Source organism: Carassius auratus, chromosome 39, assembly GCF_003368295.1.
Source record: "Carassius auratus strain Wakin chromosome 39, ASM336829v1, whole genome shotgun sequence".
Classification (NCBI taxonomy): Eukaryota; Metazoa; Chordata; class Actinopteri; order Cypriniformes; family Cyprinidae; genus Carassius; species Carassius auratus.
Window position 1 is genome coordinate 5,265,096 of NC_039281.1, and position 124,001 is coordinate 5,389,096.

The window sequence follows — 124,001 nt, forward strand, 5'->3', positions numbered from 1 at the left end:
AACTGATAATCTTAAATAATGTTAACTATCAGGTAATATCTTGATACATGTGTAAGTAAATATGTTAATAACTGACATAGACTTATGTTTTATTTTAAAAAATTTTCATTGGTATTCAAAATATTTCCAAACTTGTTAACTACTGATGGGCAGAGTGATAATAATGTAATGATGCCTGCATCTGTTGAGTTCTTTGTCATAAATGCAGTTTAATGTGATGCAGTTTAATGTTTCCCATCATTGGAGTGGAGTTAGGCTATTTCGTTCATATAAATAAAATTGAGACTCTCTCCCCAGAACTTTTTGTTAAGCTTCTTTCCTGCCCCTAGACTAGAAAGTGGGGATGTAACAAGTGGGGGCTCGTCTGGGATCGTAACATCCTCATTTGTAAGTTCCTAATGATAAAAGCGTCTGATAAATGATTAAATGTTAATGGCCAGTTTCACAGACAAGGTTAAAGCCCAGACTAAAATGCATGCTCTCTTAACTGAAAGCCACTTTTTAACTGACATGTCATATGATATAATAACTTAATTTCCAGGCTGAACGTTAAAAAATGGGGGACACGCGCATCTCCCGGAGCCAGTCCGATGACTACTTTGCATCAGACATTTAGCCAATTTTCCGTGGGCATGTTGTCTGAGGCTGAGACTAGGACCAGGAGGTCTTTCCAGTGCTTTATGGGCTGTGCGTTTACAGGGGTGGAGACCCTGGGGAAATGAGCTTTTTATGTATTTTGGCTAAATAGCTCCGAGGTTTGTTGGAAAAATGCAAATCAATTAAATAAGGGTAGATCAATAAGTGCAATTTAGGGTTTCTGTTTTAGGTTTTCATTGTATGTAGTGATTTTGTTAGAAGCTGTGGACCAAATGTAAGTTTCTTTCCCCATGAAGGCAGATTAAGACTTCCTGGCTTGTTTCCAAGAGCCCTGTTTAGATTTGAAAAGAGTTGAAGTCATGAAATTACATTCTGATTTATGATTATATTATGTTGCTGTTTGTGATCATTGCACTTTTTTGGATATCCTGAAGGGCAACTGACAGTATAAAGTCGATTTAATGTGAAGGTGATGTCATTAAGATATGTAGGGTTGCAAATGTAAAATATTTACAAAAAAATGTTTGTACGATTACAGTATATATTTATAGGTGCATCTCAATAAATTAGTATGTCATTGAAAGTTCATTTCAGTAATTTAACTCTCAAATTGTGAAACTTGTGTATTAAAAAATTAAATGCACACAGATGTCTTTGGTTCTTTTAATTTGTGATTTTTGCTCACATTTAACAAAAATGTGCTCTCGATTTTACTGGTTGACGTACATTACTACTCTCACCTATGGCTGTGGGTCATGACCGAAAGGACAAGATCCCGGATACAGACGGCCGAAATTTGCTTTCTCCATAGGGTGGCTGGGCACTCCCTTAGAGATAGTGTGAGGAGCTCTGCCACTCGGGAGGTGCTCAGCGTAGAGCCGCTGCTCCTCCACATTGAGAGGAGCCAGCTGAGGTGGCTTGGGCATCTGTTCCGGATGCCTCCTGGACGCCTTCCTGGGGAGGTGTTCCGGGCATGTCCCACCAGGAGGATGCCCCAGGGAAGACAGAGGACATGCTGGAGGGACTGTGTTTCTCGGGGTCTGGGAACGCCTCGGTATCCCCCCGGAAGAGTTAGAGGAAGTGTCTATGGAGAGGGAAGTCTGGGTGTCTCTGCTCAGACTACTGCCCCCGCAACCAGGCCCTGATAAGTGGAAGAAGATGGATGGATGGATGGATTTAACAAAAATCCACCATTTCACCACATCAACAAATTAGAATACTTCATAAGACCAATAAAACTTCTGCAAGGTATCTTCATTTACTGTACTCAGTACTTGGTAGGGACTCCTTTTGCTTTAATTACTGCCTCAATTTGGCGTGGCATGAAGGTGATCAGTTTGTGGCACTGCTGAGGTGGTATGGAAGCCCAGGTTTCTTTGACCATGGCCTTCAGCTCATCTGCAGCTTATTTTTTGGTCTCTTGTTTCCATTTTCCTCTTTGCAATATCCCATAGATTCTCTATGGGGTCCAGGTCTGGTGAGTTTGCTGGCCAGTCAAGCACACCAACACCATGGTCATTTAACCAACTTTTATTGCTTTTGGCAGTGTGGGCAGGCGCCAAATCCTGCTGGAAAATGAAATCAGCATCTTCAAAAAGCTGGTCAGCAGAAGGAAGCATGAAGTGCTCCTACATTTCTTGGTGACTTTGGTTCTCAAAAACAGTGGACCAACACCAGCAGATGACATTGTACCCCAAATCATCACAGACCGTGGAAGCTTAACAATGGGCTTCATGCAACTTGGGCTATGAGCTTCTCCAGACTCTAGGACCTTGGTTTCCAAATGAAATACAAAACTTGCTCTCATCTGAAAAGAGGACTTTGGACCACTAGGCAAAAGTCCAGTTGTTTTTCTTAACCCAGGTTAGACACCTCTGACATTGTCTGTGGTTCAGCAAATTCCTTGACACGTCTCTTTGTGGTGGCTTTGTATGCCTTGACCCCAGCCTCAGTCCATTTCTTGTGGAGTTCACTCAAATTCTTGAATCGATTTTGCTTGACAATCCTCATAGGGCTCCAGTTCTCTCAGCTGGTTGTGCATCTTTTTCTTCCACACTTTTTCCTCCACTCAACTTTCTGTTAACATGCATGGATACAGCACTCTGTGATCAGCCAGCTTCTTTGGCAATGAATGTTTGTGGCTTACCCTCCTTGTGAAGGGTGTCAATGATTGTCTTCTGGACAACTGTCAGATTAGCAGTCTTTCCGATGATTGTGTAGCCTAGTAAACCAAACTGAGGCTACATCCACACGAAGCCGGAGCTAACCCCAATCTGATCTTTTTTTTTTTCTCATCTCAAGAAATATCTGCGTTCACACAAAACAATGTAGTATACATGCCAGACCAGTATGTGGCGCTGTAATTCTGCTACAGAGATACAATAAAAACAGAAGACATGGACTATGCGCATAAATCTTGCACGTGGTACACAAACGAACATGGAACAATACATTTATTAATATGTGTTAATGTTAGTTAATAAAAAGACAATAATTCAGTGTGTGTTCATGTTTTTGTTGCTGTTACGTGACATAGAGGTGTCTGACTAGGGGTGAGATAGGGGCTGATGATGTCATAGTTTCAGAAAATATACAGATTCGCTGTCCACACGAAAACACAAAGGCGGCTATTTTCAAATTTATCCACTCTGGGACACAGTTTAAAAAAATATTGGGTTCACTCTCCCAAATGCCGGATCTGTGTGGATGAAACGCCTATTATACAAAATTTTATCCGTCTCCGTGTGGAAGGGGCCTGAGAGACCATTTTGAAGGCTCAGGAAACCTTTGCAGGGGTTTTTAGTTGATTAGCTTTTTGGCAGGTCACCATATTCTAATTTGTTGAAATAGTGTATTGATTGTTTTTTTTTTTTTTTTTTTAAATGTGAGTCAAAATCATCACAATTAAAAGAACCAAAGACTTAAATTACTTCATTCGGTCTGCATTGAATTTATTTAATACACGAGTTTCACAATTTGATTTGAATTACTGAAACAAATTAACCTTTCCACGACATTCTAATTTGAGATGCACCTGTATATATGTGTGTGCTCCAGCTATGTTATGCTTTAAAATATATAATGAGCTAGATATTGTTTATTGTGTAGGAGAAGAGTTTTCTCTTTAGCAAGCCAGCATGATAAGCATCAGTCTGTCCTTTGAGAAGAACTGTCTGCGTGATTGATAAAGTGGCAAATGCTTCTAGCTAATATCTTTTTCCGTATGGGGCTCAAAGTGGTATTCAAATCTATAAATGACTGGTTCTTGAAATACAAATGAAATTCCAGAGCAGGTATCTCTGTAAATCCTTATCCAGTAATCACAAATGACTGGAAAGGTCATTAAAACGTCCTTGGAAAAAGTAGGGAAATAATTTTAACTGCATTTTAAATCCATTTTGCACTTCGGCATGAATGGTTCCTTGAGGATAAACCCCTTGAGGAAGACTTGAGAGGAAAACCCCAGTGCTGGTTATTCAGCTTACCAATGATATTTATTTGACATAACTGTAGAAATCAGGTAATTTTTTTATTGTAATAATTCTGATTATGGTTATATACTATATATTTCATTCCTAAATAGTCCAGGATAATTAATACATTTAATCCCGGATCAGATCAGGATCTTCATTGAAATTCCTTAAAAGACAAGCACTTTATCTTAATGTACATCTGAGAGGTCAGCTCATTAATGCAGGTCTTAGGCAACATCCCTGTCACAGAAACGCTCGCTGTGCTGGATTAAATTCCTGGTTATCATAATTTAGCATGATCCAGGCAGCCAGACTTTTTTTCATTTTTACATTGAGCCTTTAAAGATTCCTCAGGGAATAGTGATAATTATTATGTTTGCTTCCCCTAGACTCTCAGAGGACTGTGAACAGAGAGTAAGAGCCATTGAGGCTCTCGATATCTGTTCGACCAAGTTTAGTTTCTCTCAGGCGGTGGAAGCTGTAGAGGGTGAGAGAATGCTGTGTGATGTTTGGTTGGATTAGATGTCTTACCTGGTGTAGGAAACATAATTAAAAACGAAGTGCTCTTTGACAGTGGCCTTGATCCGGCTGTCAAGGTACAATTTGCTGTGTGCAGTACCAACACAAAAAAAGTCAATATCTCTGTCACATGACACAGTTGAATGGATGTTTTACACATTGTTTAAAAAATCTTAAGTGTTAATTTTCAAATTCTTCTTCTTTACTTTTAAAGGTCAACAAGTTCACCATCTTGTGAGAGTTAAACAGGATTTCACACTCCAGTTTTATAATGTATTTTATAGTCTCTCCATTTTTCTAGACTATAAATTAACAATTAAAATTTTGTCAGATCTGCATTAAACAAATTAATTACTGTGCTTTTCAAAGCAGTGTATAATAAATGGAACCCTTTACAAGTATTACAAGGTGAATAAACCTCCAGACTGTGGCCAGTGCATTGGAACTGTCACTGTCTGTCGATTGGGAGACAACAGTAGGATGGCATACCACTGTCAGCACTGTCAAACAGGAGATCGATGGGAATTGAACATCAGGTGAGCTGAACCTCCTCTCATAGCTACAAATTCCTATACAAACATTTACACACAAGAATCCAATCTAGTTGCTGACTTTTCAGTTTGACAGTAAACTCCCAACTCGTAATTGTTTGACTGGATGGGCTTATGAAGGAGGGACGAGCAGTAACCAGAAGGTAGGTTTCGTTTTCGGACACACTTATTAGTCAAGAAAGTGAACATTTTTTAATGTAGTTCATATCTAACTCGCTCTCTCGTGTCTCAGTACCCAAAGAGCCCACAAAGCTGGAACATTCATCTTTGAGTCGGGACCTGATCCGCTAGCCCTGCAACCGTTTTAGCAAACCTCTGCAGGAAATAAAGATAAATCGCAAGACTGCATTTGGGACCACTACTCTAGTCCTAACCAACCTCAGTACAAAACCTGACTCTGCTTCAAGTCCCACCATTAACCACGCACACACACTAGAGACAATGAGTGGTTCTGTCACAGCACATGGAAGTGGAAGAGTCCCAGTAATGGCATGATTGGGATGCAATTCAAAGGCAATGAATCTAAAAGAGAGAATCTCCAGCGGGCCACACTTAGCCTAACAAGAGAATGAAAACCCCGAATGGAGCACTTTCTGGAGAAAGCCTGCAGCACATTAGATCCTCAAGGTGAGCGAGTACAGTTAGTGTTTCACCTATGATGAGACATATTAATGAAATACTAATGGTTTCATTCAATAATATATTCTGTAACCAAAGGATATCTGTAAGTATAGCAATATGTCAAAATTATGCCTTTTTTGTGTGAGATTTGTCAGTTCTACACCTGCCCCATGCCCCAAGAGACTCAATGTTAACTTCTTTAAGGTAAGAAAGAATGAACTTGAATTATAAATACATTTTTAGTTTTTTAATCAATTAGAAATACATTTAAAGTTTGAAACATAAACTATAATTAGTGGTTTATACTCGTACTTCTTGCAACAGTGGTCAATCCTTTATTTTCCCATGTATCATCATATGACTGTTCCAATAACTGGGAGCGAATAATGGCTGCAACTTCTATATATGCATGCCCAGTTTAAATGGGCAAGCAATGTAACTTCTTCCAGTGGGATGAGAACGACCTTGGCATCTCAATTCTGCCTGGCTGCTGAATCCATGAGTTGGACATGACAATGACGCTTTTGAAGCAATGCTTGCTTTTAATGCTGAGATCATGAAAAGGTAAGTGTGTGCTTTATCATAGAAAATCGTTAAAAAAATAATTAAAATAAACCATTTTCATATTTTTCCTTTGGTTTCAGTGGTAACATGTACCACTATATATATATTTTTTGAAAGGTCCCATGACATGGATCATTTCCTTATCTTTAAATGCTTTTTAATGTTCTCTTAGGTGTACTTACATTGTTAGTATGAGTTTTACATTTAAAATTTAGAAGTAAAAAGCATTTTTAGATCCTGATATTAGCCCTCTGGCTTGAATGCTCTGTTTGAAGGGGCGTGTCTGCTGTGAGACTCGGAGTAAACCACAACTGTTGTGATTGGCTGACATCGTTGCATTCAAAATGCGTTCATGTGGAATTCAATTCAATTCAATTCAAGTTTATTTGTATAGCGCTTTTTACAAAACAAATCGTTACAAAGCAACTTTACAGAAAATTATGTTTCTACAATATTTAGTAGTAGCTAGTAGTTTGTGCACATTTGACAGGATTTTAGAAAAAATAAAAATAATAATAACAATACAAGACGTAGTCAGCCAGACGATGAACTATCAATATTATTGATTAAGTAATTATATGATTCAGTCACACATTTAGCAATAATTGTTAGTTCTGTTTGTTGATTCAGGGTTAGCATCATCTGGGGTCCTCTGAGGGGTCAGCATCATCTCTTCTCAGGTGTTCTGGATCCAGACTGGAGCTTGTGTAAGTCCTAGTTACCACGGGATGTAAATCCTGTGGCGAAACATAGAAACAAAATACAGACATCATTAGCATAGCTGCTGATCCAACAAAGTAAAATTAGTTTAACCCAAGCTAATGAATAAAAATGCACCTTTGATCAGATGCAACTACACTCACAATTAAAAAGATACATTATTCGAATGCTTGGCGAAAGAGATGTGTTTTTAATCTAGATTTAAACAGAGAGAGTGTGTCTGAACCCCGAACATTATCAGGAAGCCTATTCCAGAGTTTGGGAGCCAAATGTGAGAAAGCTCTACCTCCTTTAGTGGACTTTGCTATCCTAGGAACTACCAAAAGTCCAGCGTTTTTTGACCTTAGGGTGCGTGATGGGTTGTAACGTGGCAGAAGGCTAGTTAGGTACGCTGGAGCTAAACCATTTTGGGCCTTATAGGTAAGTAATGATAATTTGTAACTGATACAGAACTTAATAGGTAGCCAGTGCAGAGACTGTAAAATTGGGGTAATATGATCATATTTTCTTGAGCAGTTTGGGCAAGTGTGCAGATATACTCGCGATGTGTGACAGCTCCGGAAAAAAGTTAGCTTCTTTTGATCGCTCTCTGTAGTTAAATCACAATTTAAATAACAGATTTGTTTCATGCTACTAAGAGAAACAACGTGAAGTTGATCCTTTAGTCACTGTCTTGATTCACTGATGCATAAACAGTATTAAACGATTTAGAAAGAAAGTCTGTGTGAACTTGAATGATTAGCTACCCATCAGAAATCACTGATCACAGATCAGGCATTAATGAACACTGTTACTCACTGTTTGTGCCAGTGCCGTTGAATCCATATCATAAAAGTCTGTTTGTAACGCCTCTGCTGACATTGCGACTGAATTTTATGTAAATATTTGGGCGGGCAAAGCAGAGAAAGGGGAGGTAACAATTCTCGTTGCAACGTCACAACGAGGAGATTCAAGATCAGCACGTTTGAGTTTCCATTTTCTCAAAGGCAGAGAAAGATAGAAAAATCTCGATTTACACCGATTCAAATTTCTAGAAACTTGGGGACCATATACAGGCTAGGGGAACTCATATTAATCTTAAAAAACCTCAGAAAATGTTCATGTCATAGGACCTTTAAGTAGTGCAAAGTGAACATTAATCTTAAGGCATATACCAGTCAATAACTGATTAACAAACTTTAAAAAGCATTTGAAAATAAAACAAAATGGTTGTAGTTTAAAAGCAGACCACCTTCTGCAACTGTGATTGGTTTGTTTGTGGTAAATGTGATGATGCTTCTCACAGTAATGCACAGAGAATTCTGATTCTAACCATAACACTGATTTTATTTAAAAAAATATATCTTTCAAAGGTGTTTGGTACATTTAAAGTATATTGAAATAGTTTATCTGCCACAGATCCTCATTTAAACCCATGTTTGAAGTTGTAAGGTGCTTAAGAATTTTAAAGGTAAACCCTGGAGTGATTATTACACTGAGGTTCCTGGTTTGGGGGCACTAACCTTTCTATGGTTGGGTTGACAATTCTTCTGCAACCACTGGGAGAAAATAGCTATTGATTGGTTAGCTGACAACTGATCAGACAAGAAGCATTATAGACAGTACAGGACAGAGCAAAAAAAAAAAAAAAAAAAAACAGTGGAAGGCAGACTCAGACATTATTATTATTATTATTATTATTATTATTATTATTATTATTATTATTATTATTATTGTAATTTGGAGGTTAAGCACCCACACAGAAAGCAGGGCCCCAGACAGTGACTAAAATGGTCACATTTGTAAACAAATATATTAATTTGCGTGTGAAGTTTTTGCTGAGGTCGCCACTGGCTACTATATATACACAGTTGCATCTCAATAAATTAGAATGTTGTGGAAAAGTACATCTATTTAAGTAATTCAACTCAAATTGTGAAACTTGTGTATTAAATAAATTAAATGCACACAGATTGAAGTACAAACCCGATTACAAAAAACAAAGTTGGGACACTGTACAAATTGTAAATAAAAACAGAATCCAATAATGAGGAAGTTTCAAATTTCAAATTTTATTCAGAATACAACATAGATGACATATCAGATGTTTAAACTGAGAAAATGTATCATTTTGAGGCAAAAGTAAGTTGATTTTAAATTGCATAAGATCAACACATCTCAAAAAATTTGGGACAAGGCCATGTTTACCACTGTGTGGCATCCCCTCTTCTTTTTATAACAGTATGCAAACGTCTTGCTTACTGAGGAGACCAGTTGCTCAAGGTTAGGATGAGGAATGTTGTCCCATTCTTGTCTAATACAAGCTTCTAGTTGCTCAACTGTCTTAGGTCTTCTTTGTCGCAGGTCTTTATGACGTCCCTAATGTTTTCTATGGGTGAAAGATCTGGACTGCAGGCTGGCCATTTAAGTACCCGGATCCTTCTTCTACTCAGCCATGATGTTGTAATTGATGCAGTATGTGGTCTGGCATTGTCATGTTGGAAAATGCAAGGTCTTCCCTGAAAGACACGACGTCTGGATGGGAGCATATGTAGTTCTAGAACTTGGATATACCTTTCAGCATTGATGGTGCCTTTCCAGATGTGTAAGCTGCCCATGCCACATGCCATACCATACATGAAACTGAACGCTGATAACAACTTGGGTTGTCCTTGTCCTCTTTAGTCTGGATGACATGGCATCCCAGTTATCCAAAAAAACTTCACATTTTCCTGGGGTATTTCACATTACTTCACATCGTCTGACCACAGAACAGTTTTCCACTTTGACACAGTCCATTTAAAATAACCCTTGGCCCAGAGAAAACGCCTGTGTTCTGGATCATGTTTATGGCTTCTTTTTTTTGTCTTATAGAGTTTTAGCCGGCCATGGTAAATTGCATGGTGGATTGTGTTCTGGAAGTATTCCTGAGCCCATGTTGTGATTTCCATTACAGTAGCATTCCTGTATGTGATGCAGTGCCGTCTAAGGGCCCAAAAGATCACGAGCATCCAGTATGGTTTTCCGGGCTTGATCCTTACGCACAGGGATTGTTCCAGATTCTCTGAATCTTTGGATGATATTATGCACTGTAGATGATGATAACTTCAAACTCTTTGCAATTTTCCTCTGAGTAACTCCTTTCTGATATTGCTCCACTATTTTTTCTGTTAAAGTTTTATATGAGAATATTACGCAACATGCTGATCCTTTTAAAAAAAAAAAAAAGCACAATTTCGCAGCATTTCTCGACTGCCACAAATACTGCCTTAACAAATACTAATTTTGTGCACTTTTTATAGTACCAGTATTTTAAAGTGTCCTTTGAACTTAGCTTTATTGCATGGCAAAAAAAAGAAAAAAAAGTTAGTGTTGAAGTAGCCATGTCAGGGAGATGCTGTGTCATACAGTTAAGTCAGCTGTCTGTGGCTTGTGTACACATATGAGCTTCATCACTGTGTCAGTCACACCACTCTGTTCCTCTTTCAGGCTTGAACTGATGGTAAAAATAAGCACATTATAAATTAACTGCCTTTACATTTATTAAGACGCATAGCGATTATGGAAAAGGGTGTTATATTTCCAACGTGTGCTTGCGGTGTTCAATCAAAAAAAAAAAAAATTAAAAAAAAAGATTATAGATACCGAAAGCGCGGTCTGTTTTTTACTTGAACTTTCTGGTGAATTAACTGAGATTAGGTTCACCATAACTCTGGCGTCCAATGTTTGCACGTTGCTTTTGTGATATCCACTGGCTCGCCTTCCTGTTTAAAAACAAATATTTACAATATTGGCACACTTTTGCCCTTTTACAATTTCTGTATTTCTGATCAAATAAATGCAAAAACATTACAAATCTTACTAATCCCATTACAGTAAAATTAAAATTAAATATGCTTTACAGGGAAAACGCATGCATCTAAAGCCATTTTGACATCAATAAATACAGTGTCTTTATGCAACAATTACCACGCCTGTCAGCACTTAATTCAGCAAATCCTGTACGTTTCAAAGGAGACTCTACAGTACAGTTGAAATTAGATGTTACTTGGGTATTACATGGAATTCACATAAAAAACTTTGGTCTGAACAAAATGTAGTATTTTTTCAAGTAAATAATCCTGCGAGAAATGGAATATTATTTTATACAGTGTGTATATATATATATATATATATATATATATATATATAATATATATATATATATATATATATATAATGTGTGTGTGTGTGTGTGTGTGTGAGTGTGTGGCTATGTATCCCTAGAAATGTGAGAGATAAAATGTGTATTCATTCTTATTCAGATCATGATTCTGAACCAGTGTTCACAACTGGGAGATGTGGATAGCATCAAAAACTTTAAGAAGTTGCAAAAAATAAAATAAAAAATTTATTAAAATAATATTTCATTTAAAATAAGTGAGAAGGAAACTTTTAATCCAGTATGAGCTGGTGGATAAAATGAAAAATGGACAAAAATAATAGTAAAAAGACAAACAAAAACAACAATATATTCATGAGAAATGATGCTCTTGTATTTTCCCACAGATGTCCAGTATGAGCAGACAGGTGCAGTCTGCCTGCAGCAGCTTTAAATTCATCCTGTGAAGAGCGTCTAAACCTCTGGGACAGTTCAAGCCTCTTAGATGACGTGAAGGTCAGTCATTGAAGCTATTGCATCAGTGATGCCACATATATAGTCACCCTGTCTTGTCTTGTCCGTGTCAGCTGTCCAGTCAGGGACTGTGATTTTTGCTTTGAACAGGAAGCCAACCCTGGAGCAGCTTCATTTTTTCAGCTGTATATCTATGTCCATTCCTGCCCAACTCCCAGCAACTATCATTAATGTGGAATGAATGCCTCCGGCAAAACTTGAGCTGCCAGAATTATGGGTCTGAGTTTACCAGCATGCATCCATCTCTGCTGCATAAGTAGAAAAAAAAGACTTCCAGGACATAGCACAGAGGCTGTAGATGGTTTTATTGAATTTAAGCATCACTACAAAATACTTTGTCTTCTCTGAAAAAAAAAAAAAACTCACACTGGTGAAAACATAATTTTATTTTCTTTCTTTTCTTTCCTTTTCCCCCCAAAATATATTTCCCTGTCTGAAGACACATAATTAAATCATATTGCTAAATTGTTTTAAAGGTTGTGAGAAACAAATGCATTTTAAGAGGCTTTCAATCTCAAACCATAGCTTCTATTCAAAATATGAGTCCCAAATGACTTGCTCCAGTGGAATCCCGTTGTTCCATCACATTAAAAGCCATCAACATATTTGTATAAAACAGAATTTACTTGGTGCTTAAATTTGATCTTAATGGTTTTGTTTCCTATAAACACAGCTTTTCACTTCACAAGACATTAATGGATGTACTAAAGTTGTGTGGATTGCTCAAGGATTATTATGTTGTTTAAATCAGCTGTCTGAACTCTCATTCTGACGGCACCCATTTACTGCAGTGGATTTTACATGCATATTTATTTTGCTGTGTTGTCTTATTCTAAAACCTTCAATCAAAATCCAAGAAAAATCTTCTTTGATGATTTTCTAAATATTCCAGTCACAGTTCCAGACACATATTTATAGATAGAGAAGAAAAAAAAAGTTTGATGTCCTTATTCAATTTAATAGCCTAAGGAGAGAGAGAGTCCTAATAATTCATGTTCAACTATATAGAAGAATATTTAAAGCAACAGGCAACTTACATTTTTGGTATATATCTTATTTACAATCTGATTAAGAATATTACGAAATATCTGCTAACTAGTTTTCTATAAAGTGTCCTATGTTTGTGCTATTGCTCAAAGATGCAAATAAATAAATAAATAAAATAAAATTCATTTTTTTAAATGTAGTAATACTTTTATAATAATAATAAAATAAATGTAATAATAATAACAATCTATTATTATTGTTATTAGTAGTAGTAGTAATATTATACTTATTAAGCCAGACCATTTTACTTCTAATATGAGATGGATGAGAATTAACTGTTCTTATATCTCACTAGTCTTTTTTAATTTTCAATTTAAACTTATTTTTTTACTTTTTTTTACTAGTTGATGGGGCTGTAGAATCGCAGTGGAACATATAATTAATATAATTGTTCTAATCAGTGCTTCAGGGTTGCATTGTGATTACTTTGAAAAAAATATTTAATTATAGAGACGTGTTCATTGCTTCCTTTGAACAATATATTGCTGGCAAACAGGATAATTTGTATTTGTAAGTAATCTGCTGCAGTGGTGTTTGTATTTTTTAAGGTGTATTCTATCTCAAACAGAAGAAAACACAAGGGCCTGTGGTGTTTGTGATCGTACTTGAAGGGCTGACTTATTCCCCGCTGCTGCACTCTCTTGCACCCTTCTGTCTGCTCAGTGCAGATAAGGCTGGTGTTATAAAGGCTGTATTATGTTGTATCTGAGGTTAAGGTTAGATATCATATAAATAATCCTCAGGAGGCTTTGAAAAGCTGTGTTATTCTTGTCATTCTCTTGTTGTCTAACTTCTAAGGGCCACTTGCCATTTACAATGAATAATGAGTAGCATTACAATTAAAGCAAATTAAAGCAAAGATACTTGTTTCATGTTTGTGATTTGCTTTATGATAATTTCCTTTTATTAAGTTTAGGTTGCCCTTGAAAATCTTGGGGGGGGGGGGGTCATTTCATTTTAAAACCGGCCTATAATGAAAAAAAATAATAATAACATATCCACTAAACAGCTCACACTCAGACCATCCAAGATGTAGATGAGTTTGTTTCTTCATCAAAACAGAATTTTAGAAATTAAGCATTACATTAATCGCCAATAGATGAATGGGTGCCGTCAAAATGGGAGTCCAATCAGCTGTTAAAAACAGCATAATAATCCACAAGTTCTCCACACAACTGCAGTCCATCAATCTTGTGTAGTGAAAACTTTGTGTTTGTAATAAACAAATCATTACAATGTTATTAACTTTAAACCATAATTTTTTTGCCAAAATATGTGTCCATGATTCATAATAACGCTTCCTCCATCCCCTGACGTCGTCTCACATCAAAATCCACTGATACATTTCTTTAGAACTGTTTCAGACTCTTTTCACTCAGAAAGGGTTCTGTATCTGTGCATATTTCTCTCCTGATTAAGGCAAGACAACTTTTTCAGTGGAGAAAGAAATGTTATGGATAGAGGACTCATGTTTTAGCCAGAGGAATGGGTTTGATGTTAAAACATATACATTTTGAATTGGTGTATGACAGACATATTGTTCAATGTTTGGGTGACCATGACTCCCTTTAAGAAGGGATTCTATGTCCCAATGTGACCTTCCTGGTAAAAGAAAGGACAATAAAATTATAAAACGGTTATTTTGAGGATGCATCTATATATTATTCTTTGTGTTTTATTTGACCACCTTTCCTTTTTTGTTTTCCTCAGCGAACTGATTTGGCTAAATGAAGCACTGTTGCCATATGACAAAACGTTATCGTCATGACTCGTTCTTGGTGCTGCGTTTCACATTAGCATGTAGTGAGTGAGGTGCCGTCCAGAAATCAACAGGATTATATGCATCTGTGGCTCACTGGCCGCATCCTCTCAGTCCTCTTGTGAATTTTGCCAAGCTGGCATCTCTTCTGCAGTGTAATTTAATGCTTCTCCATCTCTTAGAACAAGCCTCCCATACTCAACCAAAATAGCGTGTTTTTCTGCCCCCCACTGTGATAGGAACACTGTTCAGCTCAAAGGCAGAAATAAATGGCAAAATCCCATGTGATGACATGGTGTCTCGTATTACATGGGATGGTCTAAAGCCATCTGTGAGAATAGATGCTTCTGGTGTGTGTTAATTTCCTCATGAAAAGCTCATCCTCATATATTTAATTAGTTAAAGAAGATTTAGTTAATAATAGTTGATGGTGAAACCCCAAGGGTGTCTGATATTAAAATGGCTGTCCTCAGTGAGGTATTCATTTTTCTTCCATTTAGTATTTTCCCTTTGGGCTTATAGTCCAATATCACATTTTACAGTGAACCTTTTAAGTTGTGGGGGGTTCACTGAAGACAGTCTTGGTGTCTGATAAGAATTTCAATCACACAACATCTAATATTTGCTGCAGATTGCTGCGTTGATCCAGGAATTTTTGGAGAGAGAGAAATCATTGTACAAGCTCTTGAATACTTTTTATAATCAGTTATTTTATATATATATATATATATATATATATATATATATATATATATATATATATATATATATAATAATGATTGTTTTCAAACAGGTTTTGCATCACTCCACTTATTTCCATTGGTTGAATAATCAGATAATGCCGCCCCAAACTCACAATATTTGAAAATGATTTTTCAAATGCATTTGAAAGAATTATCTTATGCTCAAGGCTGCATTTATTTAATCATAAATACTGCAAAACCAGTATATGAAGTGTTATTACAGGAATAAGTCTCTAATATATTTTTAAATATAATTTATTTTGAGGAATAGAAAGTTAAAAAAGAACAGCATTTATTTGAAATAGGAATATTTTGTAACACAAATGTCTTTACTGTCAACTTGATCAATTTAAAGTTTCTTTGCTGAATAAACGAGAAAGAAAAAAATACTGAATGGTCGTGTACAGTATATGAACTTTTGAATTGCTATTGATGGAAAAACATGCTGTAATAATTAATTCGTTATGGCATAATGGTCAAACTTTGAACCTCTGGGCTGGGACTCTAATAAACAGAGCAATGTTTTGAAAGCACTACAGAATTATATTTATTTATTGGAGGAACTCAACCTACAAATGGCTTGCTTACTGCTGTCTTTGAATCGCTGAGAAAGGACAAGTAATATAACATCAATCAAATTACACACCATCTTTAGTATCTGAAATGGGTGAAAGGTCATAAACAACTTTCATCTGGCCTCATCCCCTTCCTCTCCCTCACTCTTTTCATATTTGTATCACATTCTTCAAGAGTGAACAACAGAATGAGTTTACATGACAGACAGCTTTTTGTCTTTGATATGGTACAGATCGTCTCAGGATAAGGTTTTAGTCGTGGAACAGTAGCGCAGATGAACAGCGGGGGGTCTGTGATATCTGCACCATCTTTGAGCGCCGCTGACTTTGAACATTCCTCATCTAAAGCTACAATGCAAATCAAACTGTAACCACAACAAGGGAAACTTTGAAACACAAAAGCCCTTCGCTGATTTCGTATAGCCTTACAGAACACGTAGTTCCAGTGAATACAGGTAAAACAGAGTTCTATAATGAGATGCTGGAAATATATATATTGTTATATTATGTTAGTAGAAAAAAGCTGCAGTTCCCGTTTTGATTTCACTGCAAAAAAATAAATAAAAATTATATATTTTTATTTTTATTGTTGAAAGAAATGCTTACGCTCACAAAGGCTGCATGTCGATTAAAAACGCAGTAAAACAGTCATATTATTACAATTTGAAATTACTATTTTATATATAAAAGTGTAATTTATTTTTGTGATGGCAAAGCTGAATTAATCCAGTATTCAGTGTCACATGAACTTCTTTTTGATTTAAGATATATTAGGAATAGAACATTCAAAAGAACAACATTTATTTAAAAACAAAATATTTTGTAACATTATAATCTTCACTGTCACTTTGATCAATACAATGACAACTGACAAAATAAAAATAATTTCTGACCCCAGACTTTTGAACGGTAGTGTATGTAGTGTATAGACTTGCAAATGTGGTGAAATCAAGCAAAAAATATAAAATAGTTGTTTGGTGTTGTCTATTAACAGCACAAATACCACGTGACGCGTGAAGACAGTCATGTACCCTGAAAAAAAATAAAAAACTCTCCCTGCTCTGCAACAAATATGTTCCCTCAAGGTGATTAATTAGCATTAAGCTGAGGCATGCGAAATTTATGATGGACACGCTGTAACAGGGTAAAACAACTGGTAGATAAGGGACAGTTTTGGCCATAAAAGAGGTTTTGCTGTGTTAAGATATAAACATGTTATTTTGGGATCAAAGTCTTTAAATAAATATTGCCAAATGTGTTATTTTCGATGTCAGCGGATTTGACACACCACAGGGTGGTCTGTATATCTGTGCAGAGAAAATGTATTGCATGGCCTTAGTACTTCCATTGAAATCTACCAATTTTCTTTTCTTTCTGATTTCCTGAAACCATCTGTTAAGTCAATATGTTTAGAATTTACCAGATCTTTGCATAAAACTTTAGTCACCATGGGGAGAACCTGCTTGTGACCAAAATTTTGTCCTGGTGTCTATAGCTGCAAAACTTTTCACATAGCCATATGCATTCACTGGCTTAATACCATTGTAATTTTTTAGTAAATAGATTGGCTTATGTTTCATTGGTTCATAAAAAGCAGTGGGTATTTGATTCAGCATGCTGTTCATTTGTTCAAAGTAGCTGACATCTGTTCCATATTTTAGTAATGCCTCTAGGATGCTTTGTGGTCTTCTCCGTCTGATTCTTGAAAGCCGATCCTGAATAGTTCAGAGACTGTGCTGCTCTCTCTGAGGCTGCAGATGCTCCAGCTATAATATTTTGCAATGATTTAGAAGAATCTTATGATGCCTACTAGCAACATATGTCACACATAAAACTCTAAAACAAGTCAGCATTGTATTATGTGGCTTATGTATGTTTGGATAGTGTAAGTGGATGAGAAACAAGGTATTTTAAGGATTGTTTTGAGTAGAACAAAAAACCATGCTGTTCTTTCATTTTCAGTTTCTTTTCACGAGGTGTGCATTTTGGGAATCATTGATTGCACATCCATCAATCTTTTCAAATCCTTTAAAACTTTACTTTTCTTTTTCAAAATGTAAAGGATATAGGCCTATATGTATTTCTCTGAATTTCAGTTCATTTTATATAAAATATTGTAAATACTGTTCAGTTTCTTGCACAGACCGATCGTTTTGTGTCTTTACACATCAGTGTATCTTCACGAGCCGCAGGGTTTAGTCTTGTTTTGTTTGTGTGTGTGTGTGTGTGTACATACATATATATATATATATATATATATATATATATATATATATATATATATATATTTTATTATTTTTTTTTTTTTAATGTTTTATCTGTGATTCCCATCCGCTTACATTATAAGACTGACTGACTGACTGCAACTATTTAAAAAAAAAAATCTCAGTTTGTGTTTACTGAAGAAACAAAGTCACCTACCTCTTGGATGCTGTGGGGGTAAGCAGATAAACATAACATTTTTGGGTGAACTATCCCTTTAAGCTTATATAATATATAAAAAGTAACAAACTACATTTCTGTAGGGGGCATTCATCCATCCATACAATTTTAACCCTGTGATTTATGTGGTACACAAAGATAAATACAGACCGACTATTAGCAAACTCCCTTTAAGTCAAATAAGTTCACTCAGCAGGTCGTCTTGTAGATGCATGCAGGCAGCTAGTATAGTGTCTTCTTCAATGGAAAACTGTTTGTCAAGATTATGTTTCAAATGCCACATCAGAAATAAAATCTGACAACAGAAGTTTCCTACATTGTGTATTTTCAGCACAAATAATGCTGTAACAACATTTTTAAAGGTGCATTTCCAGCAAATCTACATGCATATTCTAAAGTACATTGAACAAGGTGGGGCTTACATTTCTACAGCCACATGTTGAGTGTTTTGATTTTTCCCATTTATTTTTCTTTGAATGAAATTGCCTTTAATTGTTTGTGCTATAGCAGAGACTATAAAACAAGGTATAGAAGACAAAAAGAAGTTTGTGCTTTTCTATTCTCCAATTGTTTTTATTTTTTTGTGCCTTTGTTCATCAGGAAGAATGTTTTCCATGACTTCCAGCATCTATGCAGCCTGAGGTTAGAGATGTGATTTACCTGGTGTACTAGAAGATTATAGCTACTGAATACCAGCCCCTCATCATGCCCTTGTCACTGCATTTGTTAGTAAGCCACAGGACTATTAGTCTTACCTGAGTTAGGTAATCATTTCTAAACCAATTTAATTTTTGTGCTGGGGAAATTATGGGCAAGGAGAGAACTGCGCAGGCAGAGATGAATCTGAATTCCACTTATGTAATGAAATGTGTGTGGAATATTGATCCCTGAGGTTGTTTTCCAGGTGCCTTGCACTAGTGTCTGCTCTGCAATAAAGTAATGGCTTTATAATTTGGCATTTGTCTCCCTCCTTCTTCCCCAGATAGATGCATTTTCAGCTAATATAATATGTTACACATGCAAATGCACATTTCTTTTACGTTTGTGAGGTGTCTTAAAGCAGTGGTTCTCAACCTTTTTTACTTGAAAGCCATTGTCCAATGCAATATTCAAAGGCTTCCTGACATAGGCTATTTCTCTCTCTCTCTCTCTCTCTCTCTCTCTCTCTCTCTCTCTGTCTTGGCTGCAATTATTGTAGTTAAGGTTGCTTGTTTTCTTTTTTTATTAACTTTTTTTTTTATTAACAAACACTATACGTATTGATATATTAAAAGTAATTAACCATAATTAATTTGATGATACAGAAGTTTCAAGAACTACAAACAACAGTTATTTAGGGGGGAATACAGTGAATATTTTTAATAATTATACTGTATATTCGAAGCCTTTTGTTTTCAAACTGTTATTAATAGACAGTGGAAGTCTTGATATAATAAAATTAGTTCATTTGGTGATTTCTCACCTTGATGTTGTTGCAAACCTATATGACTTTGTCTTCTGCAGGCACAAAAGAAGAAATTTTGAAGAATGTCCAAACTACATTGACTTAAATTGAAATGTTTTTAAACAACATTCTTATGTTTTCTGCAGAAGCAAGAACATTATACAGGTTTGGAAAGAGGTAAGGGTGAATAAAGTGATGACTCTATCTTTGCTAATGAATTTGAATTTTTGGATGAACTACCCCTTTAGGCAGAAAAGACAGGGATGGAGAGGATTCTCATTTAAGAATGATTTTTGTGAACTCTGTGTGCACTGTTAGAGTTTATTTGCACACTTGTTTTAGTGCATGGTTCACTAAAGGAACTATGTAAAGCAGATAATGGTGCAAAAGTGGCCCCAAAATCTCATATGAACACAAATTTTAAATCCAATCTTGCAAGCATTCATCTGTGCATCTATACAGTATGCATTTATTCTGAACTGCATATCAACTTATTATCTGAATCTAAATCAAAAAGGCTATTGTTTATTTATTTCTTTATTTGTTCAGTTCAGTTCAGTTGTAACCCAAGCAATTTCATTAATTGACTAGGCTTAAAGAAACAGAAATGAAAGAAGGCAGATGCTCTATTTTATTTTAGTAAGAAAGAGCAGAAACTTGACTATGCATCCATATGAGATGAAAGCCTAATTATTATTCACAAACGGAGGAAGAAAAGAACAAGTTTAATTGGGCTGAGAATGAATCTGTGCAGGGAGAATGCAAGTATTGTGATAGATGGCATGTGTATCTCCTTAGACACTGCAGAGGGAATTATAATGTTGGGGGTGTATGCTGGGTGCCAGCTACTGTGATTTACAGTTGCTTGGTCAGAAAAAAAGAGAAAATGACAGAGGGAGAAACCTAAAGAGAGAGATACAATCAGCCAGTTAATCATTAAGGTTGTGCCCAGCAGGAAGTCTTAACTGAACCACACTTAAATCTTCCTCACCGTTCACTATATAGACAGCTACATAATTATTGAGTCCACATCGAAGACATTATTTCACTGTCAAACCTGTGAATTTAACTAAGCAAAAAAAAAAAAAAAAAAAAAAAAAAGTTGAGAACAAAGCAGCTTTTTCAACTCATATTTTGAAAAGAACAAATAATCACTTCTAGGGAAATCAGTAGAAAAAAAAAGAGAAAGAAATTGAAATGGAACCCACTGTGACTATTATATTAAATGTAACCAAATTAAAAATTAAATTAACTTTATGTTCACTAGAGATTAGCATGTATGTAATAGTCTCAGACTGTTTTAATGACAGGCTCTGACTAATTTCATTTCAGAAAGACCATGATCAAAAGACACAATAGTTTTTTGATGTGCATTTACTGTAGGAATTTATTCAGTACATTATTTTTCGATGTACTTTATGTAACTTTTCCCAATATTTGCTTTGTTGGAAACCCAGACTGTTGGGCACCAACAGTACTAATATACTATGTTTCAGTTTATGTGAAAATTATTAATGAATGACATTCTGATGAAAGAATGAATTGAACTAATAGCAAGCCTCCAAAATCATAGCCATCAGTTTACAAAGGGTAATAAAAAATTCAAAGGGGGTTTAATGCTACAGCACCAAACTAATAGAAATCAAAATGGTTCTTACATTATTTAGAAGGAAGATAACTACTCTTCCTTTACCCTGCAGATACAACCTTTAGCCTTTAAAAGCTAAAATGTACTGTGCAGCCCTGACAACCGCACATTGAGCCATTACAGCTCAGAGGAAAGAGCCACTGCCATCAGAGTGTAATTTGGACTCAATTAAATAAACTCCCTGCTGTTAAGGTCCTCAGTATTGCTCTATCAGAGGGCTCCAGAAGGTCTCTGTCCTCACATCTCAAAGAAGATATGGACATAATTATTTCCTTAATTGCAAACTTCACTTTTGCCTCCTACTGAACGGCCATCGTGAGAATTTTTAAGCAACAGGGTTGTTAGTTTTCCACTACTGGAGGATAATGGGGGATTTTTGGAATGTATGGATGCAGAACATAAATTCTTCCTTCATACTGACAAATACAAGTACACACATGCACAGAGGCATCAGACAGCTCTTGTATTGGCAGCTTGTCTTGTCATTTCAAGATGAGAATCTATATTGCATGTGTCCCGCTGTCACAAGATGTGAGAGACACATCTGGACCTCTATGTGTGCACATTTCAGATGAGGGGAATTCAATATGGCATTGTTATAATTCCCCACTCAATTAAATAAAAGTGCCAGTGGAATCCTCATATGTACACTTCATTTATCAAAATAACACAGACATGGAGTAGACATCTGATATGTGTATTTAAACAGCCGGAAAGCAAATACCCAGGTTATGCTCTCTCTCTGCTTTGTTTACCTAGTCTGGTGTATCATCCCAAGCCTTTATTAAGTATTGATCAAGCTCTGTTTATAGAAGAATTACATGATCAGAGAGACGGCAGTGGAATGAGCCTGACTTTTTCTTTAATTAAACATATCAGGAATAATTGAATGACACACTGTTGATGGGTCATTCTGTCACTCTAATGCCATTGATGGTTAGAGTGTCTCATTGTATTGAACAGTTCTGTTGCTTAATTGAACGTGTAAAGACTGCTGTATCATCAGCATGGATTCGATTCAGTAGTAGTTTGTTATATTGTTAGATTTTACAGACCAAAGCCAGGGGTTTACTGTGCATTTTATTACGCTTTTTACATTTTGATTTGTTTTAAGAAATGAATACAAATATATGAATAAAATATTTTTGATAACAAGAAATGTTTCTTCACCAAATCAGGATGTGAGAATGATATCTGAATGATCATGTGTCACTGAAGACTGGAAAAGTAATATTTTTCTATTAAAAAGTTTTGTATTTTCAATTTACTTTGATGTGGTATCCATAGAGATGCACATCATCAATCGTTGTGCTTCTCCTGGCTCTCCATTAGACTGTCATTGTGTAGTCAAACTGCAAGACTACAGCCAAAAATTCCAGAAGTGAATCTCTGACAGCCAAAAACCTTCGTACAGCCAGTGCAAAGTACACGTGTAAAAATATAGTGTTTTAAGCAAAGAAATGATTTACTCAAACTCTATCTTAATCTTTTCTATTTGGTTTGCATCTCAGTTTCCCTTGTTCTTTCATACACTTGATCTCTTAATCATTCACTCACTCACTCGCTCACTTACCCGCTCACTCGTCCATTTACTCATCTACGCACATATACAGAAACTGGGCAAAAGAGGCTGGATATAATCAATCATTTTTGGAGAAAATCACAGCACGCAATCTCCTCTGCTCAAACCTGCATAAATGTGGTATTAGGGACACGAGTGACATTGGCTTGATGAATCACCAGAAGACTAACGATTATGGTGATCACTATTGACTGGTCATTCATCTCCATGGCTTTCAGATTCATGCTTGGAGATCGTGGCATAGACACAAGCATTCTCTGCCTTTATTTCTGTAAGCTATTCTTCCACGTGTTCTGGTTGGATGATGTTAGGTGATTGCACATAAAGAAGTTTTGACATAGGTGTCTTTTATGTTGCATATGATTGGGATTTTAAATCTGTAGGTATAATTCTACCAATTTCCCCAAAGTTGGACATTTAATAGACTTGGTTCTTCATCTAATTAGAATCTACAGTTTCTCAGTCAACAAAATAAGCCTCAACAATAAGTAGCTCATCAGTGGCCAAGTTTTCGAAAACACTGTCACTTCAGATGAAACAATTATTCTTGTTAACCACACTATATTCGGAAGGTTACTCTGTGCCATGGAGAGTCTTTGGAAGTCGTCTAAAGACATCAGACTTAATTATGAAACACCTATTCTGTAAAATGCCACCGGTCACTGTAGAATGCATGAGTATTTTCAAATATGTAATTGTTTTTTTTGATCTGCTTCTGTAAATAACTGTGTAACCTCTTAAAAAAGTTTTTATTTATTTTTGCAATCTTAAAATAGACTACTGCCCTTCTTATCAAACAAAGGTTTTTGTTACACTTTTTATGATTGTGAAGTGAATGTTGAAATATTTTCAAACGTAGTGGCACAATGTTCTTTTTTTCTTTTATATTGTACAATTTATCAAAACTACATCAGAAAACAGGAAGTATATACTGGATATTGTGGCAGGAGGAGCAAACGACAGACACAGTGATAGGTGGCGTCAGGCCCCGGAGAGGCTTTTATTAATAGAAAAAATCAAAACACTGGGAAATAAAGTCTCCAAAAGGGAAGAGTGTCCAAAATAAACAGGGAATCTGGTGTCCTGGTCATGCTGCGGGCTTTCATGTAGGTGGGGCAGAGTGTTCAGGAAGGAAGGGTCTAGGTAAGGACCAGAAAAAGGCAGATGCACGCTTCCCTCCTCTCCGGTGGCTTCTTCCAGAGGTTGCATCCTTCTCCTTGGCCGCGGCAATTGAAGGGACTAGACGGCCCCGCATCCTGCCCCGACGGCCGTGTAACGGGTGTGGTTGTCGTCCGGCAGCACATGTCTCTAGCGGCGCATCAGTCCCTCTACGCATCCTTCCACGAGAACACCAGCATGAATGCACGGGAGGAAGAGATCGGTCTCCAGAGAAGAGGCACGCTAGGCATTTAAACAGCGGTGGTGATGGGGCTCCATTTGCGTCATGTGAGCACCATCACACGCTGCCAGCCCTGGCTCCAGTCCCCCTCCTCTGTCACACACCCACTTCTGTCGGGAACCTGGCGAAGGGCGGTGATTAAGGGACGATGATAATTAGGGGGAAGGCAGCCAACTCGTCACATTACATACAGTATTGTTCAAAATAATAGCAGTACAATGTTATTAACCAGAATAATCAAGGTTTTTAGTATATTTTTTATTGCTACGTGGCAAACAAGTTACCAGTAGGTTCAGTAGATTCTCAGAAAACAAATGAGACCCAGCATTCATGATATGCACGCTCTTAAGGCTGTGCAATTGGGCAATTAGTTGAAAGGGGTGTGTTCAAAAAAATAGCAGTGTCTACCTTTGACTGTACAAACTCAAAACTATTTTGTACAAACATTTTTTTTTTTTTCTGGGATTTAGCATTCCTATGAATCACTAAACTAATATTTAGTTGTATGACCACAGTTTTTTAAAACTGCTTGACATCTGTGTGGCATGGAGTCAACCAACTTGTGGCACCTCTCAGCTGTTATTCCACTCCATGATTCTTTAACAACATTCCACAATTCATTCACATTTCTTGGTTTTGCTTCAGAAACAGCATTTTTGATATCACCCCACAAGTTCTCAATTGGATTAAGGTCTGGAGATTGGGCTGGCCACTCCATAACATTAATTTTGTTGGTTTGGAACCAAGACTTTGCCCGTGTACTAGTGTGTTTTGGGTCATTGTCTTGTTGAAACAACCATTTCAAGGGCATGTCCTCTTCAGCATTGGGCAACATGACCTCTTCAAGTATTTTAACATATGCAAACTGATCCATGATCCCTGGTATGCGATAATTAGGCCCAACACCATAGTAGGAGAAACATGCCCATATCATGATGCTTGCACCTCCATGCTTCACTGTCTTCACTGTGTACTGTGGCTTGAATTCAGAGTTTGGGGGTCGTCTCACAAACTGCCTGTGGCCCTTGGACCCAAAAAGAACAATTTTACTCTCATCAGTCCACAAAATGTTCCTCCATTTCTCTTTAGGCCAGTTGATGTGTTCTTTGGCAAATTGTAACCTCTTCTGCACATGCCTTTTTTTAACAGAGGGACTTTGCGGGGGATTCTTGAAAATAGATTAGCTTCACACAGACGTCTTCTAACTGTCACAGTACTTACAGGTAACTCCAGACTGTCTTTGATCATCCTGGAGGTGATCATTGGCTGAGCCTTTGCCATTCTGGTTATTCTTCTATCCATTTTGATGGTTTTCTTCCGTTTTCTTCCACGTCTCTCTGGTTTTGCTCTCCATTTTAAGGCATTGGAGATCATTTTAGCTGAACGGCCTATCATTTTTTGCACCTCTTTATAGGTTTTCCCCTCTCTAATCAACTTTTTAATCAAAGTACGCTGTTCTTCTGAACAATGTCTTGAACGACCCATTTTCCTCAGCTTTCAAATGCATGTTCAACAAGTGTTGGCTTCATCCTTAAATAGGGGCCACCTGATTCACACCTGTTTCTTCACAAAATTGATGACCTCAGTGATTGAATGCCACACTGCTATTTTTTTGAACACACCCCTTTCAACTAATTCAACTAATTGCCCAATTGCACAGCCTTAAGAGCGTGCATATCATGAATGCTGGGTCTCATTTGTTTTCTGAGAATCTACTGAACCTACTGGTAACTTGTTTGCCACGTAGCAATAAAAAAAATATATGAAAAACCTTGATTATTCTGGTTAGTCACATTGTACTGCTATTATTTTGAACAATACTGTACATGGATACAACTTTATTCCATTGATCTACGCATTCATCAAATAATTTGTTGTACTCTAAAATGTTTGAGGGCAGTGGATTTTTGTGTGTTTTTAATGACATGAAAACAATACTTTTACAGGAGACAGCTGTGGCCTAACGGTAAGAGAATTGGACATGTAGCTCAAAGGTAGCAGGTTCAAGTCTCAGTGCTGGCAGGAGTTGTAGGTGGGGCAGTGAATGAACAGCACTCTCTTCCACCCTCAATACCCAAGCCAGAAGTGACCTTGAGGAAGGCACTAAGCCCCCAATTGGGTGCTGAAGCAAAAAACTCCCAAATGCTCTGGGATACCATGCTTGGGAAATGTACACATACAAATAAATGCTGTATTTTAGAACTAATCAAATAATACAGAATTATTTTCACAAAATATTAATAAACAACATTGATAAAAATGTTGGAATAAAAAAATCAGGAATAAAATCAGGAATAACATCTCGGGTTACACATGTAAACTTGGTTCTCTGAGAGGAAACAAGACGCTGCATCCTCTAGCTGACACTATGTGGACTGCCACCAGCTGGACCTCTTTCTCAAGTGTATGTGAAATGTCTGCTATTCCATTTGCCCACGTAGCCCTTAACATCTCAGATGGTCACCCCTGAAGTATAAGAGGGTGCATGCTGAATACGTCACCAACTTAGTTGTCTGAAGGGTACATGAAAACAGGCAAGCCTTGGGTATGGCAAGGGGATGCAGCATCTCGTTCCCTCTTGGGGAAACATGGTAACATGCTTTACCTAAGATGTTCCCCTTCTAGGGAACTCACGTTGCATCCTCTATTGGACACTATGGGGAACGGAATGCCCATGAAGCCATGCCCACCACATGCCAGGTTTAAGAGGAAGACCTGGGATGGTGGGGAATTACCTTTCTGAAAGCAGCGGACTATGCCTTCACCTCCCTGAACTTCCTGATCACCACCTCAACAGAACTTCCAAATAGCCAGGAGGGTGAAAGCAGAGCATCAAGACGAAAGGCTTTCTCCTTCCTTCCAATGTCTGCAAGATTTAACCACAAATGTCTCTGAGTAGCCACCATTTCTGCCAATGCATGGCCAGTAGCAGCAGCAGTCTGTTTAGTGGCATGAAGAGCCAAGTTTGTCACAGTTCCTCAACATGCTTGTAAGCTTGTAGCACAGCCACTGTATGCAAGGCTCCATCAGCTTGACCTGCTGCCATATACACCCTGCTATTCAGATGCAAGGTGGACTGGACTGCAAAGGAGGGGTCTTTAAAGAAGACGACTTACCCTGGGAGATATAGTTTGCGAGCATCTACTCTACAGGGAGCATCTTTGCATAACCATGCTCAGCCAAACCCTCAACATTAGTGTAATCTGCATACAGAAAAAGATGCAGCCGAGCCAAATATGGTCTGACCCATGATCTCACTAATTCTGTGTGCTCTCACTAGCTAATAAGGCTGAAAAGAAAGGGGAGACTCCGGGTGGAGGGGAGGACATGACTGGCCAGAAAGCGGTTGACCAATCTGCCATGGGGGGCTACTTTCTTTCACGTGACCAGACTAAATCAAGCCTCTTAGTGGCACTCGCCATTACCTCTAGTATTTCCCCTTATGCAAGACTGGAGTTAGGTTTGGAAGATTCAATGCTCACACTTTCATCACCATCACCAACCACAACAACATCCTAATTCTCAATTGATGTCCCAAATGTAACGCTATCTGCTGGATCAGAGAGAAAGTGTGCCTGGATCCCTCTGAACTATCGAGCTTGTAGTGGAAGCTTTTGAAAGGTCCATACCGTTATCAAACTTTTCTGCAAACTCAACCTTCAAACCCCACTATTTGAGTCTTCACCGTGCCTCGGTAGCAGTGGGACCCGAAACACGGGACATAGACGATTGTCCCTCATCCCTCGAGAACTGGGACAAATGCTTCTCATTGCAAATGCTCCTCACCAAGACACATGTGCTCCTCACCAAACTGTGTGTTTCCTCGGGTTTCAGAAACCTTGGACACAAAGGCACAGACATTCTAAAATGCTCAGTTGCTATGTTTTTTCCATAACATCTTCACATGCACCGATAAATGGTTCCTGAAGACAACAAAAGTTGGTGACGTGTTCGGCAGGTGCGCTCTTATACTTCTGGAAACCCACCTGTGATGTCACGGGCTACATGGGCCAATGAGTTTGGAGTTATTTCACACATGCTTTGGACACTGGTCCTGTTGACGACAGTCCCCATAGTGTTCGCTAGAGGACACAGCGCAAGGTCCCAGGTGAAATTACATTTTAAAATGCATTGAAATATAAAAATTGCTTTAACAATATAAATATTTCACAATATTACTATTTTTTATCGTACGATTAAATACAGCCTTTGTGAGCATAAAATCTTGAAGAAAATTTCAAAATCATAAAAAAACAAATAAAAAAATAAATAAATTTCAGATGTATAATTTGGATCTGGTCGAATGTGATCTTAAAGCTGCAGTAGGTAACTTTTGTAAAAAAATATTTTTTACATATTTGTTAAACCTGTCATTATGTCCTGACAGTAGAATATGAGACAGATAATCTGTGAAAAAAATCAAGCTCCTCTGGCTCCTCACAGTGGTCCTATTTTAATTTGCAGAAATTCATCCGCTCCCGGTAAGAAACAACCAATCAGAGCTGCGGTCCGTAACTTTGTTTGTGTTCAAAATGTAGAAAGATTTATATAATAAGCGAGTACACCATGAATCCATTTTCCAAACCATGTTTTAGCTTGTCCTGAATCACTAAGTGCACCTATAATAAGTGTTTATATTCGGATTATTTTAGATTGCTTCGGGGGTACCGCAGCGGAGTAACCCAGTGCCTTTGTGATTCTTCATAGACATAAACTTGAACCTGAACAGAGTGCAGCTCCTCATTTTCCCTCATGGACCATAACTCTTTGCCCTTACAATCGCTTCGCTATTTACCACTGCAGATACTGTTGTATGTTGAAATAGAAGATGACATACATAGTAAGATTCATTGTCAAGCTCAATTAAGTTGACGGGTGACCATTCACATGGATCCAGGCAGGATGTTGATGTTGCTACTATTCGGAGCCAAATGTGATGATGCATATATTTTGATTAAATGCTTATAAAAGTGGGCAATTTTGAAATAGTATTTTGAATCAGTAAACAGTCATTCAGTAAACTTCATCTTAGTATATCATATACCTTCTTTGTTATGACTGAAAATGGGAGATTGTTATCAAAGAACAGCTACTTTGTGTTTTTAGGAAAACCCTTATATTATGATCAAAACAGTTTTTGGTTTGAATTCTGATTCCATGCTAAAATTTTATTTTTTTAAACAGATGTGCCCTCATCTACTGTAATAAGATAAATTACACTGTTACTCATCCCCACTAGAGGGTACAGATGAGTCCAGCAGTGCTAAGGTAATGGGTTAACTGGAAAGAGGGATATATAGTACTGCCCCAGAACTTGTGTTTCAAGGATTTGGGCAGACTGTATTCAGAACAATGTTTGCAGAATAACTGTTAAAGAATTAAAGTTTGATGTGAGCAACCACTTTTTACGATGCTTCAGGTAGTTTCATTAAAAAATCCTGTAAGTTTTTAACATGTAATGTTATTGTGAGATATTTACTGCCAATAAGAAGGGAAGCATATTTCAATCACAGTCAAATTTCTGACAAAGCCAAATACTAGTACAGTATATTGTTTTATATGATGCATATTGCAAATTACATACTTGCATAATGAGTATAAAATGATAACAATTCGGGCCAGCTCAGCTCCTCTGCAATGTAAAGTATCACTTTTCTGTTGTTGTCCTTCAGTTGAAGTATAAGGCAGAGTACTGATCAAGCTAGCTTTCATGCAGATAAGAGCACTTCCTGTTGGGAGCGAGTTTGATGTGCTGGTGTTTGGCATGGAGACTTGGATGCAAAGCTCCGGTGAGTGGAACAGCTTGCCTTGAGAGATAACTCCATCTCAGTATGAGGTCTGAGGGCTTGGGATACAGGAGGAGGGTGAGGAGAGCAGTACTGTTCCCCCTGCTGAGTCCAAAACCTCTGGACTCTTGATTCTGTTCTCTCTGGACTCCATGACATGCAAAGGGCGAGTGAAGATAAAAGAGTAATTCAGAGAAAGAATGAAGAGATAAAAGTGGGGTTTGTAATGGAAAAGAATATGAGGACAGAGGAGAAAGAAGAATGAATATGAGAAAAATACGGCTAGACGGGTGTAGGGAATGGGGGCGACTGAAGGGAAAACAAGAGATATTGGAAGAGAGAGAAAAATAGGAGGGCAAATGGAACGACAGATGCCTCAAGCTCTCTTTCGAGTGGGATTAAGTAACTGGGGCTTTTGTAATTAATGATCTTCATTCTTCACACAGATACTTTGAGAGCTGTCATTTCACAGCCATCAAAATGCAATTCATATGCCATGTGCTCTTCACATCAGCTCCTTGATGAAAGCTAAAATGCCCTCTAATGTCCTCTAAGCAGGGACAACTACATGAAAAATGTCACTGCAGGCCAGTCTTTGGGGAGATGATGCCATGTAGAAATCTCACCATCTGTACTGCTAATTAACTGATTCACTACATAAAGCAAAATTAGTTTTTATTTTCAGGGAATCCGGTCAATTGCCATTAGGCAAGTGCAAATTCATGATGATGGTTTTAGTTATGACCAAATCACATATCAAAGTATCCATTTCACATGCAATATTACAATCTACATCTCAAAACAGTGGGATGTTTACAGTATTGTTGAATGGTTCTTAATGGGAAGTTCTGTAACCCATGCTCAGTCTGGGTTCTGACAGATGCCCAAGGCTATTTTACTAGCTTGAAAAATATACTTAACATTCAAGCATCAGACTATAAGAACTGGTAATAAAGAAACTTTCAACTTGATAACATGCCTCAATTGGCCTCCATGAATGGTTCATTACTTATGTCTGGGGTTTCAGAGACCCATATAAAATATGAATGTGGTGAGTTTTCACATAATATTATTTGACTGTGTATGCACTGTAAAAAGGCATTCAGCTACTGTGTTTATTTTCATTTTATTTTTCTGCTATATATTTTTGTAGCGACGAGGTTACTAAAATAGCTATGGTGATTGATTGAGTAATAGTTTAGGCTATAAGTTTGAAGCATTTTAAGGCAAAGGGACTTAACATAAAAAAGGAAATGATATATGTAATATTGTTATATATATACAAACAGAAACCAATAAATCTCAAAATAATAAAACAAGTATTATATTACAAGTGTTAATAAAAAAAAAATACATTACATCTTTTTTATTAGAAGTTTTTGATACCATAGGCTGAAAGTTTCCATCCATTTATGAAGATTCATTATTTGTGTAGGCGTATTTACGATATGCTTATTTGTTAAAAACTCCTGGGTTATTTATTTAACCCATTTTCTTGGTTATTGGTGTTGAGTTGTTTTTGACCCAGGAGTTTTTAGTGTGTGTGTGTGTGTGTGTGTGTGTGTTCAGTTATTGTCGCATTCAGCGATGCTCTGGGTCCTCGTGCTGTTGATGACACTGCCTCACTAGTATCGCGTGGATCCCGCGCAAACGACCCGTCCTCTCCTCAGCACCGCAGCGCGTGCACACACACACAGGGAGAACAAGCGGAGTGGTACAGTCCTTGGCTCCATCACATGTGTTTCTGATACAGCTAGAACTAATGTTTTTGGTCTTTGTGCCTCTGGGTTCGCCGGATCCAGGTCTTGGTCTCGTAATTTAGACAGTGTGTGTGGCCGGTCTTTCGCGGGGGAATTTTACCCGCTCGAAGGCACTTTCGAGTGTGTGAGAGACGCGGTAAGGTGTGACTGCGGGAAATTAATCGTCCTAACCGTTATTTTACCTCACCTCACAGCTGCTGCTTTTAATAAGTTTGGATACCTACTGCAAAGTTTTTATTCATGTCGTTCCACTACAATGGGGATCTAAGCCGAATTTTACGAGGTAAGAAATTAAATGAGAAACATAGTCTCTGGTCACTTTTGTTTAATGTTGTCTTGACTTGTTATGCAGTTGGTTAACGTGTGCCAGTATTCTAGGGAATTATATATGATATATAAACGTACAGCCTTGGCTAGAGTATTTTATTGAGCCTTTTGCAGCTGTAGTTTGCAAGATGAATACTCTGTGTCCTCGTACAGTTTAATGGCATTGAATTCCTCCCAGCTGCACGGAAATAGCGGGACACAAATTTACAACATTTTACAACCTTGGGATTGGCATTATTATGGAAACCGTGAATAGTAGGGTTTAGGAGAGGACAGAGGACCTGTCCTACGTCCCACAGCCTCTTTGAAATGGTTTGCAAATGTAGGCTAATTGAGAACAAACAGGTAGCTAACCATTTATCTTCAGTGCATAAAACCATGGTGCGGATGGTTGGGGTCTTTCAGTGCTTGAATTTACCCAAAGGAAGCCAAAAGAAAAGGTTGGGGTCGTGTCTTATGGGAAATTAGGCTATTGACACCAACTGTCTTACACACCAACTAGCAGTTAGCCAAGAGATAATCAGTCTTATTTTTTGAATTCACATTAGACCAATATACCTTTTTGTAACTGACTTAAAAAAAGTTATGACCAGTCTTGAAGAAAATAATCTAGAAGACTAACTTTTTAAGACTAGTCTAAGCTGTTTTTGCAACCCGCCCCAGAAGTCGCATCTAGTGGTAGATAGATAAATCACGTAAAAAAATATGTATTATTTTAAAAGTACATATTAAATACATCACAAAATATTTGGTGGTGAGTTTGAAAACTGTTTTCCCCCTTTTCTATTTCTTTCTTCTTTTTCCTTTTATTTGTGACACTTGCACAGTTAGCTAAACTGCAATTTAAGATCTCCGTTGCGAGACAATTTCCACAGACTGTGCTTCATAAATTATATTTTACAACTAGTAATTTTGGATGTGTATAAAATATTTAAATATTTCCATTAAACAACCATCCGTTTCAAAAGTCATCGTAGGTATAAATAACACATTATAGAAAATGTAATTCTATCCAGAAATGTTAGACTACGGCAATTTGAATACTTATGTTACTTCCACATTTGGTAATCATATTTAATTTGATTGTTCCTATAGGCTACTATTCACCACGCTGACCTGATGTAGGATACACAGACTCAACCCATGTGAAGAGTCTAAAAAAGCACAGCTGAAACATGATAACGAGATCTCATTTTCAATTGCAAGACACAAGCATTACAAAAATCTTTTTAATGTTCCCTTTGTGTATGAGACTAGGAGAATATTGAGAAAATATCTTCAAATCCAGATTGCACTTAGTCTCATCCTTGGTTTTGCTATAAACTTCTTAAAGGAGCCAGTCCATACGAGTGACTAAACAGCCAGTCCGATTAAACATCATTGTCTCAGATTACTTGTACATGGTAATTAGCATATCACCAATTGGGCTCATTTGTCATCAAGGGCACTGGTGGCCTAAAGTGATTACAAGACAATACATCATCAAATCAGTTCAACAAGGCTTATATTAATGGACACTCATTACTGTCTCAGAAACATATTATTGAACATTTATCAAGTAAGGTAAGACTAAAATTGATTTTGAAATCTTGTTTTATTTTTTTTTCCACTAGCATTGATTCATCCAAACCATATTTCCATTTTTATCCCAAAAGGCTTTTGCACGGCGGAACAAAATAAATACAACATCAGGATTTGTTTTGAGTGAAACGTACTCACAGTAGAGGCCTGCCATTTTGATTTGTGCTCTGATGATGTCGATCATTGATGGAATCATGCTTACATTCACATTGTCCTCGATCCATAGATTGATATTCTTTTGACACACTGAGAAGAAGACAATGCTGCTTTGAAGCCAAACAAATTCTCAGCCAGTTCATGTTATGATTTTACGGTTTTGGTGTCACATTGAAAATAGAGGTCACAACATAGACCCTTGATCGCATATAAAATATATGACCGCATCATATTCTGATTAGGGAAGAGTGCACACGTTGCCTAGTTGGGGGCTAAAAGTCATTAATATCAGTTGCTTAATTAGAAGATATTGTCTCTCTCATGTATCACATATTCAGCCAGGAAGAGAGTGTAATAGCCTTTACCTTTTCAGTTCAAATAACACGCAGGCCAACTAAAAATGAAGGTTGCATTCAACCCTGCTCCATGCTTCATAAATCATGTGGCCCTCTTATTTAGTGTGTTTACTGCGTAGTAAAAAAATATGAAGTTATTGCTTTAATATGCTGTTCCATCAAGTATGACATCCTTAATTTAATTATTTTATTTATTAATTTTTTTGCAGAGCTAAATCAAAATAACGACAGGCATCTTACATGTTATTAAGTCTTGTAAGTATTCGTATTCTTTCCTTGTTATTTATCCAATCTTTCCATCTGTAAATGACAATTTGTGCATTCTGCTTGTTTTAAAAAATGCTCTGAAGTACTAGTCAATTCTACATTGACATTTTTGGTAGTTAATTAAATTGGGAAGCTCTGGTCACTTTTTTCAATATTTGTTTATTTGCTTGAGCCCTCCATGTGAAGGTGCTTTTTCAGTCCAGCGCAGAGAGAGATAGAGTGAATGAGTCTATGAAAGTAGTTCACCCATCAGTGCCTGTTTCAACAGTGCTAAGCAAACAGGCACAGGTTAATGTACCTTGACAAACACACACTGCCAGCACGCCAGCCTCTGCGTATCACATTTACACTAGATTTATTTGCATAATCCCAGTGGACAGACCCGATCTCTGTCGGCTTAACATTGTCCAGGTTATCTCAGCCTGTTAAGGATTAATCAGATTTATCATTCATACAAAAACATCCCCATGTCCCATATTTTTTAAATGTGAAGGATCCAAACAATGTCTTTAGCTGAGATCCATTTACAACATTTGCATAAGATTTATCAGTTTTTAGCCATTACATGCTTCAAAAATAAGCACAAAGACAAATGCTTTAGAAAACAAGCGTAGATACCAAAAGGAAGGCACAAATGCATCTTGCTCAATATTTGCTTAAAGCAACAAAGTTTAAAACCTCAGAGAATTAAAGGCTAATCAATTTAAATCACTGTTGTAAAATCAGAGATGTTGTACTGTTTGCCAGCAGCTGCAGTTACAGGATCCCATGGCCAAATTGATATCCGATTTCCCTCGTGAACTCCAGCACGTCAACAAGACTTTACACATATCGATTAACTGTTGTCCTTTAAAGTTGGCTTGCCACTAAAGCAGAGAGGTGGGCAAATCAGGATTTGAAAAAAAAAATAAAAAACCCGCAACACAAATGCATGCAAAGTAAGTCTCAAAGGACTGGACTTTCTCAGCAAGAGCAAGTGCTTTTGATGGATGTAAGAATAAGTGGTTTTGTGCAATGTTGCTATAAATTTGGCATGTAGTGTTTCAAATTGTTGTACTAAGTTTATTTTTAAGGACATGGTTGAATTTGAACATAGGAAAATTGTAATCCTGTTTTTTTTTTGTTTTTTTTTAACCTTTTTATTAGTGTTGTCGTGTATCATATCTGCTTTTATTAGCTAAAATCCAGGCACACTTTATTTTTAGACAAGCTGAATTAAATGTCAGCCAAGGTCTCTTGTGCATTTTGCTTCTGTGAGCTTATTAGTACTGAACTGTGATGGATTGATACCTGCAGCATCTGTCTTTTCATGACACTTTACATGATTTTACAAGAGCCACAGAGGTGTGATATATTGCTATCGCAGTTATATCTGGAAACTTTCTGTCTCTTTGTAGCATCTACAAGGTGTTTGTGCATTTCTGTTAATGCATTTTTTGTCACCCTAAGGGATAAGAACATTGTAAATTGTGCTTATGTGTGTGTGTGTGCAAGCGAATTGATTCAAGTCAGAGACCTTCTCTGTGTGCTATAGATGTCCTAAAGTCCATGACAGACTTGGCTGCCTGCAGTACACATTTCCAACCTCCATAAAACCCTGTTTTTTTTTCTAGCAGTCTTAAATGCTCTCTCATTCTCTTCTTTTTTTTTTTTTTTTGCTTTTCCCCCATCTTCACCCGCCTTCCCACACCCCCACACCACTCTCCAATTTGCTGCGGAGCTCTCTTGCCTGCCTCCTGCTGTGTTGGAGGCAAGCTATGATTTGCCACAGGCAGAAAGTGCACTGACCAGGCAATGAAACTCGCCAGCATCCTTCCTCCAAACTGCCTCAGCTCCGGAACCAAGGGATTTACATTAATGTCTTGCAGAGATGACAGTCATAAGCTAATGTTATACATGAGAACAGAAACTTAAGAGAAAAATGGGAATGGGTATAATATGAGGAATTAGTTGGGAGATGCATTTGGCATTAATCATATTCTGTAATTAAATTAAATTGATGATTTAAAAAAAATCTGTTCAGGATGGAGTACATTCATTTGGATTAGGAATTTCTAATGTTGTGTTTTGCAGCTGAATACTTGAAAAACAGCTAAGAGGGAAAGCCAATGTCACATGTATAATTTGCGGTAAAAACCATTTCAGACGATTACTGAAAAAAATGTTCCTTAAAAGAAGAAAATCCAGCATGTTGATATCAAAAGTTACTTTCCCCTCAGTCTTTATCTTGATATCAAGTTAAGGCATATTAGTTTGTTCATGAATGTTTCCATCTGAGCCTTCCCCTCTAAAATTTCCTCTTTTCATTTAAATTATAAATTGAATGAAAACTTGCTTTATGTAATCACAAAACATTGTATTCTGTGTAGGCTGTGCATTGAGATTTACAAGACACTGTGTTTATCTAAAACTTCCATCACCACTCAAGGGAACTCGGTTGGCCATAATTCTAGCAATCAAGATGTTTGCATTCTTGTTGATCTATATGTATTGCATGTATGTGGATATGTGTGGATGTACTGTATAGATAAGTGTTGTTTTCTGTTTGTGCATGTTTCTGAATATACTAATATATACATATTATAACTTATCCAGAAACATGCACAAACAGAAAACATTACTTTTATCCATTATATTTCTTTATATTCCAAAGCGACGTTTTTAGTGCCAAAAGTGCACACATTTAGATTTAAGCTGAATGAGATAGGTATGTGTGCCCAAGTTTATTTGTACTGCACATTTTATACATGCTGATGGTTTCATTTTCACTTTAAATAAATGATTGTGGGATTGCCACTATAATTTGTGTTTGCGCTATACTTATATTTTTCATTACTGCTTTGTTCCTAATAGCATTACATTTTAAGGATTTGTTGTGTTTATATTGTTTGTAAATGGTTCATTTTTATTAACGGATATTTTAGATTATTTATTAAGTAGTAATGTGACTTGGACACAAATGTGACTGATCTGTTTGTTTGGTTTTTGTTGTTTTTCTTAGTTTTTTCTTTGTTTTTGCTATTTTGATCTGGTGCAACTTAAATGCATGCTTATTGAATTTTTCACACAAAAAGTATTTCTGCCCTCCTATTATGAAACTCTTATGAATCATACAACTGCAGTGCAGAAGCATGAGGTTATAAAAACAACAACAACAACAAGAGAAAAAAAAAACATGGTAGTGCCGTGTGAGACATTTCATTGAAATGTTTTTTTTTTTTTTTTTTTTTTTTTTTAATAAGAACCTGTGATCTTTGTATTCTGATATTGAGTGTGCTATCATGACCCATATAACCTCGGTGTCCATTGCCCACCTCTTCAAATGCTGACATTCTAAAATTCTAAAAATTCTAAAGATTTTGCCTAGTCATTTAAAGGCCCATGCCGAAACACATTTTCATGCAGAAATTTCCCATTTAATTGCAAGTGCAGTAAAGAAAATACTTTGGGTTGTAATTTTGTGCATTATTGTGCAGTCTGAGTTTCTTATTGGTCTTACAGCAATAATTTGGGATCACTCAAACCACTTAGTCATCTCTGAGGAAGCTGATGTTTTTTATACAAAATATCAGACATAACCGTTAATGCTCTAAATTAAATCTCACCGGCAAACCTCTTATTCCAAATGCGTCCAAGGAAAGCACAGCCTTGAGGACATGAATACTGAAAAAGAAGAACACAAGTGGATGTGTCTTCCTCCAGGCCTGTGCACATCTGTGTCTGCTGTGTCGCATCTTTGCCGTGATGTGGGAGTGGTGAAAATGACAACCCCCAGACAATGGTGGCACTATCTCAGGGTGCAGTAGTGAAGTGTGGGAACAGGAATGGGCTAATGGAAACGTGCCCTTGTTTCCCGTCTGTATTTTTTCTTCCCGTTGTCTCACAGCGAGCGAGTGTCTGGGCTGGGCTCAGGGAGAGCAGTGCAGCGCATGAATTATGCAAAGCTGTCAAAGAAAGCCATTGTCGGTGGTGGCAGCCACACTAACACTCAGAACGGCTGAACTTGGTGTGGCGGCAATGGAGGGCAGGGGTTCTGTATTTCTTCAGGCTATGTGCACTTAGTATACTGGAGTGAACTTTAGTGGCTGGTTGTGGGCCAGTAGCCCCTCACTGCAGAACACAAGATCCAGGGTATGTGGTTGGATCCACATCTACGGGGTGGATATGGGTATAGGTTTAGGGGTGGAGACGGGTAGGTTTAGGTATATGTAAGGTGGGAGGAGTTGTATCTGGATCAAACCATGCTGCCTGGATCTTGTGTTCTGCAGCGAGGACCATTTCACCGTGGACTGTGCAGGATGATTAAAGAAAGCCTTCCAGATAGGGGAGTAAGGCCATGGAATGATGGAGGAGGATGCTGCTGAGGCAGACATAAAAATGATTTTGATTCAATTAAAGTGTTATGCATCCTAATGAGATGATAACACTGGAGAAACCACCTTATATCTTCACCTTACTGTTTGTAAAATGGTAGGGGTTAAATTGACTCTTAATCTTAATTTAGGGGGTTATAAAAATGGATGCTTGTGCAGTTCTATATAATCATAGGCATAAATAAACAATGCAGAAGCCATAGATGAAATCAACGGTAAGGTGCCATCTGGGTAATCTGTCACAGAAAGAGATCTTATAGACTACCACCAAGAATTTATGTACACGGTACTAAATAATTAGCAGGATTACTCACTGCCTGTATGGTGAAACCATGCCATTAATGACAGGGCTCGACATGAGCTTGTCCTTTGGACAAGTAAATCAATCATTCACTTGTCAGAGTAAAAAAGTTACTTGTCTGGGGAAAAAAGTTTTTTATTTGTTTGTTTTTTGGCACAAATGTAATTTATTTTGAAACAGTCTTATCTCTATCAGGTATTACTTTAATCAGCATATTTTTTGATATTTCCCTAAATGTTACACTTTTTAGCTTTATAAAAGAAAATATATTCCTAAACTGATTAAATGTACATGTCTCCATTTACGTTGAATTCTTACATGTGATCAATACATTAAGTTAATAATAAGACACTATATGGTTGTTACTATTCAAATGAAATCACTATCAACAAAGTCCATCTCTCCAAATGCATAAATAATGTTATTAGATGTTTTACTTTTTTAACATACTAATATGAAATGTTGGAAAAATGCAATGATACTTTTAAATATGAAAGTAAACCACCAGTAGGTGGTGGCAAGTCACTGTCTTAATGAGTGAATCATTGATTCGTTCAAATGGCTGATTCATTCAATAAATGAAGCAAGCAATCGTTTTTTTAAATGGCTCACTGAATCATTGACTTGTGCAAAAATGAATCATTTAGTAATGAAAGACTTGTGTGTTGCTCGCAGATGTGGCTTTGCTTAGAACTATTTTTGTTAGCGAAATGGAGCTAAATTGATCCACAATATCTCTAAAATGTAAATCAGTTAACATTACTTGTTTATTTAACTAAAGTTGTTTAAAATCAATATCACATTTGCAATCAAGCTGAAAGTCGGGAAAACATCACTCCTGGTCGTTTGATGTTGCATATATTATATAGAATATTTATATTTTTTCTACTGCGGTATGTTGTTCATGTTTGTTTCTTTGTGTGTGCTGTTTTGCTAATAGTGTTGATTTCTCCCTGAGTCAGACCGGCTGCACGAGCCTCAACTGACTTGACCTTGATACTGTCAATACATTATCTGTTATTAGTAACTATTTAAATTGAAAGTAAACAAATCAGATTCAGTCTCGCCAAAGTTTTGGTGCCGCCCTAGTTATTGTTTGTTATAAAATTTTGTATCACATATGACATACCATCGATTAGGTCTTCTAGAAGAAGTTTTCTTATGTGACTTTCAAGATTGAAAATACATTTATTTTGCTGATAAATATGATGCTACAAATAAAATCAAATAAGAAGGCTGAACCGTAGCTGACATTGCAATGATGATCATTATTTATGGAGGTTGGGGTCAGAGGTGAAATCCGATATCCGTAGCTAGACCCAATGAAATGTAATTACTGAACAAAGGGACTTGCTGTGGATGTGCACTTTCAGCCATCAAGACCCACGCTCTCACACCATCCGCAGAATACCCAGTGTGCTTCAGGTAAGAATGATGGGTCATGAAGGTTGTCACCAATTTATTTAACCATGGGTGACTGCATTGCTCCAGAGTCATGATGATGATCTGGCAGCATTCTCAGGTATTGAGAATCCATTAGATGTGGACAAACATCACATATAGCTTTCCAGATTTCCATTTTGATTTCCTAGTTTGTTCCCTCTGGTTCAGTTCACCTGCTCTGTTAATTATGTGATTAGTTCTCCTCATTATTTTATGCCTTCCATGTCCAACTCCAAAGATGTTTAATCATATTTTAATGGACAGCACTGATTTTAATTTTAATGGACAGCACTGATTTAAATGTAAATAGGCAACATATTTATGCAGGGATATATCTAATTGGTGTATAAAAAAAAAAAAAAAAATATATATATATATATATATATATATATATATATATATATATATATATATATATATATATATATATTACCTGAATGTATTTTAGATTTTTTTTGTATTCATTTTAGATTTTTTTGTTCATTTATGATACACTTTGTTCTTTATTATTATTATATATATTTAAAACTCAGTCCTGAACTTTGAAATGTCATTAAAGGGATTAAAAAATTCCTGTCAAAAATGAAATATCTGTCCTCATTTACTTAACCATTATTTTTAAGAGTGCAGATTAGGGCTGTCAAAATGGCTGAAAAACTATTCAAATTTTGTACTTAAATATTATTTGTATATATAGAATTATATTCGAATATAAAATGCATAATTTCAGTTAGGATGAAGAAAAGCTTTTGGCTTCTCTCCTGAGGCCACAAGAGGGCGCATCGAGCAAAATATTACTAATGCAAGTTTATTCAAAGCATAAGATTACATGACTGTGAAGTGAATATTTAAAATAATGTTTATAAACCAATTATAGTTAAGTTGCCTAAACAACTATAAACAAAACAGCATCATGTATGCATGCACAGTTTAATACAAAGGGTGGGAAGCCAGTCGCAAAGAATAATTTTTCTTCAATTAAAAACATGAGAGGCAGTTGGATGGGGAAAAATCCACCATAAAGTCTCGAGATGTGTTTTTAAAAAGTTGAACTTACATTAATTTTACATGGCTTTCTTAACATGCGGCTCTTTTGTGAAAGACACGAATGCAATGGTTATAGACGGGTGGACATAAGTGGCCGCAGGTCGCATGAGCGACCAAAAAAAAAAAAAAAAAAAAGTGTTATATAAATATGTTCTGACAGAGCATTGTGTACCGACATTGTTGACAACTGTTAAAGCACAATTACCATTTTAGATCACAAACTGTACTATATAAGTTTTATTTTCAACCTGAAAGCATAAATCTAGGCTATGCCATTTTGTTTTCAAAGCACAATGCAAAACTGTGACATTCATCCACTGACGCTCTTTAATCTGCAGCGCTAAATCTGGAAGCGCGCATACTTGTATTTTTGTATTTATTTCAGTGCATTTGATTGCTCACTAAACAGCCATCGTTCTTTTTGTCTTTGGAAATTAATCTGTTGATAATCTTATACTCTGAGACCAGTTTTAAGGACATTTAAGGCTAGACTAGTATGTCTGATCCTCCCTTGCTGGCTAATCTAAATTGATCCGAATACGGGGGCCGTGTTACCCAGGATAGCTCAGTGGGTGCTGTCCAAATGCAATGAAAGATAGAGGGTTTCTGCTGCTGTGTTCAGTCAGCTCACTGTGTCTCTGTGCAACATCGCACTCACACAAGAGGATAAAATGACCAGTGCTTTAAAGAGAACTACATTTAATTTATTTCACTGAAATACTGTCTAATAAACTCTAGCTCACTCTCTCTTTCTGACAGAAACATTTTGATACTAGCGCATCATTTATTTTAGCCCAGTCGTATCCCATTACTGTGGTCGTTTGCAGTAATGCTGACCTAGTCTCCTCTATTTCCTACTACAGTGTTTTTTTATCCTCATTGTTTCTCTTATCCTCTTTATACTGTTTTAAACTGACAGTGGGGTCTCAGCAAATACGTTCTGCACTTGTGTCTGTCTGTGTGTCGACTGTTCCACTAGATAAGATAGACAGCACTCAAAAAGAAGCCCTGGAATATCCTTAAACTCACATACCAGTGAAACTCATCCAATTCTCTCTCTATCGAAGTTTTGGCACAAACCTCCCAGGAAACCTACTAAAGACTTACAAGTATGTTTGGAGATCTAATGACAAAGCCAGTGCAATGAAAGTAAGATTTTTTTTTTTTAAATTGGTCATTGTTTACATCAATACATTATCAGTTTTTCATCATTTACATCATTCATTTGTCTTTATTTAGCCTTCTAATATGACTTTCTTCTGTGGAACACAGTAGAAGATAATAGTAGATATTTTTAAGTCAAGTGTTTTTTATGTATTATGTAAATAATTAAATGCTAAATATAATAATTATATAATTTAATAATTTAATTAATTTTGGACCCTATTGACTTTAATTGCATATAAAAAAAAACAGTTAATTCCAAAATATTATTTCATGAACACACACACACACACTACTTATTTATTTTATATTATAAATTTCAGTACTCTTTACACCTATAATATAATACAATACTTAACATATAATACAAGATAATATAATAATATTTTTATAATCTATTTCATGTTAAATACATTTCTTATTATTTAATTATGTTTCATAATGTGCTTGATAGATAAATATTGTGAATGTAAATGCAAAAATGTAGGTATTTACAACCCTTGAGAGACTGAACACTGTTATCAGAAAAATGCCAGTCGCTGCGCCCCGTCTTACTTTATCTTAGTGACTAATTGTTCTTTAAAGGCTGTATAAGACACATGGTGAACTACCCAGGAGCGACATCTTGCTAAATCTTTGTTTCAGCATCCCGCTTGTCTTCTCTTTCTTTCTTTTGTTTCCTTCATTACCTGTTTCTTTCTCTCACTAAGCAGTGTTTCTTTGTGTCTCTTAGCAGGTGGGAGTGGAGATTAGAGTGGAGAAAGAGGAGCAGAGACAGACGGACGGCTGGAAAGAAGCAAACTAGAACAGACAGCAGCAAGAGGGAAGCGTAGAAGAGGAGGAACACAGCATGAATGTAGCATGGAGGTGAAGGAGCGTCGGCCGTACTGCTCTCCCTCTCGGAGCAGGAGAGAACGAGGGAGAGATTGCGAGAGGGAAGGAGACAGAGAGGAGGGGGAGGAATACAGGGAGGGTCCCGGCAACCGCCGTCACATTGGCTCATCCTCTGTCCTTACTCAGAAGTCTTATAGCTCCAGTGAGACACTGAAGGCCTTTGATCAACACCCATCCACCCAGGGGCTTTATGGGCACCGCATGCCAGACATGGTGCCAAGGGACACCGAGGAATACAGAGCTCCAGGTAAGTGCTCTTTAACATTCCCCATATGGACAGGAGACTCTGGATTCCTTCAAGCTTGCACATGTTATATTTTTTTAAAAAAGGAAAAGAAAAACAGACATTTGAAATGCTGAAAGCAAAACATAGAAAAAAGAAATGCAGTAGTACAGCAATAAACTGCATATACATAGATCTAGAAAATCTATGGTATTTTATGGTATTTAAATGATTTTCTGTCATTTATTTTCAGCAGGCAGGATTTTATACTGTAATCAAACTATATCTTTCTAAATTAAATAAGTCCAGTGCACAGTGGAGCATACTTTACATCTTTAGATTTAATTCAGTCTTATTCGGAAAACAAACCCCTTGTCCTTTACAAAACAATAAAGAGAAGACCAAGATTGTTTTACAGCAAATTTTTTTGCCAAATTGCTATTCAATTAACACATTCAATGTGTACAGGCATTATTTCTACAATAAAACAAGAACTTTAATATTACTAAGTTTGCTAAATTTTTACCATATATGGATGCTTTTAATCCTGGATAAAAAAATAAATAAAAATAAAATAAATAAATAAATAATAATAATAATTAAATGTTTTAGATTTGTTTGTATTGTTTTTTTTAAGCATCTACTGTATATACAAGATAACATGGGAAGGTTATTCTTTATAACTTTATAAAGGAACTACACTGAAGACCATTAAATGTTCAATAAACATTTTTTTCCAAATCAATAATAGTCTGATAAATTTAACCACTATATTGCACTGTGATCCAACACCTACTTCTGATTTATTCAATATCTTGAATACCTTTTATATACTGTAGACCAAGCCATAATAATGGAGTTTTTTTTTTTCATAGCACTGAATATCTAGAAATGTTAACCCTTTAATGACATTTTAATTAGTTTAATTGACTAAGTTGCAGACATCATTTCAGCCTGTAATTGAGGCAGTCTAAATTAAAGTACTTGAAATCAGCACAGAACACTTTTGTCAGACAGCTGTATTCAGGTTGGACACCTTCATTTTCATTTCATTTTGATATTTAACAAAGCCCACCAGATACTCATTTGCTGATTATGCACAAAGTATTCAAACGATTTCATAAATATTTGATGGTTTGTCATGATGAGACACTTTTTAAGTGGAAGGGTAGGATACTGCTCATTCAAATTTAATTTCATTAGAAATACACTTAGTTGGTTAATTGTGCTTTATAGTGCGCTCCATAACCGTAGGCTGTTACACTTAGGGGATGGCTTTAATTAGCAGCCGTGTTTGTGCCTGATCGGCACAAAAGCAGACGGAGAGAAATCTTGCCTGTATTCATGATACAAATGTTCCGTCATTTTATTTTAATCACAGCCTGGCGAGATCGTGGCAGTTTGCCTTGCATTGGCTTCCACAGTTTGCAGTATTTCAAAATGTGAATTTCAGATAATGCCCTCATGTGGTAATTAATGTCAGCACTTGCGTTGAGTTATTTTGTTTAGTATCTATGAGTGTACTCATAATTTAAATTCCGGTGTATTCATTTTCATGTGTCACCTACTCTGTGAGCTTTTAGTCATAAAGCACTCAGCGTATGCTTGCTGCTACAAGAATATGGTTTTAAAAGCAGCGCTGAAGGAAGTAGAGGTGTGGCGAGTCTCGAGGTGAATTTAATATGAAGTGGAACCGTTTCTATTTTGTACTGTGTACTTGTGTTGGAAGAGGTAGAGCTTCCCCACATTCAGATTCAGATGAACAGATTCACCTGCTGAAAAAGAAAAGAAGGTCAATAAATAAGAAAATGTAATTTATTAAGTAAGTTAAATAAGCTTATACAACAATTAATGCTCACTGTTAAGAATCGAATATCAATAAATTATAAAATAAGTTAAAAGTGTGCAATAAATAAATTCAAATGTTTTCCATTTAATAAACATATAATCAGACCAGGCATTTTTTATCCTCTTTTTGCACTTTTTTTATATTTTATTGGATTTAAGTAGGTATAATTTTGTTTCTTCATATTTTTTTTTTTATTAACATCAATGTTAATGAAAGTATGAAAACAATATAACAGAAATGTCAATGAAACAAAAAGAAAGTATATTTTCCATGGAGCGTTAAAACAAACCATTAAAACAGACTCCTCAACTCTGACTAAATATAATTTTTAATCTGGAAATGTGCCCGTAATTAGGAAATCAGTTTTAGATTTCGTTCTGCCAAAACTGTCTGAATGTTACCGTTTATTAGTTTCGCTTGGTTTGTCACGTTGTATCCTGAGTAAAAATCCATTGATAAGATTAATTCCATTTGTGATGTTATTCTTTTGTACAAGGGCCACTTTGAATTGAGTATTCATTATTATCTAAATCCATTTTTCTCAATGAAAAGGTAGCAATAAAAAAACAAACCAAAAAATCAATTAAAATGTGCAACACACAAAAAAGGTTATTTTAATATTTTAATTTTTTTTCATCGTTTTTTGGATTTGTTTTGTATTCTTTGTAGTTGTACTTATTTTATCTTAAATAATTTCCTTCGTCAAATAAATCTATGTTTTGGTGGGGAGAACAAAAACACAAATGTAAAACATAGATTTTCTGAAAAAAAGATATATATATATATATTAATTCCCTGGTAAGAAATAATAGTCACCACAGAAATTAACAAACGTACTTGGGAACATAAAACTGAACATAAAACTGCTGTAGTTGTGGTTACATCTTTATTTAAATGATTTTAATATTTTAATATAAAAGTGTATGTACTGCAAGAGTTTGAATGCAAGTTTCAATAATTAAATACTGTGTGTTTTGCTGTTTTTCAGCAAGTTCAATTATTTTGCTTACTTTTTACTTCTATTTTTTATGCTTACACTCCCTGTATTAAGTATGCACTTTGAATCTTGCAGGCCATGGTCTGTCACTGAGACAGCTTGGGATATGCGGCCCTGCTCCTCGCCGTGGTCTGAGCTTCTGCGCTGAGACCGGACTCTCTCATCATACACAGCTCAGCGGAGCAGACCAAATACACAGCGCAGGGGGCATTTCTCCTGACTGCGCCATGCTATGGGTTAAGGTACACGGACGGGACTCGCAGCTGTCCAGCCGGTCCAACTCTGCTTTAACACTCACAGACACAGAGCAGGACAACAAATCAGATCAGGAGAACGGTAAGTTCGCCTGTGTTTTATTCTGAATTGTAACCTTACATTGAGCACAACTCCCCGATAGTAAATGTTGGTGACAAAAAAACAAGAAAAGTAGGAAAATACCCCTGAGCAAGACAAGGCAAAGTCACCACGAGTTACTCAAGGGCAAGGATGTAATTGGTTAAAGCTAACAATTGGTAGCCGACAACTGGTTGAAGTGAGAGTATTAATGGATCGACTGGTTATGTTTGCAGCCTAAGGGGCACGGTAGGAGTTATAGGCATTTCAGAGAAAATAACATCATTTCCTGAAGCACATGAACAGAACGTGCAGAGAACTGCTTGACACTTCCTCTGGGCCTGTGCCGAATCATAAATGGCTTTGTCACTCATATCCATGTGGATCCACAGGGTGTTGCTGGGCTTACGAACATACAGGGCCCACTGATTTGAAGTGCAAATTGGCGTTGGAAACCTTAATGCCTTATGGATTAGGGAGCGCGCTTGAAAAAGCATATTGTCTATATATGAAATACATGCATGTCAAAGCATCTGTATTTTAATTTGATTTTTAATTTTATTTTTCTGAGGATGCATAATCAGCTTTTTTCCTGCAGTGAGCATGCTGGACTGTTTTGGACAAAGTTTATTGTTGTGAAGGATCTAGTTGGTTTTGTTTTCAAAGGAAATAAATGTTTTAAAATGGCCATGGCATGCAGTGGATATTTTTGACAATACGGGTATTTGTTGCAGAAAATGTTGCTTTAAAAAAGAAAAGGGAAAAAATAGCAGAGTGTAGTCCTACTCATTGTAGGCTAAACATATCTAATGTAGGATCTGTAATGTTTCATGTTCAGCGTTCACTGCGTTGATCAAAGGAAACCACATATGAAATGCACACACTCAATGTATGTCACATTAGACACTATTTACTGCTGCTTTCTCCTCGTTTGGTGTGATATAATGTTACATATAATGCAAGAATTCACTCTTGAGAAGCTCTTGTTAGACTATAGTTTAGAATATGTACACATTTGTGACTTAAGGATAAACCAAGTGATATACCTCTATTTATGTCCATTAACAATTAATATTTAGATTTAAGCAGTGGGATGCAAAAGTCTGAGTACACTTTGAAAATCTGGGATATCAAATATCATTTAAAAGTGGAAATAAAAGCTTTAGAATTTGAATTATATCATAAAATAAATTAACATGATTGACATCAATCTTCTTCTAGGTTTTCACAATATGTAAAAGGTCAAAATTAATAAATTGATGTATTTCTTTCAATCTGGATATATTTTTATGGGTTTCACCAACCCGATCTCACGGCAATTCGTAAATTTTTCACAAGGTGGCTTATTCATAAAAATTTGTACGACCACACTCGTACAAATTCATACGATTGTTGCCAAATTGTACGTATTTTATGAGTTGCACAATTCGTATGAATTTTTACGAATTACCTACACCTAACCCTGCCCCTAAACCTAACTGTCACTGGGGTTTAGACAAATCGTATAAAATTGTACGAGTGAGGTCGTAAAAATTCGTACGAATAAGCCACCTCATAAAATACGTACAAATTTGCCGTGAGATAGCGTTGGTTTCACTGCATGTAAACATCGAAATTCTGCAAAGTGCTCTTTTATCGTTCTCAGATTTTACTAGATATGATATAAGGCTATATTTTATTGCATGTATAGCCAAATTTATAATGAAAATAATTGTATTCTTTTAGAAAAATGACCACAAATATTATTGGAAGTCTCAAACCTTTGGAGCCCACTGCATATTAAATTTGTTTCTTGTGTAGGAAACTTGTATTAAAGGCTACAAAATAGCCTTGTGTTTTAAAAAAAATACTCTGGCAGAAGTTCTATAAAATGTATGATTTAGACATGCAGGTGATCAGGAGTATCTGACCAGCATATTCAAAGCTATTTTTAGTGGATTAGGTCTGGGACTTGGTCCGTTTGAGTCAAAATATAATGATGTAGCTGAGCGCCGGCTGTCTGCTTCACAGCACTCCATTAAGAGAATGAGGTCAAGTTTCTCTGCACAGTCGTTCAGCTTCTCTATCGCTCTCCATCTTTCCCGAAATCTCTCCAGTCTGCTATGCAAAATAAGTTGTGTTATAGCACTGTGCTCTATGTATTCATTCTCCTCCAGAGGGACTAGTCATTATTATATAAAGCTATAGACGACTCTGCAGAGCGACTATGATTATTTATTAGTCAGTTGGTGGTTAAAATGTAAAAAGGGCATTTTTCATCAATGATTTTGTACAGTCAGTGTTTGATATATTTCTAGGGTTTCACAGCTTGTGGTCTTAGGGTTGAGCAACCCTTTAAAACTTTAACGGTTACATAATTCCACAAATATTTGAATAAAAATGAAATGTTCCAAATGTCTTTACAGATTTGACGCAAACAGAATTATTCGTCTATATTCCAGGGTCTCAAACTGTAGTCCTCTCTCTGCAAAAAATTCATGCAAATGTGAGACACTGTGTGATTTACTGCAACGATTAAGCTGAACTTTTAAAGGTGTGGGATGAGTTTCTACAGAGACCTCGTTGAGGATGAGTGTAAATTATTATAAAACGTGTCTTTGGCAACCCATATAAAGCAAAGTCTGAATTTTTTTAAGTCTGTGTTTATTTTTACCTATTAAAGCAGTTTCTTAGTTCTTTATGCAAATTACGCACTAACACTGTGGATGACAGCATTAACAGTAACACCGTGGATGAATCGACAATATCACATTCTTGATTTTTGATCACTGATGATCACTCTTATTACATCAACAAAGATGAATGCACCACAGCTATGCTGAATATACACCACACTGATGCAATGGTCTTGCTTTATTTCATTGCACTGCACCGCTTGCTTGCGGTGTATACACAGTGTTGCACAACGCCTTTGAAAAGAAATCAGCAGCAGTAACAATGCTGTGGGTAATGCTCTCAGAGCGGCTTAGCTGCAGGGTCAAAAGCACTACTTAAAACAGCATCCTTTGAGCTCACATTTTACACTTCCATCTCTATTTCTCTGTAAAATAATACATAATGATATTTCTCTGCCTCTTGTATCATGTAGTTTAAATAGAACATATTTATTTAATGCTTTATGTATGGGAATTTTTGCTAATTTTGTGTAAATATATAAATACGTGCATATATTAGAAATTATTTGATTTTTTTATTAGATGGTGTATTTGACCAGTATGTAAGTGAAATGTGCACATGCCCAATTGAATTGAAGTGACCAAGTATAAATACTCTCCTGTCCACAGTGAATTAATCCATCCTCAAATAAGGCATTTAAAGGGATAGTTCACCCAGAAATAAAAAGTGTCATCATTTACTCCATTTCCCCCTCATCTTATTCCAAACCTGCATGACTTTCTTTGAAACATGTCTCCTTTCTTCCAGATATCTTCAGTCGGATGTTTTACATGAGATCCAAATCATAAATAATACAAATTTCATTTTTGGGTGGACTATTCCTTTTCAGGAACTCCAATTTCCTTTTCACATACCCCCCTGTAGAAAGTCATATATTAAAATATATTTTAGCTATAAACCATATTCATTGCTGGTATCATTTAAAATGATCCATTTTTAATTAAGGAGTGTTTTTTTTTTAGATATATTTGTATATGGGACGGTCTGAGACCTAATGGCTCAATGAACATCCAAACAAGGCTCCTTTCAATATAGGCAATAAAACAATATTTCAGCGCTGCTACCGCTGTTAATATGTATGATTCTATGCTTTCTCTAAGCTTCAACTGGATTTTCATGTGAAAGTGTTTCTCCCTGATAATTATTTAGATCTTGTACTTCATACAAACTTTTATGAAGGTGGAAAAATTATAATTTCATCCAACAACATAAAAGTGAAAAAGTAAGAGCTTCTTGTTCTGAATAAAACACTTTATTATCAGACAAGGACAGCCTCTGAGCTGAAACATTACACATTCATGACTAAGAGAACATGTGTGCATATTTAAGTGAGCTGTAAAGGGAATTAATTAAGGTTGGAGGCTTACTTATTAAGTGAACCTTCAAGCAAGACCTCCCACATACAGAAGAGAAGAAAAAAAATCTTCAAAATAGATCTAATGTATGAGCCAGGTTTAGTTTTAAAGTTAGAAGGAACTTTTTTTCCCCTTAAAGGAGCTCGAGCTAATTTGTATTCCTGTAAGGGATGTTAGAAGCCTCTACAGTCTGGCCAAGAAAGACATTGTGACAAAAGTCATCACCACGAACAAAAGTTAGAGAATCTCTTCGCTTGGCCCTGAAATAGCCTGGAAACCCAGCTGCCCCTGGCTTTTGTCTGGCCTGGTTGGTATTATCAGAGGATAAATGACCCCTATCAGGATCTTCAGAGCCTGTGAAGCTTTTTTTTTTTTGTCTTTCTTTCTCTCTTCCTCGTGTGTGTGGGTGTTTTCACACAAGAGGAGTATATGTATAGGCTCTCTGTGTGTTTATGCTCTCACCCCATAAGACCAATGAGTGATGCAGTCTCAGTTCTTACACATCATTATACGATCAGAGAAGAATGTCTGATCTTATGATGTTTAAAAACTGAGACTGCATTTCCCTTGTGTACTGTAATATCTGCTCCACATTTCCATTCAGCACATTGATGGAGAATCCATTGCTAATGCACATTGTCTGTATCAACTATAGCAATGTGGACTGGTGAGAACAGACTACCAGGAAAAACTTCTTTGTACCCCCAGAGGGGGGCAGACAGAAGGAGATTTGGGTATGTGTGTTCATGTAGGCCATCCCTCACCCATCGACAGGATGCTTAACCAACCATCTGTCACGTCTGCAAACATTTCCCTGCCTCTCTTTATGACATCAAGGTGTTTGCTTGATTGATCATTGCAGACATCATGGCCAGCTTGTTTTCCATATGCATATCCACTTTTCCATAACAATGCCCAGAATGTCCAGGAGTGTACAACCATCTGTGGCAGCTTAGAAATTGAACGAGTCTCTCTTGCAATGTGAAAAACAAAAAAACAAAACAACAACAACAAGAAAAGCATACAATCTCAACATGTCCAGCAAGTCATTCAAGTGTAGTTTTCACAGGTGTTTTTTTTTCTTTAGACAAACTTCAAACAGAAAGGCTGATGAGGCCTATGTTTGATGCTTTCATTACTCTGGGTGGCAGGAGAGTTTAGTCTGATGGTCTAAGTACAGAGTGATACAGGTGAAGTGGGTCACACAGAGTGCCAGTGTAGCTTTAGTTCATAAGCAGCACACAGACTGATAGAGATAATTACTATGTGTCAAATTGTATCTTGGTCTGTTCTGCTTTTTTTACTACAGTTCACCAAGAGGGCTTCGCCTTAAAGGTTTGAGTCTATGGCTATATATAATGCAATTTTTTGGCTTATACTGTAGCAGGATTAGGTTTTTATGGCCTAAAAATGATGTCCTAATTGTGCGATTGTTTAAAAGTTTTTTTTTTTTTTTTTTTTTTTTTTCTGTATCCCCCAGCACAGATGGAGGGTGTCTTTATCTGGGCTTTAGGGTTTTTGGAAAGTGTTGCTCTCAATTATGAATATAATATTGTTTTGGAATCAATTTGAGAAAATGACTTGGACCTTTTTTGGTATTTCTAATTGTCCAACTGTGTGCCTAGATGGCAGTTTTTTATGAAATCGACAAATGTTGCCATCATTTTTTTTTTTTTTTTTTTTTTTTTTTGCCATTTTGTAATACTGATAAAAAGGAACTGGGGTAGTGAAAAAAAAAAAAAAGCATTTATCCTAAAACACAAGCAACTTTTTTTTGTGTTCCACTGCACAATAAAAATTAATAAAAATAAAATAGAAAGAACAACAAGAAGAATTAAATGAACATTGCATTTCAAGCACAAACAATAAATCATTTTCATATTAAAATACATTTTGCATTAAATTGGTTTAGAACAAAAATCAAGTCTGCATACAGAGAGATTGTAAAAAAATAAAATAAATAATGATAATAAATAAATAAAATGTGTCCAATTATAACATGTTGTACAGTATGCTTTAGCATTTGAATCTGTCTTCAAAAGCATCAGTTTGAATTAGTGTTGTCACGGTACCAAATTTTCAGTATTCGGTACTGATACCAGTGAAAATCCATGGTTCTCTTTACCAATTTCGGTACCAAAACAAAACAAAAAAATATAAAAAAAAAAACAACTTTTTATCACTAAAAATAAAACCAATGCCATTCTTTATACTTATTTAAAATTGTATTTAAAGTTTTTCTACAATTAATATAATTATGAAAAAATGTAAACAAATTTCACCCAAATTTAATTTGTCTTTTAATTAATGAAATTTAAACACATTTTAATTTTTTGGTAAATAAAGGGGATTTGCTATTAAAATTAAAACATGGAAGAAATATTGTGTGATTTATTTCTTTAAAAAGTTGTATAATTTTTTTTTTTAAAGTAGTAGCAGTATCACATACATTCTTAGAGGCAGTAACATTATCGGGAAACATAATGTTTTATAACTTTTATAATGGTCTGAAGGTTTTATTAAGGCTACAGTAAATAAACAATCATAAAAGACTAATTGTGTTCCTATTCAAATTAATGTTGTCAAAAGACCCGGTACTTCGGTACCAAGTCGGTACAAAAAAAAAATGAAAATGTGACTGTACCAGGTTTCTTTAAGTACCGGTGGTACCGAGTGCCCGGTCAACCTGGTTTTTGACACATACAGCAATATGATTTCCGCGAAGAAAAAAACTTTGACAGAATCTCAAAATCCAGTCATGAAAATGAAACTTACATTTTAATATGGACTGATCTCAGATGCCTGTCTTTGTGATGTCACACGGACAGCCCCCTCGAATGATATGTTGATTGACAGTTGTGTTTCAGCTCCAGATGTAGACAAGAATGTCACCTATAAGTGATTAAGGTGTTCTGTTGTTGGATGTAATAATGAACACAGCAGTCGTCATTTACTCCCGACATCTGAGCCGCTGAAGACACAATGGATAACGTTTATTTCTGAAGGGAATGTGCCACCCGATCTTCCAAAATGTGTTCTTTCTTCGTGTGAATCATTTGTTATCCAGCATCACCAACAGAAGTGAGTATACGGTTTTTTAATGAATCTTTGCAAATTGCCTTTCCTAATAATGTGCTAATGCACATAATGTTACATTGTACAGGCCCGCCCATGACTGTTGAAGTACAGTACACTGCCGTATTAGCAAAGACCCCACCCCGAGTGAGCAGCACACAATCTGTCATGTTTATAGTCCTGCCAGAGCATTTTAAGGCAACATTTAAGTAAGAAATGTTTTCTTATTAAAGCTATCGAAGTTATCCCTGTGCAGAGCAGTGAGTGTTTTTCTGTTTTTATTTTATTGTTTGGCTCATAATAACAGCGTAGGCAGCAGTAGGTACTGTATATTATGCTGCAGTCACTTAATACACAGATCTAAAATAAACATGCAATTTTTTTACCTGCTTTATATCTTCAGAGACATAACCGACTGTTTTACAACATATGTGTGTTTCTGACATAACCTTGTGTGTGTGTGGCAGTTTAAGCGCAATAAGACATTAAAAAGAATTTAGTTTAGTCCTCACAACCATGTGGCAGCCACTTTCTGTGTGCGTGCTTCAGATGTGTTCGCTCAGAAAAGTCTATATTAGAAGTTTAAATTGATATTGCTTTAAAACGCATGATTTCAGCTTGAACGACATACTAATCTAAACCAAACAGATGATTTGTGGCCGAGTATTTGAGGTACAAGATGTAAAGGCACAGCCCTATTGTGGAAAGGGGGTGGGGAGAAGCAGCTAATTTACATTTATAGATAAATGCATTTTCAAACTGATATAATAAATGATCTGTGGGGTATTTTGAGCTGAGACTTACACATCTGGGGTCACCCAAGACTTTTATTACAAATTTTAAAAAAGCAGCATAATAGGAGAATTGCATGAGATTGCGTGTGATTGCAGAGTGAGAACATCCGCTTTGTTCTTAGGGCAGATTAATATTTTGGTGACTACATCACTGTCTATCCAGCATGACAATAATCGTCTCTCACTTTGCCAAGTGCAAACATTCTTCCTCCCCAAATAAGTTGAGATTCAAGGTTTTAAATCTTCCATCACTACGTTGTGAGAAAATAATTCATACTCATCTGATGGTGTTATACAAAATCTATCATTCTTTCTCTTTTGTCTTACGAATAAAGGCTTTCACCCACTCTCACTCAGGCATGTGAAATCTGGCACACTCACCACTTGAATCTGTGACCAGCCTGCCAAGACCAATCCTCCAAACTCTCATTTACGGCGAGATGAATTTATTTATCCCATTGTATAAAGAGTTCCGATCCATTAAAAACCTTCTATGTTATTGCAGGGCTACAGTTTATTTATTTATATTTGATTGCGTGCTAATTATAATTTTCATCTACTTTTCCATTCTTTTGAGACTTGGTCTCCTTTCTATTTATTTATTATTATTTTGAATCACCAACAACACAACAGGCTTTAAATGTCCCCATTTCAGTATTTTGGGTACTTTTATTCCTGTAAGATATAGATTTTTGATTCTGTGTGTAAGGTGAACGAATGCAGGTCAGGACCTCTACTGGCCACTTCATGGGACACTGAGATAAATCGTGGAATTTGGAGGTCATAACCCTCTCCATATCCTTTTGTTGTGCCTCTCATAGTGGAATCGGATAAAGAGGTCATGGGTCTTCTGTGGCACTCATCACCCTGCTCGGATCTTTCATCCTGGATTAAAAAAAACCAAGACAATTTCAAGACTCCACAGTGGATCGACTTCAGAGCAGTCCCTTAAATCACATTAAATCTTGAAGGCACCAGCATTACATTATTTTCACGTCATTCACAACGTAATTTTGGTTTGCTGCAGCAAGGCGACTCTCAGAAAATGTTTTCATCCATCATTTCGAATCCATAAATGTCCATTATCTCGAGATGACACTGTTGGATAACAAACTAATGATGGTGGTGTGATCTTCCTGCTCTAGCCGCAGCCTATTCTTGATCCTTGCCAGCGTGTGGCTCACAATGCCATCTGGATTTTGTTTGATTGCAATTTGGCTTTCAAAACCCCCTGATTGGAAATGGCTGCTTCTTGTTCAAATAAGGTTCACTTTAAGTTTAATTTTACCCATAGCTGTTTCATTTACCCAAACTATTTACTTCTTCACTTATCCTTCAGTAGTAGTATCCCTCAGTATCCCTAAAAGTAGTAGATGCTTTGACGCAAATAAGGTTAAACCTTTGTCAAATGGATATTAGAGCAGGTATCTTTGGTTTCTTTCCAAATAGTGTCAGTCTAATTCTTTGAAGATGGTCTTGGAGCTTTGTTTAGAGACTTCAGATAGATTATTTCGTCTGTTAAACAATCAGGCAGCTGTACAGTTGTCTGGAAATTGGGAACCGTATCTGCCAGATCTTAGGCACTAATGATGGGCTCAGGCCCAACTTGGCAGTTCAAACGCCAAAAAACCACAAATCATATTTTTTTGATGCTGTGTTGAGCAACATGCATACTGACATGCTTTTGTTTTGCTTGGTGGCACGCGCTATTCTGAAACATGAAAATCTTCAAAATTCTGCCAAATAATATAACAATTGATTTTGAACAAATGCAGCAACATATCAACAATCTGAAGTATAAATTAATTTACATTTGCAACTCCTTTTATATTATTAGCAGAAACTTTTCTACTAAAGAGACTTTAACAGTCATGTTTTCAATGTCCGTATAGTTTTTCGCTTCCTTAAAGGAATAGTTAACCAAAAAAAAAAAAAAGTCATAATTCTGTCAAAATAACTGTTCTCTATTTAACATATATTCATTTTTTTTTTTTTCATTTAATGGCAAAGCTGAATTTTCATTAGCCTTTGCCTCGGTCTCTAGTGTCACAAGATCCTTGAGAAATCACTCTAACATGCTCAGGAAACATTGCACATTTCTTAAAGTTGTATTTATTTATTTATTTTTGGCCCATACATGGTATCTTGGAAGGCAGCACAAATAGTCTTTGCCTAGGGAGGCCTATGATGCTTTAAATCACTGTCTAGGTAAACAGCAGGTGCTGTAACAGAGCTTATGTGTTAAATCCACTTCTGTTCAGTCATTACATGAGTGATGAATGTGAACGGTAGAGGTGAATGGGCTTTCAGTTCTACACAAATAATAACAAGAAGCTGTTGGCTCCATCTAATAGCAGCACATTGCTGTCTGGATCATGTACTAAACTGTGCAGATTGAGGATGGTAGTTCAGTACCTTTTAGATAGTTGGACTGTTCGCTTGCTGCATTACCGTAGAAACACGTTGATGGACAGTTTGTGGTGTTGTGGGATGTTTCTTGTCTTTAAAGCCAGAGAGATATACTCAGTGGTATTGCCATTTGGGACTTCATTAAATTTGCTTTATGGTGGATTTGTTTTCCTCTCTCTGCTGTGTGACTTGCTCATTTTACCATGGCTGAGCTTTGCACACAAATATAACAGCAGACTGCATTAATCTATCTCAGCAAGTGATGAGTTTGTCTCTGTTTTATAGAGTATGCAAATGTACAATAAACAAACAAAGCACCAAAACAAAACTGACAAAAAAGCAGGACTTACTGTACAGGAAGTGCTTTTAAATACTGACAGACTCTCTTACACATCAAGCTTCTTAAAAGCGTTCAATGCCTCTTATTTCTGGTCACAATGAATCAGGTAAAAATAGATCTTGAACAGGTTACCATGAGGTGAAATAACTGTAATTATATGGCATAGTCCATCAGCCACTTAAAGGGGGTGCTTTTATTCTTGTGTATTAGCCTACTTTTTGTGCATTTCATCCACTTCATGTTGGGCAAAAAAAAAAACCATTAATCATAAAATATAGGAGCTAATTTCAGACAAACACAAAAACCATAATCAGTCAACAAAGTTTTCTGGAACATGTGGAAATTACATTTTTCTACATCTTTGTGCTTTTGTACATCATAGAGAGGTTTTGATTCTTAAATTGTATGCATATGTACTGTACTTATTAGTAAGTAGAATGCACAGGAGATGTTCTCATTTAAAAATTAGCATGCTATTAGATACATACTCTAAAACAGACTGATAAACAGATGTTTTGCGACATTAGAGCACTTCAGTTTAAGACAGTGTGCAGCCATAACCTCCACACAAATTATGAGTGTTTTGTCAGCATTTGCCCAATTATGTTGCTCAACAGCCCAACAAGCCTTTCTTGAGATCATGTGGAGAAAACTTGCAATGGCAATCAATGAAAACAGGAAAAAAAATATCAAAAATGGAAGAAAAATCTCTCAAACTCTTTCAGGGCACTAGAGTTTTGAAGATCGCCCAATGCATCTGTGAAGCCATCATGGCAGGACCATCATTCTCAATAAAAGCTTTGCTTTGCTGGAGACGAGTCCATTTTCTACTCTTCAGTGCGTCTGCAGACGTAGGTGCTGCTGTATGTTGGCCAGGTGCTTGCTGACAGCCCTGTGAATAATGTAGCAGGAAGATAGAGAGCTCTGGGAAAGAAAGTCAAGTCCCAGGACCCACCATTAAATATCACAATCCACTTTTCCCAGGGACGCGAATGACATTTTATCTCAGATGGTAATAGAGATCCAACCTTTAAGTGCTGAGTGAGACAAACCATTACTCACTATCTTCTGTTCTCTCAATGTCCTTCCCTACACTGTCTACCTCTGCTGCACAAAGTTATTAAGACAATGAGGGAATATTCGTATTTCACGGCCCCCTGCTAAAATGATTCAATTGAATCAATAAAGGAGGTGAAATATGATAGAGCTTTTGACTAGTCCCAACATTTCAAGCACTATGTTTGTAGTGGTTTTAAAATGAGTATATAAAAAAAAAAAAAAAAAATTCTTAATGCCATAAGCCATGAGGCCATGTGCCACAGGGAAAAAAAAAAACATTAGACCCCCAGAGTCCTTGGCAAAGCCTGCTGTCTGAGAGAAAGTTATTGTCTCAGCAAGCTGGTGTAATGATTAACCTCAATCAGGATATTGAACATAGGTCGATCACGAAAATGGCAAAGGCTTAGAAGTCAACATGTAATGGCTTCACATCTCTGCATACTGAGATCGACCACACTGCGGAAAACAAGAGAGGAGTATTTGAAAAGTTTAACAATAGTTGTCACCAGCATTGATTAATTTAGTGATAAACTTTTAGTCTGAGTCGAGTCAAAAATTTCTCATGAACAGATTACCTTGTGATTTTGATGTTTGAATGGTTTCAAATGGCTGTGCTTACAATGCTCTCCTCAGTGTCATTATTATTAGTATACTTTACATTTATTCAGTATATTGACATGTTATATTTATAGGACTATAAACAATAAACAATATCATATTGAGATTGTGATCAAATTTATGCCAATGATGATAGGCTCTGGACATTTGTCTTAATATGGATTAATCTAACAGCCAGTAACACAGCAGAAATAAATCCAGCAACAGCTATTCAGTGCATGCTGCTAATAAGTCTGCATGTTCTGAGTGTCTCTGTGTGAATGAGTGGCATAGTTTTGTTTATTACACAAACTCAAACATGCGTGACGCTCACTGTGTTTTTAGTGTCTGCCGTCTCACAACATGATGACATAAACACATAAACTTCATCTCTAGAGCTGCTCTTAGAGTCACTTCATAAGCTTTTCACCATTTCATTTGAAGAAAAAATAAATAAATAAACTTGTCAAATACACACTGAAAGAACATCATGACTGACCGCTACAATAAAAGTTTGGTTTAACTTGAAGAAATAATGACAGAAATCTATTACTATTGTATACTAAAATGTGCTTCTCAATGTAATAATAATATATTATTATGTTTAGGGGATATCATACAAACCAAGATATTGTTTTGATTTAAGCCAAGATTGTTTTCATTTATACAGTTGATTTGACAAAAAATTGTTATGTAAATTGTATGTAACGTTTTGTTGTAAAGTAATTATGATGTTCACATTTGATTATGTTTTAAATATCGATTAAATTGTTAAGGTTTTCTTAGGTTATTCATTTTCATTAGACAGATTTGTTTTATGATGTCTTTTTATTAATTCATAAAACACAGAACCCAGAAAAATTTAAATGGTTTTCATTGGTCCCCATATTAAAGGAAACTTACTCTGTGGAGTTTCATTGCGTTGGAACAAGTTATGTTTAATTCTCAATGTCTAATAAACATGTGTAAAGTACTGTATCTGTTTCCCCATCAACTGTAAATTAATGTTAGGATAAATATCAATATTTTATATGGAAAAACAATAAGAAAAAGTGTTTCAATTACTGTCACCTGCATCAGCCAATTAAGCAATTAACCCTTAGTCTTGGCTATATAAGATATCCTTGCGATTTTGATGTTTGACTGGTTTAAGATGAGTCTGGATTTGGATGAATCTGTAATATAAGAAACTGAGGGTGCTTTCTATGTAATTTGTAGCTGCAGACTGTTCTCTAGATTCTTTGTCATGTTCCACAACTTGAGGAGAGATATTTGTTGTGGCCAGGCTTTATTTCCTGGCCATGACCTGTTTATTAGAGAATGTAACATTCAATTTGAACGATAGAATTACTCCTTGTGGCTTGGTTTTGCTTGTATTCCCTTGCCAGCTTGAATTGGTTTCCTGTGAGAGAAACCAGAAAATAAATCACAAGATGTGTAATAAATTGCAATTGCGGTCCCATCTATATTTGAAAACATCCATTTTGCCACCAATGAAAGTTGGTCCCATAGCTGCACTGTGTCTGAGTCTAACAGGAGCTGAATAATGAGTCAGCTAGTTCAAAAACTCTCCAGTGCTGTGACATTAATTTGTGGAGTATGTTGAATGAGTATGTTGCGCTACAGGTGCCATTTATTCAAAATCATTCAGATTTCTTAAACATGTGTTTTTTGTCAGGTGGTGCTTGGACCAAAATGGCAACCCTCTTTCTTTCCATTACGCATGTCCAGTTGCAGTTGTTGCAGTGGGTTTGGAAACCAGGTGAAATGTAAAAGACACCCTGGGTAGATTTTGACATGCCTCATTGCAGGGGGTTTCATCTCTGTTGTTCAACTACTAGCTTCAGTCCAGATTATTCTTGCACAGGAGCCCCTGCTGTGACCCATAGTGTAGATCAGATCAACAACAAGACAGACTCGCTCAGTCCCTCAAACACTGATACTGGCACACAGGTGCATGAGGCACTTGAAAAAGAGTCCAAATTGACACTTGTGTTCTTCCCATGCATTTAATATAGGTGTACATTGCATTCTGCTGCTGAGGTATATGCTCTTGTTTCTAAAGTAAATGGATGCATAATGCGCCTGTGCTTCTGACTGGGGATCTTTTCCTCCCTGCCAAACCTAAATTCAAACCCTTCATCTTGTCATCCATTCTGAAGTTGTTGCATCTCAAAGAGCATAGCACATATTGAGATCCCTTCATTATATGTGCATCTCACAAAACAACTGCCTCCTTTAATGGCAGGAAGGCATCTTGCAGATTTGATTATATGTGCCCTCAGAAAAGAGGCAAGGACAAACACGCCTAAAATATGAACGCTGAATAAGGGAATGTGTGGATGAGGAGACACCTTCAAAGGGGCTGTACACACAGGACATGTTCTTGCACTTTAAAAAAAAAATGTTTTAAGTAAACATGCGCTAGATGGACACTTGTGATGTGCCTTTTCAGTGTTTTTTTCTCTACCTTTATTGTTATTATTATTATTATTATTATATAGAGATTTTAAAATATACTTTAAATGTATTAAATATTTTGTAACTCTATTCAAAATGGATTCTAAGAAATGTTTCTTACGCAGCAAATCTGCATATTAGAATGATTTATAATGGATCATGTGACACTGAAGACGAGTTATGATTGGCCATAATAGGAATAAAATGCATTTATAATATATTCAAATATAAAAGTAAAAAATATATATTTTAATTGAAGAAATAATAATAATAATAATAATAATAATAATACAATTTCACAATATTAGTGTCTTTACTGAACTACAAGAACATTACAAAGTCTTACTGACAAACTTTTGAACATTAGTGTACCTTTATATATGTGTGTGTGTGTGTGTGTGTGTGTGTGTGTGTGTGTGTGTGTGTGTGTGTGTGTGTATGTATATATATATATATATATATATATATATATATATATATATATATATATATATATATGTGTGTGTATATATGTGCTGGGCAATGATATTTTTTTTTTGCGATTAATCACATTATTATCATTATTAATCATTTTTATAGAAAATATTACATATTTTATTATAGATAAACAAGTTATGCTCAGAGTCCAGAGCCTCAATCTTAACATTATAACAGACACATTCCTATTAGAGACCTGCACGATCGCGGCACCCATCGCAGCAGAATGCAGCAGAATGCAGCAGAGTGAGTGCATCGGGTGTGTGGGATGCTGGAGAATAATTAGAGTGTGTTCACACAAGGCATTCTTTACTGTGCCGGAGCGTTTGACTCCCAAAGCCTGGTTCGTTTGACTAGTGTGATCACACTGTTTAGCAGTACCTGGCTCTTTTGGAGGAGGCGGGCAATAGCGTGGTTCAATTAGATCAGTGAGCGCGAGCATTAACCGCGCAGATCTTCTGATACGAGCCGCATGATTGCATGAATATTTCTGAGTGGCAAAAGCGATAGATCTGTAAAGCAATATATTGTGAGAGGGACGTGTTTTACCGTGTCCCATACGACTCAAAATAATAAACCACAAAGTTAACAAAATGATTCACTCCCCTTTGTTGAGCATGAGTCCTTCTCTGCTGTCTTCAAATGCTATCGGAAACTTCCTATTTCCAACTTATAAAGTCATGATTACGAGCTTGTTGCATTCTTTTCGGTTAAAAATAACAATGGACAGTGGTTTGTGAATGTTGATGCTTAGCCTAAATAATTTGATTGGGAGCACCCCTTCCTGTGACCCATGATTTGTGATATTTTATTACCAATTAAATATTTGTCGGCGTTAATCAGTTAATGCATTAACGCGATAATAACACATTCACTTCCCCAGCCCTAATATATATATATATATATATATATATATATATATATATATATATATATATATATATATAAAAGAATGACTACACATGGTTGTAATACCAAATAAGGCCATTCTCCAGTATTGTTGTACAAGTGGATTGTTTGAAAATCTTAATCTTTCTATATTTTTCTTCAAAAATAAGAAGTCCAACCAAGGCAACATAATTTATATATCACTTTTCACCATGCATTTCAAAGCAGCTTTAAAGAAAGACAAAATTGTCCCCATGATATTAAGGAAACATTGTTAACTGCTTGCATTTTTTATCTTATCATATTTACATCATCATTATGTTTTATTTATACAAAGCTTGTACATTTGTTTTATTACTTGTTTGTTTAAAACTTGTTTGTTTTATTGCACATGGATCAATGTAAACAGTACAAGCTAAAGATTCACACTGACTCTGAGCTACTCTAGAATTATATCCACAAAATCCCTATAAAGATGTTTGTTTAGTCCAACTTGAATAAATGCAAAATTCCCAACGTCTGTCTTTCACTGTCTGTCCTTCTCCACACAATTGCCTTCACTTAAATCAACAGTGATCGTAATGAGGTGTGTGTCGATATGTGTGTGGCTGGCTGTCACAGTGGGCTTTCAGGAAAAGCCTGAACTGGCTGAGGGAGGATCAGTGGAGGGAAAGACATCATGCTGCCGGACCATACCTCTGATCTGATGCTTATCCGCCTGACAGACCCCAATCCATCTCCAGTACCGCAGCTCCAATTACAGACCTCTGGGCGTGCAGCGCTCGTGCATTGTTTGATTGATGCTGTAAATTTTGGAACATCTTAACACTACATAAAAATAAGGCTAGAAAAGGGCTATTTGTAGTGTTGTGCTTTGAGGGTTTTTAGTGCTCTTCAGTGGAGTGATTAATGCCATATAGTCTGCCTCCTGGGGTTTGTGTGCTATGAAACATATGTCTGCTTTGTTTATTCCCAATTCATCTCTGGATTGTTACGATAGGAGAGTTCTTAGTAAGGCATTTATCATATTCAAATGGCAACTATGCCCTAGATACTTGGCACTCAAGAGTGATAATGTCAGATCTTCTCTCCAGTGCTCAGTTCTTAATGTCAAAAAACCACCCATTTCGGTCTTGTGTTTGTCTCAAGTGAGCACTGTCACTAGATGCACTCTTTGAAGCACTGGGATTAGTTTATTTCTTTGCTTATTTTTTTTTTTTTTTTCAGTCCTCTATGGGCAGATGGTTGCTTTGTGATACATAATTGGTTATTATAATTATGCATTGTTGGTTCATTTTGCATGAGGCCCAATGGAAAGTCTTATTTTCTGTTGATATTATTATTTACTCCCTTTATTTCATTAATAATAATTTAGGTTAATTAAATCAGTATTAACACGCGGTTCACATTCAGTTTACAGTTCCATAAGCTAATGACAAATAACCTGATCTGATTTTTGTATTACAAAGCATTTCTGTTACCATAAAACATATATATTTTTCTGGGAGCACTAGTTATTTTTCCAGCAGAAGGTCAAATTTGATTATTTCATTTTGAATCTTGAAAAGAGGTGAAATAATGTTCAGAAAATCCGCCCAGTATTGCTAAACTGAGAGGAAATTGTGGTTAATGAAGTTGGATGCATGACATCAGTGGTCTATTATTATAAGTAAATATTTTTTAATTGTTTTAACATATCAGCAGTTTTTCTGGTTATAGATTAGCCAACGACACACACACACACACACACACACACACACACACACACACACACACACACAAACAAATAGGAATGTCAACGCATATTTGCCATTTAAAGTTGAAATTCAGCAAAGAACGAACTGTGAACATACTGTGCTGTTCTGTATATTCTGGAAATTACCAGTGCTAGGGAGAATGGCTCAGTACTTTCAAAAGCATGCTACATTATTTAAATAATGTTAATGTTAGGATGTTATATAAGATTTTATTTCATAGCACAGGAAAGAAAAATGTACTTCATATTACCCACTACTTAATGTTAAATAAAGGTTCCTGCATATCTAATACATACTTTAATAGAGCACAGTGCTGTATTAAATGACCAACACTGCACAGTAAATCAGTGGTTATAACTCCAATAGATTTCAATTAGGCATTGCTGTGTTTGCATTAGCTGGGAGCCAAATTGAATGTGACACCCTCACATTAAGCACAGATATCTAAGGGTAGACAGTGGGAGGGAAATTCCTGCTGATATTCACATTGTTTGTAGCTTGACACATTGAGGTTATGGCTAAATGTGTGCTTGACAATCGTGATGAAATCCAATGAATGTTACTAACAGATTCAGATAAAATGATAATTACCAGTGTATGTCTTTATTATGTGTAGCACATAGGGATATACTAAACATACAGTTACAGTTTGGGCAGTCTGATTTAAATCTTTGTGATGTGATACCAACATGTGGTTATATTTATTTTTGCTGGAGATTTTACACAAATGTTTACATATTATAAAACTATATAAAAATTAACTTTTACTTACTGTACACTGATTCTTTCCCCCCAATATGTTTTTAACGTTTCTGAAATAGGAATCTTATGCTCACCAAGGCTGCATTGCTTTATAACAAATATTTTGAAAATGTATTCCGATATAAAATTAGTATTTCTTTTTTAATACATTTCTAAATATAATTTATTTGTGTGATGTCATTCTTATAAGCTGATTTGGTGCTCAAAACATTTCTTATTATCATTATCGTCAATGTAGAAAGCAATACTGTGTTATATTCATGTGAAAATCATGATTTTTACAAGATTTCTAGTATTTTTTTTTTTTGTAAACGGCTTCACTTTTATCATCATAATATCATTCGGTTTGGACATTGCTTCCCTTTGCTCTTGTCCTCTGTAGAGATTGTTGTCATGGTGGTTGATTTGACTGAGGTGTGTGTCATTAATTAGCCTTATTTGAAAGTGTACTTAAGTTTATCTGTTTCTGTTCACTGATGTTGGGTCTCGTCTGTGTAATGTGTTGTAACCACTTTGGATTTATTAAAAGACATTTTTAATTGTGATATTTGTGTGTTCTACAACAGAGCAGTTGTGACAACTGTCACTTTTCCCCAATTTAAAGTGTTAATTTCTATTAATGCATAATAATAAAATAGCCCTCTTGACCTCACTTTATTTGATTCTTTTATTTTTTATTTGTAATTTGATGGACACAAACAAAATATTAGATCATATTAACGAACAAATCAAAACCCCAGCACCGGCTGCTTCACATTATATATCACTGGAGTTAAATCAAAAGGCTAAAAACAATTATACCTAAGAAAGACTGAATAAGCCTAATTTACAGCACTTGTAAAATATATGAACACTAAGGCCCATACATAAGTTGAATTCTACATTACTTGGGATCCATAAACAACCTGCTCTTAAACTGAGCAGTTCAGTGTCAAAACGAATCTGCTTCCAGTATTATCAATGGAGCTGTTTATGCCACAACACAATTTGCGTGATTGGGATATTTTCTCCCAGTCATCTAAATGGCCAGAAGTGTCCCACTTCACCTAAATTCACCCTTTTAATTAGGGGTGCGCACGGATAGTCGAACATTCGAATATTCGTTCTGCTCTAATTATTCGATAAAAATTATATTCGAATTTCACAAAAAAAAAAAAAAAAAAAAAAAGAAGTTCACAATAAAACCTACTTTGGTCACTTTCTGTGATTCTCCACGGCATATTTGAAGATGTATGCAAGCAAAAAATAATTAATGAACGAATAAGGGGCCGTTCACACATCACACCTAAAAACGTGCCGCTTTCTCCTTCTTTCCAAAGCGCTCTGGTAGAAGCGCTCCTGAGGCGTCTCCCGCTGCTAAGCAACAGTGGAAACTCTCTCCATGAAGACGTGGAAATTTCAACAAAGGATAAATGGATTTGCAGCACAAAAAATCGCTTTCAGTAGCTCTGCTACTAAATTTATTTCAAAATGGCAATCCATATACAGCTATGATCAGCTGTTCTCATCTTGGCTGAGCTTTCAGCGTTGTTACGGGAAAGGATGAAGCTGAATGTTTAGTTCTTGTCACATGACCTGCAGTGCGCTTGAGGCATTCTGAAAAGTTTAGATGTTTTTAACCCGATGCGGTGCGGACACACCTGGAAAAACAGTCGCTTCCATTATGAGCACGCATACTACACGACCTACATTGGAAATAACAAACTTGAGCGCGCAAAACACGCAATATGTGAACGGCCCCTAAGAACTATGATCTTCTACAGTACCTCAGATATGCCGTGGAGAATCACAGAAAGTGACCGAATTCAAGAACATTGTTGCAGCATCTCTCAAGCAACGAATAAACACCGCTATCTTGGAGAATGCAGTGAAAACTCCTCTTCTTGCGTCTGCACTAGACCCTCGGCACAAACATCTCAGGTTTCTCGATGAAAACATGAGAGGAGTAAAAAAAAACAAAAACTTTGGCGGATACAGCCGCCACCACCAACGATGAAGAGGATGCAATGCCCACTCATCGGAAAAGGCTGAGCCAGTTCTTCAGCGATGATTACAGAGAGTCCAGCCGAGACGAGTGAGAACAGTTCTTGCTGGAGCCATGTATTCCAAAAGGATCCCATTCAGTGGTGAAACGAAAACATGAAGCGCTTCACAAAACTTATTCGCTTAGCACAGTGTTATTTGTTAGTCCTGACAACGTCTGTGGCGTCAGAGCGCGTTTTCTCTGTGTGAATTATTGTTAACAGACTAAGGAGCCGACTGTCCCCCGATCATGTTTACATGCCGTATTTCTTAACAAGAACATGTAAAACAATAGAAAAAAGCAAAAAAAAGATTGTCTGACAGTTTAAAAGTTTAAAAGTTAAGTGTAGGCTACGTTCTACAATAGCCTAATTGCTGCAAGCTGCTTTACGTTTTTTCTTTGTTCACTTTAAACATAAAAATTAATTTAAATAAACGAATATTCAAATATTCTTTTTTTGTGAGCTCAAATATTTGAATGTGAAATTTGCTGAAAACGCCCATCCCTAATTTGAATGTCAGATTTAGTGCTTGATGCCACTTGTATAGCTTGGTATAAATGGTATAGCAGGATCAGTTCCGCGCAAGGAACTGGTAAATGCATTATTGCACTGCTTTAGTTTGTTGCTGCCCTGCCCTGTCCTGTCCTGTAGGTTTAGGTATGGAAGATTATGATTTAACAAGTGGCCTGCATCAGGGCAGGTGTGGCAATGATGGATTGAAGTGCTTAGTAGAGCACTAGCAACCGGGACAGAGAGTAATCAGTGTGTACAGAGAGCTGGCCAGAGTAAGCAGAACAGATACATCAATGCACAGCAGAGTAGAGCGGGGTCATGTGCATGCAAATCCACCTATATTTACAGATGACAGAGGTCTCTTTACTTAAGCACCAACACAAAGGTAACATTCGTCTTACTCCAAGTTTTGCTATTTTTTGATTTATGACTCAGGGCACAATGTAAGGTGTGCTTATAGTTTTTTTGTGTGTGTTTATATATATATTTTTGTAGGGAATGATGACTCTATATATATCTACAGTATGCACCTGTTTGCACAGTTGTGTTAATTAATTTATTGCATGTTAAAGCATTGTCATTTGCATGATTTCTTTAAGTAGGCGTTTCTATTGTGCACTTTTAATGTCTCACCTCATCTATTATATGCTGCCTTGCACTTTTTTATTGAACCCTTTTTTTTCTTTTTTTTTGTGCATCCCACTGATTTTCCAGACAATGCTCCAGTTGCACCAGAATATATGGCACATTATTGCAGAGAGAGACAGAAGTCCTCATCCTAAAAGCCTATAATGTTGTTTATGGTGTTTTCACTACAACAACACAAATGAGTTTGAAGCATCCCGTAAGCTACAGAATGCTGAAGTATGAATGAGGCTGCCAAGTAATAACTAAAAAGCCATTACACAGCTTTTTAGTTTAGTTTGGAAAATGTTAAATTGGTTTTTAAAAAGTGAATTGTGTATGTGGCTATTCAAGCAAGCTAAACTTTTTTTGGAAATAATGTTCCAATAATGATTTATAAAAAAATAAAAAAAATAAAAATTAATGAAATCACTTTATTGCTCTAACGGTGGAATTTTCTTAATCTGTTAAATAACTCTGTATGTGTAATTGAAGTGTTCCAAACGATTAGCCACTCAACACGATCAGGCTAATCTGGGATGTGTCAGCCTCTGCAGCTATTCAATGTTTGCTCACCCTGACCCATTTCCTTTGAATGAATCCAAGCTATAGTTGGGGGAAAAAAGAAACTCTTTGATCTTCTAATGAAAGGACACTCATCCAGATATTTCTGTTCTGAATTTGTCTGCACACTTTGGTGTCTCTGTGAGCTCTCAGCTCTCTAGGTGAAGTACGTAGTTTGAATAATTAGGCTCTGCTTTCAAAGTCTCAGTCTCCTCCTCCATTCTGCTTCCTCCTTTTAGTGTCATCCATCATTCAGTTCTCAGCGCTGCCATTGGTCATTATTATGCCTGTTCGCTCTGCATGACGACGTTCAAACAAAGTCTGCTACCCAACTTTGATCCTGTTTTGCCTTTTATTTAAGGATGATAAGAACACCTAAAACCCCTTCTACATATATCCTGATGGGTGATGCGATTGAACGGAAATCTGCATTCTTGTTTAAGTGCGGAGCAGCGCTTGTCTTTTTCCTGGGATTAGAGAGAGGGTTAAAGGCTAGCTCAGCATTGAGGTTTTTTAGATGTAGAGCTATTTCCAGACTGCTCTGCTGGAGGATGACTAGAAGAAGCACTGGCTTCATTATTCAGAAGTCAGCAGAGTAGTACACAGCAGCACTGTCTGTCAGGCCAAGATTACCTTTGTGCATTCCTCCGACATGCGAGGAGAGCTTAAGGTTTGAGTCTCTACCCCGAGGCATGAAACCAACCTGTCTGAAAGTAGGGTTGTACAGGCCAAGTTATCAGGTAGTCTGTGGAGTTGTGAAGTGCGAGAGCATAGAGCACAGGCTTAGATTACAAGTGATCGCTGAGAATGTAGGGTAGGCTTTACATTAAAAAAGGATCAGAGGATCTTTTTAGGTTCGTTGAAGCTGGGTTTCATGGCTGTGGCCACATTAAGCTAATGTTTCCCCATATGGGAAAAGAATATGATTTCATGTCTATATTTAAAAAAAATACATACAATATCCCAAAATATATTGCTAATGTGGATATTAGAAAAGAAACAACAAAAGAAAATCACAGATCTTTATTAAATATATTACTTTATTGAGTATAAATCAATATTTTATGAAAAGGATTTTCCATTTCTGTACCTGAAATTTGTTCAGTTGTATTTATTTATGCCATTGCTAATTGATTTGTTTGTTCCTATTTTATTACTGACTATTTACTTGTCTTTAACAATTTATCAATGTGTGAAATATAAATTGGTGCAGTTGATTTTGCTCTTGTATTTTTGTTAAAAACATTCCTCAAGTTCCTGTTGGCCTGAGGGTTCTGTAGGCTACTGCTTTTTGCTCATGTTATTCGGATGCAACATAATGCTTCTTAGAAAGCCACAAAATAAATGTATGTAACATCCAAAACTTTAAGTTCATTTTATAACCTAATTGGAATTGAAAATAGGAATAGTTAAGTAGAATCGGAATTTATAAATTCAAATGTTACCCAACCCTACTTAAGAAGCAAAGAGAACAATTAATTAGGTTCGTTGGAGTGCAAAAAGCTCTGTCAATACTAACTCAATTGAAAGACTCCCAGTCAGTGAAACAGAATGGACATTCAATGTTTAAGGATGAAACTGTTTCTTAAGGCCAGACAGACAGCAGAATCTCCATTACTCCAGACCAGACACAATACACATTAACATTAGGGTCATTCAATTTCCTACTCTGCTCTTCAAAGGGGGCCAAGTGATTTGTTTTCAGTGTGTATTTAAGAAGAAGCCTCAATCTCCCCTGGAGAAGTTTAGCATTTAAATTGGTTGATCCAAGCACATTTTACCACAGCTGTTTTTGAAGCACCGTGCTGATGAAAAAATCAAAGGTAGCGTGCAAATGCATGACCTTTCCCCGGCTGAATAGCAAATCGTGTCTGAAGAGCTTGTTTTTGCTGACATTCATCTTTATTTTATACAGTTTTGCAAAACTTTGGTACTTGGTGAGAAGAAATGTCACACATTTATTATAATAAAAACCTCACCACATGTCTATAGGTGAAATTAAAAATAAATAATAAAAGGTTGAGAGACAGAAAGAAAGTGGCAACTGCTTTATAGACCTTTGTAGTGGTTGATTTAATTATTATTAGGAGTGCATTATCTTTTATTATTTATTAATGACAAATTATTATTGATATAATATTATGAATGGAACCTTGCTCATGACATTCTGGGTGGGGGTGGTTTGAGAGGATACTGGACAAAAATTAAGAATTTAACTTAATACAGGAGCATGTTTTATCCTGGGAACTTTTTAATAATTTGTTTCCTCATTTTAGGTTATTTGTTGCCGGCTTGTACTAATTAATTCCCTTGTTGTAGGTAAATGTGACCAGTTTGTTCATTCATATAATACTATCTTGGCATCTACACCAATGGATGGTAATGTTGTGTTTATTGTAAGTACTGCAGTTATGGTCTGCACAGTTATTGATTATTGGGCAAAGTTTTAATATCATGCAAAACTGTAAAGAATGACTGATGCATTATCAAATACTGAGGAACTCAAAGGGAACAGTGGTGAAGTGTTCATCAAATGTCTATAGAGGGGCGCTTCCAGGACTCAAAATGTTAGCTTGAGGTGCTCTTTGGATGGGATAATCATAAGATAGAACAAATAGGAAATTCCAAGGCACTCTCTTTAAGAAAAATTAAGAAGCCTTTATTTTATGGATTGGTCATCATAAACCTTTAAAAACTCTGATGCGTTTCGGCATAAAAGCCTTCGTCAGGGAGTCAACAGTTTCCAAAACAAGAGTCCTTCTGTGGTGAAGTGTTATTGGCAAAAGTCGGGAAACCAAAATCATGAATTGGCTTGCTGAATGTCAATCTTTCCTCAAACATTATTCAATCAAATTTGAAAGTACAGTGAATTTAGATCATATAGTGACATGATTGACAGCATGTTGCCTTGGTAAGGTTGTGCAAATTAAGCATACTAGCTAAGAGGGGAAATTAAGTAAAAGTACATGGCAGTGCACAAGGGACATGTCCGTGATTGGTTACAGTGTTCAGCCATTGCAAAAACATGTTAGGGTTAATCTCAATTTGATCCACAATTATAATCTTGATTATTTAGTTGATTTAATTATGCAGTCCTAATATACAGTATGTTGTTTTTTTGTTTCAGTGTTTTCTGCAAGACCAGTGTGAGTTTAAGGAGATTTTATTCATTAAACAATTAAATCTGAATATAAATAAATAAATAAATCTAAATGGTTAAATTGTTGTAGAGGCTAAAACATTGCAGTTTATTTCCAAATAATTATTATTTATGTAATGATTTATTAGTGTTGTTAAATAAGGTGGCAGAAAAAAAGGCAGGATTACTGAACAGATGTTTTTCTAAGGAAATGCGCACACTTTTTTTTTCTCTTGCCATCTACGAATGTGTTTGGATCTTTTTTGTTAGTGTTTAATATAGTGCAGTTGCTATGCATTCAGTAAGTAATTACTTTTGGATTATTTAGCTATGCAATTTAATTACATATGGTTAACGATTTCACTGATGATTGTTCCCTTTAAAGAACAATTAATAAAATTGATAAATATCAAAAGTGGAACACTGGCTCGCAGCAGCATCGTGACAGACAGGTATTGGTATGATTTGTCTTTACTGGGGTCTTGGCGAAGTGTTACATTGGAAACAGAAAGCTGATGTCAGTTTCAGACAGAATGGCTTGAGGGTGATCATGTCACAGAAAACGTCTCTCATTTTAGTCTAAAATTCATGTCTGACAAATTCGGAGAAAGTTACATGCTTGTTACTGACAAATAACAACAATTCAAATCTAGATAATTCTATCCACTGAACTTATTCAAGTATTAACAAATAGAAATCAGACTGAAGGAAAAAACACCAAGAGGGACTGAAATCTTTCCCAGTTAGGTTTTAGTGCCAGGGAACACTTTCAGCTCTGTGGCGCTGTGACTTTGATTAAATGCTTGTGCTCTGCTTTACGCTGGACCCTGAATGCCTCCTGAATAGCCTGTCATGCCAGGTAGACACATTTCACTATTATGTTTGATTTATAGTCTTATTCTGCCAGCTCATCCACAACTCTTATTCTCATCATGGGTGGGCCCTGCCCCACTGCTACTGCTATCTCTTCAATGCTTCTAATAAAGTGAACTCAGACTAAAAGCCTGGAATGCAGGGATAACTGTCTGTTTGCGATATTCTTTTTTTAATTTTCTTTTATCACAACCTGTTTGGTCTTTCAGTTTACACAGGCCTCTTGCCTTGATGCACTCTTAGAAAAAAATGCACAAAGCTGTCTCTGGGGCAGTGCCCTTTTAAAAGGTGTACCATTTAGTTACTAATATGCGCACTTTCAGTAATATGTAGCTTTTAGGTATTGATATGGACCATTTGGGGGGGGGTGGTAAATAAGGCACAAAGGTAGCTGTAATACTGTACAACTTCATAATCATTGGGAAGAAGGAGGCGGGAACCGGCGGACAATCAAAATGAACTTTAATTACAAAATAAAGACGAAACAGCACGACAGCCCCTCGCAGACGACTGACAAATAAAAACCAAACACAAAATAAAGCCCAGGCCTGGTCCTCTCTCGTCCTTCACTGTAGTCGCTCCTCTTTTGTACCCTTCCAATCTCCTCCGTGGGAATCGAGACTGGTGAGTGTCACAGGTGTCGCTGATTTCCAATCACTCCACCGGCCTCGCTCTGTTCCCACGGCTCTTGGCCCCGCCCCACTTGTCACAGTAGTGTTTTATACTGAAAACGAATAACTAAATCAAACACCTTCCCGTTGTTTTCTTTATTATTCAATTGGAAAGATTCTATTAAGTCTGATTTTAAATAAGAGGCTTAAGAAATTATTTTATATTTCACATAATATTTTGGGCTGTTTTGAAAGATGTGGCAGTGGCTCATAAATACTGAACTTGAAGTAAAATACAGTTATAGTCCACTGGTAACTGCTGGGTTATTCCATGCTCCAGAGGGTTATTCCAACTGTGACATTTTCTCTCAAGTGATTGGATGTGATACCGACTGGCAATGTCAATGGAAGGAGAGCTGATAATCAAGAATGGTGTTATAATCTGTTTTAGAAGCAGGAGAGCCAATAAGTACAAAAGCTCTTCAAGACAGCAAAGATATTCTGCAAAAAATTACATGCTCAAATAATGTTAATGCATCATTTTCATTACCTTCAAATGTGCTGTGTTCTTACTAGGACTTTATATTTTATGTTCTGTTTTTTTTTCCAACTATTTGTGTCGTGATTAAATATAATATTTTAATAGCTCTTTCAGGCATGCACAAACTATTATGTGTATTTCACAGTCATCTGTTACAGTAACATGCTCATGGTGTCTCAAAGGGTCCTCTGTTTACCACAGAATGCATACATGCAATTTCCTTTTCATTATTTACTGAAATTCAATACCAAACCCCATTTTTCTGGTACAATTTAGTCTCATTTATCAAATATGACAGTTTATGTTATACTCTTGTCATGGGCAGAGGGATGTATTTTTTATTTCTTTTTGATAAATGATAAATGTTGATGTGAGAACAGCGATTTACTCAAAACGTTTTGAGAGATGATTTTAAGAATATAAAAAACTAGAAAAGACTAATTCTCTGTTGAAAGGAAACAATAGCCTACATAAATTATTTATTTGTCTTACTATTACTGGAAAACATTGTTTGATTTGTGGCAACCAGAATAGATAACAGTGTGTTTGATCAATTTTGTTTGTCGAAACTAAAGAAAAATATGTTTAGTGATTTACATTTGGCTCATATAACTTTCATAAAGGCAGAGTAGTAATACTGTAAAATTATATGTCAGCATACATTTGTGTCAGTGCAGGTTCATAGAATATCTTCATGTTTATGCCCTTCTTAGCTCCTCGTTATGAAAAAAAGGATAATATAGATTTTCATACAGATATTTGCAGTAGCATTAACAGTAAAATAGGATGTCATTTCAGTCGCTTCATCTAATATTAATCAAAACGGCCCACTAAAACATCTTGTTAAATCATAGAATGACTTGCCATTGAGAAAATTTGTGCCAACTGTATCTGTCTTTCCCCGAAAGCAAATGAAAACTTTATGGAAAAACTTAATGTCATCTTTTTGCTGGATGTGCCAGGGGAAGTCAACGTAAAGGTAAACATAAACATAAACATACACAGATAGGACAGTAAAGCAGATTCAAGAGAAATATGTGTACATTGTGTGTACGCCCAATCAAGAGAGAGAGAATTGTATTTTCTTGCTCAGGGAGTTTGATTAAAAGAAGCTGATTGCCTCATATCTGGATAGAAAGCCTGCTGAATGCTTTAACATTCTGCTCATGCTGTGTGTAATCATTTGTTAGTATGTGGAGTCTAACGGTGCTCAGATTGAATCAGAGCGGTGCCTCCTTATCTAGATTGAAGGAAATAATTTCTTACAATTTTCCACTAAGTCGCATTCAAAAAGGCACGAGTTACCTTAAGGGCACATTTAAGTTCACTGTCTCTTAAGATTGCTGGCTGTTTAATTTCCAACCACTGTCTCAGGCCATTTTATGTATTTGTTAAAGCAAACAACATGAAAGTGTAATGGTGTTCGCCGTGTCTGGGCATGGCATAACATCGCAGTCTTTGTATCGGGTGACCTCTTTGTGTCAGACGCACAGAGTGGAGGGTGTACTGTGTTTCCCCTCCAACACTTTGTCTAATGCACCTGTCACAGAGGCCTATTTTAACCCTGTCATGAATGTGGCAAGACACCTGTCATAATGATTCCTGTTCTTCCCTCACTTCAGCCTCTGTCTGTTTAGAATTAGTTGGCGTTTTATAGTTCTTGACATGACTGGGGCTCTGTGGGATATATGACCACTTGTGTGGTAACTTTTGTTTTTATTTTTTTCTTAAGGGATATTGGTATCATGCTTTAAATCAAGAGTAAGTGTTTTAGTGTTGCATGCACACTGTCCAAGGATAAATTCAGATTTTAAAAATTACTTTTTTTTTAATTTGTATGATTTAAACATGGCCATGTGGCAATAATAAACTGCAGTGAATTAAACAACAAACATAGATGCAAATTCAAATCTAAGTATAGTTGATGTAACGGGCACCAGCATGTGTTTTGTTACATTGGTTTGTGCACAAATGCACATTCTCAGTCTCACTAACTGACTACAGAGTCACTTATCACAGCGCTAGGCTGTGACAGGCCCATTTAGCTCACCAGAGATGTATGTTTGCCATAAAAACAACAATAACAGTTTATCCTTCACTAACTGTACTGAGACTTCTTCTCGCAAATGTTTAGTTGTTTGTTATTTGTGTTAATTGACCTGAACTTTTGACCGGTCAAAACTTAAAGGGGGGGGTGAAATTCTATTTAATGCATACTGAGTTTTTTACACTGTTAAAGAGTTGGATTCCCATGCTAAACATGGACAAAGTTTCAAAAATGAAGTTGTACGTTTGAAGGAGTATTTTTGCTCCTTCCGGTTTGTCACAAGTTTCGGAAAGTTTTTTTCGAGTATGGCTCTGTGTGACGTTAGATGGAGCGGAATTTCCTTATAGGCGGTGAGTAAAACTGCTTCAAATATCTCTGTGTTGTTAACTTAGCTATCAGCGCGTAAGCACATCAAGTAAACAACATGCGATGTTGTCATCAAACTGCACTTTCCACATGTACAGCTTAACAAAAAAAAAAAAAAAGACGACATAAAGTGGAGCTTAGTCATTTTCCAAAACCGCTAAGCAAATATATATACTTTCAGTACATACCACATAGAGACGCCTTTGCTGATGCTGCTCTTGTTAAATTTCAGCCTCTGGATCTGTGTCACAGCTTCCAAACGCTCTCAACGCAAAAGCCTACTGGCGCTCGTGATTCTTTAGCTCGGCCCACACGTCACGCCTCTAGGCGCTCGTGTTTTTCCGGGAAAAATCGGTACAGACCATCTTTCTCTTATAAATATAATAAAAATAAAGACTTTTTGGAGTTATGAAGGATGCAATACTACTCTATAGGTACTCAAGATTAACAGGATATTGAGTGAAAACTAGCATTTCACCCCATCCCCCCCCCCCCCCCCCCCAAATAAATTTTCTGAGAATTTAGATTTCACGTTTTAACTGCAAATGTCGAAATACGTGCTCTTTGGTCCATCAGTGTATGCATATGTATATGCATAGTTCTCATCAGTCGGAAATACAGATAAACACTTTCATTTGTTGTATTTTTGATCCTGAAAGAAAACAGAACAACAAAAGAGCGAATCATACCACCGTCTGAGGTTGTGCTTCAAGTCGAACGCACACATTTTTAAATCGTTCACAGCTGAGCATCGCGGGAGGCGGATCTGCGCCAGAGCGCACATGTGAATGAACTGCACAAAGTCATTTTCAGATACAATTGTAAAAAAAAAAAAAAAAAAAACCTGGATAGACTAGATTAGACCCATATTGTCAAAGACATGCAAGTAGAAGTGTATTGTTGTTTAAACACCTTTATAACGATCACGTTAGTTGAGCTGTATGCGCGATATAATTTTATGACACAAATTTTGAATATAAATGTATATATATATATAAATATATTGAATATATATATATATATATATATTTTATTATATATATATATATATATATATATATATATATATATATATATATATATATATATATATATATATATACAGAAAACAAAACAACGGGAAAAAAATAACTGGCTGATCTTTTACATCTGTTAACTAATGACTCGTGCAGCCGTTCGCGCAGTTGTGATTTTTTTAAAAGTGGAATGTAGGCCTATTTTTACGTTTGCATGTGACTGTTTTGATCCCGTGTTTAGACGCGTGTTTCTCCTGTGTCCCGTATCCGACACATTTGGATATTTTTAAGCCGTTTCAGCCAAATTTGGACTCTAGCGCGCTCCATATGTTTGAGTTCATTTTACTTTGTTGACCGTTTTCTATCCTGGCATTGAGACCGCTGAACGTGTTTCTTTAAATGGGTTCGTAGTGCTCGTTGTTGTTTTTTGAAACACAATTGCAATGTTTTCAACTGACATTATGGCATTAAAAATAAAATTATCGCAAACATATCTGTGAGGAACATCTCACTGTGGCACACCACTACCCTCGGTAGAAATCACGGAGCGGCTGCACGCCACCGAGTATGGTACTTACAAAACTATCAAAACAAAAAACTGTCTAGTCATTTTGTGACTGCTGCATGTTAAATGTTAAAAACAGATTATGAAGTATGTTTTGATCACTGCCAGAACTATTTTGGCATTCAAATGATTTAATTTAAAAAAAGAGGAAAAACAGACAAAAATGAAAGCTCATAAAAATTATTCCACATACACTTTATTACCAGTGATGCTTTCGCATTAGAATAAATGCAAATATAGATTCTTTGTGGCTTGCCTGTAGTATGTCCCTGTCACAGTCTAGTGCGTGACAGCATATGTTTGGACACCCGTAGTGAGATGGAAACAGACCTGTCAGCACGGTGGCAGGATGGGACAGTGAGATAATCATACAGTGTCATTTTGGGGGGCAATTACCCAGCTTGGAGTGATATGAGAAAACCTGTTTCTTTCCTGCTGTCCTAATGGAGGTTCCGGTCATTAGTTAAACGAGAGTCTCTGTCTCTCTCCCTCTCTGGTTGTAATCAAACGTGAAACATTCAGTTTAAGAGCCCATTATAAAACATCTGCTCCCCAGCAATGACCTGCGGAGACTTATGTTTGCTCACTCGTAAAAGTCAGTGAGCACCATGTCACTATTGCTACTCAATTTCAAGTCTTTGTAAGTTGTATAATTACACACTGCTTTGATTCTTAGAGTCATGTTCACCTTTCCTGGCAATTTCTGTCTGCTGCCTTTTGACTACTACTATTACTAATAATAATACTTTGTTAATTAATAATACTAATATATATATATATATATATATATATATATATATATATATATATATATATATATATATATATAATGTATGTGTGTAAATAACATTATTTTAATTAATTTGCTAATTAAATCACATTGCAGCAAACCGTGCAGTAAACGGTCATACAATATGTTCCACAAAACATATTTTTGTGAAAATGGACCACAAAACCAGTCAATTGCTGACCAGTTTCAATTTCATCCACAAAGCTGAATAAACAAGCTTTCCATTGAAGTATGGTTTATTAGGATCAGACAACATTTGGCCGAGATACAACTATTTGAAAATCTGGAAACTGAGGGTGCAAAAAAAAATTCTGCACACTAAAAAATGTTGGGTTAAAAATAACATGATCTTAACTCCGTATCCTAATTATTTGTGGCATAAAATAAAATCTATAATTTTGACCCATACAATGTTTTTTGGCTAAAAATATACACCAGCGAGCAGCGACTTAAGACTGGTTTTGTCACATTTAGTATTTAGGGTCTCTTCTGTCTCTCTCAAATGAAGCTGGATGGAGTGAAGTGAAAATGTGAAGGTGTTCATAGGACCAAATCATCCTGTAAAGAATCCCATTTAACACAATCCAATCTGGAACAGGCACACAATCCGCCTGTGCTTTTTGTAAAGCAGAAATCTGTAACAAGCTCCACTCTGTCTGTAACAAAATACCTCTCCCTCTCCTCTTCCAATAGACCAGCTTCCCAGCCAAGCAGGACCGCCTCCTCTTCCACCTGCTCCACATCAACACAAGCAGCATCCGTCAGTCACCTCCCTCAACCAGTCACTGGCCAATCAGCCAACAGAGTTTCAGAGTGCATCTGAATGCGTGCAGCTGCAAGAAAACTGGGTTCTGGGTGGCAACGTGGGCTTGGAGAACAGGTACGTGTTTATACACAGTCCCATGCTGTGTCTGAATTTGCTTATTCATTCACTTACTGTTTTTATTGTTCTGTAATGAAATTCTATGTAGTCAATGACAATATGCGGAAGGAGTGAAATAAAATATGCAAGTAAATTATTTGTATTTTATTTTTATACATTGATTAGACAGGTGAATATATATTATCTACAGGTAATGCCCAGATATTTTTTGTATGTGTCAGATTTGGCGAGTGTACGTAAGTTTAATCAGAGTGCATTATAGGTAAAAGAGTGAAGTATATAGGGTAATTCAATATATAGGGGATTCTGACACCTAATATAGTGAACTATGTAGGATTTAGGGACACAGCTTATGTAACTTTTAGGTGCCCTATCATACACCCGGCGCAATGCGATGCCAGGCGCAGTGCAAGTGTGTTTGCTAGTTTCAGCCCGGCGCCATTCGCATTTTCCCATCCAGCACCACGTCGTTCAATTAGAAAATGCATTTGCGGCCATTTATGCGCCCATCGGCGTGCTGGTCTAAAGAAGAGGTGTGTTCAAGTGCATTGCTGGCGCATTGCTATTTTAAGGAGCTGAAAATAGACTGCGCCATAGACCAGCTCAAACCTGTTCTAAAGTCTAAAGTCTAATAGTCATTGTGTAGGCTACATAAATATAAAAATGTAATGATGGATAGTCATTGCGTGTATTAGAATTAGGCTACCTATTTGCAATTCAGCCTTTTACTACTTATGATGATGAATGAAATTCTACTTCATCCCAGGCCTTCTTCACCTTGGGAAGCTTTGGTGGATTCCTGCTTTTCCTGTAGATGATCTGCTCGTGCACTTTAACTTCGCGCACTAGCACATCGGTTTCTTCGCTTGAGAAGCGTTCAGCTTTTCCGCCAACAAATTTTGCCATGTAAATAGTGATCCGCCATGGCGTGAGCGCATCTTGCTTTGAAAGGGAATGGGAGATGACACTCTGATTGCTTTATGGAACATTATGCCCATTACGGACTGTTTTTCCATCGTTAAAATAGCAAAAGTGGATTTGGACGTGCCCTAAGTGCACCTGTGCCGTGCGCTTTACACTTTGCGTTTAGATTGCTAAAATAGGGCCGTTACATCTTTTGAGCATTGTGTATCATGAATATCTGTGTTCTGTATAAATATTAAAATTTCACTCATGCAACTGAACTTAATCCTTTACATTTGTGTCAAAAATCATATACCATGTAGTTATTTTCCATTGAGTTCCCATCAGTTATTTATCACTACTCATTTCTAAGCATATATTGTGGTAGAACCTATCAAGACAAGTCTTTATATAATGCACCTTACTGTCACTTCAGATATATTGAAGTGTACTACTCAAGCTGAGGGCTGCCTACCCAGCATCCACCTGACAGAATGAATTTATGTATGCATGACATGAGTAGAATATCAAGCATAAATAAATACCTCATGCTAGACTTACTGTCTTCAAATATATACACACATCATTTGGGTCCCAAAAGCATTTCTATACACACATTTGGTTTTTATTATAATGATACAAAAATGTTTTAATGTACACTGAACAAAATTATAAATGCAACATTTTAGTTTTTGCCCCCATTTTTCATGTGCTGAACTCAAAGATCTAAGACTTTTTCTATGTACACAAAATGCCTATTTCTCTCAAATTTTGTTCACAAATCTGTCTAAATCTGTGTTAGTGAGCACTTCTCCTTCGCCGAGATAGTCCATCCACCTCACAGGTGTTGCATATCAAGATGCTGATTAGACAGCATGATTATTACACAGGTGTGCCTTAGGCTGGCCACAATAAAAGGCCACTTTAAAATGTGCAGTTTTATCACACAGCACAATATCACAGATGTCGTAAATTTTGAGGAAGCCTGGAATTTGCAAAAATGAGGGCAAAAACTAAAGTGTTGTGTTTATAATTTTGTTCAGTGTAATAGTGCACAAAGTCTCTTGACCTGTTTATTGTTTCATTATAAAACTGCATTCTTGAAACTTCTTCCACATGCCAAAAATATTTTATTAAAAGTAAGCTGCAAAAATGGCTAATTTAAAAATAATTAGATTTTTGACATCAGAAACCCAAAAACATGAACATATGATTTACCACATTTACATATCAGATGCCTGTTCAGTGATACTCCTTTTTTTATTATTCTTCCTGGATGATATATAGCGCATAATGTCATAATGGCACAGTTTATATAACCCTGCATTTGCTGCACCTGAGGAGCCTGAGCTACCACCCACACAAAAGGTTAAACAAGATGAATAACAGATTTAACTGAGAAACTGTTCACAGTATCATCCCACAACAACTGTGACTAAATGTGCTGAAAAGTACCTACTAGATGGCCATCATTTTTATCCAAAAATACCATTTTCTTTTTTTTTTGTTTTCAGACAAAAGAGAAAAACTAACAGCTACCAGTGCAGCTGAAATATATTTCTAACAATCATAAAGCCATTTCAAACAGTATTTTAAATGAACTTATACATCCTGCTATTTAAAACAATGTCACTGTTGCTTCCTGTCATAAAATGATTGCAATGTATATAGGCTGGAATATACTAAATTAATCAATTAGGTTAAACCCTAGGTTGAACAAAGTACACTTGTGTGTGTGTGTGTGTACTAAATGTGGAGTAGCCTACTGGCTATTTTTCATCAGTACAGGAATATATATATATGACAGGAAGGATAAGAGTAAATATTTCATAAATCATTTAAATAGGTCACTAAAATGTTTATTATTTTTATTGTATTTTATTTTTATTTATTGGATGTGATGTACAATCCACCCTTTAGTCACAATGTACACATTCATTACTAACAGAAGTGTACAGATGTGCTCCATTGTAGAGAGGAAAAAAACAACAACAAGAAAATAAAGGACTCTAGTGAGAGTGTACTTCTCATATGATATGTGAAAGTAAGATGTTTTGTAATCACATCAAGTGAAGAATCTCTGTTGTGTGTCTAGGTCTAAGCAGAAAACACAGGCTTCTCTTGTTATTAATGATCCCAATAGAATTCCTCTACTTCCTCTCTCTCTCTCTCTCTCTCTCTTCAGCTTCTTCTCTTTCCCTAGTACACCAATCCATCACCATCTCCTTTTTTCACTACTCTATCTTTATCAGCACGCTATCTTGAAAACTTTCCACTCCCCTGTCTGTCATAAAGATTCTGATCTTTACATGTCAACAGAAAGGGACTGTCCAAAAATGGCAGTGGCGCAGAAACCTCCAGAGAGTGTCTTAAAATACAGCCACTCTGTTGAGTGCTAGTGAGGCACCTGCTGCTCTGAGACCCTACTGAGTTGGCAGAATCCGCCTCAAAGACGATGTTCGAATCCTAGCTGGAGTTGAAAGGATATGTGCAAGTTCTCCTTGTTTTCACAGTTTTTTTTTCCTCCTCTCATTAACTTTGTCTCACATGCACATTTGTTGGAAAGAGGCCCTGTCTTCGTCTTAAACTCATGTCATCAGTCACATACTCTTTCCGCATAAAGACTCAACCGTTTTAACATTTTAAGTCAACAAGTAGTCCTTTGAAAAGCCCACTCTTTTCTTTAGCCTAGCTAATGCGGCAGTCATTATATATCAGATTATGCCAGGAAAGGACTTCTGTTCTTTTGTTTGCAATTTCTCTTTCAACCTCCAAATCCTGCCTTTTTCTTCTTTAGTGCCTCTTCTTTCGCATCGCAGCATTCCAAGCGTCAACCCGATGACAAGGAAAGGTTGGGCGCTTACAGAGAATCACATTGTACAAGAGCAAGAAAACTGTTTGGGGTGAAGTTACTTCTTAGTCGTTCTAATACGAACAATACTCTCACACCCTAAAAAAAGGGGCGATGAGGATTAGCTTAGTCATTTTCTCTACCTGGCGTCACACTCCCGCTAATCAATTATGGAATGTTTGGCCTCAAAACGGCACATTGTCAGTGTATTTGTTAATCGTTTGTGAAGGCTTTTAAATGTGCCTCATTCAGTGTGCAGTGGCCCGGAACCTATCCGAGCCCTTGTGAAAAATGTGTGTGTGACTGTGTGTTTGGAGTCGATGCAGCAGCTCATAACCGTGCAGATTATAAAGTAGAAGTTTTACAATGGAGTCCTTCTGAATGAAAAGCAGGCATCTTAAACCAGGCCTGTATTGAAATTTCCACAAAAGAACAGGTGTCTGTGTGCTGTTTGTTGAAGTTTCAACTTTTTAAGAGTAAAGCTGTTAGTAGCTGATTATTAGTACCCCTAACCCCTTTTTGTAAACCTCTCTACTGAACCGTCAATCACGTGCATCTGCCACATTTGTAGTTTTTTGAAATGCGTTTTATTTATGTTCGTAGTTCTGGATATGGATTGTGGGCAATTTTAGCCATTAGAGTGTGCATGGATCCACACTTCAAAATTAGACCATCTGTGGACTTTTAGCATACTCTTTTCAACATACTATGCTTTGGGACACACTTATTCTAATATCACATACTATTATGTGATACCAAGATGGCGCCGCCGAGTCTGTTCGCCGTCCAGGTCCCTCCGCTTAGATTGTGTTTTTATCAAAAGTGTTTTATTAACACTTTTGGATATTGGACACCGCTTCACTGACCTGTTTCAGGACACTTTATCCTCCAACCCTTCGTGGCCTTCTGAGATTCTCCAGAACGCCGAGATGAACAAAGGCCACCTGAATAACCACCCGAGGCGATGGATCAAGAAACACTGAGGGAAAGAGCTCACAGTCCTCCTCTACCGAGCATTGCCAATGTCCAGTATCTGGAGAATAAAATGGATGGTCTTAGAGCCAGGATGTTTCCAATGGGACATCGGGGACTGTAACATCCTTTGTTTGTCAGAAACATGGCTCATATCCTCGGTCCCAGACACTGCTGTAACGGCGTTTGAAAACTTCTGTTTTACAGATGGACAGAACAGCCGAGGCCAGTAAATCCAAAGGTGGAGGAGCGTGTTTCATGATTAACAGGAAAAGATGTGACCCCAGGAATATCTCTACTCTGTCATGCTCCTGCTCGCCTCATCTGGAGCATTTGTCCATTAGTTGCCACCCATTCTATCTGCCCAGAGAGTTTTCATTGATCTTCATCACTACTGTTTACATCCCACCACAAGCTGACACTGGCTTGGCTTTGTCTGAGCTTCACGATGCGCTCAGGAGGCAACATCAACAAACTTCCTGACGCTGCTATTATCATCGCTGGGGACTTTTACAAAGCCAGCCTCAGGCAAGTTATGCCTAATTTTTATCAACATGTGTACTGTCCACTACAGCTCACTACCGGCTTTCGGCAAATTGGACCATGCCGCCATTTTCTTTACACCGGAATATAAACAAAGACTTGTTCAAGATCGCCCGGTGCAGAGAGTGGTGACACGATGGTCCGCCCACTCAGAAGCGGCTCTTGATGATGTAGATTGGGACATGTTTCAGGCAAGTTCATTTGACGTCAGCAAATTCACGTATGTAGCACTAAGCTTCCGAGCAGAAACAATCCAAGAAGCAGTAAACAAACGCACTGCTGCTTACAACGCCGGTCTTTTGTCGGGAAACATGAACGAGTACAAAGCATCGTGCTTTGCTCTCCGATGCGCAGTGAGAGCCGCCAAACACAGATACAGGGAACGCATAGAGTCACATTTCCAGCTAAATGATTCCCAACGCAAGGACTAAGGACCATCTGTGCCTTTGGAAATAAATCCTCTGCAGAGGTGAGAGCAGATCCGTCATTGGCTGACGAGCTAAACACTTTCTACGGCCACTTTGAAAACAATCTAAGCAGCACGAGTCTGCCAATCAGCTCTTCATGGAAGTGGCAGTCAGAGCAGCGATCATCATGTGATCACTGTGTCAGAGGATGAGGTTTGGAGGGCACTAAAGCGAGTGAACATCAGTAAAGCAGCCGGATCTGATGGGATTTCTGGCCGTATTCTGCGGTCCTGCGCTGATCAGCTCACTGGTTTGAGCTGATCCATTTTTAATGAGTCTCTTGCTACATCAGTGGTTCCCACCTCCTTCAAAAAATCAGTCATCATCCCTGTGCCTAAGAACAATAAACCCTCTTGTCTGAATGACTATCGTCCAGTTGCCCTCACATCAATAGTCACGAAGGTCTTTGAGGGACTGGTTAAAAACGTCGTCTGCTCCTCCATCCAAAATACTTTAGACCCTCTTCAGTTCGCTTATCACCCCAACAGGTCCACTGATGATGCCATCTCTCACATCCTGCACTCTTCTTTCACAAACATTGACAACAACAACAGGACCTATGTAAGGCTGCTATTTAACGACTATAGCTCAGCTTTCAATACTATAGTCCTCATAAAGCTGGCGTCTAAACTCATGGACCTCGGCCTGAATTCTTCACTCTGCAACTGGATTGTTGATTTCCTCACCGGCAGACCTCAAGTGGTGAAAGTAGGCCAGTACACCTCCAACTCCATCACCCTGAACGTAGGAGCCACACAGGGCTGTGTCCTGAGTCCCCTGCTCTACTCTCTCTACAGACATGACTCTGTGTCTTCCCACAGCTTCACATATATTATCAAATTTGCTGATGATACTGTGGTTCTGGGCCTTATTCACAACAATAATGAGAACGCGTACTTGGATGAGGTAGAGAAATTAACATAATGGTGCCAGGACAGTTGTCTCTCTCTCTCTCTGAATGTGAGCAAAACTAAAGAACTGATTGTGGACTTCAGGAAGAGACAGCAGCAACCCTATACTCCTCTTATGATGAGCGGGACCCATGTGGAGAGGGTTAGCATCTTTAAGTACCTTGGAGTAAACATCTCTGAGGACCTGTCTTGGACTACCCACATTCAAACTCAGGTTAATAAAGCCAGGCAAAGACTATACCATCTGCAACAGCTGAGGAAGTTCAGGGTCTCAATCCTGAAAACTTTCTATTCAGTTGCCATAGAAAATGTATTGACTTACTGTATCCCAGTATGGTATGGGAACAGCTCTAGTCAAGACTGCAAAGCCCTGCAGAGAGTTCTGCGTTTAGCTGAGTGCATCTCCGGGTCTGCTCTCCCTTCAATGCAGGACATCTACATTAAACCCTGCAAAATCAGAGCTGTTAAAATCATCAAAGACTCCATCCACCCCAGTAACCATCTTTTCACTTTGCTGCCATCTGGTAAACGCTTCCGTAGTCTGATGGCAAAAACCGAGAGACTTAGGAGGAGTGTCTTCCCCCAGGCCATTAGGCTGCTAAACTCAAAACCAGCCTCTTAACATCTTCATGGCTCCACTTAATATTCACCATTCTCTATCTCACATTGACAAACTGACAGTGTCAACCTGTTTGCACATTTGCTTCTTGTACATTCCTGTGTATATTAATATTTAAGACTACAGTATAATGCACATATGCACATTGCCTCTTGTACATCCCTTGGTATATTAATATTTAAGACTACATTTTACGTCCATGCACATTATTTTCCATTCTATATTTATTTCTACAGTATACATCTTTTTTTATATTTTATTCTTATATTTTTAATGTTTACTTTTTATTTACTTTTTTTATTTTAAAAGTATTAAAATAAAAAATACAAATTTCTTCCTGACACCAGACATTTGAAATGAATAATGCTGTTCCACAAATAAATGTGAGTATTGTAGGAAGGATATTGGTAAGTCATTCAGCGTTCATTCAGTGAGGGATTTTTCAGACTGATTCAGACTGAGTTTTTATGAGCTCAAAACTTTTTCTTGTTGTGATTTTGTGGTTTGTGGGTTTGTGTTTTTTTCATCATATTTAAATCAGACAGCTAATGTAACATTAACAAATGATTTATTTTGCCGTGGCATTGAAGATTTGGCAGCGGTGGAGTGCCACTGATGAAAAGCAGAGCACGAAACAATGCCATCAGATGTTGATGCATACATATCATTATAGGCTATGTTTGTCATCATAAAATCTAGAGTTCAGTTAACCGCAGTTCACTTAGACTTGACTTTGTGTGGTTCTTTCCATCATAGTCCATCATTAAACACATTCATTTCGTACAAGTGCAGGCACTGTTCCAATGACAGCCTTCTAAATCAGTGAAGCTATTATAGGATTTTAATGGCTGCTTATTAAATTACAGCTTTTGTTACATACAAAACCTTGTATCTGCAGCAAAGAAATAGCATGGCTATAACTGCAGTTTCCATGGTGATGAAAATAGTGATATGTCAATGAAAAAGGTTTAACTTTAAAATTATCAATAGGTCAGACATTTTAATATAACTTTTAAAAAAGACTCTTCTACTTTTTTTTACTACCTGAGGTTTTGTTCACAGCTCACTCTGAAAGTTTTCATCAAGGTTATTGTTTTTATATTTCATCATCTCATATCTTGTCTCTCTTTCCCTATAGGCACTTCCTGCTTAAGACTGGAACAGGGACCACGTCTTTATTCACTGCTCCCAATCCGGGATATACTATGGCAACCGGGGCTGTCTACTCTCCACCAGCTCGTCCCTTAACCCGCAACACACTATCAAGAGGTGCATTCAAATTTAACAAGTCACCCAAACGGTGTTCATGGAAATGCACCGCTCTCAGTGCTGTAAGCGTGGCCGCCCTGCTGTCAGTTCTGCTCTTCTACTGTATAGGTAACTGTGTGTGTGTGTGTGTGTGTGTGTGTGTTTGCACACCCTTATGTGACCATGAGGTACTCAGGTGCGAGCTGTTTTATCCAGCCTGTCCCCATAAGAGATAGTGAAATAGCTCATCAGGTGGAGATTTTTCTTTCCTCAACCTTCATCTGTGGCCAAAACACCTGGTGCTCTGCTCTAAATAGTCCCCTACAGTATCTCTAGGAAGTCACATATACACAGATACACTGGAAAAAAAGACATCAGTTTAGTAATTAGTATCTGGAGCAAAGCAAAAGCTGCACGAACTGATCCTATTGTTCACACGACAATCTATATTCACTCTTTTAGCCCACAGAAACATTATAACCCTTTTTTTTATTCTCTCAGTTTTTAACATTGTTTCCCCACTGTGAGCTATATGGCTCCTCCTCCCCTGCTGAAGGCCTGTTCGAAACATTCATCTCTCCAAAGATCAAGCCAAGAGGAAGAGAGGTGCTGCCTCCTCAGCAAGCTACCCTGCTGTTTTGAACCTCCGACAATTTTAGATTTTTGCATTTTCCCCCTTTTTTTTCTTTTTAATCACTGGATTCGGACCCACTTTATATTAAGTGGCTTTAACTACTATGTACTTACATTTTAATTAATAATTTAGTACAATGTACTTATGTGTACATGTTTTTACATTGTACTTATATTTAAAAAAAAAAAAACGACATGCAATTACATCTGTATTTAATTTCTGTAATTACATTTATAATTACACTGTTGACCCATACTTTACACCTTAACCCACCCTTAAACTTACCCATACCTCCGACCCTGTCCCTAACCTTACCCCTATCCCATCTCAATAGCAGCAATAGTGTTTTACAATACAATATGTACATTGTACGTATTTTTTAATGTAAGTACATAGTAGTTAAGGCCACCTAATATAAACTGGGACCCTGGATTCTAATTCCATTTTCTCTGCAATAAATGTTTCAGTGACAAGCATAAGACTAATCTGGAGTATACTCAAAACAGTTTGCATCAAGACCCCATGCAGCGATAATTCAAAGAACATGTTTTCAGATAGAAAAATATTTTGCACTATTTAGAGCCGATTCTAATGAGGGACATGTTTTCTTTTTATATGCACTGCACTTAAGTTCAAAACAAGCGTAAAGGAGACTGCAAATCACCTTCTAGAGTGGCTTTCAGCTGCTTTTAAACTTTGTCCTTTTGCAAATGAGAATGTCTCATGATATGATATGTGCTTGCTGTTCCATTTCACCATCTTAATTGCCTTCTCTTGCAGCAATGCATGTACTTGGGCTGAACTGGAAACTGAAGGATATGGAAAATCATGCCTTTGAGAATGGAAGAGCCAAACCAGTGACGTCCCCGACCAACACTGTGACTGCAATTTCCGCAGATGGTAACATTTGAAATCAAAGGACTGCATTTAAACATACCTATGAGATCATTTAGATACATGCCATTATGTAGATTGCAGTTATTTCTATTTCTATTTTGCAGTTATTAAGTCCTATATTCATTTATAGAGTAGTGTTTTCTTTTCAAATCCTTTCTTGATCTTTCAGTGCAGTGTATTACCATTTTTTGCATTTGAATGACATATTAAGTGAGATAAATACAATTAGAGAAACAGTATAAAGCCTCAACTGCAAAACACAGTTGTGAGAAATAAAGTCGCAAATGTTAATGAAAAACACAATGAAAAATATAGTCACATTGTGAGATTACAGGAAACAATGTTGGAATTTAAAGTCGTATTATGTGGTAGAAATGTGCAATTGTGAGATATAAAGGACAGCTAACCACATTTGTCCATTCAGTTATACAACAGTTTTTCACAATCCAGTCAATTCCAAATGGATAAAATAAGTGAAAAGGGCCATGAATGTTGTTTCTTGTTAACTTTAAAGATTTCTAAAGTACTACAGAGAATCACTAGTGATAGCATCTTTCTCTGAAGTGTGACAGTCTCCAAAGAATAGCACCCACTGTGCTAGGTGTGGCTTAATTACCATTTTTAGAAAATATCAGTTTGAAGTAAGTCGATAAAAAACCATTTCCTCACTCTGAGTGCGAGTCTGCCATGCTATATTGTTTTCTTCCAATTGACTTACTGCCTCTTTCTGAAGTGTGCTATAAAGATGTTTTCCTGTGTTGTATAAACTCTGTCAGCTGTCATCTGAGAGTATGAAAGAGCATGGCAAATGCCTACTGCAAGTTTTAGGGTAATGTTTGACATTTAGAGGCTCTCGTCAAGAAAACCACTGAAGAAACCATTTATCTCTGAACATATATAGAGAAATATATATATATATATATATATATATATATATATATATATATATATATATAAATATATATATATATATATATATATATATATATATATATATAAAATAATAATAATAATTTAATTTTCTTTTTAAATGTAGACTTGAAAGAAAACCCTTAGTTTCATCCAGCTGTTGGCCCTCGCTAAAATGAAACTGTCTTGACTGGACTGATTGGCATTAGTATGTGAATAATATTTTTGCAAACAGATAATAAATAAAAAATTTAATATGCATGATTCCACCACAATAAACCATACTAACCATACTTAATATCTAATTGCACATTTAAGTCTAATTAGTGAACTGTGAATTAATATAAAATATTATAAAAAACACAAAAAACAATTGTGGATTCAGTGTAAAATTAATCACAAAGGCAAAATATATATATATATATACCTTTAGTCAATATTGTTTTAATATGTCTCTGCTCACAGGAAGGATAGGAGTGATGGTGCAGTATAACTCCACGTTGGACACAGGGCAGGTAGAGTTGGGTCAACAGGTAGCACATGCCGTTCCACCAGGAGTTTTCTGGAGGTCCAGACTTCTCATTGAACAACCCCACTTTCTCAAGTTTAATATTTCCATTCAGAAAAATGCTCTGATTGGAGTCTATGGGCGGCGAGGACTTCCACCCTCACACACCCAGGTAATACAATATCAAAGTCTTTTTGTTTTAATGTCTCAAATAAGTCACAAGTGGCTAAATTAGTTAATTATTAAGTTATTTAAAAAGAAGGACAGCTGACTTTTTTTAATCTTCCAGAATGAATGTATTGGCTTCATTATTTGGTTTTTATTAAACCACAGATAAAACTGTTGTCTGTCAACTATCCAATACTCCTGTTGACAGAAGCTATTCAGTATAAAAACAAGAGTTGTGGGAATCAGGCGTTCAAAGCTATTCACCAGAAAGAACAAATCCTACTTTAATCAAAACAAACTGCTCCAACAGAAAGACATCTCTCTGTCTCAGTGATTGGCTGGCTGTTTAACACTCACAGCTGTCAATAAAAGCAGCAGCTTTCGTAAGTGCTGAGGACAAATGTCCAACTTATTGTAGATGTTCAGTCAATGTGTCCCCAAAGCCATCACAATAAACTAAAGCAAGCTTATTGAGTGCTGCCATGTGTCTTCTTATTGCTTTTGGTAGCTGACCAGTAGGAAATCGATTGGAGAAACTTTAATTTAGAGTCTTCAGTGAATAGGTCTATCTATTTATTTTAATGTTCTGCTTGAAGTATATGAATAACACACTCTGTGATGCCAAATGCCAAAGTGATGCCATCTGAATAATATAGCAGTCAAGGTAATTGTGTTTGTTTCAGTACGACTTTGTGGAGCTTCTAGATGGCAGTAGGCTCATCTCACGAGAGCGTGTTCAGTTGGATCCGGAGCTCAGGGACCAACTGGAGAATCTGGTCAGCGTTCAGCAGGCAGGCTTTATTCAGTACCTGCATACCGGTGTGTGGCACCTGGCATTTTACAATGACGGCCACACCATAGAGCCTGTCTCATACAGCACCATAGTACTAGGTGAGCTAGCACATTTAAAACAACCATATAACACATTTGTTTTTGTTTGTGCACCACAGAGAGTGGCTGGTTATTTTGTGTTTCCTGCTTATTTATGCATCAAAGATGAAAATGTAATTTCATACCCAACATTGTGCAATGTGACGCTTGACAGAGCATTTGTGGTGTTGTAACAAGCTTTTATAGGTACTTTCAGATGGCATTTTTATATTTCTGGCTTGCACCCAAGTGCCTGAGATAGCCCAGCAGTGATAATGAGGCGTGCAGAAGCATGCCTTGAGATGTTGCCTAATCAATAAGTTTAATTCTGCTGCTATCTCCTTCTGTCAGGTCAGGGAATATGGAGGCCAAAAGACTAAATTTCTAAGCCTTCATCAGCTCTGAGCTATTAGTTTTCATCTTTTAAATATGATTTATTTATTTTTTTTATGTTATGCGGTCATGAGGAGGAACTAATTTTAATTACAGCAATAAAGGAAAGAAAATTACTTGCTTTTTCATTATTTATCCATTTATTTATTAAGTGGGAATTCGCTATTAGGCCACTTCCATAGATACTGAAATTCTTGACACAAATATGAAACAGTGTAAAAATGCAGTTAATACACCACAGGTCAAATTTTATTTTATTATCTGGCCTTCTTTGTGCAGAGTCGGTGATGGAATGCCCACACAATTGCTATGGCAATGGCGAATGTGTCTCAGGCACATGTAACTGCTTCCCAGGATTCCTTGGGCCATATTGCTCGAGAGGTATGTGTGGAAACCTGTGTAGAACCTCTCCATCCATCTGTCCATACATACATAAAAATTACAATATAAAATAAAACAAAGTTTAAATAGTTAGATTCTGGTACTGTATTTAGGTTGTAGGTCTGGAAATAACTGTCTGGAAGGATTACCTTTATTCCAGTAATGAGAATCTAATGATCATTGAAATTAATGGGAATTACACAACAATTTGATAGTAAAACATCCTGGATATGTTTTGTGAGGTTCTGCTGTATGTGCTCTATTTTCTTTCCCTTTGTTAGCAGCGTGTCCAGTGCTGTGCAGTGGAAATGGCCAGTACAATGGCGGGCGCTGTCAGTGCTACAGTGGATGGAAAGGAATTGAGTGTGACGTGCCGAGTGGTCAATGTATGGATGCCCAGTGTGGGGGTCGTGGCTTGTGTGTTACAGGCTCCTGCATATGTAACCCTGGCTTCAAAGGTGACAACTGTGACCAAGGTAACTGGACAGTTTTCAGCAGCTATGCGAAGAAAAAAACACATTGTAGTGGAGGAGAGCACTTTTTCAGCACCACTGAGCAGCTAATTACATGGATGAGGGTTCCGACTTAAAGACTGGTTTTTGTTGTGATAAATTACCCACACCATTTAGCAGCATCCACTGACTGAAATGGATGAAGGTTGTTTTTTTTTTGTTTTTTTTTTCTGTTCTCTATGGGTAAAACCAATTGAGTCTATTGATCCACATTCAATAGGCTTGGGAATTAACTCTTTAGATGTCTATGTTCGGGTCACTTGAACAGTATTGTAATTGTCATTGAACTGAATGAGTAACTCACCCTGAGGTCGAGAAGAGAGGGAAAGACCTAGTGAGTTGCCTGAAAAGAGAGATTTGCAAGCAATAGATTGTTTAAAAAGCAAATGCAATACATTTTTCTTATGCTACAGTTTCTATATATTTGCACAAAACAGCAAAACAAGTCTTAACCTTTGTAATGACCAAATTACAATGAATAATGTAGCGCAGTGGTCACATTAAGTTGATTACCAATTAAAACCTACAAAGAGGTCTGACAATTGCACTTTGTTATCCTTTTGATATATGTGTTTTTCAAAACAGCTTGAGGCTTTTATATGAACTGTTGACTTAACAGAGATTTAGGAATTCACACTTACATAACACTTACTTACATCACCTTATAAACTTAAATACTCACAGCACCGTATCAGCGTATCTATTGGCAGCAGCAAGTTCCTGTACTTGCATTGCAGCAGTAGCAGCAATAATCTACAACAATAGCAATAACCAACAGCAGCAGCAGCAGCGTAGCAGCTCTCTTCCACCAAGACCAAATACATTTACATTGTCATATCCATTACCATGCTAACATCTTCAGATAGTTGTCATGATAGAACTTTCATTATATGGACAAAAACAATTCAATTTTTTTTTTTCATCTTTTGTGTTTAAAATAATTTAAAGTGACATTGAGTGAATGGTGACCAAATTTTCAACAGTGCAATTTAACACCTACAGAGATGCACCAACATGATAGGTGTCAAATTCCCCAAAACTGCATTCTCAAGAAGTAGTAAAGAATTAAATTAGTACCTCTGTCCCGATCTCAACAAGAACTGTTAATCATGTTTCCTTCTCTTGTGCATAATTTAGTCCATAGTTTGCGCTACATGATCATAGAACTGCATGGCGTGAATATAAAAGGCAATTTACTGTATCAGACATATCCCATGGTGCAGACATTGTTCCCTCGTGATGTTCTATTTTCCATCATAGTAATACCTCAAATTCAAGAGTAATTTCTTGAATAATGGAAAGAAGCTAAAATGGCATATCTAAGCATCATTGAATCTTTATACATCAAGATGTTCTGGAGTGGGGTCTTGTAAGAAAGAAAATATAGACTTTTCTTTTTGAAAATGGTAAGGTGTCATATCATTACCAGAAGGATCATTAAAAAAAAATGGTCTGTTATTGTGGCGACATTTCCACGCCCCAACTAAAAAAAAAACAGCACTCGTTTGATACTGCCCTCGCTGCTCGTATTATATAATGCTTAACATATTGTATAAACATGAAACAAAAACATACATTCAGAGGCATTTTTTGCCCAATATCTTACATTTTAAGGGCACATAACTGCATTTTATAGGATCATGCGTTGAGTTTTTACCCTGCATCCTGTTTGTCAACTCAACAGTCAACTGTATGAAATATAAGATGATGTATAGGTCTGGGGTGGGGCCAATGCATTAATTGTGTTCAAATATTTTAATTGGGTTAGTTATTTTTCCATTACTAATTAATTAACTTAAAGCACTAAAGGGACAGCCCTAATAATAATATTACTTTTTAATGAATTTTTTATCAAATAAGTGCATTCTTGGTGAACAAAATACTTAAAAAATATATATATTATTAACTTACCAACATCAAACTTTTGTTCAAGCAAAACATTTCCCATGAAGACATTGTTAGTTTTCAAATGATTGGTTAAAAGTCAAGACATTGTTAGTTTTCCAATGATTGGTTAAAAGTCATTTGAAAAAATGCGATGGTAATTCTATGAAAAAGGTCTGAAAACGTTGTTGTTTTCCACAGTGGACTGTGTGAACTCATCCTGTTCAGGCCATGGTTCCTGTCTCCATGGTCAGTGCCAATGTAACTCAGGCTGGACCGGATCAAACTGTGAGACACAGCTCTCTATGTGTCCAGAACACTGCACTGGCCACGGAACATTCCAGAGTGAGACCAACTCCTGCATCTGTGATGTCAACTGGACTGGTCCTGACTGCTCTACAGGTACTACTGACTCACTGATTATGTAATACAGTATATGGTTTGTTTTGGCATCGGAAGGCTATTAGAAAACCTCAGGACAGATTTTTTTCTTTCTTTGTGGTCTCTGAATTTTGCACCCTACTGTAGGTAACTGAATCATTACTATTCAAAATGTTCTGTGCTCTGACATGCTGCCCACACTGTGTGCTGTTAGGTTTCTAGCTTGATTAGCCTGTTGTGAGTAACCTTTCGATCATGTCAGCATTTCCTGTGGCCATGACACACATGCTCCACACTAATCTTACAGAAGTTCCACTTGTGATGCCTGTGAAGTAATTGGTGAAAAGAAAAAGAAATGTAGCTGTCAGGCTGTTTCTTCAGAGAATGTTGTGGGAATTATGCCATCATAAGTGCCTGTGGTTTTGTAGTTAGGGAATTTGTGAAAGTAAAACAATAAATGTGCTGCTGCAGTTATCAAAAACGTGTTATAGTAAAAAGAAGATATCACCCCAGATTCAATATAAAGTGGTCTGTTACAGTATGAAAGAGAAATAAAACTAATTTATTCCTGTGATCTCAAAACTGGATTTTCAGTCTTGATTCTGAAATCATTATAATTGATTTCGACCTTAAGAAATATTTAGCATTATTCTTAATGTTGAAAATAATTGCTTAATAATTATCAGTTGAATTTAAGTATGATTTTCATTATAAATGAAATATAACAACGCTGCTATGCAGAAATGTTCTAGCTTTCAGCTTTTACTGAATATAAAATTTGGTTAAGCTGTAGTAAAGACATTACTTTCATTTGGATGTTTGTGAGCTTAATGTCGACCCACTTCTATCTCTATCTATGAGTCCACTTGCTTGCACAGTTGGGGTTTTGTCTCTTCATTACCTCCACTGTTCCACTTCAATTAAATAAACTTTAATTAACGGGTGTGTGGTGTGGATCGACCCACCTCCTGCTGGAACCTGGAAGTGCTAAAAACAGATAAACACCTTGTCGCTAATGAAAAATTGATTACATCGTCTGGTGTGAAAAAAAAAAAAAAAGTTTAATGAATCATCCAACCCTTCACCTTTTTAGAGAAATGTTAAATTCCAGAGGGCCAGCGCGACCTTATCAGACCCTCCCAAGGTCTTGTGACTGAAGAAAAAAACTCTTGAGAGGGACAGCAAAAGGGATCCCCTGCACAACACCAGAGAGACATTCACACAATCTTAGCTTTTATTTGTCATTATTTGACTTTCTTCCCACTCTAAAAGGTGCTTATCAAAGGAATATCTTAATGGAAGACCAATTCTGTACTTGCCTGAAAGGTTTCCTCGGGCAGTGATGGAGAACTTTGAAAAAGTCACAGGTGTAATTTCTCTGCAGTGATAAATTGGCTTCAGCATGGCCTTATAAAATCAAAATTGCCCCTGGCGGTGTTATTCAGTGGGTTTTTAGGAGTCGTTTAGGTGATAGTTCTGAGAACATAATGATTAGTTGAAATGAAGGTGGATGGGGCCATGCCAGGTCTAAGTTGACCTTGTTATCTAGAATCAGGCATGTTTAGATGCACAGTGCCGCCTGTTTTCAGCCTTGAACCCAAATCTCATCCAATCGCTTGATCACTAATTCAAGACAGAGTATATCTGAATTGAGTTAACATACATGCTGAAAAACTTGAGATTTCAAGTTATTGCACATATTTACTTCAGTTTACTGTATTGACAACAGAAGATAATGATTAGTTGAGATGAAGGTGGATGGGGGCAATCCAAGTCTAAGCTTCTCTCATTATCTGTAATCAGACACATGGTCCTACACATTGCTGTCTGGTTGCAGCATGTCAGTAAACCGGATCTCTAGCCTTAATACTTTTCTATCTGAATCTCTAGCTCAATGCAGACAATGCCTGATTTATATGAATTTATGCAGAAAATACATACCGGAAATTGAAATGCCTTGTGCTGTCTGACGCATACAGATGTAATCTTACAATCTTGTCTTGACCTGTGGGTTGTTTTAATACATGTAGATAGGTGTTGGACTGGAAACAGACATGCAGATGTAATTCTACAGCGTGCATGTTAATTCATTTAGATTAATAGTTTACAGCCCACTGGGAAATTTTAAGGTGATGGTAAATTGAATGTATAATATAAACTCAGTAATGAAGCTGCTGAAGCACCATCTAAGGACCCAAGTCTTCCTAATTTGAGATGTCTCTCTAGAATGTTTACTGACACTTGCAGAATATGGTTATGCCTTATGGATGTAATTATCTATTAAATATACCCTCCAAAACTCTATTTGGCATGTATCCATATTATTAAATTCAAGTGATTAAAAAATAAGCAAAATAAAAAACCCTCTTGTTGCAAATATATGAAAATAACTATTTTTTCCTACTAGACAAAATAGAGTGAATGATATACAAAGATTATTATTTTAAGGCAAAAACATTGTGATAAACACAGAATCACAAACACAGTGTGATTCTGTAAAAGAGACGTTTGTCCTTGAAAATGTGTGTGTGTGTGTGTGTGTGTGTGTGTGTGTACGTGTGTGAATGTATTTGTTGATGGATGCTCTGGAGAGCTCCAGGGATGTTATCAGACACAGCTTGCAGGATGACAAGTTCAGAGCCATTGTGCATTGGCTTTAGCACAAAACTATCAAAGGATTACTGCCAATTTGTTCCCCAACATTCAAATACAACCCAGCAGTGAGAACTAGAGTGCCAAAGATGCATTTTAGTCATAGCAGTTATAATTCAGCATGGTGCTATCGTAAAATTTCTCATTTGTTTTGTCAACGCAGATGAGACAACATGTAGATCAGGGGTCTTCAACATGGGATCAGCAAAAGTACTTCATGGGTCCACAAATTATTGATCTCAAATAATTTTTTGTCAAAAAAAAAAAAAAAAAAATATATATATATATATATATATATATATATATATATATATATATATATATATATATATATATATATGTTAACAAAAATAGAATATTAAGTTAAATTCAACTAAAACTCAAACGAAAAATATAGTTTACCCAGGAAATTCTGTCATTATTTATCACCTTTACAATGTTCCAAACCTGTATGAATTTCTTTCTTTGGTTGAACCTAAAGGAATATATTTTGAAGGTTTTTGGAAACAAACAGTTCTCAGTAATCACTGACTTCTAGAGTATGGGGAAAGCATTATGTAAGTCAATGGCTACCAGCAATTTCTGAGATACCAGCGTTCTTCAAAATATATTCCTACATGTTCCTACATGATTAAATGATGAAAGAATTTTAAATTTTTGGGTGCACTACCCTTTTAGGAAGCTACAATTCAGCTAAATTATTAATTGTCTATCCCACATTAAAATGCATTAAATAGAATTAAAATTGAATGTACAAGTATTTGAATCTGTACATCCATAATGATTAATTCAATGACATATATTAATGCAAGCTACTGTATGTGACTTTATACAAAACATGCTTTGTTTCTATAGCTGTTTTCTAAACTACATGTTTTGACTTGTATTCCTGTACGCTTGTATTTCATGACTTAAACACAATGCTGTTTGTTTCAGAAATGTGCACATCGGAGTGCAGTCCTCACGGTGTGTGTGTTGGAGGTGTGTGTCGGTGTGCGGACGGCTGGTCAGGGGCAGGGTGTGAACAGGAGGAGTGTCAGGCACACTGTGGGGAGCACGGTGTGTGTCGAAAGGGGAAGTGTGAGTGTCACCAAGGTTGGACGGGAGAAAACTGCAATATCGGTGAGCTCACCCTGTTGTGAATCTTGTGTTTTATTATAGCTTTAAAATGTATCTTATTCAGTGTTCTCAGAGTATAAACTTGGAAATATCACAAATAAAATTGTGTTTTACAGGTCAGTAAAAATGAATAAAACTGTAAAATGGCTTGTTTTATATTTAATTTAATTACATTACTGTTATTAAGTTGAGATTTAGGCTACCATAAATATTTTAACTGCTACTATGTAAAAGGAACACTGCTGTAAAAAGCACCTTATTTGTTTAAAGTGTTTGCAAACCAAACGTTATTACACTTTTGTTTTTATAGCAGTAGGTTTACTTCTAAATGAAAAAAGTGCACAATACACTACTTTTGAATGCATTAATAGTTTTGTGCATAACATACAATTCATTGTGATCAACATTTTGTAATTGTGATTAATCACATTATTGTCTATGATTAATCATTGCCAAGCACTAATAAATACATATTATGGTTTCCACAAAAATAAAGAACAGCAAATTTTCAACATTGATAATTCAAAATGTTTCTTGCCCAGAAAATCAGCATATTACAATGATTTCTGAAGGATCATGTGGCACTGATGCCTTTGCCTTCACAGGAATAAATTACATTTAAAATATGTTAAAGTTGAAAACATATATTTTAAATTCTATTAATATTCACAGTTAATGTATTTCTGATCCAATAAATCCAGTCTTTAAATTTGACTGAGAACTCTCAGTTTGCAAGTTGGCTTAATAGGTACATTTATTGCAGTTTGCATTGAACAAATTCATATTTTGCATCTGAATGACTTCTTCCATTCTTTCCCTTTGATTCATTTTATCACCATAGCACACTTTTTGGACAGCAAAATAAAAGGTACAATGCTTACTTTCATCAAATATGTTTGCTTTCTGTGTGTTGTCTTAAATTTCTCTTCAATTAAATTTTCATTTAATATAAATGTTTATGAATTGAAAAGCAGATTCACAGATTCAAATACCTTGCTTCTACAAAAAAAAAAAAAAAAAAAAAAAAATTGAAAGCATTTGTGCCTTCCTCTAATCGGGCTCTTCAGCATTACAATGCAAATATCATGAAATGTCATATTTACTGAGGATAGGGTAAGCCGCAGCAGCATATTAGGTATGTGTAACCAGCAGAGGCTGCCTGGACTGTCTATAAAAATGACACTAAATCACTGCAAACTGCAGTATAACAACCCATGTTTAATTCTTTTCCCTGAATGTCTCTTCATGATAGCAGACTGGATAGGATATAGAGGTAAAGGTCATGTTGCCCTGAAGAGAGCATGTGGCTCTGACCCCTCTGTCTCTCAAGCATGACTTTCATTATGTCTATGTATCTTGTATTAATGTGTCCCCACATGTTCGGTTTCAGGTTTCCTGTTTTATACAGTGTAACTGCAGGCATACAAAAACACACACAAAATCATCAGTCAGTCCATGCACATATACACATTTGCATTACCCAAATTCCCATTGTTGTACATCTCACTGTCTCTTAATGTAATACTTAACAGCTGCTAAGCTCCTTAATTTAGCATTTCCTTTGCAGTTTCCTTTGACTTCACACATTCTGTAACAAAGGATATGATGGAGCACTTGTCTGATAAACCCTCACTGCACTTGTGCTGTGCAGCTCAGCATGCTGTTAATTCACATGGACACTACTTGAAGTGTAATTTGATAGCATTTTTCATAAGAACGTTCTTTTAACTTTTCTAAGCTGCTCAGATACCTAATGAATATTTTATATTATTCATTTTTTCCTTCTATTTTATTTTGCAATTTTTTTTGCCTAGCTGGTATTTAGCTGAATATATTAACCTATTCCACTAGAAATGGAGAGCAGAAAATAATAAGTAATAAAAATCATTTTTTTTTGTTTGTTTTCTACAATACTAAAGCGCATATTTTGTCCAGCTGTTTCATGTGAAATTACAGCTGTCCCCCAGTCCTGTCCGATGTCTTTAAAATGTCAAGTTCCAAACGTTTGAGTGACTAAAACACATTCACCCTGTTTTCCCCTGTATGTTTACGCAGTTCTCTATGGTGAGTTCTTCACCACTTTGACACATCCTTGGCTGCTGATTGGTCAGTATGTATAACTGATGAATTTGTCCCGGCAGATAGCTGTCCAGGGCTGTGTAACAACAACGGCAGGTGCATACTGGACCAGAACGGATGGCACTGCCTCTGCCAGTCGGGATGGAGAGGGGTAGGGTGTGATGTCGCCATGGAAACCCTTTGCTCTGATGGCAATGACAACGAGGGAGGTGAGAAAATGACAAGAAGTTAGGGAGTTAATATTTGTTTTAAAAGGATGGTGCTCCCACTTTTGTACTAACAAATGTCTGCATAACTTAAAAAAGCACTGGTTATGTAGTTCTAAAGTCCCTTGCTGTTGTTTTAGATGGCTTGGTGGACTGTATGGACCCAGACTGTTGCATTCACAGCGTCTGTCATGATCAGATGTATTGCCACGGGGCTCCAGATCCCAGCGCAATGCGATATCTCAGCTCACCTTCTCCAGATGCTCAGGGCTTCTATCAGCGCGTCAGCTTTCTGGTAGCTCCAGGGGGCACACATACCCTACCAGGGGAAAACACATTCAACAGCAGGTTAGGAGATCTTGAACTGCTGAAGAACAATCAAATAGGTTTGGATTTAGGAAGAGTAATGGGACCTGTTTTACAGTGAACTAAAAAATGTGGCTGGAAGGGATTCTTCACCCAAAAATGGATATTACCACAAAAGAAAATTCTCATTTTTTTGTTGTTGGACCACAATGTTGTTTATTGTAGGAAAAAAAAATGTATCTTCAAAACATTTTCTTTTGTGTGCCTAAAGAGGTTTGCGTAAATCATCTCTGAATTGCCATTTGTGAGTGGACTATCCCTTTAATACTTCCAGTATAGCTTAGAAAGCTGCATTTTATTGTTTATGACTTTTTAATAATGTTAAAACATATTTTATTCTAGCTTTAAAATTGCTAGTTTAACTGCTTTCAGAAATTAACATTATTTAAAAAGAAATATTTTAATAATGTAAAAAAAAAGATTTTAAACAACAAAATTGTGTTTATATATATATATATATATATATATATATATATATATATATATATATATATATATATATATATATATATATATATATATATATATATATATAATTCTAAGCTTCTCTCTGAGACACATGGCTTAATATCCCGATAATGACTCTATTTCATGTTTTATTTATCAGTGGTATAACATATTAAAATGCATTATGCATAGAAAGGCCTTCTGGCTATGCAAGTAATTGTGATGCCGTTTGATGTGTTTGCACAATTTTTCCCACAATCTTAAAGTGATTTTTGTAACATTTCATACAGTAACACATAGATCTAACAGCATGGGAAAATAGAGCAAGCCTCCCATACTCATACAAAAAAAAAAAAAAAAACTAAAAGGATTTCCTTTTTGATAGGAATTCAGAACTTCAGTTTCTCTTTTTGAAGCCTCCATGTTGTCATATCTAATTTCTGCTGTTTTCATATTGCAGATAGAAAAGCTATCCAATGTTGGTATGATTTGTACCAAAAGCTAATGTGCCATGTACTTTTACTAGGAAATTATTACTTTTTCAGTGAAAATATTGAGCTCCTCACCTTTGCAGCTCTTAAGTTTTGGAATCTCGAGTGAATATGTTCTTTGACCTTTGGTGTTTTTAGACAAAAGTTAACAATATGAAAATTGCTGCTTGTCTTCACATGTTAGAATCTCTTGATATTTGGCTGATGAAGCTTTTGATTATGCCTTGATGAGGAAACTTCTCATCCTGCCCTGAGGTTTCTTTTGTTCGCACAGTGAGAAATGATCACAGAATTATACTAAAGATAAAGATTGCAGGTCAGGCACTAAATGGTGCTTGGTAAAATAATTTGTGCTGTAATTATGTCTGTTAAGATTATCAAAACAGAATGACAGAAGGTTAGGTGCAGTGTATTGAGACATTTTAGAAATGGGCATTTTTTATTTTAACTCTAATTAATTTTTTAACAAATATCCTGCTGATCTTAAAAAAAAAACTTTGTTTTCATTCAGGTGTTTTTGTAAATGTGTTTGTGTTTCTTTAAAAGCTTGGTGTCCGTAGTGCGAGGACAGGTGGTGACCAGTGACGGCACTCCACTGATTGGGGTGAATGTGTCCCTTCTGCATTACCCCCAGCAGGGTTATACCATCACCAGACAGGATGGCATGTACGTACAGATATGTTTACTCAGACACAGACGAGCACATACGTAAACACAATTATGCTAATACCTATTCTTAAGGTAGTCAGTGAGAAACCATTTTGCATAGTTTTATGCAAATTCCTATTTACATCTCAGTGCTTCCCACAGTGAGTGGGAGTCAAGTCAAATCTACACAAACAGGCACATTCTCATCCCCATGTCAGTGTTACTGTCACTCAAAGGCAACACAACAACAACTTGACCTGTGCATGTCTTTTATGATCGTTTCATATATTACAATATTACATACAGTACATAATATTTACATAATGTAACATTTAAATTGGTTATATAAGTTAAAAGTATTTAGAATTACATTTTATTTATATAATTTAAAGATTTTTAAAACCACATTTTGATTACAACACACACACACACATTAAAACAGCAGTAATTTAGATTTTGAGTATGACAAATTATGATTTACATGAATTAGATGGTAATTTCTTAACTATTCTGACCAATTAAAAGTCAGTGAAGGATGTAAGACTGATTTATCAGTCAAATCTTCGCACACATACAGTGAAAAGATGAATATGTTATCTTTCAAGCACCATTTTAACTCTAATTATGCAACATTAAAGCAGTCTACAGGGTTTAACTTTCAGTTCTGAGCTGATTCTGGGGCCATCTGACCTTCTTGTACCTTTATAATAATCCCTTTAGTCATTATCCATCATTATCAAGAATCACTCAGTTAATGTGAGTCATCTACTCAAAGGTCACATGTCTGGGAGTTTGCAGGGGTATGTGTGGCGACCATATGCCTTTAACTAAGGCATGACTTAAATGCATTCAAAACTTCTTTTTTTTTATTGAAAGAAAAAAAATACTCGAGGGATGGATCTTCATCTCTAAAGAAGGAAGGCTGATGTTAGGGATTATCCAGTATATCCAGATCCCTCCTAAAAACCTGCACACAGGGGAACGGGTTTCAGATAATCATGCTTGTTCAGTGCTGGTGTCTGCTCTTGGTTAGCAAGCGTGTCCTAGGGGAAACAGAGGCAAAGAAACAGCTTTAAAGGCTGATGTTCTGGAACAGTGGCCCAGCCATGCCAGGATTGTAAAAAGGGACAGGGGCAGTTAGGGAGAATTTCAAGGCAGTGGAACTGCATGGATGTGTATGTTTGTGTGTATATAACGTCACCGCACCGTTCATCTCTCCCCTTCCGGGCAGGGGAGTCAGCAGCTCATATAGAGCACGACTTCAAAGAGCCGCCCCTTCATTTCCAAATCTGTACCTACCTCCTCACTATAGCATGCTAATAGGTCCTGCTCTAACTGCTACCTCCAGATCTCTCATCCAAATCCCTCAAACTTAAGAAAGTTACATCACATCTGAAACCCTACTCTCATCAACTAGTAGAACATCTTAAGTGTGCCAGCGAACTACTGATAAAAGACAGTGAAGTCTGCCATGTTATCTAGCTGTTATTTTCATTGGATAAATGAAACAGATACATTTTTAGAGTAGGGTATGAAACGTGGAAGACATCAATAACTAACTGTTTTGATGAGGCTAACAAACCACGTAATTTGGAGAGGACCCATGTGCTTATGAGTTTGATAACAGGAAATTATGAATCACGCTTAGCCTTCACATGCCCTCTGCCCCCACACAAACAATGAGAGATTCTGGCACAAGCTATATCTTTCATAAAAATAGCGAATTATTATGTAAATATACACTACTGTTCAAAAGTTTAGAGATGTTTTAATGTTTTTGAAATGAGTCTCATTTACTCACCAAGGCTACATTCTACAGGAAAATACAGCAAAATAGTAATGCTGTGAAATATTATTACAATTTAAATGCTAATGTGTATGTTATGTATTTTAAAATGTAATTTATTCCTATGATGACAAAGCTGAATTTTCAGCAGCCATTGCTCCATTCTTCAGTGTCACATGATCCTTCAGAAATCATTGTAATATGCTGATTTGCTGCTCAAGAAACTTCTCTTATTATTATCAATGTTGAAAACAGTTGTGGTGCTTAATGTGTTCATGAAAAACAGCATGTATTTCTAATGTAAATCTTTTGTTACATCATAAATGTCTTCACTGTCACTTTTTATCAATTGAATGCATCCTTGCTGAATAAAAGAACAGATTTCTTAAAAAAAATATAGCAGAGTATATGACATAACACTACATAATTTATTTTCATTTTATACATTCTCATGCAAACCACATAAAACATTAGTTTTGAATTAACATGGTTATTAGCATGGTTAATACTGGTAATGACATGAACTGTAGCAATACCGTATTATTAATATTATTTTTAATGACTTACTATCTCTGTACCATGGTACCATCATAGTACCAATTTATTTGTCAAGCATGCATGAGCACTGTTCTGAAGACTGATTTATCCACCTGCAGGTTTGATTTATTGGTGAACGGAGGCACAGCATTGATATTGCGCTTTGTGCGTGCTCCATACTCCGCTGTGTTTCGCACGGTGTGGTTGTCATGGAGAGTTTTCCATGTGATGGACACACTGGTGATGAGAAAAGAAGAAAAAGACATGCCAACCTGTGAATTTAGTGGCCTTGACAGACCCTCTCCCCGAATCACAGCGTCACCACTCTCCACCTTCTACCGCTCCAGCCCCGAGGCAAGCCCCATCATTCCTGAGACACAGGTGAGAAGTACCACATCACATCTGGAGTAAAATGAGTCTCGGCTCATTTTTCCTTAAAATCTAAATAAATTTGACTGTGTACCTTAAGCTCATCTGTACGGAGCTCCGCACATGACATGCAGGAAAAAATAGTAGGCTAAATCGTGTGCACAATTTACTAATTCGTTCCCTCAATGTACTAAAAAGTTCACACGATTACTATTGCGTTCCCTCGAATTACTATTTCGTTCACTCAGTTTATAAATTGTGCACACGCTATAGTAGAATCGCAATAGTAAATCAAATTTTTTTTTTTTTTTTTTTTGTATGTCATGTGTGGGGCTCTGTACATCTGAGCTGTGTGATTTAATGACACTACAATATATGAGAGAAACTAGGTGATTTTTACTTACAGAATATACTGTACTGTGAGGGTAAGCAGATATTCTTAAAAGACCACCACGCAGGTATTGCTTCTGAATTAATGCTGACAGTGGCGTACTATATCATGTTCCTGTGACAGAAACAACTTACATTTTATGCTTTAACATAAATCACTTTTAGGCTACAAGAGGAAGTCAGCAGGGATCAGATATAATGAAAGTAGATATTTTTTGTGGAAATGCTTGGTAAATTATTCTGAATATGTTTGTATGACGCTGCTTGAAAATTGCATTGATTGTTTTTTAACCCTTTAAAAAGCCTCAGTCTGAATGTGTATAAAGCATCTTCATTTTATTTTTTTATTTTTTTCAAACTCTTAACATCAAGATTGCCATACACAACCATTCAAAGGTTTAGGGTTAGTAAGATTTTTAAATATTTTTAATAAGTGTCTTAGGCTGCCTTTATTTGATCTAAAATACAGTTTTAAAGAGGAAATTTACACTACAGGCAATTAACTTCATATCTTGTGCACATTTTTAATCACAGGTTCTTCATGAGCACACAGCCATTCCTGGGAGTGACTTAGACTTGATTTACTTGAGCTCACGTACTTCAGCCTACAAACCTGTTCTGAAGGTCATCTTGACCCAGTCCAGCGTGCCCTTCGGCTTGGCTCGGGTCCACCTCATGGTGGCTGTGGAGGGCAGAATGTTTCAGAAGCAGTTCCCAGCTTCACCCCGGCTCTCTTACAGCTTTATCTGGGACAAGACAGATGCATACAGCCAGAGAGTCTATGGACTCGCAGAGGCTGTAGGTGAGTAGTGGAACCATGGGAGGAAATAGATCTATATAAAGCCCTCTGTGTATGAATATATTATTAAATTGGACTGATTTAAACCAGGAGCAGATTAATCTTTTTTTTTTTTTTTTTCACCCAGATATTTCAGACTATAAACTGATAGTACAAGTCAGACTGTTTAGGAGAAGAGGGCTTTTTATTAAACAGACCAGAAGTTTAATATTAATATTCTCTGAACCTTGAACTGATGGTTGTTAAAGGGATTTAGGACACAGAATACAGGACGATAATATGGTTTCATTTTAATACTGGCACAAAATGATTTAAACCTTGCCGAAAATACACATAGTTCAAAAGCCAATCTAATTTTGTTGAATATGCATCATGTGCTTAATTGTGATCCTAACAATCTTTTGTTAAACTGACACTGGGTCGTGTTCTAGCAATAAATAAAAGGTATAAGCAGTATTTTTTGAGTCCCATCTATATACTGATGGCTGCTCTTTCTATGAATAATCAGTCTGCAAATGAAGCTTTCAAAAGGTCACAGGCCCATATTGAAAATGTTGCTATGACTGGACTTGTTATAATCATGCTATTTGCTGAAGCATTTAAAATGATATATTCTTTAAATATTTGCATATAAAGGTATCCTTGAAAATGTTAGCTTTATTTCAATGATTTAAACATGAAACCTATGTCAAATTAGGTAGAAAAACATTTAAAGATAATAGATAGCTTTTGCCCTTTTCTCCCTTCTATACTGTAGTGTCCGTGGGCTTTGAGTATGAATCATGCCTGAATGTGATCCTATGGGAAAAGCGTACAGCCACGCTGCAAGGATATGAGCTGGAGGCCTCCAACATAGGCGGATGGACCCTGGATAAGCATCACATCTTGGATGTGTCAAATGGTAGGAATCACTTATCAAATCCCACCGGAACCACCCCACGGGAAATGTCCCCTCACCAATTCAGGGGTCAGTGTCTCTACCTGGACTCATTGTCATAAATATTCATTCTAACATGAAATACGCTTCATTGCCTCATTTGCACATAATAAAGGAGAGTTTGAAAGGGCTAATCGCTCACAGTGATGACAGATTAAATCAGAATCATTAACATTGCGTGCCAAGTCAGAGCTGTTCTCTCCAACATTATGGGGGATATGATTTGGCTGAATGAACTTTATCCAGTTTTCAGGCACAGAATGCATACTTATAGCTTAATTCAATAAAAGTGCCGTTAAAACACAAGCATGGATATGGAAATGTGGCATTATTCCACCAGACATTCCTTGTTCCTTTGTCTTCATAATGAAACAGGGTGACAGGGAAGCTCATTCTGTCAGCTTAAATCTCCATAATCACACGCATAATGACATCTTTTTATTCTTGGTAAATGATCATGTGTGCACAGTTTCAACCGGGCCCAGCAGTCATATTTAATAATGCATTTTTGGAAAAGAAGTTGGGTCTGCAGCACATTCTATTGTCCTAAATGAAAACGACTGACACTTTTCAGGTGCGGTTGACTCAGGTTGTTTCTTTAGAGTTAGTTAGTGTGACAACATCTGATTGTTCCTTATTGCCTTAACTAAAGATTTTAAGCCTCTTTCTGATTGCTGACTAAATGCCCAGTTGGCCTTGGGATTTTTACATCCTTTAATCCGACGACCTAACGGACAAATGGTCATGTCCGTCTGCTCAACCCTTATTTTTGCACCTCTAGACAGTTTATCTGGTTTAAGCCTACCAATAAGTCTTAAAATCTCATTTTACACCTCAAGCGTCAGAGTGGATTACACCAACTGCAGATTTTCAAAGATATAGAGATAGCTTACAGTATATCATTATCTCATTTAGATTATACCATTATTAAAGAAATATTTTGGTGTTCAAATTTGAGAATTTCATAGTTACTACTGATTAGTTAATAGTGCGTTTAATTGATTTGCCAAATCCATATAACTTTATTATGCCGTATTTAATTTATTTGTTATGGTAAATATTTGGGGATATAATTATTATTATTATTATTAGCTGCTTTAGTTCATAGACTTTGAATTGAAGATTAGGGTTAGGGTTAGGGTTAGGGTTAGGTATTGTTTTTACTGCATTGTTTTTACTGTTTTTGTGTACTAAATCTGTCAACAACAACAAAATCACAGACAGAGTTGAAAGTGATGGAACAAAAAGCCCAGGATCTCATATTCTGATGGAAAGCACTGAGGCATAGAGCATATCTCCTAGAGCTCTCAGCTCTATTAAATCTATGAATCCATAACATGATCGTCTGTTCTTCTCATAACTCTGTTGTTAGGTTTCTGGTAAGGTGAGTTTTACACGGGTTACTCATTATTTATCTACATGCTCATAATCTTCTTAGGCATCGACTTATAAATTTACTCTAAGAAGAATAGCTCTTAAAAAGCTTAAAACATTAATCTGGCTCAACCTGTTTAATCTGAGTTTTATAAATTGGATGAAAGCTTTGCGCTTTTGGGCATGTCACCTTTACAATCTTTCGATTAGTGGATTTTTGTACATCTGAAGCAAGGCATTGGAAGTGATGGAGATGGGAAAACATATTGTCCTGAAGAGCATGTCACAAATGTAATCAATTTGCCAAAGGGAGATCTTCTCTTTGACAGTCCCATTTGTCTCACTGATTGATAATGCAGAGCCTCTCATATCTATGGCTTACAGGTCTGATCAGCAGTCAGCAGCTGTGCAAAATGTGTGACTGGGAATATGTGTGTGTTTGAGCACGAGCTACATCCCATTGCTGAGCTTTTCCTTATGACACAACCATGCTCTTTGTGATTTTAGTCTTTATCTCCAAAATGTATTACATCGACTAAAAAGCTATTACACAAATTTTTCTATTTTTCTAATAGAATGCAAACAAATGTATTAGAAAAGTTATTAGCACACCAGCTGAAATGATTGAACTGAAATATTTTGTCGAATTTCAGAAAAGTATTTTGTTCTTTTGAGAGCAGTACTCAAGCAGCATGATTTCCACGAGTTTGCTGATCATTTTCTGCAGCACGATTTGAGAATGAGCCAAAGTGCATGTTTTACTTTTTTACCAAAGGAAGAATAACTAACCATCAGTACAAAGTTCACATCAACAGTGTTATTAAGTTGCTTATGTAATTAGTGACTTCAGTGATTCTTCTTTTTTGTCTTAACTTCATTGCAAATATTAAAGATGTTTAACTATTTCTAGAACACTAATCAAATGATTTTTTTCATTTTATCTGTTCTCTAGAAATATTGACGAAATATATTTCTGTTTTGTTTTATGACATTTTAAATGTTTTATTGTTAAATCCTAAAAGTAAAATTTTGGGGGGGGGGATAAAGTTTAATGTTGTCTCTTACTTTTGGACACCACTATAGGTGTTAAACTTTTTTGATATTGCAGGCTGCTTAGCCTGAAGCGCCTTTATGAATGCTGCAGAACACCTGGAAGATTTGATATTCAGCTTGTTTGCTTGACATTTACAAAAGTTGTATTTATCCCATTGCTATTTGATCAGCATGTTTGCTCAGTGAATAATCAATAAGCATAAGCATCGCATCACTGTAGATGACATTGAATGAAATTTCCATTTATAACTTTGTTGTACTTCATAAACATTAACATGTAGCTGAGAGTGGCCAAACCGAATCGACTGCTTTTCACGTAAAGGTCTAGCAATAAAGTCACAAGTTAATCAGGCCCTGATTTACAGCATCCACGCTGCACGGTAATGACAAACACTAATGAAAAACATGCACTTTAAATGTAATTATTTTGTGACGCTGCATGTAATTTATGGTTATTGCAATGCTTGCACACAGTTTGTGCTATGGATATCTAGTGGCTTAAGGACATTTCTGTAATTACTTTTCTAAGCAATTAGTTTTATTGTTACTTCACATTGAAGAAAAGACAAAAAAGAAAGAAAGAAAGAAAAAATAAATAGGGAATAAAGTATCACAAAGACATTGAATGTTATTAGTAAGAAACCATCCAGAATATCTTAGTAACTCCATAGCAATATCCTGGCAACCACCCACAATGCCTTCATGACAGCAATGTCGATTATTCCAATCAATATATGAGATATTGTTAATGTTGTTCTGGCTGCACAGGGTTTTGAATAGGATTTATAGTCAAATCTTGGTATATATAGAAGTTCATTATTGTCTTCTTTGTATTTGAACAGTGGTTCATAAGTAGTGTGCACTGTGCAGAATGAGATCAGGGCAATGCAATGCAGCAATCACAGTTTGAGTAAGTGTCACTGGTTTGTCTTGCTGCCAAGGTCAGTGGCTTTCTTGAGTCACACTTAAAAGCATCCACCCAGACCAATTCTTCTTACTTAATAGTACATTGTAGACCTCTGAATGAGAACAGCATCTTTTATTGAGCTGGGTGTTCTCAAGATCCCATTTGACTTTGTCTTCATTCCAGTCCTCCTCTCAATCAATTAATCAATGGCAGGGCTTAATCAAGCAGGAACAAATTGCTATGCACCCTGTTTAGCTGCACATGGGAAGACATTAGCCATGAATCGCATGCAGTTCAGAATTGCAGAGGGTTTTGTGTCATTTAAGCACTCTGTGAACTAACAGCTGATTTCAGCCAATGACAGTTTACCACGCTCGCTGCTAAAGTGACAGTCATCACACTAAAGAGGAATGCCCGATGAGACTTGGCACTGGATGCACTTGATTTGTCTCATCAGTAACACAGTGCATTCAAGATGGGTGACTGGTGATGTGCAAATCTCCAGATTTTTTAAAACATCTAGATGGTCTGTATAATTAGGACGTTTTCAGGTTCACATTTCTTTGGCTGTGTTTACGCAAGAAACACAGTTTTTTATAGTTCAAAACCAGCTATACAGAATGCAACTGACGTTTTGACGTTTTGCAAAGACATTTTTTTTTTAGATTGGCATGCCAAGATGTGATGTAACAGCTCAGATTTCTGTCTGAATGGCTGGTGCTTTAAAATGGGAAGTAGCTGAAGATTTTCCTAAAAGATTTTACTGTCAAAGGTTTTTTTTTTATTTTTATCTCTTTAATCAAATTGTCATAACTCCATCTTTCAGTGAAATCAACCGACACTACCTCAGTTTTGTGACTTTAATTACATTCACTCAGTCATGCCACTAAGGTACACATATATCAGCTACACAAAATCAATACAAAATAAATATATGGCTAGATCTAAATGCAGGAACATTTATGTCATTGTTATTTATCATCACATTGCCCATCCATATGTTAGGGAATTATAGGCATAAAAGTTTGAATATAAAGTGCTATACAAATTGGACTGACTTGACTAACTGCTAAAGTACACTACGCTGTACAGTATGTGATAATTAAAGCACCTCTGCTAAAAATATCTGAATTATCTAGGAAAAAACAAAATAATCACAAACTAGTCAACTTGTTAGTATTTGGGCAACTATTCGACCACAGTGTTATCTATTTTCTGTATTTCCATGATCGGAGTAGACCACATTCCATTAGAAGAGTCAAAAGAGTCTCTCTGCTTTGCTTCTGACACTTTGGTTTGTCTTGTTTACTTGCATAAAATAAGAAAATAATAATAATAACAACAACAATAACAATAATAATAATACATTAAAAACATTTGAAACTGAACAGTTTCAGACTCATATAGTTTTAATGTGCGGCCTCTGAACCAATTACAAAGCAGAGGTGATTGTGTGTAGCCACTGATGTAGCGTGTTACTGAACTTGAGATGTATTGGCCAGCCAATGGGAGTGTAGTTCAGTGCAGTATTACTGATGTGATTAATAGGCCAAAGCAAGTGTTGAAAGTCTAACATGTTGCTCAGTATGAATAATTTATGGCCCTGGGCATGGCACTTCCCTTTGAAGTTCCTCTTTGAAGCCAACCCCAAAAAGAAACAAGTTAAATTTTCACAGGACTGAAATATTTATCTGTAATGACCCAAGCTCGTCGCTAAGTTTTGGACAGAAAGTGGTGTTAAAATAATTTAAACGATCAAAGGTTTTAGAAGCTGAGATATGTATGGATTGGAAAATAAAGCAGACAGCTGTGTAAACAATACCCTCTCGGGTGATCAAAATGTCTCCGGTTGGTTCATTTAATGCCATGCCCGAGGACCTTATTCTTTTTTTGTAATTTTATTTATTTATTTTTTCTCTATTGGGGGGGGGGGGGGTATTGCAGATTTGAGACAGATTATCTCTGATTCAACAGCACAAACATTACAGAATCCTTTAAAAAAAAAAAAAAACTGTCATAATTTTGCTATCAAAACTGCTATTTTGTGGCATAAGCTTTTCTCTAAACATGTTGTAAAATATATTTCAATTGTTGAAAAACAAAATAATGAGACAGTATCATAATAAATTAAATGACCTGATTAGTTCTACATTTTTTAAAATATAGAACATTTATATTTTTAACAAAACAATTTTTGAATTGACACAAATTATAGAATAGCGCCTATTATGCAAATGCAATATATTTATCCTTCTGCTTATTTTCATATACATGTTCTAAATTGCATTGAAAGGAAAATAATGAAAAAAATAATAAATAAATAACAAAGACTAATATCAAATATAAAATATGTAATTTTGCTTACAACTAGACTGCTCAAGAAGTGCTTAATTTATTTCCAAAGTTGAAGTCTAATCATCCATAGTAAAAATGTTCATTATGGTAGCTCCACGTTAATAGAATTTCTAACGGAAGTTCAAGAAGATCACAGCACTAAGTGTCCCCTTTTCATAGTGATGTCCAGGGAACTTTTATCTTTAGTTGAGGACATTCCAAAAAAGAAAAGAAAAAGGAAACCATCTACTCTTTTTTTTCACCCCTATTTTAGATTACAAGAGCATCTGAAGTTGTGGAGTCAGATAAGAATAGCATTTCTCTGCTTCTCTATATAAAACAAATTAATACATTTTTAATAAATTATTATTACTACTACTAATAATGTTCTATTCCTGGGTCTATGTGATTTTGATATATATATATATATATATATATATATATATATATATATATATAAATATATATATATTAATAATTTTTTTTTGTTTTTTTTTTGGTGTCTCAGGGATCCTGTATAAGGGAAGTGGCGAGAATGTCTTCCTCTCCCAGCTTCCTCCCATCATCAGCACCATAATGGGGAATGGCAGACGCAGAAGCATCTCCTGCCCAAGCTGTAATGGACAGGCGGAGGGAAACAAACTGCTGGCTCCTGTTGCTCTTGCATGGGGCATCGATGGGAGCCTGTATGTTGGCGACTTCAATTACATCAGACGCATCTATCCATCAGGCAATGTTACCAGTGTCATGGAGCTCAGGTGAGTGAGGACAACCGGATGGGTGATTCAGCAGCAAGGAAATCTAGTAGAATACTTGAGGAGACATTTGGTGACAAATCACAGCATGCAGAGAGGCAGCATCTAGACAGTCTCTCTACAAAACATTTAAAAGTAATCCACAAAATTAGTCCTCACAAAATGAAGAAACGAAGGACTTCAGATTTTGCATAATAGTGGCACCAATTCTCACAGCAGGCAATTTTTAAAGTCTGACAGTAATTGTCTTGAAAGTTATGGTTTAATGCTGTGAATTTGTAAGCAGTGCTTTGATAGCTGTAGCAGCAGTGGTTGAAAGGGGATGAATTTAGAGACGTTTAGATTTTAGTGTGCTGACAGAGTGTTATGTTTTAGCCTGTTAGAAAAGTCAATTCTGTCAAAGAATTTGATTTATTTCAAAACTACTTTGAAATACACAGAATTTTAGAACAGAATTTTATTTCAACACGTTGCCACATACAGTGTTAAGAATCAGTGTTGTTTTTGTTATTAAAAATGGTGAAATAAAATATAAATATAAGAAGAAGAAAAAAAAAAGTTTCCCTAATTAACTAAAGTGGGGCATACACTACAAGATAAATGGGGCAATTTTCCTGTGGTATGGGGTGTGTTAAGAGTGATTGAATTGAACGTCGGGGCTGCAGCGATTTCAAATCATAAATATGCAACATGATGAATATATGCTATCAGAAATCCTGTTGTGTGGGGGGATCCCCGAGGACAAATGCGCATGCACTCTGTACATTGTCACATGGAGCAGCATGATTCTCAATCAAAAAGTGAGTTTATGGAAGCATTAATCACCTCCAGCTCGCACTGTAATGTGAAGTCCACATTCAAATGACTTCATTTAACCTTTTTCTTTATTTCCACAAATTTTCAGTAAAAAAGCAATTCAGATACTATTAACACCGTCATCTGCCATTTGTTTACCACGTTTGACCCTGCAAGATTTCCTGTGTTCATACCTGGGACTCTGGTTGTTTGTGCAGTCTTCATCACATTAGTCACTCCACACACTATAGTAACAAAACTTTTAAAGGGGTCATATGATGTTGCTAAAAAGAACATTATTTTGTGTATTTGGTGTAATTAAATATGTTTATGCAGTTTAAGGTTGTAAGGGAAACAGGTCAATTTAGCTCAAAGGGAATCATTTAAGATTTTAAAGGGAATTTGAACAGAATCACTGTTTCACGGCTGTTCACGGAGACGCGCCTGCGGTTCAGTGAACCAGCCGTTTAACATCAAATCTGCGCTGGATACTAATATCCAAACTATAGTGAAAACACTATCAATTAGCACAGTAACAAGATCGGCAGTTTAAGACATTAACTTGTAAGCACAAAACACAAGATACTTCTCTTTTCAATATGAATAAGGCTTTATTAGATAAATCTAAGACATATAAACTAATCTAACACATAAACGCACGCACACATACATTCACACAAGTTGCAGGGAGGTCGAAAGTTAAGGAAAGATGAGTTTAAGAGAATGGAAATATGGAATCCCAAGTTAACAGCAATACGTTAAATTGCATAAACATGAACAACCATCAATCACGTAATTAGCGCTCGCATTGAGTTCCTCAATGAGGTTAAAATTATATTAGATACACCAGTAAAGGTCACAGTCTGGAGGTAAAGTTACTTGCATCTCCTGTGAAGGAGCCTCGGTGAAAGGGCTATCCCGAGGTCGTTGATTGGCTGGAAGTTCAGTCTCTGAAGTGACGTCTTGGGAAGCCCGTGGTTGTTGGGCGTTGGCTGAAAGTGCAGAGTCGTGTTCCCTGGTTGAAGTTGAATGGACGTTACAAAACTTAACTCAGAACACGAAACTCTCAAACGGAAAAGAAAAGAAATAAAGTTTGACGAGACTAGGTTGTGTTCCTTCTCATAGTAGCAGCAGGCAGGCACGCTGGAACCGCGCTCAAAGAACCATGATGACTAACCACATGGCTAGATGCTACAAGCTAAAGCTAGGTAGCAAAGCTACAAGCTAAGAGCAGGCATGACTGATAGCACGAGCAAGGCTGGAACTAAAAGCCTACATGGCTAATAGCAGCAGGCAGACTAGAACTAAAAGCCGACTAAAAGCCGACATGGCAGACTAAAAGCAAAATTTCATGGGGTCCAAAGTATTTAAAACTTCCTTGTTGGCCACCCCTCAAATGTTGCCTTGACCAATCAGATATGTTCTTGGGGTGGGTATCATAAATCATTTGTTTATCTTACCAAGCATGTGGTTCTTGCCTCACAGGGTCTAATTTTGGACATGATTCCTATAACATGATTATGATATATTTTACAAATAAATGATTGTCAGGACAATATCAAGCAAGAAAATGCGATTATTTGAATACTAGACATGACTAGGTATCCTATAGTTATCAAAAGACATACACAATAAGTGATTATACATGATAGTCAAATGTGTGGGTTACACATAAATGAATATGGAGTTAAGCAATAGAATGATTCATTCATAAGTCTTTTTTGAGTTCATTCTGGTCCATATATAATGTATAAAAAGGGTTTCTTTGCCATTCTCTGGCAAAGGACTTTTCTGTGAAGACAAAGGTTTAAAGCCCTTCCCCCTTAGGAATTTCAGTCTGGTTTCACTGGCTGGGGGGGGAAGTCAATGCAAGTATTTAACTTGATCTCCTGGGTTTACATGTGATGTCCAGCGTTGCATTCCAATCACGAACAATAAATTTGACAATCTCTTCTTTGAATTAAAATTGTCAATAATTGTTCTATTGGTGTTAATGTTGAAAGCTGTTGTGTGAACAAGTTGGTTGGTTGGTTATCTTGTTTGGTTCCTGTGGCACTAGAACTGATTTATGACTTCCTGAGGAATTCAGCTCATGTTTCAATGCACACAGCTCTGATAGACTCTTTGATTTGTCTGATTTGACTCATTTCTGCTACATATATCCCCCTTTCGATCGGCGAGGTGTTTAGGTGAAGACATCGTCGATCGCTGGAGAAACAAAGGCAGAAGAAGCAGACAAACACAGCAAACAGCAAGACAACACCTCCATGACAGTTACTGTACTGGTGCAGGCATCAGGTTATTTAGGTACACGTGGTTAAGTTCAATTAGTCAATGTAGTTTAGCACATTGAGGATAGTTTAGATGGTTTTGGAAATTGTTTTTATTTTGATTCATCAATCAAATTTGTGGTTAACTTTGTTTGTTTCTTCTAGGTTGTCTTACTTTACATGTTTACCATTAGTTTTCTAGTAATTTCATTTTCAATTCAATGGATTGACCTATCATGCATGGAGCTCTCTGGCTTCCATTCAGTTTAGAGTGGCTGGCGGATATTAGGTGTTGCGAGTCAATCCTAATATCAGACCTTCAACCCTCGCCGGGTGTCTAGGCATTTCACCTACTCAGGAAAGAGGGGAAGGAGAAGGATAGGTAAAAGAAGAACAAAACAAAACAAGGCTGCTGTGGGTTTTCCTAGCATGTGTTACAACTACTATTGAGCTAGGATGTCAGGTGCAGCTAGTGTCGTGAACCTTAACTTAGTGTCAGGTGTTCTACCTATTGTGAGGATGGCTGCACGTTTCTTCATGGTGGGTATGTGTAACTTTGTTACGCTAAAAGTTGGATATTCTACCTGTGGGAAGAATATGTTTGTTGACTGTGTTATCAGTAGATGTGTTTACCTCTGGGTGTAGGTAATGTTGTGTGTTACTGGTGTAGTGCATGTGTGGTCAGATCTGTTCAAGTCTGTGTTGTCTCCCCCTTTTTCTAGCATGTCACTTAAGACTGGCTCTCAGCATCCTTGGCTTGGATGAGGGCGTGTCCATGGTCTAATGAGGGGTCAGTCCAGCAAGGCAGGAAGTTCTTTAGCAGACAGTCGGAGGCAGTTTGGCATGGCTGTGTGAAGCTGAGTTGCAAAACTTGTCTCCTATGTTGCATTCTTCTTGTGATGCCTTCTGGCTGTAGCAGACTTTCTGACCTTCTGTGCTCTGGTGGTTGCTGTTGCACAGACAGGGAATTTGGAACTTGGAGTTGGAGTTCATTTGACAGTTTGTTAGTGACTGAGGTGATGTCCTTTAGTACCTCAGATTTTTCATCAACAGTTGGCCGTGAAAGACTTGTTCATTCTGGGTTGTTGTTGAACAGGTGCTTGTCATCTCTGATGTGGTGCACCAGGTGATCACCGGCCTTCCGTTCTGTCGCTGGTCGCAGCGAGCATGACTCAACTTTGTGGTCATATGCATGTAAATTGTCTTGAAGGAACTCTCTTAGTTGTTCCATGACTTGTTCCGTGTCTTCTAATGGTAAGCGGTTATGTTCTTGTGCATACTCAGCACTGTGCATGTCTGAGTGGTGCTGAGGTGGGTTTTGTTGTCGCTTACCCACACGAGTTGCTCTTGGATGAGTCAGGTGATTACCTTTGGATCTCTGGTTAGGTTTCCAGATGTTATCCTTTTGGTTTCTTGAGAAGCGTGGCTGGTCCCATGGATTTTTCCAGCAGTTGGGCTGAAAGCGGTCGTGGATATGGGCGTCACGTTCTCTGTGCTCTTGATGGAAGACTCTGGTGTTGTGATGCCACTGGGTGTCGTCCAGTGCAAGGCTTGAGTCTTTGTTGACAGAGTTCAAGAGTGTGGATGTTTTGTTACCTTTCTTTGAGGCCACCTTCTGCTTGTTATAGGCCTTCTGTGTTAGGTCACGCAACTGTTGGATGGTCATGGAGTTCGGACAGGCCATGACACCTAGATGGTGACTGACTCCAGGGTGCAGATTTCTTAGGAAGAGGCTTTTGAAGTTCACATCCTCTTCAAGGTCAGGGCTGTTGTGTGCACCAAAGTAGGCTTGTCGGAGTCGGTTGTAATAAGCTTGTGGATTCTCTTGACGACCTTGTTTGGTTTCCAAGGCAGTTAACAGTCCATGTTCAGACTCTGGGTCTGTAAACTCTTTAATCAGGACCTCACGAAGTCGCTGGTAGTTTGACTTTGTTTGACTGGGCTGTCGATCTAGAAAGTTTCGTACCTCGGAGCTGGACGTGGCTCTAAGGAGGTATAACCAGTCTCTGTCAGTCACATGAGGTCTCACTTCCAGATGGAATTCGATATCTCGCAGGTAAGCTTGGATGTCGGGGCTCTCTGTGGAGTTCGGGTTGAACCTGCTGATGTTTTTAGACAGCTCGTTGAGGTCTTTGATGGTCATCCCGTGTGCAGCTTCAAGGCCTTGGACGGGAGGTTTTCTTTCGTTGGCAGGAAAGGGTTGTGTGGCGAAGGCAGGTGAGGTTTTGGGTTGTGGCCCTTCGCTCCTTTCGTCATATGCCAGTTCTTGGACGTGGGACTCTGCTCTGCTCAGCAGTGATGAGGCTAAGAGATGTTTCTCTTTTCTTGGCTCTAGTTTGTGCTTGTAAGCATTTTGGAGTTCTTTTCTGACCAGGTAGAGCTCATCGTTGGTATCATCTAGTTGTTGGGTCAGATTGTCCATTTCAGTTCTGTACCTTTCAAGGTGGTCTTTCAAAGCACTGATTTCAGAATTCTTGTTTCTGATGTCTATCTTGGCTTTCTCCAGTAGCTGTTCGGCATACTGGAGTCTGTTTACCAGGTCTTTCTGAGCAGCCGTTGTATGTTGCTGGTCGAGCTGAGCTGCTGCCAGGGCTGCTTGGAGCTTCTTAACTTGTTCTGTTGTATCCTGCTCCCTCTCGCTGGGTGCTTTGAGTTGATCTTGAACTTTCACTTCCAGCTTGTCTATGCGACGTTGAGCACCTGTCAGCTCCTCTTGAAGGTGGGTGATGTGCTTGTCGCTCAGTTTCAGCTGGGTTGTGAAGGCATAGCTTAGTGAGCTTGTGATCTTGACTAGCTCCTCGTGGTTGTTGTTCTGGCTTGAATCTTGTGTCAGGAATCTTCTCAGGATTAGGATTATTATTAAAAATAATAACAGTTCAAATGTCTTTGGAGTGAGGCTGTCTGTTATGCCTCTCAGCCAAATGTTCACATCTTCCCCATGGGAAATGGGGTCTGCAGTCTGCGGCATGTTGGCACGCTGGGGAGAAGAGAGACTGACACAGATCTGTGTGGAGTAAAAGCCTATGTGTGGTGGGACAACTAAGTGTTGTATCAGTGATTGTGAACCACTAGTGAAATGTGGTGATGACTGTGTTGGTCTCAGGGTGTCTAAGTAGACTAGAGATGCGAAGACTTTGTCACTCTAATGAGGAAGAGGAAAAGAGAGAAAGAGGTGAAAAACAAATTCAAATGACAAGCAAAATTTCTGTTTTTCAAATGAGGAAAATTATTTTTTCCAATTAAATGTTATCAAAAACATAAACAATATTATTATATTTCTTGCTTTGGACAAAAGAATACAATAATAATTCTGATATCTCTTTTCTTAGTCTGACAGGATTGACACCGTACACCTTTCAGTTGGACCGCTCACCAGGGAGTCAGCGAAGGCGACAGTTGCTCAACACGTATCTCTATTAAATTGATCTCAACGTTGGATGAGATGCTAAAACTTGGATTGCTTTTCCAAATGTAGGGAGGTTAGGAAGAAACAACTGAGAGGATGATTACAATCAAATTCATAAGGATGATTCGTCGTCTTTGGCACGATTGTGTATTTACTTCACTTAGAATTGATTGATGGTTCTTACATGTCCTACAAATGTAAAAAGAGAAGAGGAAAGTAAAGGAGAGAGAGGACGGAGATGGTAAGTCTCAGTAGCGGTTATCTCAACTACAAGGAGAGCGTTGTGTTAGTTGCTGCACAACTAATCAAACAAAATAAACTTTAAGTGAAAGAGGGTTGTCTTTCTAATTTATTTGAACTCGTAGTGAGGGATAACAATGTCTCCTTTTAGGGCTCAGGTTTGTCGTTCCCAGGCTAGGATACACAAAAGAAATGGTAAGAAATAGGAAAATGAAAAAAAATTAATAAATGGGCAAAATATGCAAAAATGAAATTAAAAAGAGGAAATCAATACGTAAAACAATAGTGGTTAAGTGTATAACCAAAATAGGAAGAGGGGTAAAACGCATTCAAATAAGTAAAGGTCTGAATAGCATATATTCAGATGGGTAATAAATAAATTAGGAAGAATAAGTTTACTTAACTTCCAAAGTTCAAGGCTTATTCATTCCTAAAATAATTAAGACCAAAAGAGAATACTAGAAATAAAAGATCATATGAAATGATCTGAGAGGGAAATTTTAAATGATTCAAAATAAATTTAATGTTTCAATTAAATTTCAATTTGACAATTAATAATTGTGAGTCAGATATTTCCCTTTCTAGTAAAATGAAAAATAAGTGGTCTAGTGAGAAACAGAGCGATAAAAAGAAAGAGACTAACAAGTGTTAGTTAAGATGTTTAAAATGGTTAAATCACGTCAGCGTTGCCCAAACACACATTATTCTACCACTGGATGGTAATGCTAACGGCTAACCTTTGAGGCTAGTGGCTTTAGTATAGACTTCAATGTAAATGCAATGGTTTCGTTAGCTTAGCGACACCGCAGAGTTTGTGCGCTGCGCGTGCACAGTTCAGAGTTGCTCCGGAAGTACGTTAGGCTTCCGGGTCACGGTCGTCACTATGGCAACCAAAACACATTCTAGTGGATCAGCACATGAATCGTTGCATTGTTGCAAATACAGTTAAGCATGTTACATGAAATGTCGGCTCATTTCAACACTGTACAAATAACACACCGCCTTTCAGTTGGTTTGGCGATGTGGCACTTAAAATCTCAGTTTGTATAGAGTTAAATTTATCTTAATTCAAATAGCAGCTTCCTGCTGTAGTTAAGGGAACACAGTTATATCAATCTCAGCAATTTGAATCTCCGTGCCAGTTTTTCTGGACACAAACATAAAAGTTTTCCTTCGCTGTTGGTACACAGTTAAACTTTACTTGATCAAGCTTTTAAACACTCCCATTCAAATTACTCTCGGACACACGCAGTGTTACGCGAGATTGCATTCACTTTGTGAACGGATACAAATGGGCAAACATTGTTCTCTAATGTTTAACGTTAATTTAGGGGAGTAGAATATCAAATTTGATTCGGCAGTGGAACACGCACTGGCAATCAAACTATATGAAATATGAATACGGGAACTTGATAAATAGATTGAGGAACCCCGCTCAAAACTATTCTTTTATTCACCGATTTATATCCCTTTGAAACACTAACAGTTTAGCTCCGTTCAGCAAACAGTGACTGAGATAGCGTTTGAGACACTGGAACACGCAGTGAAATCAAATCAGCTATAAAACAAGGCATTACACAAATGAGGAAA

At 36.7% G+C, this 124,001-nt stretch overlaps 1 protein-coding gene and 1 pseudogene across 2 annotated transcripts; both read left to right on the top strand.

Annotated features, from left to right (window-relative positions):
• Positions 1-632: 632 nt before the first annotated feature.
• Positions 633-6,255, top strand: LOC113058021 (endonuclease 8-like 3; annotated as a pseudogene).
• A 25,509-nt stretch (positions 6,256-31,764) lies between these two features.
• LOC113057749 (teneurin-3-like) lies at positions 31,765-116,816 on the top strand. Of its 2 annotated transcripts, none has more exons than XM_026225249.1 (20): positions 31,765-32,167; positions 43,633-44,040; positions 46,938-47,198; positions 80,211-80,397; positions 88,805-89,043; positions 90,329-90,448; positions 91,820-92,034; positions 92,714-92,921; positions 93,573-93,674; positions 93,956-94,150; positions 96,272-96,472; positions 100,040-100,225; positions 101,064-101,090; positions 102,364-102,510; positions 102,648-102,855; positions 104,358-104,477; positions 106,902-107,163; positions 108,076-108,343; positions 109,098-109,241; positions 115,454-116,816. In XM_026225249.1, exons 2-20 carry the CDS (start codon positions 43,761-43,763, stop codon positions 115,705-115,707), a joined length of 3,624 nt encoding a protein of 1,207 aa, XP_026081034.1. In that variant the 5' UTR covers positions 31,765-32,167; positions 43,633-43,760; the 3' UTR covers positions 115,708-116,816. The 2 variants fall into 2 exon arrangements, with proteins under 2 accessions (XP_026081034.1, XP_026081035.1); XM_026225250.1 differs by having other exon boundaries at positions 93,959-94,150.
• The last annotated feature ends 7,185 nt before the right edge of the window (positions 116,817-124,001 follow it).

Coding starts and splice junctions, on each gene's coding strand:
- LOC113057749 (XM_026225249.1), top strand. CDS start 43,761: ATGGAGGTGAAGGAGCGTCGGCCGTACTGCTCTCCCTCTCGGAGCAGG. Junction 80,398..88,804: donor AACGTGGGCTTGGAGAACAG/GTACGTGTTTAT, acceptor CTTTCCCTATAG/GCACTTCCTGCTTAAGACTG. Junction 92,035..92,713: donor TTCCACCCTCACACACCCAG/GTAATACAATAT, acceptor TGTTTGTTTCAG/TACGACTTTGTGGAGCTTCT.